The following is a 144,179-nucleotide window of genomic DNA, read 5'->3' on the forward strand; positions in this document are numbered from 1 at the left end:
ATCAAATATACATTCTTTTATTTTAATAAATTTATTTATTCTATTTATTTATTTTTGGCTGCATTGGGTCTTCATTGCTGCATGCGGGCTTTCTCTAGTTGCGGCGAGCAGGGTCTACTCTTCCTTGCGGTGTGCGGGCTTCTCATTGCAGTGGCTTCTCTTGCTGTGGAGCACAGGCTCTAGGTGCACGGGCTTCAGTAGTTGAGGATCGCGGGCACTAGAGTGCAGGCTCAGTAGTTGTGGCGCATGGGCTTAGCTGCTCCATGGCATGTGGGATCTTCCCAGACGAGGGCTCGAACCCATGTCCCCTGCATTGGCAGGCGCATTCCTAACTGCTGCACCACCAGGGAAGCCCCCACTTGAGGCTTTCTTTCCATGAAAAACATTCTGAAACAAGTGTGACATACCTGCTATTTTCAAACAAACAATTTTCAAGTAGTGTAGCTCGCCGCCCATATCCACGGCAAGAAAAATGTCAGGTAGGATGGCAATAGGTTTGTTTTTATTTTTTAACATCTTTATTGGAGTATAATGGCTTTACAGTGGTGTGTTAGTTTCTGCTGTATAACAAAGTGAATCAGCTATATGCATACGTATATCCCCATATCCCCTCCCTCTTGCGTCTCCCTCCCACCCTCCTTATCCATCCCCTAGGTGGTCGCAAAGCACCGAGCTGATCTCCCTGTGCTATGCAGCTGCTTCCCACTAGCTATCTATTTTATATTTGGTAGTGTATATATGTCAATGCTACACTCTCACTTCATCCCAGCTTACCCTTCCCCCTCCCTGTGTCCTCAAGTCCATTCTCTATGCCTGTGTCGTTATTCCTGTCCTGCCCTTAGGTTCATCAGAAGCATTTTTTTTCTTTTTTTAGATTCCATGTACATGTGTTAGCATATGGTATTTGTTTTTCTCTTTCTGACTTACTTCACTCTGTATGACAGACTCTAGGTCCATCCACCTCACTACAAATAACACAATTTCATTCCTTTTTATGGTGAGTAATATTCCATTGTATATATGTGCCACATCTTCTTTATCCATTCCTCTGTCGATGGACACTTTGGTTGCTTCCATGTCCTGGCTATTGTAAATAGTGCTTCAATGAACATTGTGGTACATGACTCTTTTTGAATTATGGTTTTTCAGGGTATATGCCCAGCAGTGGGATTGCTGGGTCTTATAGTAGTTCTATCTTTAGTTTTTTAAGGAACCTCCATACTGTTCTCCATAGTGGCTGTATCAATTTACATTCCCATGAACAGAGCAAGATGATACCCTTTTCTCCACACCTTCTGCAGCATTTATTGTTTGTAGATTCTCCACACCATTCTGACCAGTGTGAGGTCATATGTCATTGTAGTTTTGATTTGCATTTCTCTAATGATTAGTGATGTTGAGCATCTTTTCACGTGTTTGTTGGCAATCTGTATATCTTCTTTGGAGAAATGTCTATTTAGGTCTTCCGCCCATTTTTGGATTGGGTTGTTTGTTTTTGTGATATTGAGCTGCATGAGCTGCTTGTATATTTTGGAGATTAATGCTTTGTCAGTTGCTTCATTGGCAAATATTTTCTCCCATTCTGAGGGTTGTCCTTTCATCTTGTTAATGGCTTCCTTTGCTGTACAAAAGCTTTTAAGTTTCATTAGGTCCCATTTGTTTATTTTATTTTTTTCCATTTCTCTGCAAGGTGGGTCAAAAAGGATCTTGCTGTGATTTATGTGAAAGAGTGTTCTTCCTATGTTTTCCTCTAAGAGTTTTATAGTGTGTGGCCTTACATTTAGGTCTTTAATCCATTTTGAGTTTATTTTTGTGTATGGTGTTAGGGAGTGTTCTAATTTCATTCTTCTACATGTAGCTGTCCAGTTTTCCCAGCACCACTTATTAAACAGGCTGTCTTTTCTCCATTGTATTCTCTCACCTCCTTTATCAAAGATAAGGTGACCATATGTGTGTGGATTTATCTCTGGGCTTTCTATCCTGTTCCATTGATCTATATATCTGTTTTTGTGCCAGTACCATACTGTCTTGATTACTATAGCTTTGTAGTATAGTCTGAAGTCAGGGAGCCTGATTCCTCCAGCTCCGTTTTTCTTTCTCAAGATTGCTTTGGCTATTTGGGGTCTTTTGTGTTTCCATACAAATTTGTTCTAGTTCTGTTAAAAAATGCCATTGTTAGTTTGATAGGGATTGCATTGAATCTGTAGATTGCTTTGGGTAGTAGAGTCATTTTCACAATGTTGATTCTTCCAATCCAAGAACATGGTATATCTCTACATCTGTTTGTCTCATCTTTAATTTCTTTCATCAGTGTCTTATATTTTTCTGCATACCAGTCTTTTGTCTCCTTAGGTATGTTTATTCCAAAGTATTTTATTCTTTTTGTTGCCATGGTAAATGGGACTGTTTCCTTAATTTCCCTTTCAGATTTTTAATCATTATCAACAATCACTTTGAACATGAGTGGTGTAAATGCACCAATTAAGACAGAGATTCTCAAAGTGGATAAAAAAAAAAATGACCCAACTATACACTGTTTTTAAGATATCCACTTTAAATATAAACACACATAGATTATAAGTGAATAGATGGAGAGAGATATACTATGCCAATACCAATCAAAATAAAGTAGGAGTAAACTATATTAATTTCAGGAAGAGTAGATTTCAGACCCAGGAAAGTTATCAGGGATAAGTAAGGACATTACATAATGATAAAAGGGTCAATTCTTCAAAGAGACATAATCCTTAATGTGCATGCACCTAACAATAGAGCACCCAAATACAGTACATGAGGCAAAACTGATAGAATTTCAGGGAGAAATACATGAATCCACTATCATAATTGGAGACCTCAACACTCTTCTATCAGAAATGGACAGATCCAGGGGGCAGAAAATCAATAATGAAGTCAGCAACATCATCAATCAACAGGATATGAGGGACAACTATAGCCTACAATTGGAACAACTGGACATACGTATGCAGAAAATGAATCTAGACACAGACCTTAAACTTTTTGCAAAAAAACTCAAAATGAATCACAGACTTAAATGTAAATTGTAAATTATACATCTCCTAGTAGATAACATAGAAAATCTATATGTCCTTAGGTTTGCCAATGACATTTGAGGTACAACACCAAAGGCATGAACCATGAAAGAAAGAATTAATAAACTGGACTTCATTAAAATTTTAAATTTCTGCTTTTTGAAAGACAATGTCAAGAGAACAAGAAAACAATCCACAGACTGGGAGAAAACATTTGCAAAAGGTATACCTGATAAAGAGTGTTATCCAAAATATACAAAGAACTTTTAAAACTCAACCATAAGAAAAAACCTGATTAAAATATGGGTCAAATAACTTAACAGACACCTCATCCAAAAAGATATACAGATGGCAAATAAGCAAATGAACATCATATGTCATCAGGGAAATGTAAATTAAAGCAGCAATGAGATACCACTGTACACCTGTTACAGTGGCCAAAATCCAGAACACTGGCAATGCCAAATGCTGGTAAGAATGCAGAGCAACATCAACTCTCATTTATTGCTGGTGAGAATGCTAAGTGGTATAGCAACTTTGGAAGACAGTTTGGTGATTTCTTAGAAAATTAAAAATAATACTCTTACCATTTGATCCAGTAATTGTCCTCCTTGGTATTTACCCAAAGGTGTTGAAAACTTATGTTGACACACAAACCTGCACATGAATGTCTATAGCAGTTTTATTTATAATTTCTAAAACTTAGAAGCAATCAAGATATCCTTCAGTAGGTGAATAGAAAAACAACTATTGTACATCGAGACAATGGAATATTATTTACTGCTAAAAAAAATCAGCTATCAAGCCATGAAAAGACATGCAAGGAACTTAAATGCATATTACTAAGTGAAAGAAACCAATCTGAAAAGGCTGCTTTCTATATGATTCCAACTCCATGACATTTTAGGAAAGGCAATATTATGGAGACATTAAAAACATCAGGGTTGCCAGAGTCAGGAAGGAAGGAAGGAAACAGGTGGAGCACAAAGGGTTTTTAGGGCAGTGAAATTACTGTGTATCATGCTGTAACAGTGAATACATGTCATTAGAATTTGGTCCAAACTCATAGAACGTATTACACCAAGAACGAACCCTAATGTAAATTACAGACTGGGTGATAACGATGTCATTGTAGGTTCATCAGTTGTAACTGATGCACCTTTCTGCTGGGGTATATTGACAATGGAGGAGGCTATGCATTTGTAGGGGCAGGGCTTACATGGGAAGTATCTCTACCTTCTGCTCAATTTTGCTATGATCCTAAAACTGCTCTAAAAAATAAAGAATGAAGAATATAATGGTTGCTTTATATAACCATTAGGTTTGGGGGCAAATTTCAAAGGCATCACTGAAAATGATGTATCAGTGATACGTCTATCAAAATAAGATGTATCTATCATTTTGTTTCTGCTGACCTCCTCCTCGTTTCTTCATTGTATCTGCTTCCTGGATAAACACTATCTGCCCAAGAAAAGAAGAAAGAGAGAGAGAGATGGAAGGAAGGAAGTAGGGGAGAAGGAGGGAGGGAGGGAGAAAGAGAGGAAAAGAGAGAAATGTACTGCCAGTTTGTTTAAATTACCTTGTGATTATATTCTTATTCTTGTTTGTAATGTCAAACCATAACACACAAACAAGATGCACTGTATAAATGAAAAAACATCAGTGCTTAACCAATTTAAGTTTTGGCAGACTTACTAAAATAAAAGTAGATAAACAACCGAAGCCCAGGCTATTAGAAAGAAAAATAAGTTTGGAGACTAGAGAAGCTGGTTCAATAATAAAGAACAAGAAGTGTCTACAATTTAAATTGGATGTTTTTCTTATTGTTGACAGTTTAGTCCCACAAGACTTTTCATTATCTGGTCCCAGTATAGGAGGAAAGAGCAAAGTGGGCTCTAAAATGCCAGTGGGACATGGAAGAGCTACAGAGGTCAAATACCAGAGATGCCAGCCTTTATTTACCTGCAGTACTTAGGAATTTTTCCTTTTTGAGGCGAGAGCATTCTGGCCTCATTCTCTCCTTCTCAGTGCTCAATCTCATGCACTTAGATATATTACCAGGGGCTCTTTTATTCTTTGAAACAGAAACCTTTGCAGACGTTTCTCCTAATTTATTTTCAGTTTATTTTCTTTAACCTTGAACTTATTTAAGGAGTCTTAGCTTCTTAAAAGTATATTGCAAAAGGAGAAGCAAAATCTGCAGAAAACAAACCTATGAGGACCCCAAAAAAATCTCACTACTTTCCTTTATGATGCTTCTATTTAAAACACGTTTGTATGTCTAGGTCTTGGTAAATTTATAAATATAAATATAAATATAAATGTAAATGGCTTTCAATATAGAGAATGATTATATTGACCTCTATAATTAAACAGCAGACTAAATATCCTGAAAATCTCCAATTACCAAACACCAAGAAATATTGGGATACAACTATAAACACCCCTTTAATTGCACGGAGGAGCTCTTAAGAGTTAGGGAACTTGCTGGTGGCCTTAAAACTGAGAATGTAAGTGAAAATAAGATACCCCCTAATCTACCCTCAGCGAAGATGGTCTGGGAAAAAAATCTGATCTCACTGCCAGTTTGAAAAAAGAAAACAAAAAGACACCTGACTGCCTGGCCTCGAATTCAGATGGAATATATGTCTCCTCCAGAAATCATAATAAAAGTCCTCTCTTCACACAATTAAAGATGTAAATGTACAGCAGTAGAATGGCCCAAAGAGTCCCAAGAAAAGAGCTGAAGAGGGGTCAAAGTTTGGTAACAGTCTAGAGTTCCTGGCCAAAAAGAAAAAAAAAAAATTAACATAACAACTTGAGCCTCATAGCATTTCTTTAAATCTAAAAATACAACTCAATTTTTAAAAACATAATGAAATTAGCCACATGAATGAGACTGTACAGATAAAAATGTCAGAAAGAATTTCAGATGGTTGACTTGCTAAATATCAAACCTTAAATAAATATGTTTAAAATGCTTTAAGAAAAGGTAAAACCAAAAAACATAAGAATGTTTTAAACATCATGAAAATAATAATAATGATAAATAATAATAATAGAAAAGAGCCTAGAAAGACAAAGAGATGGAGACGAAATGAGGCTGAGAAACAGGGAAAGAATCATGTCTAAATTAGAAGTAGTTTCCAGAGAAAAGAACAGAGAATGGGGGAGAAAAAACATACAAAAAGAACATCTGAGAAATTCCCAGTATTCATGAAAGACATAAATTTACAAATTCAGAGAGCCTAACAAATTGGAGTCAAGATAAATAATAAATCCACACTTTGATACATAATAGTGAAACAAAAGAGCACAGAGTCAAAAAGTTATCAAAAGCAACTGGAAACCACTGAATAAAGTTTACAATTTTTATAACACTTTTATCTTTAGATGCATGATATTAAAGATTTACATTTAGTACTATATAAAGTCACTTGAAATAAATCCTTTCTCTGTTATGTTACCAAAAATAAATAAATAAATAAATAGAAGCAGCTGGAAGGAAAAGAGAGATTATCTAGAAAGGGATATCATTTAGTCAGACACCAGACTAATCAATGACAACAACAACAAAAAAAGTGGGAAAATGTGGTCAATTTCCTGAGAAGAAATATTTATCAATTTATGATTTGTAAACATCAAACTGTAATTCAACAATAAAGATGAGATAAAGGTACATCCAAAAATATTTAAAAAAAAAAAAGAGCTTACCACCAAGAGTTTCTCATGATGCAACTTGTAAAAATATCAAGAGGAAGAGAAATTATAATCTAAGGAAGGTCTACAGCTCAAGAAAATGATCAAGAATGAGTTTAAATTGATACTCATGTATAAAATAATACTAATGAAATTTACTGATTTTGGAATTAACATTTGTGAAATTAAAACCTTGATTAATAATATCTAAGACTGGACTTCCCTGGTGGTGCAGTGGTTAAGAATCCTGCCAATGAAGGGGACACGGGTTCGAGCCCTGGTCCAGGAAGATCCCACATGCCACGGAGCAAATAAGCCTGTGCGCCACAACTACTGAGCCTGTGCTCTAGAGCCCACGAGCCACAACTACTGAGCCCATGTGCCACAACTACTGAGGCCTGCGTGCCTAGAGCCTGTGCTCCACAACAAGAGAAGCCACGGCAATGAGCAGTCCATGCACCGCAACAAACAGTAGCCCCTGCTTGTCGCAACTAGAGGATGCCCGTGCACAGCAACAAAGACCCAATGCAGCCAAAAAATAAATAAATTAATAAATTAAAAAAATATATATCTAAGGTAAAAGTCTTGTCCAGAATGAATACAGTCTTACATCATTGAATTATTAGGAAGAAATGAAATATTATTTGTTTGGATCTTGTTACATTTGCCTACTAATATACAAGCAGTCAAGAAATCACAAAAAAGAAGCAGTGAAGAAGAACGGTATTTAGAAAACACAAAAATTAATGGTGGAAATAAATCCAAACATATTTTTAGAACAATAACTCTAAATGTAATATATGAGTCTGTTAAAAAGATTATCAGGTAAGATTAAAGGATTAAGCTATTAACAAGACAAACATCAAAACTACAATGCCTAAGAAAAGATAGATATTTAAAATAAATAAATAAATAAAAGAACATACTAGGAAAATACAAAGCAAAGTAAAGCTGAGGTGGCTATGTTAATAACAGATTAAACAAACTAACTAAGAAAAAACATGTTACTAATTATAACTGGGCTCATTACACTTTGATTAAAAAAAAAAGAAACTTACTAAGAAGTTAGTACTTCTAAGCTTCTGGCACCTAATATGTAGTCTCAAAACATATGAAGCAAAAAAAAATTCAACAAAATAACCATCATAATGGAAGATTTATCATATTTCTTTCAGTAACTAATAGAATGACAGATCAAAATTGATAGGATATAAAACATTTAAGCAACACCACTAATAAACCTGGGCTAAGAGCATATAAAGAGGCTATAGAAAAGAAGTTTGTTACCTTTCTTTTGGTTAGTATTTATCTAGTATACCTTTTTCTGTCTGTTTATTTTGACCTTACTGTGTCCTTATATTTTAAGTATGTCTCTTGTAACCAGCACAAAACTAATTTTTTTTGAAGAATATATTCTTACAATCTCTACCTTTTAATTGGCAAGGTTATATTTATTTTGCATAATGGCATTTTTTGCCTTTTTAAAAAAACATATTCCTTTCTTTTATTTTTCCTGTTTTCTTTTGCTTCCTTTATTTCTACATTTCTTTCCTGTCTTGGGATGGAGGGCTAAGTGTTCTTTCTCTCTTTTGAATTCTTCATTCTTTTATTTTCTCACATCTTTTATAAAGTTACCATTCCATTTTTATTCTTTTAATTCAAACCTTTGAAATTTTACCATACTTGCTAACAAATTATGGAGTCCCTCTGTATTCCAACCTCTTTCAGAACAAATCAAATTATAGCATTCTAATTTCATTACACCTCTGGCTTAGATACTCTTTTACACCACATTCTCTCTGTCTCTGTCTTTCTCTGAACACTTAAGTTGAATGCTCTCTTGGGCTTTTCTTCTCTTTATTTCCCAGTGGAAGCTTTTCTCAAATGTCTACTGAGTCTTGGCTGCTGGTACCTACTTAAGAGAGATGCATGAAGAGCTCTGTGTATATAAGCAGGCCTTGCCATTAATGAGCTTCCCTACAGTACGAAAATAAAACACTTATGACCTCATACATTTCAGTATCAGCAGGTTTTTACTCTGAGATCTTTGAGCTGTCCAAAAACAAACAAACAAACAAACAAACCTACAATTGATAGAATGAAACAGGCAAGGAAGACTCTATTCAAGACTATTACAATAAGGGGAAGAGATTGAACTCAACTCCTGTGAAACAAAAGATGAGAGAGTTTTAAGCATGGGGTAAGATACTGGCAAACTACTGGAGTATGTTGGGAAGAGGCTAATCAATGTGATTAGGCCACCTGTGTTTCCTAATGGGCTCCCATGGAAGTCAGATTCTGACCCTCCCACAGAGACTGGGAGAGAGGGCCACTATCTTTTTTGATAATTACATTTCAAAGGGAGGGATCCCAGGTCCTTGAAAATGACATTCCTGAGTTGTTGAAGATTTACATCTCAAAAGGGCAGAGAAATAATTTATAATTATAAAATTTTCTAAAGTAAATGCTCTAGTGGGGGTGGAGTCAAGATGGTATACTAGAAGGATGCAGAATTTACGTCTTCTCACAACTAGGGCACCTACCAGGCATCTGTGGGGGACCGCAGACACCTAAGGGAACAGGAGGAACCCCCAGTGACTGGGTAGGAATTGGGGCATGGGCAGGGTGAAGGGGGAGGAGAAGTGGAGGTGGGATGGGATCAGTGCCCCTGAAGGGTGTCTGGGGGAGGGGAAGGGATCCCACACCCAAAGGGGGAAATTGGAAAACCACTGGGAGGGCAGAGGATCAAAAGGGAGCGTGGCCAGGTTTCCCCTGCCCACTTGGACCCCTAGGAACCTGTTGAGATCCCGGGCCTGATCCTCTGCCCACCTAGGCCCCTTCCAGCCATGTGGGTCCTGAGGGAGTGGGAGGGATGCCAGGGGGAGCAAAAGTAAAGGCCGGATCTATGGGACCTGCACCCCTGAGGGGTGGTGGGAGGGAAGGAGTTCCTACACCCAGCAGGACCCACCCATGGTTAGGGGTCCAGCAGCAATGAGAGAACCTGGGAGAGACCCTGGGGGAGGGGCATGAAGGAACAGAAGGGAATGGGGCCAGTGCTTTCCCTGTCCACTTAGGCACCGGGAAGCCTGTTGGGCTCCCAGGCCTAATCCTCTGCTCTCGGACCCCCCTCCTGCTGCGCACAACCCAAACCCTGCCCCTACAGCCCCACCCAGGACCCTAACTCCAAACTCTGGAACCCCACACTCCAGAGGCCCTCCTTTCTACGTGCGGCCTCTCCCCTTCTGCACACAGGTCCTAAGCAGAGGCCCCGCCCCATGCTCAAACGTCACCCCCCACCCGCCTAGGTCCTGCCCCACCCTAAACCCCACCCCTGCCTAAGTTCCACCCCCCCAACTAAACTCTGCCCCCATAGCCAAGGCTTTTTTTTTTTTTTTTCCTAGCCTCTTTTTTCCTCTTTCTTTTAGATTGGGGTTCTGTTTTACCTTGTTGATTCACTATTCTTGATTGTTTTATATTTTTATTTTTCCTAATAAATCTTTCATTTTTCTAATTTTATTTTATTCTTTATACTTTGTTAGTGATCTCTCCTTTTGGCTTGTTGCCACCTCCCCCTTTTTTTTGCCTTTCTCCTGCTGTGGTTTTATTTTACCTTATTGAAGTTGTTTCAATTATAGTTTTATTTTTCCTAATATACATTTTATCTTTCTAATTTTATTTTGTTTTTTATTCTTTGATATTGTACTGCTACATTTTTTCTTTATTTATTCCTTTTTTTTTTTCTTACTGTGCCACAAAGCTTGCGGGATCTTGGTTCGCAGGCCAGAGGTCAGGCCCAAGCTCCTGTGGTGGGAGCTCCAAGTCCAAACCGCTGGTCTAACAGAGAACCTCAGACCCCAGGGAATATAAATCAGAGTGAGGCCTCCCGGAGGTCCTCATCTCAGCACCAAGACCCAGATCTATCTAACACCTGCAAACTCCAGTGCTGGACGTCTCAGGCCAAACAACCAGTAAGACAGGAACACAGCACCACCCATTAAAAACAAAAATGAAACGACAAAAAAATATGCTACAGACGAAAGAGCAAAGTAAAAACCTACAAGACCAAATGAATGAAGATTAAATAGGCAACCTACCTGAAAAAGAACTCAGAGTAATGATAGTAAAGATGATCCAAAATCTCAGAAACAGAATGGAGAAAATACAAGAAACATTTAACAAGAATCTAGAAGAACTAAAGAGCAAACAGTGATGAACACCACAATTACTGAAATTAAAAATACTTTAGAAGGAATCAATAACAGAATAACTGAGGCAGAAGAACGGATAAGTGAGCTGGAAGATAAAATGGTGGAAATAACTGCCAAGGGGAAGAATAAAGAAAAAGGAATGAAAAGAATTGAGGACAGTCTCAGAGACCTCTGGGAGGACATTAAATGCACCAACATTCGAATTACAGGGGTCCTAGAAGAAGAGAAAAAAAGAAGGGTCTGAGAAAATATTTGAAGACATTATAGTCAAAAACTTCCCTAACTTGGAAAAGGAAATAGTCTATCAAGTCCAGGAAGCACAGACAGTACCATACAGGATAAACCCAAAGAGAAACACTGCAAGACACATATTAATCAAACTATCAAAAATTAAATACAAAGAAAAAATATTAAAAGCAGAAAGGGAAAAGCAACAAATAACATACAAAGGAATCCCCATAAGGTTAACAGCTAATCTTCAGCAGAAATTCTGCAAGCCAGAAGGGAGTGGCATGACATACTTAAAGTGATGAAAGGGAAAAAGCTACAACCAATATTACTCTACCCAGCAAGGATCTCATTCAGATTTGATGGAGAAATTAAAACCTTTACAGATAAGCAAAAGTTAAGAGAATTCAGCACCACCAAACCAGCTTTACAACAAATGCTAAAGGAACTTCTCTAAATGGGAAACACAAGAGAAGAAAAGGACCTACAAAAACAAACCCAAAACAATTAAGAAAATGGTCATAGGAACATAAATATCGATAATTACCTTAAATGTAAATGGATTAAATGCTCCAACAAAAAGACTTGGACTGGCTGAATGGATACAAAAACAAGACCAGTACATATGCTGTCTACAAGAGACCCACTTCAGACCTAGGGACACATAAAGACTGAAAGTGAGGGGATGGAAAAAGATATTCCATGCAAATGGAAATCAAAAGAAAGCTGGAGTAGCAATTCTCGTATCAGACAAAATAGACTTTAAAATAAAGACTATTACAAAGACAAAGAAGGGCACTACATAATGACCAGGGATCAATCCAAGAAGAAGATATAACAATTGTAAGTATTTGTGTACCCAACACAGGAGCACTTCAATACATAAGGAAAATGCTAACAGTCATAAAAGGGGAAGTCGACAGTAACACAATCATAGTAGGGGACTTTAACACCCCACTTTCACCAATGGACAGATCATCCAAAATGAAATAAATAAGGAAACACAAGCTTTAAATGACACATTTAACAAAATGGACTTAATTGATATTTATAGGACATTCCATCCAAAAACAATAGAATACACTTTCTTCTCAAGTGCTCATGGAACATTCTCCAGATTAGATCATATCTTGGGTCACAAATCAAGCCTTGGTAAATTTAAGAAAACTGAAATCGTATCAATTATCTTTTCCGACCACAACACTATGAGACTAGATATCAATTACAGGAAAAAATCTGTAAAAAATACAAAAACATGGAGGCTAAACAATACACTACTAAATAACCAAGAGATCACTGAAGAAATCAAAGAGCAAATCAAAAAATACCTAGAAACAAATGACAATGAAAACACGATGACCCAAAACCTATGGGATGTAGCAAAAGCAGTTCTAAGAGGGAAGTTTATAGCAATACAATCCTACCTCCAGAAACAAGAAACATCTCAAATAAACACCCTAACCTTACACCTAAAGCAATTAGAGAAAGAAGAACAAAAAAACCCCAAAGTTAGTAGAAGGAAAGAAATCATAAAGATCAGATCAGAAATAAATGAAAAAGAAATGAAGGAAACAATAGCAAAGATCAATTAATCTAAAGGTTGGTTCTTTGAGGAGATAAACAAAATTGATAAACCATTAGCCAGACTCACCAAGAAAAAAAGGGAGAAGACTCAAATCAACAGAATTAGAAATGAAAAAGAAGAAGTAACAATTGACACTGCAGAAATAGAAAGGATCATGAGAGATTACTACAAACAACTGTGTGCCAATAAAATGGACAAATTCTTGGAAAAGCACAACCTCCTGAGACTGAACCAGGCAGAAAGAGAAAATATAAACAGACCAATCACAAGCACTGAAATTGAAACTGTGGTGTAAAATCTTCCAACAAAAAAAACCCAAGGACCAGATGGCTTCACAGGCAAATTCTATGAAACATTTAAAGAAGAGCTAACACCTAACCTTCTCAAACTCTTCCAAAATATAGCAGAGGGAGGAACACTCCCAAACTCATTCTACGAGGCCACCATCACCCTGATACCAAAACCAGACAAGGAAGCTGCAAAAAAAGAAAACTACAGGCAAATATCACTAATGAACATAGATGCAGAAATCCTCAGCAAAATACTAGCAAACAGAATCCAGCAGCACATTAAAAGGATCATGCACCATGATCAAGTGGGGTTTATCCCAGGAATGCAAGGATTCTTCAATATATGCAAATCAATCAATATGATACACCATATTAACAAACTGAAGGATAAAATCCATATGATCATCTCAATAGATGCAGGAAAAGCTTCTGACAAAATTCAACACCCATTTATGATAAAAACTCTTCAGAAAGTAGGCATAGAGTGAGTTTACCTCAACATAATAAAGGCCATATATGACAAACCCAAAGCCAACATCGTTCTCAGTGGTAAAATACTGAAACCATTTCCTCTAAGATCAGGAACAAGACAAGGTTGCCCACTTCCACGACTATTATTCACCTTAGTTTTGGAAGTTTTACCCACAGCAATCAGAGAAGAAAAAGAAATAAAAGGAATCCAAATCAGAAAAGAAGAAGTAAAACTTTCACTGTTTACAGATGACATGATACTATACATAGAGAATCCTAAAGATGCTACCAGAAAACTACTAGAGCTAATCAATGAAGTTGATAAAGTAGCAGGGTACAAAATTAATGCCCAGAAATCTCTTGCATTCCCATACAATAATGATGAAAAATCTGAAAGAGAAATTAAGGAAACACTCCCATTTACCACTGCAACAAAAAGAATAAAATACCTAGGAATAAACGTACCTAAGGAGACAAAAGACCTATATGCAGAAAACTATAAGACACTGATGAAAGAAATTAAAGGTGATACAAACAGATGGAGAGATATACCATGTTCTTGGATTGGAAGAATCAACATTGTGAAAATGACTATACTACCCAAAGCAATCTACAGATTCAAGGCAATCCCTATCAAACTACCACTGGCATTTTTCACAAAACTAGAACAAAAAATGTCACAATTTGTACGGAAACACAAAAGACCCCGAATAACCAAAACCATCTTGAGAAAGAAAAACAGAGCTGGAGGAATCAGGCTCCCAGACTATACTACAAAGCTACAATAATCAAGACAGTATGGTACTGGCACCAAACCAGATATATAGATCAATGGAACAGGATAGAAAGCCCAGAGATAAACCGACACACATATGGTCACCTTACTTTTGATAAAGGAGGCAAGAGAATACAATGGAGAAAAGACAGCCTCTTCAATAAGTGGTGCTGGGAAAACTGGACAGCTATATGTAAAAGAATGAAATTAGAACACTTAACACCAGACACAAAAATAAACTCAAAATGGATTAAAGACCTAAATGTAAGGCCAGACAGTATAAAACTCTTAGAGGAAAACCTGGGCAGAACACTCTATGACATAAATCACAGCAAGATCCTTTTTGATCCTTTTTGATCCTTTTTGACCCACCTCCTAGAGAAATGGAAATAAAACCAAAAATAAACAAACGGGACCTAATGAAACCTAAAAGCTTTTGCACAGCAAAGGAAACCATAAACAAGACAAAACAACAACCCTCAGAATGGGAGAAAATATATGCAAACGAAGCAATTGACAAAGCATTAATCTCCAAAATATACAAGCAGCTCATTCAGCTCAATATCCAAAAAAACAAACAACCCAATCCAAAAATAGGCAGAAGACCTAAATAGACATTTCTCCAAAGAAGATATACAACTTGCCAACAAACATGTGAAAAGATGATCAACATCACTAATCATTAGAGAAATGCAAATGAAAAGTACAATGAGGTATCACTTCACAGCGGTCAGAATGGGCATCATGAAAAAATCTACAAACAATAAATGCTGGAGAGAGTGTGGAGAAAAGGGAACCCTCTTGCACTGTTGGTGGAAATGTAAATTGATACAGCCACTATGGAGAACAGTATGGAGGTTCCTTAAAAAACTAAAGGTAGAACTACCATATGACCCAGCAATCCCACTACTGGGCATATACCCTGAGAAAACCATAGTTCAAAAAGTGTCATGTACTACAATTTTCATTGCAGGACTATTTACAAAAGCCAGGACAGGGAAGCAACCTACGTGTCCATTGACATATGAATGGATAAAAATGTGGCACATATATACAATGGAATATTACTCAGGCATTAAAAGAAACGAAATTGAGTTATTTGTAGTGAGGTGGATGGACCTACTGTCTGTCATACAGAGTGAAGTAAGTCAGAAAGAGAAAAGCAAATACCATATGCTAACACATATATATGGAATCTTAAAAAAAGAAATGGTTTTGGTGGACCTAGGGGCAGGACAGGAATAAAGACACAGATGTTGAGAATGGACTTGAGGACATGGGGAGGGGGAAGGGTAAACTGGGACGAAGTGAGAAAATAGCACTGACATATATACACTACCAAATGTAAAATAGATAGCTAGTGGGAAGCAGCTGCATGGCACAGGGAGATCAGCACAGTGCTTTGCGACCACCTAGAGGGGTGGGATAAGGAGGGTGGGAGGGAGACGCAAGAGGGAGGAGATATGGGGATATATGTATGCATATAGCTGATTCACTATGTTATACAGCAGAAACTAACACAGCATTGTAAAGCAATTATACTCCAACAAAGATGTTAAAAAAAAACAAAAACAGTAAATGCTCTAAAAAAAGGGCAGTCAGGGTCCTATACAGGTATACCATAGAGATATGGCAGGTTTGGTTTCTGACCACCGCAATAAAGTCAATATTGCAATAAAATGAGTCACACAAATTTTGTGGCTTCCCAGTACATATTAAAGTTATATTTACACTATACTGTTGTCTATTGTATACTGTAACAATAGCATTATGTCTAAAAATTCAAAGTATATACCTTAATTTAAAATACTTTATTGCTAAAATATGCTAACCATCATCTGAGCCTTCAGCTAGTTGTAATTCTTTTTGCTGGTGGAGGGTTTACCTCCACGTTGATGTCTGCTGACTGATCAGGGTGGTGGTTGCTGAAGGTTGGGGGTGGCTCTGGCAATTTCTTAAAATAAGACAAAAATGAAGTGTGCTCCATCAAACAATTTCTCTGTAGCATGCAATGCTGTTTGAAACAATTTTACCCAAAGAGCTTCTTTCAAAATTGGAGTCAGTCATCTCAAATCCTGCCACTGCTTTATCAACCAAGTTTATGTAATATTCTAAATACTTTGTTGTTATTTCAACAATCTGCACAGTATCTTCACCAGCAGTATATCCATCTCAAGAAATCACTTTCTTTGCTCATGAATAAGAAGCAATTCAAATTTTATCATGAGACTGCAACAATTCAGTCTCATCTTCAGGCTCCACTTCTAATTCTAGTTCTCTTGCTATTTCCACCACATCTGCAGTTACTTCCTCCAATGAAGTCTTGAACCCCTCAAAGTCATCCTGGTTGAGGGTTGGAATCAACTTCTTTCAAACTCCTGTGAATGTTGATATTTTGACTTTTTCCCATAAAAATCACAAGATCTAGGTGAATCATTTCCAGGTTTTCAATTGCCTTTGCCCAGGTCCATAAAAGAAATCACTATCTATGGCAGCTATAGCCTTACGAAATGTATTTCATAAATAGTAAGACATAAAAGTTGAAATTGTTCCTTGATCCAAGGCTGCAGAATGGATGTTGTATTAGCAGGCATGAAAACAACATGAATCTTGTTGTACATCTCCATCAGAGCTCTTGGTTAACCAGGTGCATTATCAATGAGTGGTAATATTTTTAAAGGAATCTTTTTTTTTCCTAAGCAGTAGGTCTCAACACGAGGCTTAAAATATTCAGTAAACATGTTGTAAATAGATGTGCTGTCATCCAGGCTTTTTTGTTCCATTTATAGAGCACAAGCAAAGTAGATTTAGCATAATTCTTAAGAGCCCTAAGACTTTAGGAATGGTCAATGAGCACTGGCTTCAATTTGAAGTCATCAGCTGCATTAACCCCTAATAAGAGAGTTAGGCTGTCCTTTGAAGTTTTCAATCCAGGCATTGACTTCTCTCTAGTTATGAATGTCCTAGATGGCATCTTCCTCCAAGAAAAGGCTTTTGTCTACATTAAAATTATGTTGTCTATTATCTTAGCCAGATTGTCATTCGTTATCTTAGCTAGATCTTCTGGACAAGTTGCCGTAGCTTCTACATCAGCATTTGTTGCTTCACCTTACACTTTGATATTATGGAGACCGTTTCTTTCCTTTTCTTTCCTGATGAACCAACCTCTGTTAGCGTCACGATTTTTTTCTGCAGCTTCCTCACTTCTCTCAGCCTTCATAGGATTGAATAGAGTTAGGGCCTTGCTCTGGACTAGGTTTGACTTAAGGGGATGGTGTGGCTGGTTTGATCTCCTATCCATACCACTCACACTTTTTCCATAACAGCAATAAGGCTGTTTCACTTTCTTCTCATTTGTGTGTTCAGTGGAGTAGCACTTTTAATTTCCTTCAATAACTTTTCCTTTGCATTCACAATTTGGCTAACTGTTTGGTGCAAGAGGCCTAGCTTTTGGTCTATCTTGGCTTTCAACATGTCTTCCTCACTAAGCTTAATCATTTCTAGCTTTTGAAAGAGACATGCAATTCTTCCTTTCACTTGAACACTTAGAGGCTATTGTAGGGTTATTAATTGGCTTAATTTCAGTATTGTTGTGTCTCAGAGAATAGGGAGGTCCAGGGAGAGGGAGAGAGATGGGAGAAGGCTAGTCAGTGAAACAGTCAAAATGTACACATTTATTGATTAATTGTGTCCCATCTCATAAGCGTATGGTTTGTGGTGCCCAAAACAATTACAGCAATGAGATTGAAGATCAGTGATCACAGATCAAAACACATATAATAATAATAATAATAATAATAGGAAAGTTTAAAATATTGCAAGAATTACTAAAATGTGACACAGACACAAGGTAAGAAAATGCTATTGGAAAAAATGGTGCCAATAGACTTCTTGGATACAGGGTTGCCACAAACCTTCAATTTGTAAAAACCACAAACTCTGCAAAGCACAATAAAACAAGGTATGCCTGTAATGAGGAAGAAATCTGTCTAAAGTTTAGTCAAGGTAAGGGAAACATTACTGTTTCCTTGGTCAGAGCTTCAAAACAAAATCTTACACACACCCAATTATCGGCCTTCTGAGAATCACCAAGTGAGGAAGTGTAGGGACCTCACAGTTTATAAGCATACTTCCCCACAATATCCCCCAGAGTCAGCCCTGCCCATTATCACATCCTCCTCTCTGACTTAGGCTGCACAGTCCAAGAAATCCTTCACTTTAATTACTCCAGTGAAAAGTCTCTGATCTGCAGTGATTGGGGAGGGGTAGTATTCTGGTTACATGCTATTGAGAGAGAGACATTTCACTATATTTTTCTATCTCAGGCCTCATTCTGGCCTTCAGTATTCCCTGAGACTCTCTGGGGGCTCTAATGGGTAGACTTTCTCATCATTATGGCTTTATAGGAGTATTTTGACTTTAGCCATTTCTGCTATTCTTATGACTACTCCACTGTCTATCTTATATCTTTCCCAAACTGGTTGGAATCTCTTTTCCACTGCTGTCTCATTTGTCATTTTCCTAGTCCTACTTACATATGACTTTTTGTGTTTATAACTTTTTCCTTGCTTTATTTTATTTTAATTATTCATGTGAGCATGATGATAAATACCTGTAATCAACTTACTCTGATAAACTGTAAGTTTAAGCTCTTAATTTCCAACTTTCATTCAGGTGAATTCACTTTCCAGCCTGTAACATGACTATAGATGGCCAGAAGTGGGAAGAGCTGCATTGCACCCGCAATTCTTACTTGCCTGTGGAAATATGGACCAAGTGGGTGAGCAGGCACGTTGAATGCTGGCAGAATGTACCAAAAGGTTGTTCTTGCTGGTAGTGGGGAATATATAACAGGTCTGAGGACACTCTCTTCACCTTGCCTTTTAGAAAAAATTCTTCCAAGTGATATTTCTTCATTTTGCTTTATAGAGTATTAAAAAAAGATAAAACCAGGCCTATAAGAAGATATTAGAAGGGGGGAATCAAGAGTTTGAATTATTAATGTTTTCAATAAAAAAAACTTGAATATGCCTCAGATGGCAAATAAAAATCCTGAAATAATTTTTTTTTAAAAGCTTGGAGAGGAAAAACAACAGAGATATGACTGAAGAATTAAGATTTCCAAAAGAGCCCACAAGTGAGACAGAAGTGGAACATTTAAAAGAAATGTTCATGAGATGACAAAGAGAACTACTGCCACAAATCAAATGCATTCCAGGCAAATTAGTATAAGGTACATGCTGGCACAACATTTGAATATCAAGTATAAATTTGTAAAATCCTAAAGGCTTCTAGGCAGAGAAAAAAAAGTGTTATTACCTAAAAATAAACACAAATTGGACTGGCTTCAAAATTCATACCTAAACTCTAGACTCAATAATGTTAAAATGAGAAAACAGGATACAGAAATTATTTTGTAATGTGATCCCAAATACGTAAGACAAAAATTTGGAAAAATAAGAGCATTTGGAGAAATTATGACAAAATACTAGTACTAGTTGCCTCTGATTGGTGACAATTTTATTAACAAACATTCTGATATTTTATAATTTTTGCTACTTTCCAAATGTTCTAGAATGCTCATGCACTACATTAATAATTAGGAAAAATGCAGTTTAAAAGCAAAGACTAAGAAAGGAAAACATTTTTCCCACTACCATTCTTCCAGGCTAAATATGTCAAATTGTGATCATAAAATTCTGAAGCCCTTTCTTGAATTCACTCATTCTTAAGCTCTGGCTATTCCTTAAAGGCTTGAGTAAGCCTGTGACATTTCAACCTAGCATCAGATGAATTTCAAAATCTTACCATAAGCTCCCACAGTCCAAAAACTTTAAAAAATCTTTGGAACACTTGGAGTCATAAAAGCAAACTTTCCATAAAAAAAAAAAAACAACACTATTTTTCTTGAGAACTAAAACTTAGACTTTCTGCAGATGCAATGATTTCTCAAAACAAAACACCCTCATAGGTGTAAATCCAAGGTGTAAATCCAAAACACCCTCATAGGTGTAAATCCAAGTCCTAGGTCCAGCCTGTGTTGTTTCTGCTTGGGTTAGAGTGGGGATAAAGAACCATTTCCCTGGCACTGCTGGGTTTGTGGGGTTTTTTTTGTGTGTGTGTGTTTTTATTGGGGTAGAGTTCATTTACAATGTTGTGTTAGTTTCAGGTGTACAACAAAGTGAATCAGTTATACATATACATATATCCACTCTTTTAGATTCTTTTCACATGTAGGCCATTACAGAGTATTGAGTAGAGTTCCCTGTGCTACATAGTAGGTCCTTATTAGTTATTTATTTTATATATAGTAGTGTGTATATGTCAATCCCAATCTTCCAATTTATCCCCCCCTTACCCCGTGGTAACCATAAGTTTATTTTCTACAACTGTAACTCTATTTCTGTTTCCAAAGAAGACATACAGATGGCCAAGAGGCATATGAAAAGATGTTCAACATCACTAATTGTTAGAAAAATGCAAATCAAAATTACAATGAGGTATCACCTCACACCAGTTGAATGGCCATCATCAAAAAATCTACAAACAATAAATGCTGGAGAGGGTGTGGAGAAAAGGGAGGCCTCCTACACTGTTGGTGGAAATGTAAACTGGTGCAGCCATTATGGAGATCAGTATGGACGTTCCTTAAAAAGCTAAAAATAGAGCTACCATATGATCCAGCAATCCCATTCCTGGGCATATATCTGGAGAAAACCATAATTCAAAAAGATACATGGCTTTGTGTTTTTGAAGGCTAGTGTAAAACCCACACAAATTATTTAACATATTACACAAATTATAGATATAAAAAGAATGGTAGTCTTTTAAGGTGGAGATTGCAAAATCACAAGTAAACAACTCAACTTTGTTTGGCTTGCGTGTTTTTTAAATAAATTAGTGGTCAAAATTTAAAAATCAAGAGACTGTCCTCCCCTTCCTCCCCCCAAATCCTGCTTTTGAAGCTTTCTTTTAAAAAACCGGTAGGTCTGGAAATACTGGTCAGCAATTTGCTGGCGGTCAGTTTTGCTGCTCCTCTGTTCTCCAGGCTTCCAAAAGCCTAACCTACCCACTTAAGTTAACTGACTGGCTCCATTAGGCATTTGAATTGGTGAACTCTGTTTCTAAATGATGATGTTAATTCTACTTGACAGCTATAATTATTCAGTGAAAAAATGGATTCACATGGAGGCTACCTGTTGTGGTGTTTCTGTGAAAAACTGTTGCTGGCTTTTGAGTCAGACATCCTGGCTCGTGTATCAGGTAAGATGACTTTGGATATAGATCAAATGGCTTCAACAAAGTTAAATGAATTTCTCCTCAAAATAAGGAGGTTGAAATGAGTTGAAATGTCTCCAAGGTTGGTGGATTCAGGAGTATAACATACCCTCGGAGATCGAGAAACTTTCTCTCTGCCCTGTCATTCTCAGAGAACTGGTCTTATTCTCATGCTGGCTCCCCTCAACAATACAAAGTCATTGCCGTAGCAGTTATCACATGCAGAGACAATACACAGCAGAAGAAACAGCAACCGCTCTTTTTAAGAATAAAAAATCTTTCTAAAATCCCCCCTAGCAGATCTTCCTTAATATCACATTAACCAGAACTACACCCTATGTCTAAACACAGGCAAAGAGAGTTGGGGTACTAATGATAGGCTTAGAAGATTCACAGTAGCCCTGAGCTAGAAATTGAACTACCTTTTCTTAGCTCGTGGTAGGTAGCACTGGGGAAAGGTGGCATCAGAGTAAATCCTAGGTCAACCGCAAGAAAGGAACAGTGGAGAGGGGCAATTGCTTTGATATGTAACTAACAGTGCCTACTACAAATTAAAAGCAGTTCTCTAGCTTTGTAATGACCTTGGGTATATTACGTAAACTTTTCTAACTTAAAGTTCCTTTTTTTTTTTTTTTTAAAGTTCTTCTTTTTATTTGGCCTCTCCACGCTGCATGAGGGATCTTAGTTCCCTGACCAGGGATTAAACTCGAGCCCCCTGCAGTGTAAGCTTGGACTCCTAACCACTGGACCACCAGGGAAGTCCCTAACTTAAAGCTCTTCATCTGTAAATTAGGAATAACAATAAACAATACCCTTTTCATAGGCTTATCACAATAATAAATATTCTAACATGTATGAAAGTGTATTTCATATGTGTTGACTTTTTTCAAAATGCCAGATATATTTCAGAAAACGGAAAATAGTAAAATATAGGTACAAGGATTTTAGAAATTTAAAATAAAATCAAGCTGACTGAAGTTTTTCAAAAGCTTTTGCAAAATCCTATTTTATCTTAATTTCTGCTTAATTGTCTCAATGGATGAGAAATGCCATTCAAAATTGGAAAGGAGATGACTGTTGGTTTATGAGGTTTAGTTTTTTTCTCTACAGTTATCTTTTATTAAAGAGAAAAGCGGACATAGTCAATACCTTATCACACAGCTGAAGTTTGGCTCAAATCAGTATATACCCCCTTTTCTCCCCTGGCATTTGGAAAAATGGGAATACTTGGTTGTTTGATGTTCTACCAGAAAGGATACTTTGTGGCAAGGTACAATATAAAGCAGGTGCTACAACATGCTCTACTGGGCAGGATGACAAGTGATGGCTTCCCCAGAGTCATAGCAAAAGACAGATTTAGTGAATCTTGCTCTGTGATGGAGAATCCACACACCAGGGCTGCAGATTAAACTCTGCCTGCTGAAGTGAGAGTATTTGCATTTGTGCTCTCAAGAGAGATTTCATCAAGTGGCAAGAGAGAATAAAACTTTGAAGTCTGCATATAATACAGTCACCACCTGATGGTCCCTATCAAGAGGATGACAAAATCAAATTAAGACCTTGGAAAACAACAGTTGTAAGAATTCAAATCCCTCTGGTCTCTAGGACATTACTGTTCCTCCCTAGAGAAAAAAAAAGTACAGAAACACTGCAAGGTGATCCAAATATTAACTGGGCATTTTGGCAGGTTCCAAATGTTCTTTGCATTTAAGTGTTTGCAGAATTATTCTCCTTGGAGATCATCTATCAAAGCGTATCACTTGCTGACTCTGTTGGTCACTTGTGGCCTTAGTGATGACAGAGTACTCATATCAGGCCTTGAAAGAAAAGATAAAATCGCCAACAATGGCTTCAGCTTCTACTTAATCAACTGTGTTTCAACAGATTAAAAAAAAAAAAAAAAAAGGAAAGGAAGATGGTGCCTTAGTGAGAAGACTGAAGTTCTAATCCTAGTTCCTTCCCCATGTAAATGCCATGTGACCATAAGCAAAGTCTTCTAATTTCTACGGCTTGGTTTCTTTAGCTGTAAAATGAGAATAATAATATCTACACTTTCTATATAACTCCTTTTCCAAATAACTTTTGTAAACTTTAAAGCTCTGCATGACAATAACTTTTAAAAAAATACTAGGGCTATATAATTTTATAAGTGACTTCCACTAAATCTACAAAGAACAAAGATCCAGAGTACAGAAAAAGATAAAAATGTGTGGACTAATATACTATTGTAATAAACAAGACAGTTTAAGACAGGAAAAGGATAGGTCAATTTTGTATACGAATGTAAGTTCAAAAGTCTTAAATGAAATATTGTCAATGTGATTTCAGACTGTAAAAACACATTCATCAAGACCAATAAGAATTCATTTCAGACATGCAAAGATGTTTTAACATTAGAAAAAATGTAGTAAGGTAATCACCACATTAACAGATGAAAGGAGAAAAATACAATACTATCATTCCAATATTTACAGAATAAAAGATGTTTGATAAATCCAAAAGGCATTCATAATAATAAAAATAAGTTCTAAGTAAACTAGGAAGAAAAGAGAGCTTCATGAGCTTAATAAAAGTTATTGACCCAAACCTATAGCAAACATGAGACTAAATAGTGAGCTATTGAAAGTGTTCCATTTAAGGTCGGGAACAAGATAAAGATATCTGTTATGCCTATTTCTAACCAACATCGAGCTGTTGAACTGAACTAGTGCAATAAGATAAAAAATATATATTTTAAAAGTACGGGAAGATTAAAAAGCAAAGGAAGAAAAAAAAATTTGACATTATTTAGAGAATGATATGCTTATGTATGCGGAATATTCTGAGAATCCACAGGTTCTAGTAGAATCAACTGGAGAGTTTAGCAAGATGAATATATGAAAACCAACTTCATTCCTAGTTTGGTTTTTAAGAAGTAAAATGTAATTTAAGAAAATTATACAATTTTATTAGAGAATATAATAGATCTAATAAAAAATAAGAGATATATCATGATCCTGGATAGAATGGTTCAATATCATAAAGATGTCAGTCTTCCCCAAATTAAACTATAAATTCAATAAAATTAAACTAAATTCCAAATAGATTTTTAATGGGAATATTCTAAAATTATTATGAAACTAATACTACCGATAATGGTCAAGACATGTACACCTGTAATAATAAAATAATAAACATTATTCTTATTCTTTTGGGGGGGCTGAAACATTTGACAGTAAGTGTAGAGATCATGACCCTTCACCCCTAAATACTTCTCTTACCAAACCACTGAGCAAGTTTTAAAAATTTAACATTAACATGTTATTATGTAATATAGTTCATGTTTAAATGTCACTGATGGTCCTCACAGTGTCTTTTGTCTCCATTAACATGAAAGAGTTCCTCCCTTTTCTTTATCTTTCATAACCTTGCTGTTTTAAAGAGTGCACACCCAATGTTTTGTAGGAGATCCCTCAATTTGGGTTTTTCTCATTATTCAATTCAGCTTATACATTTTTATCAGAAACATTACATAGGTGATATTGTATCTTTCTCAAATATATCAGAAGGAACTTGATGTCAGCTTATTCTATTCTTTTTTTTTTTTAAGTATTTATTGAGTTTGTTACAATATTGCTTCTGGTTTATGTTTTGGATTTTTGGCCACGACGTGTGTGGGATCTTAGCTCCCCGACCAAGGATCAAACCCACATCCCCTGCATTGGAAGGCGAAGTCTTAACCACTGGACTGCCAGGGAAGTCCCAGCTTATTCTATTCTTGTTTATTTTAACCTGATCATCTATTTACGGTTCTTTCTGCCAGATTTCTTTGCTTCAAAGGTATTTTATAATCCCTTTATAATTAGTGAGTAATCTGTGGGAAGATAATTTGAAATTATATAAATATCTTATTTGTCAATGAACTTTAACTCTTGGTTTTAGTATCCAGCAATGATATTTGTCTGTGTCAATTTTTACTATGATTTTTGTAAAACGATGGTTTTCTAAATCTGTCATCCTTTCTACCTTTATTATATTTTTGTTACTCATATTTTGGTATCAGTATAGTTTATTTTCCCAAAGTGTGATAATCCATTATGGCTATTATTTATTTTTAATGCTTAAATTTTTCTGGATTTCACAATGGAAATCCCATCAAACTGGTTCCTATGTTATTTTGCTTCCTCTTTTTTTTTTAGTACTTTCTGGAAGATGTTCCAGGCTCATCTCATACTTTCCCTGAATCAGTCCTAGGAGGCCTGATTCCTTTTAGTAAGGAAACCAAAATCCAGAAGCTAGGAATTCTCATTGTTTTGGGCTGTTATTGCTTCTAGGTTCAAAAATATGTTTCATACCAAAGGGGAAAAATCTAACAATAATTTTAAAAATTTTTTAAAGCAAATTAACATTAAAGTCTGGTTCCACACGGAGTTGTCAAGGAAGATGATGAAATGTTACACTGCTGGTAGAACTGTAAATTACTGTAGAAAACAATCTGTCAATATGTAGTTAGGTTTAAGATATTCATACCTGTAAACCAGCAATTCCTGTTTTTAGGCATTCTCCATATAGATGCTCTTGCATGAGTACAAAAAGAAGCATGTCCAGCATGTTAGGAATGATCACCTAACATTACTGATCATAGCCAAAAAACAGGATGTAACAAATAAACTCTGGTATATTCATAAAATGAAACCCTTTTTAGCAGTTGAAATTTATGGATTAGAAATACATATTTCAACACACGACTGAAACATAAAATGCTGAAAAGAAAAAATTAGTTACGCAAAATATATCTACAATATAATATTGTAATTTGTCTAAAACAGCAATACTATTTATGGCTTATGTGTATATTTGTATGTATTTCAACGGGAAAAAACATGAATTAGAATGACAAGAGCCAACTTCAGGTTAATGGTTGCTCTTGCAGAAAGAAAAGTGGAAGGGATTGGATGAAGCTTTATCTCTTAAGTTTTATTTCTTTAAAATTAAAAACAGAATACATAATTTACAGATTTTCAAAATATTTTATAATTGATAAAAATTTAAGTAATTATATATTTTTAATATGAGTTTTTTGTTCTGGCAATTTGGACAGTTAGAGGGACTACTGAGAAAAAAATCAGTGGGACAACAATTGGAGAAACAGAAATCCAGAAACTGAAGCGTGTTAAATCTGACTGTTTCAACCTATTTTCTTTTTGAAGAATGTGGACTTTTCCTCCCCTGTTTTGCAGTAAGATATAAAAATTTGGAAGCCAGTGTCTTCCTGTGATGAGAAATGGTATCTGTAACATGTTGTTTAATCATTTTAAGTTTCTATGAAAGTAATTTTACATTACCATGAAATGCATATATACATCCTAGACTAGGAAATATTTAGAAAATAGAACGTTCTAGAAAAGGATGGTCATTTCAACTGTTAGAAGAGTTTGAGGAGGCAAAATTAAGAACCAATTGCCCAGGAGAAATTAGCAATGTGGACAAAGAATCAAATGTGGCAGATCTAAAGTTGAGGCTGTGGTGGAGGCTATGGAATTACTTACTGATAGGAACGGTGTGTGCAAGAGAGGGTGGTACTCACTGAGCAACAGTGCAGTTACCTTCATAGGCCACAATTATGAGTTAATAAGATAATTTTCTCTTTTTGAAGAAAAAGAAAGACGAGAGAGGAAAGGGTGACTTGTCCTAAAATATTGTGTGTGTAGAAGGGCATAGTAATAAAAAGCAGCAAAATTCAAAATGATACAGGGCTTTGAGGGGCAGGTGTACAAAATAATATAAACAACATTAATTAAATCATGCTTCAGCTCTAGATCTAACCCCAGTTCTAATTATTTAGTGACCTTTGATAAAACACTTGCCCTCTCTTGAACCTCAGCTTTCTCATACGTAAATAAGGAGGATGTAACTCAATTATCTCAAGTATTTTCTACCTTAGCACTTATGATACTATTAAATTCGAATCATTTAATCAATAGATACCATATTTATCGAGTGCCTGCAATGAGGTGCTCTTCCAGTTGCTTTATGTATGTCATCTTGTACCACTTTCATGAAGTAGTTATTACCAGCTTCTTGCAGAGGGCCCAAAAGGTTATCATGATTTGATAACTTGGTTAAAGTCACTGAGCTCATTGTTGAGGGAGCTGGTATTTGAGGCTAGATCTGAGTTCTGATGTCCATGCTCTTTCTAATATTCCACCTAGGCTAGAGACACTGATTAAGTAGGATGACAGAGAATGCCTGAGCCAGGAGGTGGCTAGAAAGAATAAAAATGTAAAAGTTCTTAACTAAAATATTTTTCCACATAGAGAGTCATTTGGGAAAACAATGTATTTTTTTCAAAATGCAAAAAAACCCAAATCATTATGGGAATTGTTCCATATTTATTATATTGATACTTGAGTGTGGATCATGTTCATAAAAACAGCATTTAGCTGAGAGATTAGAAATTTCTCTGAAATGTGATTGTATAGAGAAGGAAGGAGAAAAAACATGAGAGGTTGGAGGGGTGGGAGGAATGGGGGATTGGGATTGACATATATACACTGTTGATATGATATACAAAATAGATAACTAATCAGAACCTACTGCATAGCACAGGGAACTCTGATGCTCTGTGGTGACCTAAATGGGAGGGAAATCCAAAAAAGAGGGGATAGATGTATACTTATAGCAGATTCACTTTGCTGTACAGTAGAAACTAACACAACATTGTAAAGCAACTATACTCCAATGAAAATTAATTAAGAAAAAAAAAAAAACATGAGGGTTAGGGTAGGGAGATGCATAAACTTATGTAAACTAGGAGGTTTCCAATAACCCCAAAGCAGCAGAAAGGCACTTGACAGCCTATAGGACAGGGAAGAAGAAACTTAGGGTGGGAGATGAGCTCAAAAAGAGGAATAAGGTTAATAACAAAAAATGGCACTACTTAGAATGTATTTCTAAAATTCTGGCAGAATCTAGTGCTCTTAAATGTGGAATAAGTACATCAAGATCATTTGAAAACTACATTTCCCCAATTCAGCTCATTCTCCTCTTACTTGCACTCATCCATTCTCCTGTTTATTAAGTAGATATTTCTGATATTTCCAGACTAATATTGTCTCTCCACCTACATTTCACTTTTGTAATCAATGAAGTTGGGGTAGGAGTAGGGTCCGGAAAGAAAAGAGAGAAAGAGAAAGAGAATGAAAAAGCAGACCTTAGATAAGATAAAAATGCTCAGTTACTAACTCATCTCCTCCTTTTCCTTCTACAGTATCAGTCCATTATGATGTTTGCTGAATTTATCAACATGTGAGATTTCAGAATCAACCCTCCTAATCAACCACCCAATGCCTGGAGTCTGTTCTAACTACCTTGAGGATGTTTAGTAAATACTGTCAAAGAGAGAAATGGCCTTCTTCATTTTCCTATTCTCTTGCTTATTTTACTTTCTAGTTTGTAAAAAAAAAAAAAGTATTGTGGTTACGTTATAGAAAGGATGGATATGGTCAATAATATTGTTCCCTTAATTTAGCGTCCCAAGAAAATATTACCCTTACACACACACACAGACACACACACACAATGTTAGCCTTTATTTTAAAAAAAAAGAAAGGCAAGGGAGTTTTTGTTTGTTTGTTTGTTTTTAAATTTAGGCCAAAAGTACTGTAGTCTCAACTATCTTAATATTTCAAGTCAAAGGTGATTTGGATCAGAACTAAGGGAAATATTTTTTTCAAAAAGCCTGATTTAGACATGCCCTCTAAAAGATTCTAATAGCCATGTTTAAATTATTAGAGGCCTTGGTGAGTCAGTCTTTTTCTGTTTCTGGATCATTTACATTTATCTGTTTATTTGTTTGATGGTTTTCATATTCTAGCTACTGGGTTCAAGTACCAACATCACACTTCTAAATTATATTTCAATCCATGCTTCATATAAATGACCTGGTAGAAGGATGCAATAAAAGTATGCTTTGTAATACTGAGGCCGCTCATGCCATTAGAGAAAGCACTGTGTCAGCACTTTCATTTCCATTATACACCCTAGTTGTTCAGAAATTATACACAGAGTCATAAAAATTTGCTTGGCTGCAAGGTATTAGCTCAGCCCACAAATAAACAATTAGATAAAAACCATAAAATGGCTAAGACAATTGATTAACAGTAAAGTTTGGGCCAACTGCATATGTGACCTGGGTTCAATGTCATTTAGGGAGCTCTTTCTGCCATAACCAGAAAAAAGCTACTACACGAGGATTCCCAGGCTAGAGGAAAAATATCTAGGCACAGATACTGATGCCTGAGGCTGGCTATTTATTGAGTGGGGTCTGTATATTTCTTTGCCTTAATTGAGATATGTAAAGAATTAAGGTGAAAATAAAATCTCCACTTTTTTTGATATATTTTGGTATATCAGGAGAATTTTTGACCAAAGATCAGGGAAATTGCCTTGAAAATTCTTCCATATATAAAAAGGTCCATCTTATAGATCAAGGAGTGAAAGGTTCAGAATTCCAAAGGACAGGCATCAAGCAGTAAGCTTTTCTTTTAAATCAATGTTTTTTTATTTTATATTTAGGGTAATATTAAGTAATAATCTAGGTACTACTGTTTTAGTCAGTTTGACTGCAACAAAACATCATAGAATGGGTGGCTTAAACAACAGATATTCATTTCTCACAGTTCTGGAGATGGGAAGTCTGAGATTGGGTGCTGACATGGTTAGGTTCTGGTGTGGGCCCTCTCCTTGGCTTGCAGATGACCTACTTTTCTTTGTCCTCATAGGGCAGAGAGAGGGAGGGCTCTGATCTCTTATCCTCTTCTTAGAAGGACACTAATCCCATCATGAGCATCCCACCCTCATCACCTTATCTAAACCTAATTACCTCCTAAGGGTTTCACTTCTAAATACCATCACATTGGGTGTTATGATTTCAACATATACATTTTGAGGGGACACAAACATTCAGTCCATAACAGATGGTTAGATTTTCTCTTTAAGTTGATCTTTTTAAAAGGAACAAATGAAGATTCCAGAAGTCCATAATTTTAGTGATCAATTACCTTGCACAAGACCTGGTTGCTGTTCCTTCTCAAAAGATCATCTTATACCCAGGGTGATTGACAGTGATAATGCCAGTACAGTTGAACTATTATATTTTATTTCTCATTTGGATCACTGAATGGTGACCCTCTATTATTCACCCCCCCACCAAAAAAAAAGGAAAGGCATTATAAAGTACAGATAGTAAAAAAGGAAAAAAATCTCATATTATATAAACACTATGGAACGTTACATGCCCTGTTATATTCTTGAAGCCAGACTGTCAGGATTTTAATTTCTATTCTGCAACTTACTAGTCATAGGACGTCGGTGGAAATTCAATTAACTATCAAGTTAAGAAGAAAAAAAAGAGGAAATTTTATTTGAGCCAAACTGAGGATCATAACCTGGGAAGCAGATTCTCATCCCTATCACTGGTTAACCCCAATAATTGCTCCACTTCCAACAGGCTGCAAACAGAGATGAACCTAATTAACTCATATTGACAGAGGATGAAGAGTGCCAGTAACCAAGCAAGTCCTTGGCAAAGTGAAGATGACCCAGACAGAAATACACCGTAGCACATGTCTTGGGAATAAAAAGAGAGAAGTGGAATCAAGGCCCATGACACCCTAAACACCTAAAGCCAGGGATCTGCTGTAGAAGCTGAGCTGATTAACCACCTCTCTCTATCACAGCGCTGTGAAGCTTTCATCGTTAATGCCTGCACAATGAGACCACCAGTTTCACAAAAGGCCTGGATCCCTCCCATCACCTCTACTACCTCACCTTCCCATTTAGTGTCCTGGGAAACAGGCAGAAGACTGTAGCTTGTGCACATCAATAACTGCCTATAAGCACATAAGGAAGTCATATTTTAAATGGATGTGAGAGAGGGAAAAGGACAAGGTGAGCACGAGCTACTTTGGGAGCAATTTTTGCTCTCTAAAGCTTCCATGAAGTGATCTAAATTAGGGAGACGCATGCATAATAATAGAAAAGTGGGATCCATGTCAGAAACAATGACAAATTTCAGCTAAATCTACAGAACATGAGATGAAGTTAAAGAAAAAAACAACTATCTCTTGTTTACCTAAGAATGATCTGCATAACAAATGACTAAAGCAAACAGTGGTGGAATCCTGTCCACATCTTTGACAGACAGGGTAGGTTGAGAGGTGAGGCCACCTGTGGGACAATCAGGAGACCCATCTGAAACCAACTGATCCCTGTAGAAAAGTTCTGTTTGTCGCACCGAACAGAAAGCCTCCTGCTCTGTAAAAGGGACCCTGCAGGACTGGCTTCTGACAAGAGCAGCCATTGCAGGCCCCAAACAGGGCTCCTGATGGTTTTGGGAAACATGAAACAGAAACTTTTCATTGCAGAGGCACAATTTCCAATTCCTGCTCTCATTTTCTCCTCACTCTTCTCAGGCTGCCATATCTCTTAATTTGCATAGTAAGTGTTTCCAATCCAGATGAAAGCTGGGGGCAAAATAATACATTTACTGCAATTTAAGATAGGTATCCTCACCAATTCCCCCCAAAATACCTTATTTCTATTTCAACTTATTTATCCTTATCAATGAGATGAACACCATCACAGTAAGTAGAATTTTTAAAAATCCTCAAAAAGATAATGTGTTTCAAAGAAATCAGAGCAAACACATCCTCTGAAATACAGTTCAAATAAGAAAATGGAATTTTCAAATGTTTACTTTGAATTTTTAACAAGATTTTGAGATAGTGGATCTATGAAACTAGAATAGTCCTATGCAAAAAAAGGAAAGAGGTGAGGAAAACAATTTCTTCAACAAGTATTTATTGTATACTGCCACATTGCAGGGACTGAGCTAGGCTCTGAGGACCCTGCTGTGAATGAAGAAGACACACTTCCTGTCCTTAACAAAGTTTGCATTTAAGTGGTAAACTACTCGTCTCATCCCACTTAATTAAAATTAATCACAAGTGTGCATAGCGCTATGGTGGGGAACCATACCACAAGTAACACACATAACAGGAGGCTGCTGACCTGATTTGTGGAACCGCAGAAGGCTTCCCTGAGCAAATGACATTTAAACTGAGAAGGAAAATATGAGTTGGAATTAGCCAGGCAAGACTTGGGGAAGACAGGAAGCAGGCAGAATAAAAATCATGTAAGAATCATTAGAAATGAGAAAAAATAATATGTTCAAAGAACCAAGAGGCCAAACTGAAAGATTGAGGGGGGAAAGATACAGGTTAGGCTGGAGGTCCTAGAATCAAGGGCTAGCTCATCCAGAGTCTAGGGAGCTATGTTGAGGATTTTGAATTTTATCCTAAGAATAATGGAAAGCCGAAGACTTATGAGCAAGAAAATGACATGACCAAATTTGGTTTTTGAATATCACTCTGGCAACTCTGTGGGAATTAGGCTGGCAGAGGCTAGAAGGAGATGTAGAGAGACAAGATAGGAAGGCATTCAAGCAATAAAGATGAGAGCTCGTTCTAGGAGAGAGGCATCTAGATAGATTGTGAAGTCATTGGAAATCTGAAATAATTCATGGAAATGAAAAGCACTATTGCTGATTAAAATCTGAAAAAAGTTACTTCAATTTTAAGTTGTCGCGACATTCTCTTAGAATTCAGAGGAAAAGACAAAAAGGATAAATATGATGAAATAAATACCAGGAGGACAGGCCTAAGAGGTCACACGTTAAAGAATCTAAGAGATGAGAATGGCCAAATGGAACAGAAAAAAACAAAGTGATCAATGAAATAAAATTAAATGGTATGTGAATAAAGAAATGAGCTATCAAGTTACGGAAGCACACAGAGGAACCCTAAATACATATTGCTAAGTGAAAGAAGCCAGCCTGCAAAAGGTACCTACTATATGATTCTAACAATATGACATTCTGGAAAAGTCAAAACTAAAGAGACAGTAAAATAGTGTTTTTCAGGGGTTCAGAGAGAGGGGTAGAGATGAATCGGTGGAGCAGAGGGCAATCTTAGGGCTGCAAAACTGTTCTCTAAGATACTATAATGGTGGATACATGTCATTCTACACTTGTCAAAACCCCTAGAACTGCAAAATATAAAGAATGAGCCCTAATGTAAAATATGGACGTTAGTTAATAATAATGTATCATTAAAAGTTAAATAATTGTAACAAATGTAGGGCACTAATGAAAGATGTTAATAGGTGAAACTGTATGTGGGGAAAGGAGGGGTGTGTATGGGGTATGTAATATGGGAACTCTATACTTTCTGTGCAATTTTTCTATAAACCTAAAACTACCCTTTAAAAATCTAATTAAAAAAAGAAATAAGACAACTTTCCAAAGCCAAAGAAAGGCTAGAATTTAAAGATGAAAATGTTTACCAAGTATCTGACAAAATTGCTTGGCTCTGAGTTTATGACACCAAAAGAAAGTAAAGCCAGACTGAAAAATGAGGTGTTTGGTAGTAATAAAGTCAGTGAAAGGAGAAGCAGAAGAAAGGCATAGAAGGAGAGCAGAAAAAATGGATCATATAGATTACCCTTTAAAATAGGCAAAACACCAGGGGGAAAATATCCAAAGTATCTTAGGGGAGAAAGTGGTGCCCATGCCAGCCACCAGTCAGAGCAAAGTGATACAGAAAGGCAGCATTTCCTTGGGTCTGGTCTATATGGGGCAGGCGACATAAATATAGCTGGACACTAAATAGTAAACTAAATCTGTTGGACAAAAGCAAATGGTTAGGTTAGACAAAAATAAAATGAAGAGAGATGATACTTGGAAGACAGGAATATGTTACAGAAGCGAGGATCCCCACAAATGGCTTATCACCATGGGCAGACAGATCTGTTGTATGGTACAATCAGACTGGTTAGAATTGTCAGCCACCTTTTGGGGCTCAAGAGTAAAACTAACAAACCCTTACCCCTTCCTGACTTCTTAAAAGATCATTTCCAAAAATCCCTTTTGCTGGAGCAGAAAAATATTTTTGACTGTCCATCCTCTGTTTTATTCTGGGTTAAACAGTTATCCCTCAGACAGAGGTTGAGCTATGCCACTCAGTCCTAGGAATAAGCCTTTTATCTATTACTTCATCCAAGGCCAAATATTTCTCAGGCCGTTGAGTACTTTGTACAGTATGTTCTCACGCTGTCCTAGTGTTTTTCCACAGTTCAAAGGACTGGAATATTCAGGGTCCTAGAATCGTTTTGCAATATATTGGCTGCATCAATAAAACCAGGCTTTTTTGAATATCGAACTTAACAAAATTGTACAATGTGAGACAGTATTGGTGATAGAGACTAAGTCCGACCTTCCCATCACAAGGTTCTAAAAACCATTTATGTATGAGAAAAGCTGGGATGCTAAAATACACCCAGAAAATCTGAGATGAGTGGATTCTTCTCTGGGACTCTCTATGTAAAAAAATCACCCTCAATACATAAATGCTAACAGTTATGCTAGACAATTTTTATATTACAGAGGAAGAGAGGTAGGCATAACAAGCAAATTCATTTACCAAGTTTACAACTTTACTTCAGATGTTGACTAAGAAGTTAAACTTGTGTAGACCTAGTTTTTCTTGGCTGGGTAGTCATTTCTCATTTTGAGGAAGGAAGAAAACACTTCTAAGTATCATAGTCATCTTATATTCCTAACAGGGATTCTGCATCAGTCAGTATTTCCATAAAGACAATTTTAAGGCAGAAATAGGATCTGACTAAATTGAATGAATGAATATATTTTACAACAAACCTAAAATAGGATAGAGGTCAATTAATTCCCTAACAACTTTTCCTGCTTATGTATACTAGGCCAAGTTCAGTAGACATAACATTGATTTCTACATAAATTCCAATGATTATTTCTGTGAGACACAGAAAAAAATGAGAAGGATACAAGGGCATCTGTTCTACTACACGTAACTTCTCTTTGATGAAGCAACCCCAAAAAGAAGAATCATGAAGGGTGGGGGTGGAGTGATGCTCGAGTCTATCTTAGCTGTAGAGTAAGCAAGAGAGGAAGATGGTGACAGATCAAAGAAACTTTAGCTTAGGTGTTGAACCAAACAGGCTTTGAATCTCTGACACTTTACTAAACTTGGACAGTCTGCCGAATCTTAGCTTAGAAGTACTAACGGGTATAATACTGGCCTCGAAAAGTTGTTTCAGAAGTTACACCAAGTGATTAAAATATAGGTGACAGTTGTCAATTCATTTCAGGGACACTGAAAAACCGCTAGTCCAATTTAAAAAAATAGATGGTTCAGAAAGCGACCCCTGTACGTATAACAATTTAACATATAATAAATAAGGCATACAACTCCAAGTCAACTGCCTTGACTTTGGCCCAATTAGCTATGAGCAAAGGAGTAAGTCATGTGACACAAAGCATGATGATCTATGATTCTAAAAGTGTCCAGTCTAGCCACCTCATTCACTGAGGTGTCTTGGAGAAGAGCTGCCTATACTGGCTTGTGACTGATTAATCCAATCAATTCTCTTTTGTGATTCAATTTGAGATCTTCTTCTCAGTGCTTCTACTGCTCCCATTCCTCCTTCTACTATTGGTCAATTGGGTTTCCATAATGGTATCAGAGAAAGGGGAATAGTAATGCCTCTGCCGACTGGAGGATCAGATCACCATAGCATCAATCTTTTTTTTTTTTTTTTAACATCTTTATTGGAGTATAATTGCTTTACAATGGTGTGTTAGTTTCTGCTTTATAACAAAGTAAATCAGTTATACATATACATATGTTCCCATATCTCTTCCCTCTTGCATCTCCCTCCCTCCCACCCTCCCTATCCCACCCCTCTAGGTGGTCACAAAGCACAGAGCTGATCTCCCTGCATAGCATCAATCTTATTCTGATCATCATTTGGATGCCTATAAACCATGAGTAACAAAATATTCCTCTGTGATGAAATGCAAATCAAAACTACAGTGAGGTACTACCTCACTCCAGTCAGAATGGCCATGATGAGAAAGTCTACAAATAACAAATGCTGGAGAGGGTGTGGAGAAAAGGGAACCCTCTTATACTGTTGGTGGGAATGTAAGTTGGTGCAGCCACTAAGGAGAACAGTATGGAGGTTCCTCAAAAAACTAAAAATAGAGTTGTCATATGATACAGCAATCCCACTCCTGGCATATACCCAGACAAAACTATAATTCGAAAAGATACATGCACCACAATGTTCATAGCAGCACTATTCACAATAGCCAAGACATGGAAACAACCAAAATGTCCATTGACAAATGAATGGATAAAGAAAATGTGGTACATATATACAATGGAATACTACTCAGCCATAAAAAAGAATGAAATAATGCCATTTGCACCAACATGGATGGACCTAGAGATTATCATGCTAATCGAAGTAACTCAGAAAGAGAAAGACAAATATCATATGATATCACTTATGTGTGGAATCTAAAATATGACGCAAATAAACTTATCTTCGAAACAGACTCACAAACACAGAAAACAGACTTGTGGTTGCCAGGGGTAGTGGTGTGCAGGAGGGATGGATTGGGAGTTTGGGATTAGCAGGTGCAAACTCTTATATATAGGATGGATAAACAACAAGGACTGTCTGTATAGCAAAGGGAAATATATTCAATATTCTATGATAAACCATAATGGAAAAGAATATAGAAAAAAGAATATATATGTATAACTGAATCACTTTGCTGTACAGCAGAAATTAACACAACATTGTAAATCAACTATAGATGAATAAAATAAATAAAAAATAAATAAAAAATTAAAAAAAAAATTCCTCTATGACACCTGACTATGAGGCTATTGAAAAGATTTTTTGCTTTCCTGCCTATATTTATAATAAGGTCCAATATAGATGAGAGCTTACAAGTTTATGTTACTTGAAACCACCTAATGTATTAGTGCAGAATTCCCCAAACTTGTTCACTCATAATTAAATAAAATTAAAAATTAAATACATTTAAATAAAATTAAACATTTTCACTGCAAGACTTATGGTCTTTAAGAAGATGCATTGTGAGAGATGTGACTTTGTTACAGAAACATTTAAGTAGAGTCTGGTGTGTTGGATGGTTCAACAAAAGACCATAAGGGAAACTGACAGAGAGAAGTTTATTATTCACAGGTCCTGGAGGAAGTAAATGGCATGTCTCAAGGGGCCACACAGGGAGGTCAAGGAAGAGTGCAGACAGAGAGAATGACAGAACCTGGGGTGCATGCTTTTATTAGCAAACATAGGGGAAACTTTGGGGTTTCTGGGTTAAGGCCAGATTGGTCAATTCAGACCAAAAAGACCAGGGTTTTGATAAGCTCACAGGGGACTTATCTAAGGGGCACACAAGGAGAAGGTCCTGGAAGGCAAGGGAGACTGTCGCTCACAGGGGCTCCTAGGGAAGTCATACCAAGAGCTTACATCTGCTTGTGACTCTGTAGGCTGTCATATAGAGCCTGCAATCTCAGGAGGAGATAGTGTCAGTTTGAGGCCACTTCAGGGCCCCTGGCCACACAAAATAGATGGTGAGGCAGCGATATCATGGAGTAGTTAACTAAACTCTCGACATTGGATTTCCATTAGGTGAACAGAGTGTGCAGTGTCTCACCACTTAAGTGACTACAGAATCCTTCCATGTAACATACTGCCATATTAATTTCTGGTATTTCCCATTTCAGGAAGCACTACATTTGAACACCCTCCACTGCTACATTAATTATAAGAACGTGAAACCAGACAAACCAGAGGAAAGTCTTCTCATTTATAATCAAAGAAGATAATTAAAATAGAGTCAGAAAAAAATCTTCATCTGGGATTAAACAAGAAACTTCCTTTGGGTTTTCCTGCTTTGGGTAAGTTTATCATGTTTGAAAACAGTTCCTCATTTGGAGTGGCTAAGTGGTGATAGGAATCATCACATAACTTGCCCCTTGTGGTGATTAACCAATGAATGCAGTGATATAAAACAGATGCAAAGTCTGAACTCAGTGATATCTGTGTGCTATAGAATGTCCTTAAATATATACAGTTTTATTTCAGGTGGCATGAAAGTGGCATTCACCACTGGGCAATTGACCGGCTAAAGGTTTCTTTGTTTTGTCTTGCTTTAATGAATAGTTAAGAATGGCCCTGATAAATATATCAAAACATTGGTACATGTATGTATATATTTATATGTATATTGGTATATGTATGTACATATAGGTATGTATATATGTGTGTGTGTATATATAGATATTGTTTACATTGCAATTGTGTAAATAATTGCTACAAAGAGTTTCAAAATACTTCATTTTCTTAAATAGATAAATACATCTCATAATTTTGTTCACTTGAGTCATGTGCTGAGGTATTCTCTCCCTGCTTTTTGGACAAAAAGAAAAGTCGTTTGAATTATTCTAAGTTAATAAGAATCCTATAAATCCAGGACAGGCTCAGGCTCTGAAAGTAGCAGCAATAACTGCTTTTAAAAGGGGCAACTTTACCTAATATGGACATGTACTTTCCAGTTATACCTGAATACTTTAAAATAGAATTGTCGTTCGTCTTTTAGTGTACACGTTTTTGATCCTCCAAAGAACTGATGATTTGACTCAGGATAAATGATCTATATCTGTAAATGACAATTTTCAGAATATTTCAGTAGTAAAACTAGGTAGCTCGGTGCTTTGTGACCACTGAGAGGGGTGGGATAGGGAGGGTGGGAGGGAGGGAGAAGCAAGAGGGAAGAGATATGGGAACATATGTATATGTATAACTGATTCACTTTGTTATAAACCAGAAACTAACACACCATTGTAAAGCAATTATGCTCCAATAAAGATGTTAAAAAAAATTAAAAAAATAAAAATAAAAATGAGTGAAAAAATAACTCTTCCATTAAATGAAAACAAATGCTGCTATTTCTTTAGAGGATTACAACTCTCTGGTTCTCTAATTTTACCCATGTAAGAGTCTAACAAAATATTTATTCACAGATACAGGCTTAGGTAAAGAAGATTAACTGCCCTGTGTGTTAAAAGAACTCCCCAGGTTAAAAGTTTCATCATAAAAAAGCTGAACACATTTTTAAGCAACTTAAAGAACTTTCATATTGGTTGGTTTAACATACAGTAAATAAAATTTTACCTCCAGTCAAAACATATTTCTTATAAAAGAAGTTGTGAACAAAATTGCAAAAAGCAAATCTATTCTCATTTTGTGCATTTTCTGTAAAACTAAAAGATATGTCTAATGTTCTAACTTAGCCAGTGAATTTTTGTTAAAAAAAGAAAAATAGCATGCATTCTAAGTCTTTATGAAATAATATTTCTAAAGGGTTGATTCATTAAAAAACTGTTTAATTCAAAATTCTGTGTTGACTTTGTAAAAATAAAAAAGATAGTGGCTGCAAAGATATAATGCACAAGATAATTAAGGAGATGCTTTCATGTAGTTTATTGCAATAGGGAGAATGTCTACTAATGAGGAACATATCAAAGAAAAGGGAGAACAATTGGGGTTTTAAAAAAGTCATAAGGAAGGATGGGGGTGGCTATTATTTTGGAATACCAAGGGCAAAGTGGTCCTTTGTGGTTAGCAGTTTCTCAGAACACAAAATGGTAAGGAGGATTTCAGAGAAAAAGATGGAGGGATTTCTCAACTGTTACTGTTTTCTGGGACTATATGACTCAAGTAAATTTCAACATTGTCACTGTTATTTTTTAAACCTTTAAAAACCAATGCTAGAATATTCATACACAAACACACATGAACACACACACATACATACAGATCTCCAAATTCCTTAAGATAATATTTATTATTTCCATATTACAGTCTCATAGATAGATGTAGTTGGGAGTCATTGGGATGAGCATACCAGCCTATTATGCTGAAAAATTCAACTTGGGTGTGACAGAGTGAAAGGTTATTTTCTCATCTTCCTCAATATCCACAAAACTTCTACCTAAAGTGGACTAGCCATTTCTAAAATTTTTTATCAGATTATGAATAAAAGAAAATTAGTAATTTTCATTTTAAATTAAGTGGAAAAAGTTGTCATGAGATTTTTAAGGAGTTTTGGAATGACACGTTGGCCTGACTGGGCTGCTAGACAAGGGAGAACAGATGAGGGCCAGAGGAACAGGACTCTGTCCTGTGATTGTGCACGGATCTCGTGTGGGAAGTATAGGCTACTGGAAAAAAAATGCAAAGCAGGTGGGAAGCCAGAAAAATGGTGGGCAGCAGTTCAGCTTTTCACGTGATCTTTCCCTATAAATGTGATTCAAGATTTCTGAAAAGTTTTTAACTTCATGGCAACATGGAAGATACCATGATGATGCCATTGCCACAAGGCCAGTCTGTCCCAGCCTTCATCTCTCCTAGAAGGTGGATACTAAGTAAGCTCAGGAGTTTAGAGAAATCATATGTAGGGGAGCTAGACTCACAGCCTGTGAAATTGGGGATAGAATCAGAACTGCCTTTACTATGACCTCCAATATCAGTATCATCTGGGTTCCTGGCTGTCTTTCCTAGAGAGCTCTCCATGTAATCCTCTTCTGAGACCCTGTCTGACACCACTTCCTCTCTCTCTCTCTTTCTAAGCTATTTCTGCTGTTATATTGAGAAGAAACAGACTATGTATTCTGAATGGTTATGGTGGTAACTTTAGGCAGGGGTAGCAACCTATTTACCTTCATGCAGGGGTACAACCACTTATACAATTCTTTGTTCTCTGCCTCCTTCCGTTAGAAGGTAAGCACAAAGAAGACAAATTCTTGTTTCCACTTTCTGTCAATTCTGAGGCAGAGAATAGTGGATATATAGGAGGCACTTAACTATTAGTTGAATGAAATCAATGACACAAATTGAAGAGTAATTCTACTGGATCAACATGATAATTATAATGCAAACTCTCATCTCACCTCAAACTCAGACTCTGCTATTTATTCCCTTCCAAAAAAATTGAGTGAAGAAAATGCTATTTGTGGAAGAATAAAAACTACATATTCCACCAAACAGCACACACTCTAGTAAAATTATCTTAGTTCTTTGATGATTTAAATTTCCTCAGAGAATGTCCTAAGGAAAAAAGCATTCAAAATATCCAATACTGCTTTTTTAAAGAACATTTTCCCTGTATAATTCAGAATGATCTCTACAAAGTTTCACATGGAAGTATCTCTGGGAAATTTTAAGTTCAAAAGTTTGGCTTCCTCTAAAGAACTAATGAGCTTTTCCTTGTCTGAATGTGATGATTACATATTCCATTATATAATCCTTTTTCCATGGCTTCTTGGGAGCTCAAAGGCAAATTTGAACACTCATAGTAAAAGTGTTACTATATTTGTTTTCTTAAAGTTAATATATGAGAAAGTACTATCATTTACTACATATCTTTTGTCAGGCATGGTGCTAAGTTTAGAAAAATTGCCTCTTTAAATTTTGTATCCTGAATGAAAGGTTTCATGCTGACCAAAAATTAAGATTATTCTTATTACAGATGAGAAAGGGAAGTTAGATGGCTTTCCCGCGTTCACATAGCAGTAAATAGGGAAGCTATTATTCAAACTCAGATCTGTGTAATTGCCCCTATACTGTATTCAGCCAATGTATTCTCTTTCCCTAACCTTTATTCTATCTTACTTCTTTTCTTGCTCATCTTAATTTTACTTATATTTGCATTGTCTTGTTCTATTTATATTTTTCTTTAATCACAATTTTATTTTATATATTTTTGTTTAAGCTGCCTCCAATCCTCTGTAAAATAAAGTGGGGAGTAAACAAATATATAAAAATTATTAAAACAGCAATACAAAATAGTCCTTAATTAACTAACTAATGAGCAGCTAAGAACTTTGTACACTTTGCCTTGCCCTCTGTTATGAGCTGAATTGTGTCCCCAAAAATGATATGTTGAAGTCCTAAGCCCAGTACCTCAGGATGTGACCTTATTTAGAAATAAGGTCATTGCAGATGTGATTAGTTAAGATAGGTCATACTGGAGTATGGTGGGTTCCTATCCAATATGACTATTGTCCTTATAAGAAGAGAAGAGACACAGAGACAGACATGCACAGAAAGAAGACAGGTCAAGGGACACAGCGAGATTGTGTGTGACATAAAGGACATGTGTTGATAGAGTCTTGACTCTATATAATTTGTATAGAGCTGTGGGTCAGAGATCTATTCTCATATAAGGTCTGGCTATGGTCCGTTTGTATATTCAGTCTCACTATTAATGATTTAATAGTATGATTTCTTAGAATTCAAAACAAAGTACTTAATACTATGATTAGCTGTATAAATCCAATAATAAGCACAACAGGATGTATTTTTTGCTATATTTTTCCCATTTACATTTCCATGCTTATGGCAAACTTTCTAAACTCTCCTCCTCTCTTTTCAAATTTCCAACTCCTAGTCCTTTGTCATCATAATTCAATTGCTGAGTTTCCTATTTTTCTTTGTTTCCTATCTTTCTGAGGTGCAATTAGAAAAGAACATCCACAGGTTCCCACTGCTTCCTCCCCCACCCTCCTGCATATGCAGCCAATGCATTCAACATTCCCTCCTGTTACTCTCGATCAATTGTCCATGCTCACATCTGAGGCCAGTCCTGCTACTCATGCCCTGAATTTCATTCCCTCTCACCTACTCAAGTATATCTCTCCAGCAATCCTCCCCCTTTGTCTCACCATGCATTTTCCATCTCTACTGTATCATTTCCAGCAGCATACTGACATGCCCTAATTTCTTCCATCTTAAAACTGTCTTCTTTAGACCTTGTATTACCCTTCAGTAGCCCCACTTTTAAGATCCTCATTATAGCAAAATTTCATAAAGAATATTTTTCTCTGTTTCCTATATCTCACCATCCACACTTTCATGAAACCACATCTATCTGATTTTTACTAATGAGTACTCATTTTCTGAGGTTACATGGTTAAAAGGCCACTTGTGTTTTTGACATACAGACCAATGGAATGGTATAGACATTCTTTCAGAATGTAAGCAGGAAAAAATATAAAACCAAATGCATTAAAAAATTCAGTTGATTATCAACTTTTTTCTCTCCATTTATTGATCTTTTTTTATTCTAATGTATACTTAGGGGCTAAAATTATATATCAAGTAGAAAATGTTGAACAGGGTGGATCTTTCTGATATTCTAGAAGAGACTGGAGTTCAATTTTTTAAATGTACTTTCTCTAAAATAATGAGAAACATTTCCAACAAGTTTTCTAAGTGGAAAGCAGTAGAGCATGAAAAAACACCCAAAAGCATAGAGAAGGTAACAATTTATCATACTCCCTGGGGCTTGACATCTTATTATGATTCATTTTCCACGTAAATGGACTATAAAAAGATTAAGCTCTGGATGATAATTGTTATTCATTCAAACATCATAAGAATTTAGTTCTTTAAATTCCGTAATCATACAGTCCCAAAGAGATTTACAGCTTGTTTGTCTTTAATTTGAAATAACTCGAACTTTATTTAAAACTGGATTCGGGGGATAGGTGACAAAGAGAATTCTGTACACAAAGGTTGAAGTACAGGTTCAGTAGTAAAGTACAAGTAAAGTAAAAGGTTACTTCTACTTCCTCCTGGCTCAGGACTTAGCACTTTGATATGCCATCTGATTGGAAAGGATGAGAAATTGAAGAAAATGTGTTGAGGCCTTCATCAAGAACACATTTTTTAAATTAACAGACTTTATTATTTATAGCAATTTTAGGTTTACAGAAAAAATTGATTGGAAAATACACATAGTTTTCACACACACCCCTCTTGACCCCCATAGAGTTTCCCCTATTATTTACATCATGAATTCGTGTGGTAAATTAGTTATAACTGATGAACTGTTATAGACACATTATGTTTAACTAACGTCCATAGGTTACATTAAGGTGTACTCTCTGTGTTGTGAATTTCTTTCCATGGGTTTTAACAAATATATAATGTGTCCATCTTTACTATATCATACAGAACAGTTTTGCTGTCCTAAAAATTCCTAATTCTCCACCTATTCATCGTCCATCCCTCCCTTCCACTGAAACCCTGGCAACAACCGATCTTTATACTGATTTTTCCCACAACGTCATATCATTGGAACTGTATAGTATGTTGTCTTTACAGACTGGCTTCTTTGATTTAGCAATTTGCCTTTAAAGTCCCTCCATGTCTTTTTATAATTGAAGTATAGTTGACTTACAATATTATATTAGTTTCAGGTGTACAGCATAATGATTCAGTATTTTTACAGATTATACTCTATAAAAAGTTATTATAAGACAAAGGCTATAATTCTCTGTGCTTGTTGCTTACCTCTTTTATACATAATAGTTTATATCTCTTAATCCCATACCCCTATCTTGCCCCTTCCCTTCCCCCTCTCCTTTGATAACCACTTGTTTATTTTCTATATCTTTAACTCTGTGTCTGTTTTGCATATACATTCCCTTGTATTATTTTTAAAATTCTGCATATAAGCAACATCATATAATATTTGTATTTCTCTGGCTTACTTCACTTAATATTATAATCTCTAGGTCCATCCATGTTGCTGCAAATGGTATTATTTCATTCTTTTTTTATGGCTGAGTAATATTCCGTTATATATATATGTGTGTGTGTGTGTGTGTGTATATCACATCTTCTTTATCCATTCATCTGTTCATGGACCTTTAGGTGGCTTCCATGTCTTGGCTATTGTAAACAGTGTTGCAATGAACATTGGGATACATGTATCTTTTCGAATTATGGTTTTCTCCAGACATATGTCCAGGAGTGGCATTGCAGGATTATAGGCCAACTCTATTTTTACTTTTATGAGGAATCTCCGTACTGTTGTCCATAATGGCTGCAACAATTTCTATTCCTACCAACAGTGTACAAGGGTTCCCTTCTTTCTGCATCCTCTCCAACATGTGTTATTTCTGGACTTTTTGACAATAGCCATCTGACAGGTGTGAGGTGATATCTCACTGTTGATTTGATTTGCACTTCTCTAACAATTAGCAATGTTGACCATCGTTACATGTGCTTCTTGGCCATCTCTAAGTTATCTTTGGAAAAATGTCTACTTAGGTGTTCTGCCCATTTTTGTTGTTTTCTTTTAATTGAGTTGTATGTAAAGGTCTTCCATGTCTTTTCATTGCTTAAAATCTCATTTCGTTTTATTGCTATATAATATTCCATTGTCTGGATGTATAATAGTTTGTTTATCCATTCATCTAAAGAAGGACATCTCACTTGCTTCCAAATTTTGACAATTGTAAATAAAGCTGCTATAAACATTCATGTGCAGTGTTTTGTGTGGACATATGTTTTCAACTCATTTAGGTAAACACCAAGGAGCATAATTGCTGGATTGTAAGGTAAGAGTTTGTTTCATTTGTAAGAAACTGCCACTGTTTTCCAAAGTGGCTGTACCATTTTGCATTCCCACCAGCAATAAATGAAAGATCCTATTGATCTGCACCCTTGCCAGCATTTGGTGTTATTGATATTTTGAATTTTAGCCATTCTACTAATGTATAGTAATATCTCATTGTTTTAATTTCCTAATGACATATGATATTGCATATCTTTTCTTTTTTTTTTAAATTTTATTTTATTTATTTTTTATACAGCAGGTTCTTATTAGTTATCCATTTTATACATATGAGTGTATATATGTCAATCCCAATCTCCCAATTCATCACACCACCACACCCCCCAACCGCCACTTTCCACCCTTGGTGTCCATACGTTTGTTCTCTACATCTGTGTCTCTATTTCTGCCCTGCAAACCAGTTCATCTGTGCCATTTTTCTAGGTTCCACATATATGTGTTAATATACGATAGTTGTTTTTCTCCTTCTGACTTACTTCACTCTGTAGGACAGTCTCTAGATCCATCCATGTCTCTACAAATGCCCCAATTTTGTTCATTTTTATGGCTGAGTAATATTCCCTTGTATATATGTATCACATCTTCTTTATCCATTCGTCTGTTGATGGGCATTTAGGTTGCTCCCATGACCTGGCTATTGTAAATAGTGCTGCAATGAACATTGGGGTGCATGTGTCTTTTTGAATTATGGTTTTCTCAGGGTATATGCCCAGTAGTGGGATTGCTGGGTCATATGGTAGTTCTATTTTTAGTTTTTTAAGGAACCTCCATACTGTTCTCCATAGTGGCTGTATCAATTTACGTTCCCACCAACAGTGCAGGAGGGTTCCCTTTTCTCCACACACTCTCCAGCTTTTGTTGTTTGTAGATTTTCTGATGATGCCCATTCTAACTGGTGTGAGGTGATACCTCATTGTAGTTTTAATTTGCATTTCTCTAATAGTTAGTGATGTTGAGCAGCTTTTCATGTGCTTTTGGCCATCTGCATGTCTTCTTCGGAGAAATGTATATTTAGGCCTTCTGCCCATTTTTTGACTGAGTTGTTCTTTTAATATTGAGCTGCATGAGCTGTTTAAATATTTTGGAGATTAATCCTTTGTCCGTTGATTCATTTGCAAATATTTTCTCCCATTCTGAGGGTTGTCTTTGCATCTTGTTTATGGTTTCCTTTGCTGTGCAAAAGGTTTTAAGTTTCATTAGGTCCCATTTGTTTATTTTTGGGTTTTTTTCCAATACTTTAGGAGGTGGATCAAAAAAGATCTTGCGGTGATTTATGTCATAGGGTGTCTTCCTATGTTTTCCTCTAAGAGTTTTATAGTGTCCAGTCTTAAATCCATTTTGAGTTTATTTTTGCGTATGGTGTTAGGGAGTGTTTTAATTTCATTCTTTTACATGTAGCTGTCCAGTTTTCCCACCACCACTTATTGAAGAGACTGTCTTTTCTCCGTTATATATCCTTGCCTCCTTTGTCATAGATTAGTTGACCATAGGTGTGTGGGTTTATCTCTGGGCTTTCTATCCTGTTCCATTGATCTATATTTCTGTTTTTGTGCCAGTACCATATTGTCTTGATTACTGTAGCTTTGTAGTATAGTCTGAAGTCAGGGAGTCTTATTCTTCCAGCTCTGTTTTTTTCCCTCAAGACTGCTTTGGCTATTCGGGGTCTTTTGTGTCTCCGTACAAATTTTAAGATTTTTTGTTCCTGTTCTGTAAAAAATGCCATTGGTAATTTGATAGGGATTGCATTGAATCTGTAGATTGCTTTGGGTAGTGTAGTCATTTTCACAATATTGATTCTTCCAATCCAAGAACATGGTATATCTCTCCATCTATTTGTATCATCTTTAACTTCTTTCATCAGTATCTTATAGTTTTCGGCATACAGGTCTTTTGTCTCCCTAGGTAGGTTTATTCCTAGGTATTTTATTCTTTTTGTTGCAATGGTGCATGGGAGTGTTTCCTTAATTTCTCTTTCTGATTTTTCATCATTAGTGTATAGGAATACAAGAGATTTCTGCGCATTAATTTTGTACCCTGAAACTTTACCAACTTCATTGATTAGCTCTAGTAGTTTTCTGGTGGCATCTTTAGGATTCTCTATGTATAGTATCATGTCATCTGTAAACAGTGAAAGTTTTACTTCTTCTTTTCCAATCTGTATTCCTTTTATTTTTCTCCTCTGATTGCCATGGCTAGGACTTCCAAAACTATGTTGAATAATAGTGGTGAGAGTGGATATCCTTGTCTTGTTCCTCATCTTAGAGGAAAGGCTTTCAGTTTTTCACCATTGAGAATGATGTTTGCTGTGGGTTTGTTGTATATGGCCTTTATTATGTTGAGGTAGGTTCCCTCTATGCCCACTTGCTGGAGAGTTTCTATCATAAATGGGTGTTGAATTTTGTCAAAAGCTTTTTCTGCATCTATTGAGATGATCATATGGTTTTTATTCTTCAGTTTGTTAATATGGTGTATCACATTGATTGATTTGCATATATTGAAGAATCCTTGCATCCCTGGGATAAATCCCACTTGATCATGGTGCATGATCCTTTTAATGTGTTGTTGGATTCTGTTTGCTAGTATTTTGTTGAGGATTTTTGCATCTATATTCATGAGTGATATTAGCCTGTAATTTTCTTTTTTTGTAGTACCTTTGTCTGGTTTTGGTATCAGGGTGATGGTGGCCTCATAGAATGAGTTTGAGAGTGTTCCTTCCTCTGCAAATTTTTGAAGACTTTGAGAAGTATAGGTGTTAGCTCTTCTCTAAATGTTTGATAGAATTCACCTCTGAAGCCATCTGGTCCTGGACTTTTGTTTGTTGGAAGATTTTTAATCACAGTTTCAATTTCACTACTTGTGATTGGTCTGTCTATATTTTCTATTTCTTCCTGGTTCAGTCTCGGAAGGTTATACCTTTCTAAGAATTTGTCCATTTCTTCTAGGTTGTCCATTTTATTGACATAGAGTTGCTTGTGGTAGTTTCTTAGGATTCTTTGTATTTCTGCAGTGTCTGCTGTAAGTTCTGTTTTTTCATTCTAATTTTATTGATTTGAGTCCTCTCCCTCTTTTTCTTGATGAGTCTGGCTAATGGTTGATCAGTTTTGTTTATCTTCTCAAAGAACCAGCTTTTAGTTTTATTGATCTTTGCTATTGTTTTCTTTGTTTCTATTTCATTTATTTCTGCTCTGATCTTTATGATTTCTTTCCTTCTACTAACTTTTGGTTTTGTTTGTTCTTCTTTCTCTAGTTCCTTTAGGCATAAGGTTAGATTGTTTATTTGAGATTTATCTTGTTTCTTGAGGTAGCCTTGTATTGCTATAAACTTCCCTCTTAGAACTGCTTTTGCTGCATCCCATAGGTTTTGCATCGTTGGGTTTTCGTTAATTTGTCTCTAGGTATTTTTTGATTTCCTCTTTGATTTCTTCAGTGATCTCTTGGTTATTCAGTAACGTATTTTTTAGCCTCCATGTGTTTGTGTTTTTACGTTTTTTTCCCTGTAATTGATGTCTCATCTCATAGCGTCATGGTGAGAAAAGATGCTTGATATGATTTCAATTTTCTTAAATTTACTGAGGCTTGATTTGTGACCCAAGATGTGATCTATCCTGGAGAATGTTCCATGCGCCCTTGAGAAGAACGTGTAATCTGCTGTTTTTGGATGGAATGTCCTATAAATATCAATTTAATCTATCTGGTCTATTGTGTCATTTAAAGCTTGCGTTTCCTTATTAATTTTCTGTTTGGATGATCTGTCCATTGGTGTAAGTGAGGTGTTAAAGTTCCCCACTATTATTGTGTTACTGTCAATTTCCTCTTCTATAGCTGTTAGCAGTTGCTTTATGTATTGAGGTGAGCCTATGTTGGGTGCATATATATTTATAATTGTTATATCTTCTTCTTGGATTGATCCCTTGATCATTTTGTAGTGTCCTTCCTTGTCTCTTGTAACATTCTTTATTTTAAAGTCTATTTTATCTGATATTAGTATTGCTACCCCAGCTTTCTTTTGATTTCCATTTGCATGGAATATCTTTTCCATCCCCTCACTTTCAGTCTGTATGTGTCCCTAGGTCTGAAGTGGGTCTCTTGTAGACTGCATATATATGGGTCTTGTTTTTGTATCCATTCAACGAGCCTGTGTCTTTTTGTTGGAGCATTTAATCCATTCACGTTTAAGGTTATTATCAATATGTATGTTCCTATTAACATTTTCTTAATTGTTATTGGTTTGTTTTTGTAGGTCCTTTTCTTCTCTTGTGTTTCCCACTTAGAGAAGTTCCTTTAGCATTTGTTGTAGAGCTGGTTTGGTGGTGCTGAATTCTCTTAGCTTTTGCTTGTCTGTAAAGCTTTTGATTTCTCCTTCAAATCTGATTGAGATCCTTGCCGGGTAGAGTAACCTTGGTTGCAGGTTCTTCCCTTTCATCACCTTAAATATATCATGCCATTCCCTTCTGGCTTGTAGAGTTTCTGCTGAGAAATCTGCTGTTAACCTTATGGGAATTCCCTTATATGTTGTCATTTTTCCCTTGTTGCTTTGAATAATTTTTCTTTGTCTTTAATTTTTGCCAATTTGATTACTATGTGTCTCAGTGCGTTTCTCCTTGGGTTTATCCTGTATGGGACTCTCTGTGCTTCCTGGACTTGGGTGGCTATTACCTTTCCCATGTTAGGGAAGTTTTCAAGTATAATCTCTTCAAATATTTTCTCAGGTTCTTTTTCTCTCTCTTCTCCTTCTGGGACCCCTATAATGCGAATGTTGTTGTGTTTACTGTTGGCCTAGAGGTCTCTTTTCCTGTCTTCATTTGTTTTCATTCTTTTTTCTTTATTCTGTTCCATGGCAGTGAATTCCACCATTCTGTCTTCCAGGTCACTTATCCGTTCTTCTGCTTCAGTTATTCTGCTATTGATTCCTCCTAGTGTATTTTTCATTTCAGTTATTGTATTGTTCATCTATGTTTGTTTGTTCTTTAATTCTTATAGGTGTTTATTCTTTAATTCTTCTAGGTCTTTGTTAAATATTTCTTGCACATTCTCAATCTTTGCCTCCATTTTTTTTCCGAGGTCCTGGATCATCTTCACTATCATTATTCTGAATTCTTTTTCTGGAAGGTTGCCTATCTCCACTTCATTTAGTTGTTTTTCTGGGGTTTTATCTTATTCCTTCATCTAGTACATAGCCCTCTGCCTTTTCATCTTGTCTATCTTTCTGTGAACGTGGTTTTTGTTCAACAGGCTGCAGGATTGTAGTTCTTCTTGCTTCTGCTGTCTGCCCTCTGGCGGATCAGGCTATCTCAGAGGCTTGTGCAAGTTTACTGATGGGAGGGACTGGTGGTGGGTAGAGCTGGCTGTTGCTCTGGTGGGCAGAGCTCAGTAAAACTTTAATCCACTTGTCTGCTGATGGGTGGGGCTGGGTTCCCTCCCTGTTGGTTGTTTGGCCTGAGGCAACCCAACACTGGAGCCTACCCCACTCTTTGGTGGGGCTAATGGCAGACTCTGGGAGGGCTCACACCAAGGAGTACTTTCCAGAACTTCTGCTGACAGTGTCCTTGTCCTCACAGTGAGCCACAGCCACCCCCTCCCTCTGCAGGACACCCTCCAACATTAGCAGGTAGGTATGGTACAGTCTCCTGTGGGGCCACTGCTCCTTCCCCTGGGTCCTGATGCACACTCTACTTTGTGTGTGCCCTCCAAGAGTGGAGTCTGTGTTTCCCCCAGTCCTGTCGAAGTCCTGCAATCAAATCCTACTAGCCTTCAAAATCTGATTCTCTGGGAATTCCTCCTCCTGTTGCTGGACCCCCAGGTTGGGAAGCCTGACGTGGGGCTCAGAACCTTCATTCCAGTGGGTGAACTTCTGTGGTATAAGTGTTCTCCAGTTTGTAAGTCACCCACCCAGCAGTTATGGGATTTGATTTTATTGTGATTGCGCCCCTCCTACCATCTCACTGCGGCTTCTCCTTTGTCTTTCGATGTGGGGTATCTTTTTTGGTGAGTTCCAGTGTCTTCCTGTCAATGATTGTTCGGCAGTTAGTTGTGATTTTGGTGCTCTCGCAAGAGGGAGTGAGAGCACATCCTTCTACTCCGCCATCTTGAACCCGAACTCTGCTCATCTTTTCATTTGTTTATTTGCCATCTGTATATCTTCTTTGCTGAAAAACATCTTTTTAAAGAATACTCACTGTTTACTAGACACTGCATTATATGCCAGGAACATTTGTTAATATTTCACAGAGGAAAATAGATACTGAATTTACTACATAGTTGTTGCTTAAAAAAAAAAAAAAAAATAGAGTCAATTTACCTCCTGAGAAAGATGGCAGCATACCCAATGACAAAAGCTACTTTATTCATGGAAAATTCACCATGGATCAACTGTTAAATGATAACAAAAGGATACTACATAAAATCCTGTCCTTTGCCTTTTCTTTTTTTTTAAATAAATTTATTTATTTATTTTATTTAGTTATTTTTAGCTGCGCTGGGTCTTTGTTGCTGCGCGTGGGTTTTCTCTAGTTGCGGCAAACGGGAGCTACTCTTTGTTGCGTGTGTGGGCTTCTCATTGTGGTGGCTTCTCTTGTTGCAGAGCACAGGCTCTAGGCACACAAACTTCAGTGGTTGCCGCACGTGGGCTCAGTAGTTGTGGTTCACGGGCTCTGGAGTGCAGGCTCAGTAGTTGTGGCACACAGGCTTAGTTGCTCTGAGTCATGTGGTATCTTCCTGGACCAGGGCTTGAAACCATGTCCCCTTCATTGGCAGGCGGATGCTTAACCACTGCACCACCAGCGAAGCCCCCTTTGCCTTCTAAAATGGCTTGTCACACTCAAAAAAAAGGGGCATGTGCTACATATTTGTTAGAAGTATGGTATTTTCAACATGTGTATATAATATGATACGGAAAATTCACTCTTGGAATATACCCAACAAAAATACATACATATGTTCATCAAAGGCATGTAAAATAATGTTTATAACAGCATTATTAATAGCATTAGTAATCACCAAAAACTGGGAACACCCTAAGTTTCTTACCAGAAGATTGAATAAATAATTTCTGATATATGTGTTCATATAGTGAAATACAAAAAAATGAAAGTGAGTGAACAAATTATTGCTAAAGCAACAGCGTAAATGGTTCTCACAAACATAACGTTAAAAGATAAAAGGCAGGCATAAATGAACATGAACTACATACTTTGATTTGTGCAAGAACAGAAATGGTCCCTAATGATGGAAGTCAGGATAGTGGTTATCCTTGGTATTGGCAGACCCATGAGGGACTGGGCATGTGATTGGGAGGAGGCATGGAAAGGACTTGGGAGGTGACAGTAATGTTCTGTTTCTTCACAGGGAGCTCTATACAAGGTTATGTTCACTTTGTTAAAATATTTGAGTTGTACATTTGTGATTTGTGCATTTTTCTAAATATTTATGTTTCAATAAAATGTTTACTTCAAAAAACAGAGGTGCTATAGTAAAATTTCCATCTTTCGTCCTTATACCCTGTATAATGAAAAATCCACACATTAAATAAAAATAAACCTACCTCTGTAGCTTTTAATTGTTAATAAAATGCTGAAAAAGGAGTAAAGTCTTGAATCTAGCTTTTCTGTATACCCTTCTACTTGAAAAAAAAATTGATACTAAATATGGAAAATATACAAGCATAAACATGTATACTTGCATACTACATAGTTTATATATATATGTATGTTATACCTTAACTATCTTTATTTTTATCTCTATTTAATCATCCTTTTGAATCCTAATATACCTATGCACACTCTCCCTTTTTCCTCTGTCTCTCTCTCTCTCTCTCTCTCACACACACACACACACACACACATACACACATACACACAAACACACACACACACACAGACACACAAACACAAATTTGGTTATCAGTTTGCAACCAAATCACAATGGATAGTAAGGTTATATAAATATGTAATTTGCATTCTGGGGAGCATACTATAGAGAGGGATTCCTTAGGGATATAACTGTATATTTTCTTTGTCCTAGCCACGTTCTGAAAAGTGAATGACTCATCATATTGAAACTAACTGAATGATACTGGTTTAGATAGTGTGTAAGCAAAATACATAAAATGTGGTTATATAATTCTACAGCACTGATTTCTTACACAGCATCTTCAGTTTGGGGACCACTAGACATAAGTCATTTCAGATTTTGGTACCACTGAAATCTGAGGCTATTCTCCTTTTGTAAATGTTTTAAGGAGTAATTATTTAACACATTTTAATATTCATTTTATCTTACCAACACATTGAAACCTTCATTTATAAATACCACGCTTCTCCATTCAGCTATTTTTACATCCTTCTCTAGTTCCTATATCTCTAAGCTAAAAGAGAATGTATTCATGTGCTTCTGAAGCCAGGATAGCAGTCTTGGAGGTAAACATTTCATTTCCTAGAAAGGAAAAAGCAAAAGCCTGGAAGAAACCTGGGTAAGAAGGTGAGATCTAAGACCAGTGGGTGATAGTTTAACTGAATGTCATTATGTTTTGCTAAGAATTAAGTTGAAGGAAACTGGAATGGATGGGCCAATAATAGTAGTAGGAAAAAAAGAAAGAATTTTTGTTGTGGTGGTTAATCTGAACAGTAGTTGATCACCAAATTTCCCCAAATCAAGTGATTATTCAAAAATCTTTCTTGTTATAAAGCAGAAACTAACACACCATTGTAAAGCAATTATACTCCAATAAAGATGTTAAAAAAAAAAAATCTTCTAAAAGTGAGGGCTTTATGTTACTTTTCCAAGTAAGGATACTGACCAACTGGGTCATTCTGTTTCCAGATCTGATCAGATTAGAATTTCTATGGCAAATATCATTGATGTGCCAAAAAAGACTGATAATTACTAATGGAATGAAACATGGGCTATAATAAAAATACTAGGAGCAAACATCTCATAATTCTCATTTCACAGCAAAAGTCTTTCAAATGTTTTAATATCATTGAATTTTTAAAATATTATTAATAAGATTTAAATCATGGTCATGATATTTCAAATATATTGACTATAAAAACTAAAGCTCAAAGACATATGTAATCAAATCACACATATACTTGTCCACTTCTAAGAGCCATTTGTTAAAACGAGAAAGTAGAAAATATTTTCAAAAATTCCTCCTGTGTATCACTTAGATTGCAGGACTGACTTTCTAAATTCACTAAACATGCTAATCTGATGTGCAGGTTTTCTTTGTGCACCGAATCTACTGCCTTCAAGGCTTTTAGAAATGCATGGTTACCCACTAAACCAGCTTCAATAAACCAGTCCCCAGAGCTTTGCTTATCAGTGCGATATTCCAAATCTTCCTAAAACAGGCAAGCAAGTGTGCACACAAACATGCACATACCTCTCACTCCGTATCTATGTATTTTTAAAAGACGCACCAGTTTGGATGTGCAGGACACTTAGAACAGACTGTTAATCACATCTTAAGTAGGAACATCATCATTCTTGTTAAACAACAATATTTTTGATGTTTAAATGAGGGATGATACCCCAGTCTTACTATGTGTTGAACTTGTAAGCATTTTCACATGCAGTGTGTCATTTCATCCTCTCAACAATTCTAGGACATTGCTATTATTTTACAGAAGAGGAAATTGTAGTATAGCAATGTTAAGTACCATCTAAATTTACACAGCTCATAAGTAAAGCCCTTTGGTACATGCAGGTTATTCAATAAATATTTGAAATAAATGAATAATGACACAATAAAAGAAGAGGAAGGGAGGGAGGGTGGAAGGGAGAAGGAAAGGAGGGAAAGAAATAGAGAGAGAGAGACTGGCAAGGGGGAGAGAGAGAGAGAGAGAGAAAGGGACGGAGGGAAGAAGGAAGGAAGGGGCATGTACACTTGAACCGCAAATCTGCTACACAGTGTTAAAAGAATAGCTTCCTAAGCACTTAGTATCTACCTAAAGTTTTTCAGAGCAATTCAATGTTCTGTCAAATTCCATTAAAATGGCATTCTGTTTTGTGCTGCTTTAGTTTGGTTTTCTTTTATCTCAGTGGTGCAAATACTCGGACACATTTTATATTCTACTCAGTTCCTCTAATTGCATGTTTTGCTTAAGCTAGATACTTAAAAAATATTGAAGAATATGTCAAGAAGACCAACCTGAGAAACTCATTTTGAGAAGAGCCCTGGGGTAGGGCTGAATAAAGTTGTAACATGGGGAATGAAAGAGTCAAATATCCCGATAAGCACATCAGATCAAGTGCTTAATGAATGTTTCAGATTGGAATACTCCCAACCCAAAAGTATTGAAAACAGAAAAATGCTAGGTTGAGTCTATATATAGAAGAGACTTTATATAAAAATCTGATTTATACAAGACCAAATATGTTATCTAGTTGAAAAAATTAGGCTCAAAAGACCAGAAGATACATTGCAAGAAATAATTTTGTTCAGGCAAGTGAATAGACTGGATGATACATGAGGCCTGATCTCCTTCGTCTCTAATTTCTGTTATTCTATGAGTCACTGTCACTTTTTCTCCAATAGCTCAAAGAAATGAATACAATAATCATTCTGTCACTTACTTCAGCAATGTAATTCACAGAGGAAAACTTACAGCTATCTAAGGACTTAGAGGGAAATATACTTTCAATATTATTGAGGAAAGACTATGTTATGTTTATTCTCCTTCAGTTTTCTCTTTTAGCACTTTTACATTTTTTACAAAGGAAAGGACAAAGAAATTCGTTCAGATTTGTATTTTGAATGACTGAATTAATTGGAGGCAATTTAGTTAGGCTGATCGGTGAAATTACACTAAAGGGAGATAGATTGCTTGTAACCTAACATACTATTTGTAATATTACCATAATAGTATCTCTTAAGCTAGAACAGTGTTTTTCAAACTTTAGCATATGGCAGAATCACCTGGAAGGCTTGTATAAACACAGATTCTTGGGGCCCACCCTTAAAGTTTCTGATTGAGTAGGGCTAAGGTGGGGTCCCAGAATTTGCGTTTCCAGAAGTTTTTCAAGTGATGCTAATGCTAATGGCCCCATTAAGATTTTGTTAACCACTGAGCCAGAATTTCCTTGAGAGAAGAAAATAGGTCTATATTCTTTGGGAAAAAGAAATATTTTCTACTGAAAGAGATTTCTTAATGTTGACTGACTAACTAGATCCATTTCCAAGAATCCTGAGCAGAATAAAGACATTATCTTTATTCCAACACTGAACATTATAGTATTGATAAACTTGTATCAAAATAAATATCAAAGTCAACTTTGGATGGATAAATAAATTATATATTAACATTAGTATGTAAAAAGTAAGAAGAACACTTCTACCATGTTGGCAGGGAGATGATGCTTGGTAAGAGGGAGTAGGTGGTGGTTTGGAGTTAGCAACCACATGATAAATCCATAGAATGAGATTCTATTTTTCACTGAATATTTATGAAGAAAGTATACTACCTTATTAAAGAGAAACATACAGAGTTAGGGCAAAGGGTTTAAAGATAAATTTGATAGTTAAAAGAAAAATAAGTGGGACAGTTCCAAGAAGGAAAATTGTGATAGTGAGAAAATATTAAATTAGATGAAAATGGCTTGTTGGAATGCAGAACATGCTGGATTATTTAACAGGAGTTGGTCAATAGAATAGCAAATGCCTTGCCTGGTTATCTGACCATCAGCATGCCTAAGGGTCTCACTATGAATATAATTAAATAATTAGGCAATGAACTGTTAAACCTGACCATGCCCACATGTTTTAGGATCAATTTCAGGCCCCATGTGCTTGTTTATTCAATAAGAAGAAAAGTAGACGATAACATCCTTGTAAATGTATTTAAGAAACAGTAGCAAAAGTACATCAATTATGAAACTTGTGACACAAAAGGTACAAAACGTCCTTGTATTAAAAATACAAAACTGGGACTCCCCTGGTGGCGCCATGGTTAAGAATCCGCCTGCCAATGCAGGGGACACGGGTTCAAGCCCTAGTCCAGGAAGATCCCACATGCTGCGGGGCAACTAAGTCCGTGCACCACAACTACTGAGCCTGTGTTCTAGAGCCCATGAGCCACAACTACTGAGCCCACATGCCACAACTACTGAAGCCCGTGCGCCTAGAGCCTGTTCTCTGCAACAAAGAGAAGCCACCGCAATGAGAAGCCCGTGCACCACAACTAAGAGTAGCCCCCGCTCGCCACAACTAGAGAAAGCCCGCATGCAGCAAAGAAAGACCCAATGCAGCCAAAAACAAACAAATAAATAAATTTATTTAAAAAAATATTCACAAGGACTGCTGGGCTCTAAATGATACTGGCCTTCAAAATGTCCAGGACTAAGTGTTCGAAAATAATTGAAAACAGCACAGACTTTAAAAATAAAAATAAAAAATAAAAATACAAAACAAAGGAACAAACAAAATAAAACAGAAATGGAGTAATAGATACAGAGAACAAACTGGTGGTTACCAGACGGGAGGGTGTTGGGGAAAGAAAGAAATAGTTGAAGGGGATTAAGAGGTATAAACTTCCAGCTACAAGACAAATAAGATACAAAGGTGTAATGTACACACAGGTAATATAGTCAATAATATTGTAACAACTTTGTATGGTGACAGATGGTAGTGGTCTTATTGTGGTGATCATTTCATAATGTATAAAAATACCAAATCATTATGTCATATACCTAAAATTAATATTATGTTGTATGTTCATTATAACTCAATAAAAATAACAATATCTATAAAACACATAGAAAATAAATCATTCATACATTTACTAACTAAAAAAAAATTACAAAAAGGGAAGCAGGACAACTACCTAGACTAAAGAGAAATGTCTCTTTTCAGCCAGAAAGTGTCCTATGTCTGAGAAAGGTTGGAAACTAGAAGAGCTTGAGGTCTGTGTGAGCAAAGATTTAATAGGTCTTTTTCCCAATATATTTCCAGTTCTGGGTTCAGTGTTCACTACAGAATAGACTCCCCATAAATATAGTATTTCATATGGGAATCTGATGAAGTAAAATATTATAATGCTACATCCTCTATGAAACTTCCTTCTTGAAAATATTTAACCTGAATCTAATCAATTATTTACATCTAATTTTTGATTTACACAAAATGCAGGGTAAGGAACAAACTCAATGGCACCCAGAGGAAACAATCTGAGAAATCCAGAAGGCAGAACATTCTATAAGACAACTAGCTGAGTTTTGTCAAAAGTCAAAAGTCATTAAAAGAAAGTATTGTTTTAAATGAAAAGGAACTTCAGTGAAACAAAAATTAAATATAGCATGATATTCTTAATTGGATCTGATCTGATCCTTAATTTGATCTCATCAAGAGGTTTTGCATGAAACTGAATATGGGGTAAATGTTAGATGGTATTAGGAAATTATTGGTAGGTGTGATAAAGATATTGGGTGGCATCCACCAAGGTCCCACCAAAGTGTGGGTCTATCCCTGGACTCTCTATTCTCTTCCACCAATCTGTGTATTCCTGTACCAGTGCTACTTTTTTTTAAAACACTGTTTAAAGTATTATAGTTATCAGAGTGACAAAAATCTAAAAATCCCCAAAGTGGCAAGTGCACTGGAAGCTCTCATATAGTGCTGGTAGGGATATAGATTGATACAATTGCTTTAGAGAACAATTTGACGTTAGCATGTATGAGATTGTTCCCTTTTATAGCTGAGGAGTATTCTGTAGTATAAATACAGCACAGTTTGTTAATGGATTTACTTTTGGATGTTTATCTGGTTTGTTTCCAGTTTTTATATATTATGAGTAAAGCTACTCTGAGAAAATAAATAAATAAATAAAGGTATTTTGTGGTATTTAACATAAAGTCCTTATTTATTAGTAACACCTTATTGAAGTACACAGAAATGAATGCCATGATTTTTATAATTTACTATAAAATTACTTCAGCAAAAAAATCAATGAAGCAAACATGCCAAATGTTAACAATTGTTAAATCCAGTGATGGGTGTATTGGTATTGATTATATAATTCACTTTTTTGAATGTTTGAAATTTTTATTAAAAAAATAAATTTATAGAGGAACAAAGTATTGGTGAAGTGAGAAAAGTATTTTTTCTAACCACAATCAATTTATAATTAACGTGTATATCCAACTAGAAGTCTCAAAATTCCTGATGTATGGAACGATGAACACTTTCTAAAGATACCACCTTGATACATTAATTTCATTTTTTCATGTAATATGATTCATTCTAAGATGGTATTTTTATTTATTTTGTGCAGTGATTACCCTCCCCGTCAATAAAGTCTTATAAGAAATAATAAAGGGAAGAAGGAAGTAAGTGAGAAAGAGATGGAGGGGAGGAAGGGAAGAAGGCAGGAAGAAAGGAGGGAGAAATAATACTTGATTGGATGTAGCTAAAATTTCCCATCAGTTAAAATCTCTCCATGGAGAAAGTGTTTTTGAATTGTCTGCCTGAGAGACATAAGTAGGAAGTATTTATTCGCTGGATCCTGTAGTCCCCTATTTATTAAGGATTGGCTGAAAGTTGTTAACTCTCTCATACTTGTAAGTTCATGCCTGAGATAGAATAGCTGCCTAGGTCCCTGTGGGTGTTGCACACCATGCAGCTTTGGCAACATGGTGGCCCAGAAGATGTGGGGCAGAAGTCAAGACAGATCCCAGTTCAGTGAGCAGACTCACACTGACCTGAGCCTGGAGACTGAGATCATTGATGGAACAACAGAGAAGAATCCAAAAAGAGAAGACAGGTACTGAGCCATCATTCCAGTTATGGCAAAGAACTGAAGAAAGTGGGACATACACTAAAAGAAACACATCAAGTAAACCATTAATAAGTAGGACAAATAGTCTTTGGGGAAAGGTGAATAAATAGGACCAGGTGAACTGAACCCATGCAATCCTCCTAGAAAGAAGATAAAGAAAGCCCTCTCTCATGGCATTCTGACTACTGCTTGTCCTTGTAGGGCTATCTGTGTGGTTCATCAGCCTCCTAATAAAAGACTTGCATTCTAATTCTCCTATTTCTATAGCACCGAGGCAGTGAGGTCTTCATGAAGAAAAGCAATCATATCTGACAATTCCATGACCTGGTGCTCAGAGTCTATCGCAGCAGGGATACTAGATTCACTGACACAGTATATTTCCTTTGTGCATTGTCATCAGAAAAGCATGTCATCTCAGTCCTTCTAACGGACCTCTTTTTATCATTTTGTATTCTCTTTATTGGCATCCAAGACTTTAGATCCATTATCCCTCATCTCGTTTCATACTGTCATCCGACAGGCTCCTGCTAATCCTGTCATCTTGCTCACCCTTCATGGTTTGTGCTATTACAAAGCCTTTGCTCTTTGGCGCCACATGTCCAGGGCCAGAAATAAGACTCCTTTAAATATGTTTACACTATTTTGATTCCTGATGGTGACACCCTCTAGTTGCAATTTGGATAGGTTAACAACCCGAGGAGCATCAACTATTCTGGCATTCTTGGTCTAAAGTAATCCCCAAAACAAAAAAAGTGTCAAAGTGTTTCATTCCCCCATTTACATTCCTAGAAAAAGATTTCTGACTAATAGGAGGCAAATTGACCCACCTTGGTTGCTTTTTGCCATCCCTCACCTTCAAATCTTTACTTCAAGGTTACAAAGTATTTCTATAATTTGGAAAAATTAGAATAGAATGTATAAATATAAACTCCCAATTAGTTGCTGATGAAATCATGTCCCCTCCCACCTTATATGCATTTTATTCAGCAAATAAAAAGTCTGAATTTGTAAATTGAGTTCACTGAAGCTTAAACCGGATTTGAGCTTAAAAAGCTCATAGCATTTGGTTTTGCTTATAAATAGTGCCTGACACTTCCCAAATTCAATTAGCTTCAATTATTGCAAAGTCATATTATAAGCAAAACTTGAGTCTATAAGCCTATTTTAAAGTGGCCTCAGTATATTTTAGTGTGTGAGATTTTATTTTTGCTTTATGTTTTAAATTATTATTGCATTTCAGGGAATAGATTAGTTCATTTTTTCAAATCATGAATATAGCATTATTGGAAATTTGGGTGGTTGGAGATTTTTGTTTGATCCTCTTCTGATTTTGCACTCTTTAATTTCATTTCAGTGCTGAAATCAGGGAAACTATGATTCAGTTTTTCTTGCCTTATATAAGCTAGAAATGCCTTGATAAGTAGGCCTTACTTATTATCTGACAATTATTTCTGTGGACAGATATTCTCATTTACTTTTTTCTCTTAAAGACTCACAACAGGTGTTTAGAATAAATATAGTAAGCAAATGTCATATAAACTAAAAGCCAGGATATGACCTATTCATTGTGAAATGCTACTTTTTAAATATCTTTTTCCGAAATCAATCTTGGTCTCTTGAGAGATCCTGATTACAAGAAAAATAAAAAGGAGAGCAAAAAGAGGAACTAAAATCTTCTATCTTTTTTATTATAATAAGATAGGTATACAGTAGAGCATTTAGAAAAGAGAGATAGGCAGTAAAATAAAATAAATAGATAAAAATTTTATAATCTCAACACCCAAAGATAACTTCTATTAACGATTTTATGGATACCCTTCCTGACTCTTTTCTCTCTATGCATATGAGGTTTAAAAATATGAAAATTACTTAAAATGTACCCAGCAGTGATAGTAGTTGTCATTGTTGTTATGGCTATATTTAATCAACTCCATATTGGATTAGTCATTCAAACATTCATTCAACACAGACCTTTTCAGTATCTACTATGCTTCAGTTATTATTCTTGGAGATGAGGAAAAAGCAGTAGGAAAGGCAGGAGATGCTATCCTTCTGGAGTTTACAGTCCAGTGGAAGGAGACATACCAGGGTGCGTGTGTGCGTGTGTGTGTGTGTGCACCCATGTAGATGACAGATAGACAGTCAGATAAGTGCTACATGCTATGAAATGATAAGTGCTATGAAGAATATAAAGCAGTGCAGGAGAACAGAGAGGCTATAATAGTTGGTGGGGAGGGGTTGCAATTTAAAATAAGTCGGTCAGGGAAGCCTTGCTATCAAAGGGATGTTTGAAAAGACTTAAAGAATTTAAGGGTGACAATCACACAGAAATTTTGGGGAAGAGCATTTCAGGAAGCAAGTGATGCCACACATATTTAGGAAGAAAGCCAGTGTGGCAGGAACAGCATAGGTAAGGAAGAAAAGAGTAGGAGACGGGGTAGGGTATGATAAAGTAGGGTTTTATAGGCCACTAGAGCATTTGGAATTTGACAACTGAATGAAATGGTTTGCCATGCCAGAGTTTTGAGCAGAGGGGTGGCACGCTCTGGTTTATAATGGTCCAGTGATCATCTTGGATGTTGTGTTGAGAATAGCTTGTGTATGTGGGGTATGGGGAGAAAGCTTGAGGGAGAAACAAGGAAATTAGTAAGGAAGCTGTTAAAATAATCCAGGTGAGAGAAAATGATGGCTTGAACCAGGGTGATAGCAGTACAGATAGTAGAAATGCATTCAGACATATATAAGCGAAAGTATAATCCAGAATGACTCCAAGGCTTTGGGAGGAAGACGTTACCACTGATGTTAAGTTTAAGGGGTCTATTATACAAACAAATGTAGATACTGAGTAGGAAGTTGGATGGGTGAGTTTGGAGTTCAGTGGAGCCTTCTGAGTAGAGATGTACAATTGACAAGAATTAAATGATAATCAACTGGGTGAATATAGTAGAGAAAAAAAGAAGAGAAAAAAGGATTAAGGGCTGAGCACTAGCAAACTCCACAATCTGGAGGTTGTACATATAAGGAAAAATGTGCAAAGGAGACTAAAAAAATCAGTAAGCAAGTTAAGAGCAAAACCATGGTTGTTCAGTGACCTAGATGCCAAGAGAATACAGTACTTCATACAGAAAGTACTAAAGAATTGTTTCCAGTACTACAAGAAGGTCAAGTAAAATGAGACCTGAGGTTAGACAACTGGATTTAGCAACCTTGCAGTCATTGGTAGGGCAACCATATGTCCAAGTTGTCTGAGGCAGTCCCGCTTTATGCCCAATGCCTCAGTGTAATAATCATTCCTGCTCCCATTCATTCTCAAAGATGCCCAGGCTTGGATATATGTTATATGGTCAACCAAGCTATTGATGACCTTATAAAAGTTGTTTTATGAATGATGTGGCAAAAATTTATTTAGTATGGTATCAAATGATATCAGAAGGTGGGAATTAGAGAAATGAAGCAGACTTCCTTTAGAAGGGTTTTGCTGTCAAGTAGAACAAAGAGATAGGCTGGTAGCTTGAGGGGATTGTGATATCAATAGAGGGTTATTTCACAGGATAATAGAGGATTATTATTATTTTTATAGCATTTTTTGCTAAGCTGATAGGAATGATTTGGTAAAGATGAGAAAAAATAGGACGCAGAAGAGAAAGAAATGCTGGAGTACAAAGTGAGAAGGGCTGTATCTGGTGTGCAAGTGAAGTGGCTGGCCTCAGATAGGAACACGGAAAATTAATCCATACCAACAGGAAGAAAAGCAAAATATATAGATGCAGGTAGGCAGAGTTGATGTGGTGGACACAAGTGGAAGATCTTTTCTGATTCTGCTTTTTTCAGTTTTCTCCTCATGAGCCATGGGGTGAGAGTGAGGAAGGCACTGGGAATGCCTGAGAAGACAGAATATAAGTATGAAGCCATCATCTAGGACAGCAGAGAGACACTGTCTAGGGAAATTGAGAAAGGTTTCTACACTTTAATAAAACCCATTTAAGATGAGTAACCATGAATTTAAAATGAAACAGTATCAGCATTGTTTTGTAGGTTTTGCTTTTCCAGATTGTTGCAGTTGGATTTCACAAGAATTGGATACTTGCTAGACAAATATAATTAAAGGGAAATGGGTAAGAAATTAAAGTTTTATACAAGAAAGTGATTAAAATGAAGAGTTATGGATTTTAAGCCCTGTAAGCAAAGAACTCAATGGGTAAACTGCAACTGTACTTTGTGTGGTAAAGAAATTGATGAAATGGGGGAAAAAAGTGAGCTTGAAAAATTAGAGGTATCAGGCAGAAGAGTAAGGTGACCAAAATTAAGAATATCAAAAAGTTGCATCATAGGTTATATACTGTCCAGATTATGACCATAGGAAAGGAGTAGCATTGGAGAGAGACAGGAGATAAAATCTTCAAGGTTTGAGGAGGTGTGACCTGGGGGTTGGTAGATGATTGAGGGTTCTTGGATTGTATGGTCTGGTGACATGATATTCAGAACTGAAGGTTTTTTGGAAGAAGGGAAGCAGGATAGTCTGGAAATGGTATTGAGGAACAAGGAGGATATGTGTTTTACTTCAGGTCCAAGAGCATGATAGATGTGTGAAGAAAAAAGAGCCAACACTTGAGAGGACATCAGGAGAAGAGTTAACTTAGGAAAAGGCGTTTTTTTATTAGAGCAAGAAGAGAGGAGAACATTGAGATTATAGAGGTGTTGACTAATGACTGATGTTTGCTTTTAAACAGTACAGTAGAAGAATGGAAAGAATTTGAGAAAGGAAAGAGATGAAGATCAGAAAAAAAGGATATTCAGAGCCTTAAACAGAGTAGAATCCAAAATATAATGAAGTTCCTAGAAGTCTTGAGCATCTTGCAACCACTAACATAAGCAGTATCCTATGGACATGATTAGTGAGTCCTGTTGGTCTCAAGGGAGGGAGTACACTTGTTAAGAATTAGAGGTAGTAGGTGACTGGATAATTGCTTTTGGTTAGTTCTATGTCATGAACTATTTTTAAGTCATCAAATATACTATGACATCACTGTATTGGATGAACTCTATTCTACTGTGTAGACACAAAATAATTCATTAGTTAATTCAGTGAGAATTTATTAAGTGCCTAACAGGTGCTAGTCATGATATATGTTAGGGATACAGCAAAGTAAGTTAGATACAGTCTTTGTCTTTGTTTTCATTGAACTCAAAATACAACAGAGAAAAACATGGAGTGAGAAGGGGAATGAGCATTCGTAAGTTACTATGGATGATCAGGAGAATGGGCATGGGAATGAAGGTGGTGAGAGATGAATGAAGCAAAGTTTATGAGGCAAAGAGATAAGGATGTTGGATTGAATGGAAAAAAATGAACAGCACTTCAGAGAAAACAAAAAGACAAAGTTTAAGAGGACAGTGGATAGTGAACAGTAGCATAAAACAGAAGCAATGAACATATGCAGAACACACAGCCTTGTAAATCTTGGTAAGAGGTGTTTGTCTTTTGTTTGTTTTCTTTTCACTTCACAACTATTAGACACAGGTAGTTGTTCCTCTTTCTCTATTATACATAGCATGGTGGTTGTTTATAACAATTGTCTGTCTCTTAGATAAATCTTAGTGTCAGATGTATCATTTTCTCTTGGATACTCTCCCTAGAATTGGAATTGGTAAGGCGAACAACAGGAATATTTTAATCTAATTTTTAAATCCTGCCAAATTATACTTCATCAGTAAAGCCTCCTCCCCCTCAATTTTCCCCAAAATTTGTTTTATCATTTTTTAAATTCTATATGATAGATGAAACATAAGGTCTCATTTTATTTCATGATTTGTGACACTGAAGACTTTTTTTTCACTTAAATTGGCTAATTATATTTCCTCTTCTCTTAATAATCTAGTACATGTCCTTTGACCATTTTTATTAGGATTTTTGTCTTTGATTGATTTTAAATATTTTTTATTAGCACAATTGGTTCTTTACTTTTCACTAAGATTTTCCCAGTTTATCTTTTTCTTGACTTTTGATGTGTTTTTGCTATACAAAAATATATTCATTTCATTTCTTTTTATTATAATTGAATTTTTATTAGTCTTTTCATTTATAATTACATATTTTATGTTATACTTGGAAAGGCTTTTCCCACTTTAACATTTATGATTTTTTCTAGTATAACTATTATTTCTTTGCTTTTATTTTTCTACTGTTTATTTTTTTATTTATAATTTTTATACAACTAGAATAGACAAATGGAGTCTGAGGAAGAAATAATCAAAGATGTCCCTAGGAATTAAACCTATGGATTAAGAGGCTAAATAGGCCATTTCTCAACAGAAAACATGTGGAAGGTGTCAAGCCCATGTTGGAAGGGGCTTTGTTTGAGAGTCTAGGAAGTTACTTACTTATTTGCCTGGACTCTCAATTTACACCTTCTAAAAAAGGATAAATGAATCTAACTGCCTTTTAAGATTGTTGTGACAGTGTTTGTAAAGTGCATAACAAATGTTAACTATTGTTTTCATCACTATTTCAGCAGGACTGAATACGTGTCCCTGGGATGAGTAGAAAAATTATTAAAAAGGAAATGAGCATACAGAGTTATTTTAGCATTTTAAACATTCAATTTTTGGAATTTGTTCTATTAAAAAAATCTTGACAAAAATGTATGACTTTGTTAGATAAAAGCTTGATTGACTAAGGAATCAGGGTGCTCTCAAAAAAATACATTCGGAAAGAAGCTCTGCTAAGATATCAGTTACATAAACTCACAGCACAAGTCACTTCTAGGATTATCCAAGCAGATTCCTGGTACAAGTCAGTGTAAATTATAAAGGAAATAATTTCTCCCCTGCCCTCCATTAAAAGTAGGCTGAGGGTGTGCCCCGGAAAATGGCTGTGATACCTCATAGCAGACTGTAATCTAATATATTTAAGGTAAGTGGTTCGAAAGGAGATAAAATTAAAATTCATAAAGCCTTTCACAAAAGGCATTAAGTTGGTAATTGTAGTTACTAGTTCATATCCAGATTTTTTATGTGGACTCTTGTAGCTGTATTCTATCAACATATCTGAAAGTGCAATAGCCCTCATTTCCATACTGTAGCCTTCATTTCCATATTGTTCCATGTTTACTCAGACTCAAGAAGTGAATACTTTTAGGCAACACATGGACAAGATGCATTCAAATAATAATGGAATGTCAGCATCTCATCACCATGATCAATATAAATTGGAACCTATGGAAAGAAAAAAATGTTGTGCTTGATTAAACATTGACATTAATATTTTAATATTAGAAATTTCAAAATGTCCTTTCTCTCCTTGAGTTCATTAAACCCTCAGAGAAGCTTTACAGACTCAATATCTTATTCCATGTTGGTTTTTCATCTATGAATCTCAAAGAGTAAAAATGAGATTTAATGACTTTTGAGGTCATGGTACTTTTCACACCTATAGTATTATACAAAAGATCTACTTCACTGACTTCACTTTGACATGTCGTTTGACCCTGAACTTACAAAATTTAAATGCCACAGAGTTCTTTTTTTTTATTGAAGTATGGTACAAATACAAAAATTGCACAGATCATAAAGAGATAGCTCAATGTATTATCACAAGTTGAGCACACCTGTGAAAGCCCACCCAATTCAAGAAATAGAACTTACCAGCACATCGGAACATCACTTTCTCTAAACATAAAAATAAAAGAATCCTTTTTTCCTTCCTCCCTTCCTGCCTCTCCTTCTTCCTTCTGTTATTTTTATTTTTTAACTTATTTTTTAAATAAATTTTTAAAGGTTACTTTACATTTACGGTTACTACAAAATATTGGCTAAATTCACCATGTTGTACAATACATCCTTGTAGCATATCTTACACCAAATAGTTTGTACCTCCCATGCCCCGACCCCTATATTGTCCCTCATTGCTCCCCACTGATAACCACTAGTTTGTTCTCTATACCTGTGAGTCTGCTTCTTTTTTGTTATATTAACTAGTTCGTTCTATTTTTTAGGTTCCACATGTAAGTGATATCATACAGTATTTGTCTTGCTCTGTCTGACTTATTTCACTTAGCATATTGCCCTCCAAATCCATTCATGTTGCTGCAAATGGCAAAATTTCCTTCTTTTTTATGGCTGAGTAGTACTCCATTGTATATAAATACACCACATCTCCTTTATCCATTCATCTGTTGATGGACGTTTAGGTTGTTTCCATATCTTGACAATTGTAAATAATGCTGCTATGAACACTGGGGTGCATGTATCTTTTCAAATTCATGTTTTTATTTTTTTTTCAGATATATACCTAGGACTGGAATTTCTGGATCACATGATAGTTCTATTTTTAGTTTTTTTAGAAACCTACTACTGTTTTCTATAGTGGCTGCACCAATTTACATTCTCACGAACAGTGTAGCAGGGTTCCCTTTTCCCCATATGCTTTTCAACATTTGCTATTTGTGGTCTTTTTGATGACAGCCATTCTGATGGGTGTGAGGTGATATCTCAAGTGGTTTTGATTTGCCTTTCCCTGATGATTAGTGATGTTGAGCATCTTTTCATGCACCTGCATTTCCTCTTTGGAAAAATGTCTATTAATTTCTTCTGGCCTGTTTTTAATTAGGTTGCTTGTTTTTTTTATGTTGATTTATAAGAGCTATTTATATGAATCAGTAATTTAAAAACTCCCAACAAACAAAAGAAAACTATAAGAAACTATAAGAAACTGAGAAAAGAAATTGAAGACGACACAAACAGATGGAAAGATATGCTGTGTTCTTGGATTTGAACAATCAATTTGTTAAAATGACCACACTATACAAGGCAATCAACAGATTCAAAGCAATCCCTATCAAAACACCAAGGACATTTTTCACAGAACTAGAACAAATAATTTCAAAATTTGTATGGAAACACAAAAGACCCTAAATAGCCAAAACAATCTTGAGAAAAAAGAACAGAGCTGGAAGAATCACACTCCCTGCCTTCAGACTACACTACTAAGCTATTAAGTTGCAATCATCAAAACAGTATAATACTGGCACAAAAACAGACACATAGATCAATGGAACCAGATAGAGAGCCCAGAAATAAACCCACATACTTATGGTCAATTAATCTATGACAAAGGAGGCAAGAATAGACAATGGAGAAAAGATAGTCTCTTCAATAAGTAGTGCTGGGAAAACTGGACAGCTACATGTAAAGGAATGAAATTAGAACATTCTCTAATACCATATACAAAAATAAACTCAAAATGATTTAAAGACCTAAATGTAAGACTGGATACTATAAAACTACTGGAGGAAAACATAGGCAGAACACTCTCTGACATAAACTGCAGTAATATTTTTTGGATCCATCTCCTAAAGGAAATAAAAACAAAAATAAACAAATAGGACCTAATTAAACTTAAAAGCTTTTGCACAGCAAAGGAAACCACCAACAAAACAAAAAGACAACCTACTGAATAGAGGAAAATATTTGTGAATGATATGACTGATAAGGGATAAATATTTCTTCTATTATTTTAAATCTAAAATTAGTTTAATCTAAATTAAACTATAATTTTCATATCCATTGAATCTGGACACATACTCTTAAAACTCAGGGAAAAAATCTTGAAATCCTTGAGTTGGGGGAACTAATTATGTTTTCTATAAAATCCTAAACCCTGGCTTAAAATATTGTTCAATTGAATGGATTTTTTAGGATGCATAAAATTCTCCACCATTGGGATTCATTCAAATAAACTTATCTCTACATTATTAAGCAGTGTTTCCTTGAGCTTATAATTGTCTGTAACTTCCAGTAAATAATCCTAATATAATATTTCACAACAACACAAAATTATTTAATTTGTACTTCAACAGCAGATTTTTAAACATTTTTTTCTTTCTTTTTTTTTTTTTAGTTTGAATCTCAAAATCCTAGTTCTTAGGTGAGGATCAATTCCTGAGTTCTTTGACAGATCTTGGGTGGAGTTTGTTTTCATCCCATCTGACTGCTGATCTGCCTCATTTATCTTCTCGAATATTTTACTTCATAAATACTTAATCTTAAATATAAAAATACTTCATATTACACATTAATTTTTAAGTCCCCAATTAGTGAGTTACAATTTTAGTTAAAGCTCATCTGTTTTCAATATAGGCAGTCACAGAGGTAAATGTTTGTGCATTTGATTAAAAACTGTATTTGACTTATGCAAATAACTTTTTAAATTATTTTTTTTAATTTTAAGAAATTTCTAATTGAAAAGTTTCAGATGCAGCTAAAGCTCCACTCTTTATCATTTCTCCCTTTCTACCAATTGGTACCCATACCCCTAAAGTCATTCTCTAAATTGTCCCAATGTATTTTTATATTTTTTTCAGTATTTATAGTCATCAGTAAGATACTGATTATATCATACTATATGTATCCTTTTACAACTTGATTTTTTATTTAGCATACATTTGGCAATTATTTTTATGTAATAAATTCATTTTTATATCTACAACATTTCAGCAAGTAAATAAACCACAGTTCCTCTACTCCCCTATTATTAGGAAATGAAGTTTTTTCCATTTCTTTGCTAATATAACAGTGCTCGAATGACCATCTTTATAACTATTTCCTTATACATATGAAAGTTTATGTGTGGTAGAATTCAAAAGTGCTGTCTTTAACTTTACTCAGAATTCCAAATTATTTGCCAGAGTAGTTACATTAATTTTACTTAAAATAACAATATGCAACAATTTTCCGTTCTTAAAACCTTATCAATAGTTGACATTTTTAAACATCTTGTTATCAAACAGATGACTGAGAAATGTATAGTTCCACAACACTGAACAAGAGTAGTCATACAACGTGTTGTAGGTCCAAAAAAAAAGAAAATTTCTACATGCCTTAAACTGTCAAATCCAAGATTGTGATTTGAATTTTTTTTAAAGCTGGTGTTATTAGGCCAATCACCAACACACAGAGGTTTTTCTTTTTGTATTTATAACACAGCATGCTAGCTAAGTGCTCTGGAAATACTAATGAGTATGAATAGATATTTTTCCTTTAGGAGTATGAATATTTATGAGTACAAATTCATTTGCAGCATTATAGATTAGTGGGGAAAATGGTCTATCTTTTAAGCAAGGCTACTACTCTCTTATTTTATAAAGAAAATCACAAATATCAGAAAAACATCCCACCATACTTTGGCCCCAACCTAAATATTTATTTGAGTCTTTTTCCATCTTTTATCCCCTCCTTTAGGTACTGTGACAAAGATATGCAACCTCTTATCTAATTCTTTCATCTACATGCTGCATCCCAATTATTTCCTTTTTTCTCAAGAACTTCATATCATCAATCACATGGCCTCTCCCTGTTCTTTTCCTTTCTCTTCTTTCATGGGTCTTTCCATCAGCATTTCATCTAGGATCAAAACTTTATTACTACCCCATGTTTCCCACCATTGCACTATCACTCTTTACCTTTACTGCTGTGTTCCTTAAAAGAGTAGACTGCCCCTTTAATACTCATTCACTGCTGCTCACCTACTTACTGATAGGTGATGTCTGCCAGCAGGCTCCAGTGTAAAGGGTCTCTCAAGGCCTTCGCTTTATTCAATTCCATTTGACACATTTCACCCCCTATCGCACTAAGGTTTATGTAGCATTTGACCTATTGATTTATCACTCTATTAAATAAATTATCATCTATTGATTTATTTCTGATAACAAATTAAACAGTTTTTTCAGAACGTTTCATACAGAAAGTTGTGCTTTTTTTAATCATAAGTATTTATTTATTTATATGGTCTGGCTTCTTTCACTCACCATAATTATTTTTTTAAACATCGTTATTGGAGTATAATTGCATTACATTGTTGTGTTAGTTTCTGCTGTATAACAAAGTGAATCAGCTATATGTATACATATATCCCCATATCCCCTCCCTCTTGCGTCTCCCTCCCACCGTCCCTATCCTACCCCTATAGGTGGTCATGAAGCACTGAGCTGCTCTTCCTGTGCTATGCAACTGCTTCCCACTAGCTATCTATTTTATATTTGGTAGTGTATATATGTCCATGCCACTCTCTCACTTTGTCCCAACTTACCCTTCCCCCTCCCCGTGTCCTCAAGTCCATTCTCTATGTCTGCGTCTTTATTCCTGTCCTGTCCCTAGGTTCTTCAGAAACTTTTTCTTTTTTTTAGATTCAATATATATGTGTTAGCATAAGGTATTTGTTTTTCTCATTCCGACTTACTTCACTCTGTATGACAGGCTCTAGGCCAATCCACCTCACTACAAATAATTCAATTTCATTTCTTTATATGGCTGAGTAATATTCCATTGTATACATGTGCCACATCTTCTTTATCCATTCATCTGTCAATGGACACTTAGGTGGCTTCGATGTCCTGGCTAGTATAGATAGAGTTGCAATGAACATTGTGGTACATGACTCTTTCTGATTTATGGTTTTCTCAGGGTATATGCCCAGTAGTGGGATTCCTGGGTCGTATGGTAGTTCTATTTCTAGTTTTTTAAGGAACCTCCATAATGTTCTCCATAGTGGCTGTATCAATTTACATTCCCACCAACAGTGCAAGAGGGTTCGCTTTTCTCCACACCCTCTCCAGCATTTATTGTTTTGTAGATTTTTTGATGATGGCCATTCTGACCGCTGTGAGGTGATACCTCATTGTCGTTTTGATTTGCATTTCTCTAATGAATCGTGATGTTGAGCATCTTTTCATGTGTTTGTTGGTAATTTGTATCTCTTCTTTGGAGAAATGTCTATTTAGGTCTTCTGCCCATTTTTGCATTGGGTTGTTTGTTTTTTTGATATTGAGCTGCATGAGCTGCTTGTATATTTTGGAGATTAATGCTTTGTCAGTTGCTTCATTTGCAAATATTTTCTCCCATTCTGAGGGTTGTATTTTTGTCTTGCTTATGGTTTCCTTTGCTGTGCAAAAGCTTTTAAGTTTCATTACGTCCCATTTGTTTATTTTTGGTTTTATTTCCATTTCTCTAGCAGGTGGGTCAAAAAGGATCTTGCTGTGATTTATGTCATAGAGTGTTCTGCCTATGTTTTCCTCTAAGAGTTTTATAGTGTCTGGCCTTACATTTAGGTCTTTAATCCATTTTGGGTTAATTTTTGTGTATGGTGTTAGGGAGTGTTCTAATATCATTCTTTTACATGTAGCTGTCCATTTTCCCAGCACCACTTATTGAAGAGGCTGTCTTTTCTCCATTGTATATTCTTGCCTCCTTTATCAAAGGTAAGGTGACCATACGTGCGTGGGTTTATCTCTGGGCTTTCCATCCTGTTCCATTGATATATATTTCTGTTTCTGTTCCAGTACCATACTGTCTTGATTACTGTAGCTTAGTAGTATAGTCTGAAGTCAGGGAGCCTGATTCCTCCAGCACCTATTTTCTTTCTCAAGATTGTTTTGGTTATTCGGGGTCTTTTGTGTTTCCGTACAAATTGTGAAATTTTTTGTTCTAGTTTTGTGAAAAATGTCATTGGTAGTTTGATAGGGATTGCCTTGAATCTGTAGATTGCTTTAGGTAGTACAGTCATTTTCACAATGTTGATTCTTACAATCCAAGAACATGGTATATCTCTCCATCTGTTTGTATCATCTTTAATTTCTTTCATCAGTGTCTTATAGTTTTCTGCATACAGGTCTTTTGTTTCCTTAGGTAGGCTTATTCCTAGGTATCTTATTCTCTTTGCTTCAATGGTAAATGGGAGTGTTTCCTTAATTTCTCTTTCAGATTTTTCATCATCAGTGTTTAGGAACACAAGAGATTTCTGTGCATTAATTTTGTATCTTGCTATTTTACCAAATTCACTGATTAGGTCTAGTAGTTTTCTGGCAGCATATTTAGGATTCTCTATGTATAGTATCATGTCATTTGCAAACAGTGACAGCTTTACTTCTTCTTTTCTGATTTGGATTCCTTTTATTTCTTTTTCTTCTCTGATTGCTGTGGCTAAAACTTCCAAATCTAAGTTGAACAATAGTGGTGGGAGTGGGCAACATTGTCATGTTCCTGATCTTAGAGGAAATGGTTTCAGTATTTCACCACTGAGAATGATGTTGGCTTTGTTTTGTCATATATGACCTTTATTATGTTGAAGAAAAGTCCCTCTATGCCTACTTTCTGGAGAGTTTTTATCATAAATGGGTGTTGAATTTTGTCAAAAGTTTTCCTGCATCTATGGAGATGATCATATGTTTTTTAACCTTCAGTTTGTTAATATGGTATATCACATTGATTGATTTACGTATATTGAAGAATTCTTGCATTCCTGGGAATAAACCCCACTTGATCATGGTGCATGATCCTTTTAATGTGCTGCTGGATTCTGTTTGCTAGCATTTTGCTAGGATTTCTGCATCTATGTTCATCAGTGATATTGGCCTGTAGTTTGCTTTTTTTGTGGCATCTTTGTCTGGTTTTGGTATCAGGGTGATGGTGGCGTCATAGAATGAGTTTGGGAGCGTTCCTCCCTCTGCTATATTTTGGAAGAGTTTGAGAAGGATAGGTGTTAGCTCTTCTCCAAATGTTTCATAGAATTTGCCTGTGAAGCCATCCGGTCCTTGGTTGTTTTTGTTGGAAGATTTTAAACCACAGTTTCAATTTCAGTGCTTGCGATTGGTCTGTTTATATTTTCTATTTCTGCCTGGTTCAGTCTCGGGAGGTTGTGCTTTTCTAAGAATTTGTCCATTTCTTCCAGGTTGTCAATTTTATTGGCATATACTTGTTGTTTTTTGTTTTTTTTAAATTTTATTTATTTATTTATTTATGGCTGTGCTGGGTCTTCGTTTCTGTGTGAGGGCTTTCTCTAGCTGCGGCAAGTGGGGGCCACTCTTCATCGCGGTGCGCGGGCCTCTATCGCGGCCTCTCTTGTTGTGGAGCACAGGCTCCAGATGCGCAGGCTCAGTAATTGTGGCTCACGGGCCTAGTTGCTCTGCGGCATGTGGGATCTTCCCAGACCAGGGCTCGAACCCGTGTCCCCTGCATTGGCAGGCAGATTCTCAACCACTGCGCTACCAGGGAAGCCCCGGCATATAGTTGTTTGTAGTAATCTCTCATGATCCTTTCTATTTGTGCAGTGTCAATTTTTACTTCTCCTTTTTCATTTCTAATTCTGTTGATTTGAGTCTTCTCCTTTTCTTTCTTGATGAGTCTGGCTAATGGTTTATCAATTTTGTTTATCTTCTCAAAAACCAGCTTTTAGTTTTATTTATCTTTGCTATCATTTCCTTCATTTATGTTTCATTTATTTCTGATCTGATCTTTATGATTTCTTTCCTTCTGGTAACTTTGGGGTCTTTCTGTTCTTCTTCCTCTAATTGCTTTAGGTGTAAGGTTAGGTTGTTTATTTGAGATCTTTCTTGTTTCTTGAGGTAGAATTGTATTGCTATAAATTCCCCTGTTAGAACTGCTTTTGTTGCATCCCCTAGGTTTTGGGTCATTGTGTTTCATTGTCATTTGTTTCTAGGTATGTTTTGATTTCCTCTTTGATTTCTTTAGTGATCTCTTGGTGGTTTAGTAGTGTATTGTTTAGTAGGCTCCATGTGTTTGTATTTTTTTACAGTTTTTTTCCTGTAATTGATATCTAGTCTCATAGCGTTGTGGTTGGAAAAGATACTTGATACAATTTCAATTTTCTTAAATTTACCAAGGCTTGATTTGTGACCCAATATATGATCTCTCCTGGAGAATGTTCCATGAGCAGTTGAGAAGGAAGTGTATTCTGTTGTTTTTGGATGGTATGTCCTATAAATATCAATTAAATCTATCTTGTTTAATGTATCATTTAAAGCGTTTCCTTATTTATTTTCATTTTCAATGATCTGTCCAGTGGTGAAAGTGGGGTGTTAAAGTCCCCTACTATGATTTTGTTACTGTCGATTTCCCCTTTTATGGCTGTTAGCATTTGCCTTATGTATTGAGGTGCTCCTATGTTGGGTGCATAAATATTTACAATTGTTATATCCACTTCTTGGATTGATCTCTTGATCATTATGTTGTGTCCTTCTGTCTCTTGTAATAGACTTTATTTTAAAGTCTATTTTGTCTGATATTAGAATTGCTACTCCAGATTTCTTTTGATTTCCATTTGCATGGAATATCTTTTTCCATCCCCTCACTTGCAGTCTGTATGTGTTCCTAGGTCTGAAGTGGGTCTCTTGTAGACAGCATATGTACAGGTCTTGTTTTTGTATCCATTCAGCCAGTCTCTGTCTTTTGGTTGGTGCATTTAGTCCATTTAAATTTAAGGTAATTATCGATATTTATATTCCTTTACCATTTTCTTTATTGTTTTGGGTTTGTTATTGTAGGTCTTTTCCCTCTCTTGTGTTTCCTTCCTAGAGAAGTTCCTTTAGCATTTGTTATAGAGCTGGTTTGGTGGTGCTGAATTCTCTTAGCTTTTGCTTGTCTGTAAAGGTTTTAATTTCTCCATCGAATCTGAATGAGATCCTTGCTGGGTAGTGTAATCTTGGTTGTAGGTTTTTCCCTTTCATCACTTTAAGTATGTCATGCCACTCCCTTGTGGGTTTCAGAGTTTCTGCTGAAAGTTCACCTGTTAACATTATGGGGATTCCCTTGTATGTTATTTGTTGCTTTTCCCTTACTGCTTTTAATATTTTTTCTTTGTATTTAATTTTTGATAGTTTGCTTAATAGGTGTCTTGGCATGTTTATCCTTGGATTTATCCTGTATGGGATTCTCTGTGCTTCCCGGATTTGATGGACTATTTCCTTTCCCATATTAGGGAAGTTTTCAACTATAATCCATTCAAATATTTTCTCAGTCCCTTTCTTTTTCTCTTCTTTTTCTGGGACCCCTATAATTTGAATGGTGGTGCATTTAATGTTGTCCCAGAGGTCTCTGAGATTGTCTTCAATTCTTTTCATTCTTTTTTCTTTATTCTGCTCTGTGGTAGTTATTTCCACTATTTTATCTTCCAGGTCACTTATCTGTTCTTCTGCCTCAGTTATTCTGCTCTTGCTTCCTTCCAGAGAATTTTTAATATCATTTATTGTGTTGTTCATCATTTTTTGTTTGCTCTTTAGTTCTTCTAGGTCATTATTAAACGTTTCTTGTATTTTCTCCATTCTATTTTCAAGACTTTGGATCATCTTTACCATCATTACTCTGAATTCTTTTTCAGGTAGACTGCCTATTTCCTCTTCATTTGTTTGGTCTGGTGGGTTTTTACCTTGGTCCTCCATCTGCTGTGTGTTTCTCTGTCTTCTCATTTTACTTAACTTACTGTGTTTGGGGTCTCCTTTTTGCAGGCTGCAGGTTCGTAGTTCCCATTGATTTTGGTGTCTGCCCCCAGTGGGTAAGGTTGGTTCACTGAGTTGTGTAGGCTTCCTGGTGGAGGGGACTGGTGACTGTGTTCTGTTGGATGAGGCTGGATCTTGTCATTCTGGTGGGCAGGACCACACCTGGTGGTGTGTTCTGAGGTGTTTGTGAACTTATTGTGATTTTAGGCAGCCTTTCTGCTGATGGGTTGGCTTGTGTTCCTGTCTTGCTAGTCGTTTGGCATGGGGTGTCCAGCTGTCCCACAATGGAGCTTCCTGCTCGTTGAGTGGAGATGGGTCTTATCATTGAGATGGCGGTCTCTGGGAGAGCTCTCGCTGATTGATATTACATGGGGCTGGGCGGTCTCTGGTGGTCCAGTGTCCTGAACTCAGCTCTCCCACCTCAGAGGCCCAGGCCTGACACCTGACTGGAGCACCAAGACCCATCAGCCACATGGCTCAGAAGAAAAGGGAGAAAAAAAGAAAGAAAGAAAAAATAATAATAAATAAAATAAAGTTATTAAAATAAAATTTTTTTAAATATATTATTAAAATAAATAAAAGAAAGTAATAAAAAAAAAATAAGAGAGCAACCAAACCAATAAGCACAGCCACCAATGATAACAAGCACTAAAAACTAAACTACGATAAACATATAAATCAGTAACTAGTGTGTCACATACAGCAAATGCCAAGTCTACAGTTGCTCCCAAAGTCCACCGCCTCAATTTTGGGATGATTTGTTGCCTATTCAGGTATTCAACAGATGCAGGGTACATCAAGTTGACTGTGGAGATTTAATCCACTGCTTCTGAGGCTGCTGGGAGAGATCTCCCTTTCTCTTCTTTGTTCACACAGCTCCTGGGGTTCAGCTTTGGATTTGGCCCCTCCTCTGTATGTAGGTCACCCTTGGCATCTGTTCTTTTCCCAGATAGGAGGCAGTTAAAGGAGCGGCTGATTAGGGGGCTCTGGCTCACTCAGGCTGGGGGGAGGGAGGGGTACGCAATGTGGGGGGAGCCTGCGGCGGCAGAGGCCAGCATGATGTTGCAACAGCCTGAGGTACACTGTGTATTCTTCTGGGGAAGTTGTCCCTGGATCACAGGACCCTGGCAGTGGCAGGCTGCACAGGCTGCTGGGAGGGGAGGTGTGGATAGTGACCTGTGCTTGCACACAGGATTCTTGGTGGCTGCAGCAGCAGTCTTAGCGTTTCATGCCCGTCTCTGGTGTCCGGGCTGATAGCCGTGGCTTGGGCCCGTCTCTGAAGCTCGTTTAGGCAGTGCTCTGAATTCCCTCTCCTCGTGTACCCTGAAACAGTGGTCTCTTGCCTCTTAGGCAACTCCAGACTTTTCCCCCGACTCCCTCCCAGCTAGCTGTGGCGCACTAGCCCCCTTCAGGCTGTGTTCATGTAGCCAACCCCAGTCCTCTCCCTGGGATCTGACCTCCGAAGCCCGAGCCTCAGCTCCCAGCCCCCGCCCACCCTGGCAGGTGAGCAGGCAAGCCTCTCAGGCTGGTGAGTGCTGGTCGGCACTGATCCTCTGTGCGGGAATCTTTCCGCTTTGCCCTCTGCACCTCTGTTGCTGTGCTCTCCTCCGTGGCTCAGAAGCTTCCCCCCCGCCACCCCCCGTCTCCACCACTGAAGGGTCTTCCTAGTGTGTGGAAACTTCTCCTCCTTCACAGCTCCCTCCGAGGGGCAGGTCCTGTCCCTTTTCTTTTGTCTCTGTTTTTTCTTTTTTCTTTTGCCCTACCCAGGTACGTGGGGAGTTTCTTGCCCTTGGGAAATCTGAGGTCTTCTGCCAACATTCAGTAGCTGTTCCGTAGGAGGTGTTCCACATGCAGATGTATTTTTGATGTATTTGTGGGGAGGAAGGTGATCTCCACGTCTTACTCCTCTGCCATCTCGAAGGTGCTCCAGAAAGTTGCTTTTTAATCACCTATAATATAGTCATGTGGAGGTAACTACATTTAGTGTGTGTGTGACTCTTTTTTTGTTTTCAGTTATGTTAACTGTAATTACCTATAATATATTGATGTACACTGCCTTTTCACTCAATATTTTGAAATTGACATTAAGTCAACTTTGAAATTTATTTTAAAAGGTAACATTATTTAATGTTATGTAAGCATGCAACTTAATTTAACAACTCTCATTTTTCCAACATAATTATCTTACTGACTGTAAATAACACTGTAATTAATATACATATAAATAAATCCTTGTGAACATCTCTCATTATTAATAGGAAACATATCTGGCAATAAAATCATGAGGTAAAGAATAGGTTTTTAAAACATTTAATTATTTTTAATTTCACTATATGAAATTAAGAAAATATAAAAAGTACAAAGAATTTATTTAAACATGCCTAGTTTAAAGTTATTTTTGAATGCACATATCATTTCTAAAGATATTTAAATTAATAACATATGCTAATTTCTTGACAAACATTGTAGGTAAAGAATGGAAAAATATTGATAATTTCATAGAATATTAAGTACTTCACAAAATATTTTTTTTTTTAGTGGGCAAGTACATTTCTCTCATATGTTCACAATTAGACTAGTCCTGCTCCAATCACAGACTGTTTTGACTCTTATGTTTTAAACTTTGGCACCGTATTTCCTATTAGAAACTTTTTTCAAAATAATAGTTATTCTAACAGATGAACTATTGTAAACATAAAGCAATATTGAGCAAAATTAACCTTTTTGTTTTTAATTTAACTTACCAAAATGATTTCAAATTTAATGAAGGATTTATCATATTACAATACCGAGCCTTCAACTTTGATATATACTTAATTTTCTTCTTTTTTATTCTTACTAAGTTTTCATTTTTTGTCATATTTATTTTGGTGTCATTTATTCCTCTTTTCTTTTTCAAATACATATAATTTAGTTTTGCTAAATTGTGAATGGAATTTTTCTTTTCAATAATTTCCCAGAGGGTTATTACTATTTTAACTAAGTCTGAAATATCTGTATTTATATTGCCTCTTCTACACTAGACACATAATTCTTAAGTGGTTAATTCTTAATTATATTTAAATAGTATTTGAAATAAAGTATTTTTCTCATCTTCTACAACTTGTATACCTCTGTTACTGCTTCCTGACTTATTGCTTTCTTTATAACTTCTAAGACAATATTAAATAATAATTTTGATAGCAGATATACTTGGCTTATTACTGCTATTAATGGAAATGATGAGTTTTGGATCATTGTATATGATAGTGACAGTATTTTGGACAGTAAATATAATTTATTATATTAAAGAATACCCATCATTCCTAATTTATTAAGACTTTTTAAAGAATCAGAAATAGTTCGTGTCTTTTAAACATTCATTAATAAAGTCAATGTAGTCATATAACCAATAACTGATTTATATTAAAATATTCTCAAACCAACATTGGTTTAATAGATAAAAACTTACATTCTGGATTCCCAGATACTGAAAGACAATAGTGGCCTCCAAGATACTCATCTTTCAATAATCTCTTCAAAAACAATACAAATTGGGGGCTTCCCTGGTGGCACAGTGGTTGGGAGTCTGCCTGCCAATGCAGGGGATACGGGTTCGAGCCCTAGTCCGGGAGAATCCCACATGCCACGGAGCAACTAAGCCCATGCACCACAACTACTGAGGCTGTGTTCTACAGCCCATGAGCCACAACTGCTGAAGCCCTTGTGCCTGAAGCCAGTGCTCCGCAGAGAGAAGCCGCCATGAGGAGGAGCCTGCGCACCGCAACAAAGAGTAGCCCCCGCTCGCTGCAACTAGAGAAAGCCTGTGTGCAGCAGTGAAGACCCAACGCAGCCAAAAATAAATAAATTTATAAAAATATAATAATAATAAATTTAAAAACAAAAAAATACAAATCAAGAAAAAAAATTCTATACAAAAAGCATGCCTTCAGCATAACTGAATATAGAAAATGTCTGATCAAAATAAAATAACTAAAAAGAGAAAAATCTGTACATCCTAGATGTGCATGATCTTACATCTTCCTGCTCCACCTTGTCCCTGCTTGTGGCAAAAGCTGATTCTAACATATATACACTACTATATATAAAATAGATAATCAGCAAGGACCTACTGTATACACAGGGACCTATACTCAATACTCTGTCATAACCTATATGGGAAAAGAGTCTGAAAAAGAATGGATATATGTATATGTATAACAGAATCACTTAGCTGTACACCTGAAACTAATACAACATTTTAAATCAACTATACTCTAATACAAAATAAAAATTAAATTAAAAAAATAAATTGATAAATCTCTATCCAGATTAACCATGAAAGAAGAGAAAAGATGTATATTAATAGTATCAGGATTGAGAGAGGTGACATCACTACAGGTTCTGGTCATGGTTCTAACGTGGAATAGGGGAGAAAAATATGAATTGTGGAAAAGTAAGGAGAAGCCTTTGGGGTTGGACTAAAATTGGAGCTATCAGTATGAAGTCACAGTTAAATTTCTCAGCTCTGTCCCTGGAAAGGCCCTAGAAGCAATGACACGCAAGTACCAATGAGCCCATATAGCACCCAGATCTTGGCTTCAAAGTAAGTATTTAAAGGGCTATTGCAGAGTTTTACAATGACTGACAAACAGATTGCATAGAAAAAAGAATAACATAACTGAGACAAGACTGATTAATAGAACACATTATTTGGACATGTTCATTAAGCATAGAAACCAACCCGTATAGTTTTTAGAGACCCCCTCCACCCCCGCAGTTCTTAGCACTAGATTCCCAACCATGACCACTGGGTCACTGACTTAGAGTAAAAAAATTTAAAATATTACAAAAATGTCCACAGCCACCTCTCATAATTAAATCCCCAAAATAAATTTGCAAGACTGAATAAAGGCCACAGTGTTCTGTAACTTCTGAATGAGATTCACATTTTCTTTTATTTTTTAAACAAATGTTCATCGTATCCATTTAATCTGTTCATGGTAATAAACTTATGTATATGTCAGTTTGCCTTTGCATTTATCACGTCTGTCTGTTCCCAGGAGACAAGAGCCATGTTGTTAAATTGATCCATCTACTACTCAGCACAACAGATAATTTAATGAATTTTGCATTAATGATAATGAGAGTTTAAAAACACTACTAAATTGGAAGTTTACAGATTTGCCTCCTCTTGCTTCTGATGGTCATTGCATTGATGGTGATGAATAGATGGTATGTGGAGAATTGTAAGCTATTTCGCAGAGATGATACTCTTTCTCAGTTTACCTCAGCCTCAAACATCATGTAACCTTATGGCTTTTTTCTAATGATACATCACACCAAGCATTCCATTAAATTCTACTAGCTTTTAAAAATCTTATCAACAAAATATAATAGTGATCAAAAACAAAATATTAAAAACATAATTATCATATAAATTCATGGTGAGCATGTGTCAAAGTTTTGTTTGACTCATTAATGATGGGCCAACAGAATGACAAAAATGGTTCAAGAGAGAATACAAAAAGACAGACATATAATAAGTGAAAAAAATTTGGAAAAAAGTTTAGATTTTTAAAAATGATTAATAAAATCATAACCTTGGAAATTATCTTCTCTATAAGACAAATCAATAGCATCACCACTGTACAAAAATAGCTTGCAGATTATCTATTTTCTCCAAGTTAATCTCTAACTTTAAAGAATCTGGGTCCTGATTAATAGTAAACAGTAAGTCAAATAAGTCACATTCCCTTAGAAATTCAGATGACCTAGTTTGATAGTTAGCACTCTAGTATGACATTGAAAGAACATAAAGTCCTTTATGCCTTATTTCCAGGTTTTAGTTAAGTTTCTTTAACAAAATGTTAAGTTTATTTTTAGTATTAAATACAACATATATTAATGAACTGTATAATATACAACAAAATACTTCTCTAAATTCTCATAAAATCAAATTACTTTCTTTTTTTCTTTTTGGCCATGCCGCTCCCTAACCACTGGACTGCCAGGGAATTCCCTCAAATTACCTTCTAATAGTTTAATTTTGCAAACTATATTTCTAACCTTTATACCCATAGGTGCCAGACATGGGAAGTATACAGTAAAAAGGCACAATTTTCTAGTTCCAAATACATGCATACAATACACACACGTACTCACATATATGCAAACACATACTGGTATGAATATAAGTTTCCACTTTGGGGGGATACTTTATAACCTTAATCTAGTCAAGGAAGTGAAACAGTAAAAGTGAAGCTGAGAATAATATCCGATGTTATTGATGTCCATTTGGCAGTGTAATATACAATACCTCTTTGATGAGTATGCAGGTACCACTAGATGGTTCCCAATTTCTTATATTCAGGAGACTTATTGAAAAATTAGAATTTACACTTGGTCCACAGTTTTAGAAAATACTTCTAGAAACAGTGCTTTTGCATTTTAAATGCTCTGTAGCTGAATTACTTGATATTTACAGCTATTTTTAATATAAAGAAAATTGATTTTTCCAATTGCTCTTGATGTTTCTGAAATGCTATCCCCACACTACTTTTCTAATATTATTTGTAGTTATGTTCTGTATTCCTGAACACATCTGAATGTACATGTTTTTCCTCAATGATGTAAATTCATTTGTTATGATAGTAGCTGCATGTATGGGTCACCGGCATGATTTGGTTCATTTATTTCCTTGATAGCTTAGATTTATGTTTGCATTTATTCAGAAAGAGAACACATGATTCCAAAACTGTTACAAGGAGGAATATGTTCAATGTTTAGGATACTAATCTTGAGTGAATTCCATTAAATTACTGTCATAATAAATCACTTGCTGCTTTTTGAACCTGATCAGAACTAAACAGTGCAGCTATTGAGCAATTTCAAGTTTCAGACATTTCAGGACATTGGAAATGGTGTCCTGCTTTTCTGTTTAGTCAGGTGATATGAAAATGCATTAACATCCATAAGATATATTTAATACATGAATAAAGAATATGTTCAAAGCCTTAAATTATTTTTCATTAGCTCTCAGAAAACTAAGAAGCTTTAAGTCATCTTATTGCTGATCAGACTTTTAGAAAAAAGACCTCTCTCTTAGTTATTACATGTTTTGTTAGCTAGGCACCATTTGATCCTTTTTTTTGTGACCTACCAAAACTACATTTATAATAAAACACTCTTAAATGTAAAGTGTCTGTATAGACTTTCTAACACAACAGTACTAATCTGCAAAGACTTTGAAATCACATCTACTGTTTTCAGCAATTGAGATATTACTGACTGACATTACAAGACTCTATATACAAGAGTGTATAGATAGTGAACTATATGCATCCAAAGAACATTTACAAAACTGGAATTTACTTTAGGCTGCAATTAAAGCATTCATTATTTAAAAAGTCAGAAATAATACACATCACTTCTGAATCCACCTATCTGCAAAACCTGACATTAATGCTAGATGGAGAAGTTTTTTTAATTCAATCTCTTGGAAACATAAACATATAAAATGTTAGAGGTGGGTTACTTAATATATAAGCCACTACCCTCCATGTGACTATTTAAATTTAAATCAATTAAAATTAAATAGCATTAAAAATTGAGTTCTTCAGTCACACTAGCCACATTTGAAGTATGCACTAGCCACATATGTCTAGTAGCTGTAATACTGTACAGGAAGGTGATATGAAATATGCAAATGCAGAGCATTTCATCATTGCTGAATGTTTTATTACACAGTGCTGGGCTAGAGCAGCCAGTATTCACTTCTCTATTAGACTGACTCTAATAATGTGTAGACTAATTTTTATTCCGATATTATCTATATCAGGTGAATGTTTGAACAGAGCCATAATCTATGTTTACAAGATAAATATATTCATTTTTATCAATTTAGTAGAAAAAAGCCTTACTACTTTTTTGCATGTTTTTCCTGGCAAGAACTGAAAATGATATATTAAAATTTCCTACTAATTGCCTTCCTGTTAATTTCCACTTGCATGTTTAACAGTCTTTCCTTAAATGTTATATCACCAATTTATTTACTGCATGGAGGCTGAAAGCTATAATATCTTCTGATTGACTTGTAACTTTCATTAATCGAAAAAAATCATCCTTGCCCTATCTCTCTTTAAAAAAAAATTCCAAAATGAGTATGATGCTATCCTTGGTTGAGAAAAATGATATATAGCAAAAAAAGAAAAATTGGAAAACAATGTTTTATTTTCTTTTATTTCCTGTTGTGTCTTGGTTAGAATCCAGTTTTTAATTCTACTAGTGTATAGGGGGAAAAATGTGTGCTTAATACTCCACACAACTGTGCCAGCTTAATTTCTCCCTGCTTCCACACCTGCCACCAGGGTTTAAATTAAATTGTATGATTCACTATTTCCCAAACATATACTGAGTTTCCTGTCTATCTGCTTTTTATCCTTTCCAGAATTTCCACCTCATTCCACTCTATCTTTAAAATTACTCCAGATCTTAACATTCCTAATATACATTGAGTCACTTTTATTCCTGTAATTCACTTATTTATTCTCCTACCCCATTAACTTCTTGAGAGTGGGAGTTTATAGATTACTGGTCTATATATAAGTATATATTAGATGCTTAGTATATATTAGGCAGATTTAATTAACTTACAAAATGTCAATCAACAATGAAATATGGCTGTTATCTTTCAAAACAGGAAAGTTAAGGAAGATACTAGGAACTTTTTTACTTGACAAAAACTTAGAAAAATATACAAAGAATACTAGGAATAATATAACAGTTTTTATACCTGCTAATCAACACAAAAATAAAGAATGTTATTCTTTTGCCATATTTGCTCCAGATCTTTCGTTTTTAAACAAATCATATATATTCAATTGGATTACCTTTTACACCTTCTCCAGACTCATTTTCCTTCATCCTTCCCCTTTTAAGGTTAACTATTATATCAAAAACTCTCTTTTAGAAGTGATTTGTCCATGTGTACATACAATCATTTATGTTAATACTTTTCAAGATTTTAGTTCTAAATGAATGGCTTTGCTTACCATTTAGAACACTGAAACATCAAAGAATACTTCTTAAACAAGTAGCTTATTATTTTTGCTATATTTTGTTTCTGAATTCTTTTAAAATTAAATTAAAGAAGAAAATCACATGCCTTTGTGAGAGCTTTTTTAAAAAAATAAAAATCCTTTTCACTGACTTCACAGATAAATAAACACCGGCTGCCAATTTCACTTGCAGGATAATTGATCCAAATTATCTAATCCAAAGCTCTTTGAAAAATGAAAACTTCAGTCGATCCTTAGAAATGTCATTGATTACAGGTCCAGGTCTAACTGGACCTGGACTGTGCCCTTGAAAGCTGCATGGAGTGTTCCTTTAAAAACCTCATGACTGAATCAGTATATTAGGAGCGCAATTATAGAGGATATTTTAATGGCAGAACACTGTGCTAGGTGTTGGGAATAGAATAAGACAACGGAGATACTGGTGAATAATACGTGACCTTGTGTAATTAAATCTAGAAGAGTGTTCTACAAACTATAAATCCTATTGGATTTGTGAGTAATAAAAGATCAATGAGACCTGAAGTAACAGAAAAATATCTAATGAGAGAGAGTGATTTGCAGAGTGAATAGGACTTGCATATGTTACAGCAAGAAGAGCATTCCTGGCAATGGAATGCCCTAACTGTAGTGGTGGGTGGGTATTGGAGAGTAGTGGAAATAAGTATGGATTGAAACACAAGGGAGAATATAATAGAATTCAACATAAACTCTATTTGGTCTTTAAAAGTCCTTGACTTTTATGATTCCCTTCTTTCTGGTCATGACCTTGATTAACCAATAATGATAAGCTCTTAACACATCTGTATCCTTCTCTTTCACTTTTTAAGAAAAAGGCTTACAAAATTATAAGGATATTTTAATGTCGGGTGATAGAACTAACTTGAATCCAAACTGTAGATGAAAATAATCTTTAGGGGTGGGTTTCCTTACAACCATTCCGCCAGATGTGTTAGAGGAACACTCACAAATTTATTAGGAAGAGAAATGAGGCGTAGAGAAATAAAGTGGTTCAGCCATCAGCAAACAGTGCTTCTGGGACAGAGTGGAAGAGAATCCTAAGGTTGGAAGAAACATTCAGAGGTCATCAACTGCCATTCTCATCTGACTGCTAACTGTGTTATTCAGTTCCCCCCAGAGGAGAATTTTCTATGTCCTTTTTCACTAACCTCTCAAAAGTTTATAAGTCTATGTTAGTTATCTCTTCCAGAACTGCTCCTGTCTGACTTTGGCCCACTTAGAGTGAACTTCTCTCCAACAGACATGTTTCCAAGTATTTTTAATTGCTTGTACATAAAGCACAGTGCTGCTAGTTTTATTCATTTCCAAAGCAAATTTTAAAACCATGTCCGCTACAAAGTGAGGAGGCTTTAATAATAGCTCTTTGTTAGACTTTAAGAAATGAAATAAGGTATCATAAAGTTACCACACACAGAATCTGAATTTAAGTGGCTTATCTTACATACTTTGTTTCTCTTCAGGGTAGTGTGTTCATACGTCTCCCGTGCTCCGTGCTGAAAAGCAGTTGAGTTGACAAGAAAAATACATGCCACCCCAGTAGAAGTCACAGACCATCACTCTATTGGTCTACTCCAGATTTCTGTACCATCTCACCTCCAACACTAAAGAGTGTGTTTCAGGCCCTCTTGGGGTTAGGGGGTGGTGGGGAAGTATGATACCACTATGACAAGTTTCAGAAGCTTTCAGAACCACATTTCACAAAATTGCAAAACAAGCATTTTCCAACATGATGTACTTCTGTTCACATTTTAAGTATGATGGCAGCATGACATGGTCATAGGTTGCTGAAGTCAATAATTCAATGAGAGATCTATGAAAGAGAGCTCTTCTAGATCACCTTCTAAAGAGGACTTTTTTAATTGAGTAGGGAAAAAAATCATAAGATTTCCTTTCCTGGGTTTTCCTCTAATAAGCATACATTTAATGTCACTGGAGATATTTAATGGGAAAAAGAAATAAGTCACCTTATAATTATATGCATACACTTTGATAACCACTGGTTAATACTACTTTGTACAAATATCAACTAGATGCCATTTTCTTTCACCTTCAAAGGGACATCACTCCAGCAATTTCCCCCTCTTGTATTAGTATTTTCCCTTGCTGCTGGATCACTGCACGGAAAGACACCAGCTCCCAGCTACTTCAGGGTTTGCCTCAGTTGCAGAAAGCTGCCTTACCCAATCAAGCACATGCTTCTCCCAGTGGGCACACATCCAAAGACCAATTGTGCCAGGTTATTAATACCCAGATGTTTAAGCCCAATGTAGAAAACCCCTGACACTCCTATTATGTTCATAGTGCTCTATAGGACTGCCCAAGACTTTTTTGAGCCTGCATCACAATTCAAATGCATCACAGTTCAAATCCATCCTCTACTCCACCTTGCTTTCTTCTTTTCCCTCCACAGATGTGAATCCCTAATAAATATCCAGAATGCCAAAGTCCATCTCGGTGTCTGCTTATGTAAAATGCCATGCTGTGGTGTTCTTGTCAAAGTCACAATATGGTCTTCACGCTGCTAAATCCAATGGCCAATTTTCAGTTCTCATCTACTTGGACTAGTGATTGGCCTTTGGCCTCTCTCATGCCCTAAATTCTTCAGTCTATTCTCACATAACAACCAGAGCAATCCTTTTAAAATATAAGAAAATTCATCTCCCTCCTCTACTCAGGACTCTCCAATGTTTGCCAGCTCGACCTAAGTAGGAGTCAGAGTCTTTATAATTTCCTCCAAGGTTCAGTATGATAACTCCTTCACCCCCTAACCCTTTGACTGTATCCCCTACTACTCTTCCTCTTGTTCATTTTTCTTCAGCCACGTTAGTCTTATCACTGTTCCTTGATCTATTGTTCCATGATGCCAATCACGCCCCTATATATTGGCATATCCTAAATATGACTAGCCCCTTCATTTCCTTCAATACTGCAACATTGCCTTTGCAGAGAGATCTCATCTAACTACATTAATTATACCATCCCCTCCTGCCCTCCCTGCTTTCCTACTTCTTGTACCTTTTTTTTTTTCCCATAGCATTTTTTACCATCTGACTCATAACGTGTTCATTTGGTTGTTTGTCTCCTCCCACTAAACAGTAAGTTTCATAAAGTAAGAGACCTTGTTTGTTCACTATTATAATTACAGGATCCAAAATAATTCAATAAATTCAACAAATTTAATAAATAATCATTGAATGAGCGACTTAAGTAATGAATCAACTTCTGAGAGTGCAATGCATCTTCTTGGGAATAATAACAGCGCTACTTTGGGTGTAAAACATAGAGTAGTCTAATATTTTACAATATGCTATAAATCCACAACAATGTCATATACCTCTGAGGTGAATATATCTAGAACACTCACCTACTGTTTATTTGATAGCCCTCCTGGGTGAATGCCTTTTCAAAGCTGTGGCAATTGGAAGAAGTACCAAACATCCTTTGGTTTTGGAACATTTCTAAGTTCCAGGGCTGTTCTGAATGCGGTCATTATATATGGAAATGACAGTAAAGTTTTAAAACTAGATTTGTTTTAAGAATAGGTTAGGAGGTTCAGTCACTATGATAATCATTCTGACACATATTAGTTTTCAAGGAAGATAGACTAGAAAGGGATGCTCTTCTCAAAATACAATACAGTTTTAAAGAAATTCTTGCTGAACTAAATAAGCAAAGACCTTATGCCAACATTAGTGTAAATGCCACTAAATCAAGAAGGATAAGTAGTATTTAATCAGCCAGACTCTGTGACTAATGGATTGACCTGGTCAAGGCCTCTAAGGATCCAGACGTGCTTGCCAATCTGCATTACCTTATCTAAATTTAGGGTGCAGATGTCGTAACAACAAAAAGACATGGTGACTACACTGACCTCGTGTAGCAAGGTGGTTCAGTTACAGTTGTCTCTGAGGATAAAAAATAAAGAAAAGAACAAACAAGAAACAAATTTAGGATTCCCAGTTAAATGATGATCACGCTGGCAGAAAAATGAACATCTGGCTACTTCTACCAATTCTTCATCAGAAAAGCACTTATGCTTGGGGTATGCACCTGCATTATGAACACATGATTTCTTATCTATGCAAATGTAAAGGGGAAATATAAAACTTTTTCATTAGTAATGAATAAAGCAGTAAGAACAATTTATTTGAGGAAAAATTACATAAAAGTCGTTATGGTTGGGACAACCTCTTTTCAAACCTAAAGGAGAACCAATTTTTTTTTTTTTAATTTTCAGTAAATAAGTACTTACTACTGACAAATGTAAAGTTTTACATTTTAAATTAAAAACTACATGGAGAAATATACAGTTTAAGATGCCCCGATTTTACAGTTAAGTACTAACAGTACATTTGTAATTATATATTTAATTTTGCCTTTAATATTTTAAATTTTAAAAATTAAAGCCTTCAACTTTGATCAGAACTCTAGTCTCCTAAAAGGGCTCAATGTTCTAACTATGAAAGTAAAGATTAGTGGAGTTTTTAAATGATTGCTTAGAAAAAGGATTTTTCACTGAAGTTATGGGTAATTTTATAGAATTAAGAGCTATTAATAATATTTATAATAGTAAAATATTAATAGCTAACATTTATTAAGTGCTATGTGCCAGCCAGTATTTTAAATTTTTTCCATGTATTTTCCTCTTTTATTTTCACTACCTCCTCCTCAGGAGTGAATTACTATTTTGATAACCATTTACAGATGAGGAAACTGAGTCTGAAAATTCAAATACTCTGGGCAAGGACACAGAACTAGTAGGTGATGGGGCCAGAATCCTAACCCAGGCACTCTGACCTCAAAGCCCATGTTTTCAATCCCATAGTGTTAACACAAACTACTAGCTTAGGGAATAAAAGGTTGAAGTACAGAGCTCCAGCAGTTAAGTCTGTCTTGATGGTGCCAGGAGAGGCAGTTGTAAATTGCAAAATCCAGGCAATCTTCTAGTCATTTTCTCTCCCCAATGGCAAATAAACAGCTTGACTAGTAGTTTTGACAGAGCATATCAGTTGATTTGGCATCAGCAGACAAAGTCATTGTCTAGCTACCATATACTACAGGGAGGTTCTTGGCCAGAGTCCCTGTCAGCAATGTTTCACAACACTGTGAATCACATACTCCCTGCAGAGGTTCAAGCCACAATAGAGTACATTAGACCCAGTCTTCACAGCTCAGTGGATTTAAGGAAAATTTAGAGGATAGTACCATGCCCTCTACATCATCTTATTGCCATTTCAACAGATTTACTCTTAGGCAATGACCTTAGGTGTTTGGCTACCCAAAGAAATTCTTCAATGTCCTAGGAAAGCAAGTAAGTTAGTGGTAATAAAGCTTTTCTAAATCAAGTTCACATGCATGTTTGTTACAAATTAGGTGATGTTAGCAAATGTTATAGAACGGTTAGGTGACAAAAAGACTAGATTTACAAAAACTATTATACCTCCCTAACACACACACAAACACACACACACACACACACACACACACACACACACACTACATCAAACATTTTTTAGCCTCTACATTCTCACATCTTTTCTTTCGGATTTAACTATCAGTTCTATGTGAATAACCCTCAAATAATTTCTAATCCTATAAACTTAGTTGGCCTGAGCAACTCAACCTCTTGAAAGGAGACTGCTATGTTGACACCTTTCTAAGGTCCCTTGGGATATAGTTAAATGGAGACGTTTGCTGTTGAATTTTAATAATGATGTTCATAAATGAGGTAAATAGCAGCAGTGTGTCCCAGTCTACCTGGATCTCAAAGTTGAGAGACCAGGTTTACTGTCCAGGCTGACCTAATCTAGGAATTGGACTGGTTGAATGTATAAATTTGAGTCAAAGATCATTAGATGGCAAGGAAACTAGGTCATGGGGATCCTGAAGAGGCCATGAGAGGAGAAGCTAGGGAAATAACAGTCTAAAGAGAGGAATATGTCGACAGCTGGGATCGTAAGAATGCTAATGAACAATCCTATGTGTTTTATGCCTTAAAGGAGCATTATATATTGTGTAGCAAATTACCCTGGAATTTAGCAGCTTACAGAATGTATTTAGTATCTCATAGTTTCTATGGGTCAGGAGTCAGGGCAGAGTGCAGCTGGTTTAAGGTCCTCATGATGATGTGGCAGTCAAGCTGTCAGCAGGGGCTACCCTCATCTCAAGGCTCGCCTGGGGCTGAAGGATCTGATTCCAAACCCACTCTCTTGGGCCTCTCCTGAGGTCAGCCTCACAACATGGCAGCTGGCCTCCCGATGGTGAGATGTTTATAAGGGAAAGGGAGAGAGAGCACACCCAAGGCCTGAGCTGCATATTGTCTCTTTGTAACCTAATCTTAGAAGTGAAGTCCCATCACTTTGTCACATTCTATTCAGTAGAAGCAAGGTCCAGCTGACACTGAGGAAGGAGACTACACAAGGACTACATGGGGGAGTGACTACCAGGAAGGAAGATCAGTTGGGTGCTACTTTAGATGCTGCCTACCAAAAAGGGTAACAGAAAACCTAGAACAAGTGATACCCAGCCAGAAAAAGTCTAGCTTCATCTAGATTTTATCTAAATACTTGTCTTTACATTCCAGTGTGCTTTAAAGGCACCTGGGGAGCATGTTAAACCCTTAGCCTTTTAGGTCTCACCACGAGAAATTTCAATTCAAGAGGCCTAAGGTAGGGCTGGGTGCACCCCGTATTTGTATCACTCCCTCTTAGAGATTAGAACATAAATGATGTGCAGACCACAACTCGGGGAACATTGATCTAGGTAAACATTTTTTTCATGTCCTAAGCACTGAAGTGATTATAGTCCTCACTCCCCAAACACACACTCACTGAAATGTTTTTAAAAAGAAAAATACTAGACTTTAAAATATGTATAAACGATTCTATCAAAATTCCATTTTTTTTTCTTACAAAAGCAATTTCAAAAATCTTTTGGAAATGTCACTTGAAAACATTTGCTGCCTCAGTTTGGGTGAAGTCCTCTATTTGTCGCTGCCTGCAGTTAGTCTGAGTTTGCTTACTAGTCATCCCTAGTGAATTAGATTGTCACTTAGTGGGAAAAGTAGTCTGATGTTTCCGGGGATTGAATTCTCATGTTATCCAGTACTAGATGAATGGATTGTTTCAGATTGCCCAAATTCTGTTTCTTCATTTTAAAGGTGTGAGTAATAACATCTACATCAGTATGACTCTGTTGTGAATTCAATGGGTTAGCCAATAGAAGTGGACCAATTAGTACAAAGTAGGTACCCAATTTGCAGCATCCAACAATAAATCTTGAACTCAATAAATGGTAACTGTTGTCATGATTACAGCAGATGCTTTGTGGTTATAGATGGTTATATTTCTCTTCTGGTGAATTTTATGTTCTCATTTTGGTATGGCAAGATCATCACTGTTATATTGTTATGTGTTGTTTTGTTTACTTACTGTTTTGTATATACTATTCAGCTTTAAATTTTTCAAAAGCGTCCTTTAACCTGAATTTACCTAATTATCAAAGTCATGAACTAATTGGTATCTGTTGAATCTCTTCTTTTATATAAAACTAATAACTCAGCATGTTTTCACTGCCCTTTGATGACATGTCTATTTTTTAACCTTTGTTAGTATGGGGTTTGGAGTTTGGCATATGTGTTTTTGTTGTTATTTCCTGTTTTTGAAATTACTTTGACACTACTATTTATTGTCATGGCCATACATACAATAATTATTTGGGCAATTCTATGTTTAAATAGCTTCAGAGCTCATCTCCATCCTACTAAACAAAACATTCACTATTCTTGAGCTTTACCTGACTTTAGAATGTATGTATATATATATTTTTTTCAAGAACATGTTGGTGATGTGTTTTTAATGCTTTCTTCCCCCTACAAAATGTTGCATTCAGAAAAAAATTTCAGTATAAACTTTACAAATTGTAAAATTTTCTCTTGAAACTTTGTAGTTATTTCTCCAATGTTGTGTCATATTTGTTGCTAAAGAGTAAAACTCTGAATTCATTCTGACTTATTTGTTAGGGAAACCATATTTTTAGCACAGATGCTTGCAAAAATTTTTTTTTGATCTTTGTAATTAATTGTTTTGCCAGAATGTGTCTAGACTCATTGACCTCTCTTCAGATATACTTGCATTGTTATAAGCCATTTTAATGTGCTCTTACTGATTCTTTTTCTTTGTTGTAAAGCAGGGGTCATAAACTCCAATAATTCCAGTGTCTAGACAAGTAATGTAAACAGTGAAGTGGATCCTAAGAGAAAATGCAGGCCCCACCTAAAGGGAGCAGCTGCCGCTCAAACTTAAGAAATAGTTGCCATTTGGAAATGGAGACTAAGTATGCCCAGTCTAATTTTTCAAGAGAAGATACGAAATCACACTATCTATATGTTAGATCAACTTTTTTTTTTTATGAGTGACATTGTATGGACCAAATAAAATATATCTGCCAGCCCTATTTGGTTATAGACTATCATTTGACAACACTTAGTTATCGTCAATTAATCTTTCCTTGATTCATCCATTAGGAAATATGAATCGAGTGACTAGGAATCCAGTCATGATCTAGGAACTAGGTATATAGTAGCTTCTCTTGTAGTGAACACTATTGATTTGAATTTTTTCCTCGTAGTTTTTCTGAACTTTTTAAGAAAAGTCTTTGATGGGATGCCATTATCTGCACTTCGCATTTTCATCTACTTTCTTAGTTATGTGTCTTTTATTTCTACTTTAAATAGAAATCCACATCCTGGATTCATTGTCTGCAATATCAGATCCCTTCTTTACCCACTATGATAAGGAGTTTATTTATACTACAATTTAAATTCTCCTTGCAATTTTCCTTTGTTTTGCACAATCACTTTTAAAAAAATTTTTGCTTCTGCTGAGTAGAGGTCGTATCATCATGCATTATACTGAAAATCAGTTTAGGATTATATTCCATATCTCTTGTGCTATAATATTTGTTTGCAGGTTCCATGCTGGTTAGTTTGTTTTTGTTTGTTTTTTTTTAATTTAAAATTCTTTCTGTTATTTGAATGAGAAATTCTCTCTTGATCCAATGTTTGCCCACAGGGAAGTGGACCTTAGATCTATACTTAGATTTTAGATCTATACTCTTATTCTGGTTAAAAGCTTCACTTAGAGTTGAGAAGTAGAACAGGCTTATATGCAAGGTTCCCAACCTAATGTTCAATTTTCAGTATGAATTCTCTACTGTGGTTGTGATCACTGAGAACAGGATGAGAAATGAAGAGCCATCTGGAGCTCACATTACTACTAAAGTTCATCCAGGCTCCAATCTGCCTATAGCGCCTCATTTATAGGCTCTATGATCCTATAATCTGTGTGATAAAATGTGCTACCAGCAGCCTCTGTGCCCCGCCCCTTTCCAACATGCTCAGCTTCCTGCCTTGATTAGTTATTCTGAATAGAACAGGAAAAATGAAGGACAAAGATGAGTAATGTCTCCTCAATGCTGCTACTGTGCTGGCACAAGTTAATCCTCAGTGTATGATCAGTATCCATCAGATCAAATTTTAGTTTTTGAGTTTTTTGAGCAGTTCTAAATATTTGTGAGAATTAATATTTAATAACTTTTATTCTTGTTTAAGTTTTTCCCAGTATCAGAGAGAAATTTTACTCATTTTGCAAAAACATAAGAAACATACTCAGTCTTGCCATTATCATATCAATCCATTGAGCTCTGTATATATATGCTATATTGTGGAACTTTAGTGTTTAATTTTTCTATATTGTGATATATTTTATTATTCATCATTCTAGAGATTATTTTATCATTAATCTTCACTACGCATCACTTATCACCACTGATGTTTAAAATAACTAAAATAGGAATATAGAAAACATGATGGAATAGCCCAAAGGGTAATATAATGTTCTTCTCAATTTTCTTACTTGTCAAAAGTTTTATACCCTCTTTCAAGAAGGTATAAAAGAAGACTGAAGATACCCTTTGTATTTTGTTTTTTATTTTTATTGAACACAAATGAGAATTTGGAATTTTTGAATTTCCACCCAAAATACCAAAGGAAGAAAACTGACAAAGGGAGATATTTCACAAGTCAAAGAGTAGTACTCTAGACTTTAATAATGAGAATGAAATTGTTTATATAAGTGAAATCCGAGATGAATTTTCTTAAAACTTAAGAACTTCTAAGTGGACAATGTCTTTCTAAGAACATAAAGAAAAAATATATTCCCTACTAGTTAGTCATAAAGCAAGTAGGACCTGGACCTAAGCATGCACGTAATATTTCACAGCAAGAACCCAGTTGATCCTATTTTCCTAAAAGTATATGTGACAATATTCTTTCACCTTTTATCTGTTTGTATACCACAGTTCTCTTGATACAAAAAATGTTGCTATGTTTAGATTATTAACAATTCTAGTTATTTTTATTATCTCTTTATTCTTACTTCTGTAAATTTTTCACAAAATGACAGATAATTATAAAAAAGGTTTATTGGACCCAGATGGTAAATGCAATAACCATATTCCTGGTTTCCTAAAGGCTTAGCAAATATTATATGCTGCTAAGTGTTTATAGTTATAGTGTATATTTGTTGGCTGTGTTTGGTTATGGTTGTCATGATTCTCTTCATCATCAATATAAAATCATTAAACCATGAATGGGTCACTGATAATTTCTTTCAATTAAAATATACCTTCACTATAATGGCAAGAGGCACTTTGTTCATCTTTACTTAAGGTAGTGATGTGAAATTCCTCTTTATCTCCAAGCATACATTGGTGGGAAAATAAGAGATAGGAAGGTCTACATGGAAAGCTGCTAACTGAAGGCATTTTAAATTAGAAGTCTGCGTATTTATTTGTGTTAAAATGTAGAAAAAAAATCAGAGAAAATGAAAGAATTCTAGATACTAAAAAAGACAAAGGAAAATAAAACAAAATTGGAAATAAAAAGAAAAATCAATGGAGAAAATGGAAAGGCAGTTCAGAGAAAAAGAGCTAAAGAATTGGAAAGTCCTTTCGAAAGAATGAGATTATCCAGTTCAAACATTTTATCACTCAGGTACTCATCAGCCACATATTTACTCAGCGTTGCATCTAAATGTGCCAAGAACTATGCTGGGAACACTAAGATAGAATCCGTCTTCCAAAGGTTTATAATGCAGTGGGCACGATCAACAAATAAACAGTCCCCCTGCCCAAAGTTTCACAGTAAGTCTTCTGCTTCCTGCACAACTGCATCTCAACTGACATACTCAGGTGGACTAAAAGTTCTGCTGCCAACATGAATGGAGTATCCAGATGGGATGAACAGAGAAAAAGTAAAAGTACAATAGAAAGTCAAAAGTGGAAAAGGAGAATTCTACAACTTGTCAGGGAAATAGCATGCTACCACATTTTTCACCCCTTAAAAAACCCCACTAAACATTTTATAGTTCTATTTAGGAATAAGTGTGAAATATTACAGGTGACAGAGAAGGAAGGAATTAATTATGGTTGGTAGAGATCTTAGGGGAGTTAATCAGAGTAGGCTTCACACAAGAGGTGACATAAGAATTGTCTTTTTAAAATATAAGATCCCCAGGTGTATAAGAAGGAAAAGGACATTCTAAAGACAGAAAAGAAATGCACAGGGCTTGGGAGGAAAGAAAGCTGTTGTATTCAGGAAGCATAAAATCACCAGATTTCCCTAAAGCACACAGGATGTAAAATTCTGGTGGCAGATAACACTGCCAAGAAACTGGCCACACTAGGCAGTGTCCACACAGGGATCTATACACCGCTCAGAAGGCAATGGGGAGCTATTTATGCCATAAGTGCCATTAATACTTTCTCTCAATTTTATCATTTATAAAATGGAGGTAAAGTACAATTTAAAATTGATTTTATTATGTTCTGGATTCTGTTTTTGCTGATAACCAAAGGGGTGAGGGTGCAAGCTAGGTAAACTTAACCTGGCCGATGGAAAACAACATGGTTTCTTCTGGTTAAAACAGACTGTTTCCGGCTTACTTTTTCGGTCAGTTCAAAGCTCAAATTCAAAACCAAGACTGCTTCACCTTCTCAAAGCATCTTTCCTCTCTTTCCTCTTTTTCAAAATGCTTCAGGTACAGATAGAAGAAGAGAGAGCTCATCTCCTCTTAAAGACCCAGGATGAGGGCTCTCTGGTTCATGTGCAATCCTTATTTGTGGGGATTGATGAAGGCATTGTTTCTCAAATGTCTTGATCTCAGGATCCCTTTCACATTAAAACTATTAAGAAACCCAAACAAACTAGTCAACATAACAAAAAAGGAAACAGACTTACAGATATAGAGAACAAATTAGTGGTTACCAGTGGGGAGAGGGATGGGGAAGAGGGGCAATATAGGGGTAGGCGATTAAGAGGTACAAACTATTATGCATAAGATAAGCTACAAGGGTGTACTGTACAACACAGGGAATACAGCCAATATTTTATAATAACTGTAAATGGAGTGTAACCTTTAAAAATTGTGATCACTATATTGTACACCTGTAACTTACATAATATTGTATATCAATTATACTTCAATTAAAAAAAAAAGAAACCCAAAAAGTTTTTGTTTATCTGGGATGCATTATTTATATGTTTATGTGGGTCATCTCTTTCTATTTACCACGTTAGTAATCAAAACAGAAAAATGTTAAATGCACATTAATTTTAAAATAACAATAAAAATTCATTATATATTAACACAAATAATATTCTTATAAAAAATAAAATTTTCAAAAAAACCTGTGGTAAGGATGGCATTTCTTTACATTTTACAAATCTAATGTCTGGCTATTTGACTTAATAGAAGATACTTGGATTTTCATAAATACTTCAATCAATCTGCGGAGATATGTTTAGTTGAAATATTTGAAGAAAATCCTGCCTCATACACATATTTATTAGAAAAGAAAGGAGTATTCTAATAGCCTTTTCATATAACTGTGGATATTCTTTGAAACTACAACAAAATCCAACTCAACAAGTGAAAGTATCTTAAAAGTAAGTAGTACCTAAGTAATCTGAAACCATACCAATGAATTATTTGTGCTCTTTTTGTACTCAAGTTTACCTCGCAATTTGAATAGCTCTTCCACTCATGCATGATTTTGTAACATCTCTTGGAAAACACTGGTTGAATAGTTATGCAGATCTTCCATATGGTTGACACATTTCATTCTACAAAGTCCCAAAACGTTTATTAATATCACCACTGATCGCATGAGAAATGTCTATCAAGCTTAAGGTAACAGAAGTTTTTCAAATGTATTAGTTTTCTATTGTTGCCATAATAAATTACCACTAGTTTATGACCTCACAGTTTTGTTGTTCAGAAGTCCACTTGGACTTAGCTGGTTCTTAGCTCTGGGTCTCACAAGTGTAAAATCAAGGCACTGGCAAGCCTGGTCTTTTATCTGGAGGCTCTGGGGGAGAATCTGCTGCCAGGGTCATTCAGGTCAAGATGCTGGCAGAACTTAGTTCCCTGTGCTTATAGGCTATGATCCCTGGTTCCTTATAGCCCTGTCAGCCAGGAAGGAGCTTCCTGCATTGCCAGCCATGCTGCTCTTTCCATCTTCAAACATGAAATGGCATGTTACATACTCATACTCTGAATCTCTCTGACCTCCTCTTCTGCCACATTTCTTTTGCTTCTTGGTAGAAAAATTTCCCTGCTTGAAAGGCTTGTGTAATTAGATTGACCCCACCAGGAAGATCCAGGATAATCTCCCTATCTTAAGGCCAATAACTTTAATTATACTTGCAAAGTCCCTTTTGTCATGTAAAACAAAATATTCATGGAGTTAGGTTTGGTGCCACCATCCGGATTTATGTTAATGCACCAGCAGTTTTGACCTTTATTGCTTTTGCACCATGATGCAAACATCAAAATATATCTTAGAATTATATAAAAATAGTCTGACCTTGTAGATTGCCTAAAAGGATCTCAGGGATTCCCAGTTCTGCAGACCATATTTTGATAACTGCTGAGCTCCAAAACCCACATTTTTTTTGAGAAACCATATGTTTAGCTGTGGTAAAAATTAACCGTGAAATCTAAGTGGCTTCATATATGAAAGGCTACTTCTCACTCATAACAAATCCACTCCTGGGTTGGGAGATTCACCTGGAGAGCTCTTCTCCATGTAGTGATGAAGTGTTCTTTGCCTGTCTTTCAATTATCTATTGTGTTGTTGTACTGTCTCTCATGGCTCTGTGACTAACTGGGCTCTGTTGGAGGGTTATCACTTGAGATTTCTTATACAGAAGCAATCTGAAATCAGCTGAGGTTACAGATATCTCTGAGGTATCAGTTGGGTTAGGCATCCAACCTGGCTCTCTCATATCACTGGATGTGACTGGCAGCTCAGCTGAGCCTATTGACCTGAATGCCTGCATGAAGCTTCCTCCTGTGGTTTGGGCTTCTCGAAACAATGAGTTTGGAGATTCCCAGAGGGTGTGTCCCAAGAGCAAGTGTTTCAAGAGACAGGAAGAAAAATGTGCCTGCCCCTGAAGGCCTAGGTATGAAAACTGGCACAATGTTATTTCCATCACATTATGTTGGTCAGAGCACTCACAGAACCTGACTGATTCAAGGGGATGGTGGTATAATCCCCACTGTATGATGGGAGGAGTATCAGAAAATTTTGGCCATTTGTATTCCATTACTGCTTGACTGAATCTTGAGAAGTAGTAATGTCCACCACACTGTTCTACTGATACTCACTGGGAGACAGTCCCTCTGGTCTTGTCCCTGGATACTCTACTGCTAAATTTGTCTATCTGGTCATCAAAATTGTATCTGCTTTTGAAGTTTGTAGTCCCTTACAGCTTCCACGATTACGAAGCTTTGAAACCGCCTTGTCTTAAACACCAGGCTTCTTCTTACCCACCAGTCCTTTCAGTACCGTAGCTTCTTCCTTCCAGGGCATTACGATACTTGTAAATCTCCTACAAGCCATCAGCAACTAAGTATGTCAGAAGAGATACTCAGGCCATGTCGACCACCACCTTCTACCAAAGTTGCTCTACAACATTTAAACAATTTGGGATAAGGTATCCCTTTAATGAGCTATAATTTTCTTGGCCTATACATTGGGAGAACATAACAACTCCCTGTCTTCTAGAATCTTCCCCTCCAAACCTTACTAGATATTTGTTACCCCTATCCTTGTGATCTGACTTAGGAGTTCGAAAAAATGCAAGAGCACTAATGTCCAACCACTTGCATTTCTCCCACTTTCTTTTTCTTTGGCTTCACCTCTCAGCTCCAGAAGGTCTTTCTACTTCCCTATCTTGTCTTTTAGGAATATCCCTTAAATCCATTCTTCTGTGCTATAAGTAATAGTAAAAATAATCCAGCTTCCCCAGAACTAGTTCCTGATAGATGAAATGAAATTAGAAGGGGAAAAAAATGTTTTTCTGTCTCAACTAAATCTGGGTTGCAAGGATATTTTCTCACTATGATAAGACTCAGCATTGCCCTATTTGTTGTAGTTGGCAAACTACAGTATGCAAGCCAAATCCAGTCTCTGGGCTAAACTGAGTCTGTTTTTGAATGGTCCATGAGCTAAGAATAGATTTTACATTTACAAGATGCTGCTAAAGCTATTATATATAGGATGGATAAACAAGGTCCTGCTGTATAGCACAGAGAATTATGTTCAATATCCTGTGATAAACCATAATGGAAAATAATATGAAAAATAATATATATGTATAACTTAATCACTTTGCTGTATAGCAGAAATTAACACAACAGTATAAATAAACTATACTTCAATAAAATTTAAAAAATAAATAAATAAAAGATGTTGCTAAAAAACAAATGACCAAAGAAACCAAAAGCCAAAGAAGAATATGAGACAAAGATGATATTTGGCTCAAAAAGCTTCATGGGTCTTCTACAGATAAAGTTCGCCAATCCCTGTTCTATATGGCATCTTCTATCCTCCAGATGTGATGAATGACTTGGTTTAAATGCTTGGAAAAGCACAGTGAAGCTTGGTAAATCAGTTTAACATTTTTAAAAAATCCCCATTTAAAGTATAAGATCTATTTCAATATCTGACACATATTGAGTGTTCAATAGAAGTTAATTTCCTTTCCAGCCTTCTTCTTTTCAATGAGGATTATGAGAAAGAATAAAAGTATGCAGTTTAACTCTCCAAAAAGATTAAAGCATTGATGTTTTAGATGCTTAAAAGGCATTTGTTTAAATGGAAATGAAATATTTAAAAGGAATTTGGGGGAAAAGAGAACATGGTAAATTTTTTTACAGACAAGTTGAACTTCTAATGGTGCTAGGGAGCCATTTGGAAATATGGAAGTAATTTGAAAAAAAGAAGATTGGGTGTTGAGTAGATAAATGGGCTTCTCATTTGGGAAAATATGTGACAATTGGAACTACTGGAGTATAAGAATCAAATTATTAAAAAGGAAATCGGAAATGAGGAAGTCCAAATACTGGAGACCACGAGCAGTTTAAGAGTAGTCAAGAGATAGAAAGGAGAAGTCAGAGAAAGACCAGTCAGAGAGGCAGCAATACAATCAAGAACAAGTTTTGTTGGATGTCAAGGTAATAATTAACAAGGAAACTCATACCCAAAGAATATAAGCAATTTCCCCAGGACTCTCCAGCTAGATAATCATAGATTCATTATTCCAAATGTCAAAACTAGTGCTTTCCCCACTACTAAATCCTGACACATTTTCCCCTGACAACTTACATTAATTTCCTATTGTTACCATAACATATTAAGCGTAGTGTATTCTCTTATAATTCTAGAGGTCAGAAGTCTGAAACGGGTCTCACTGGGCTAAAATCAACATATCAGTAGGGCTGGTTTACCTCTGGAGGCTTTAGAGTAGAACTTATTTCTTTGCTTTTTCCAGATTCTAGAAACTGCCCACACTCCTTGGCTCCTTTCATTTTCAAAGCCAGCAATGGCCAGTCAAGTCTGTCTTACATGGCATCACTCTGACATGGAAACTTCTGCTTCTCTCTTCCACATTTTAAGGACACTTATGAGTACATTGGGCTAACCTAGATTATCCGAAATAATCTCCCTATTTTAAGGGCAGCTGATTAGCAACCTAAATTCCATCTGCAACCTTAATTCCCCTTTGCCATATAACCTAACATAGTCACAGGATGCAGAACAAGTATATAAACATCTCTGAGGGCCATTATTCTCCCTACTACACCACTCCACTTCAGATGCATCCCATCCTTTAGTCATTCCATCTCAAAACCTGGGAGCCACTTTTGTTTCAATTCTACTTTAATCAGCTGCTAATGATAAGGCTTCTTTCATTCATTTATTCATGATTTAACAAGTACATATAGAGTGATGTCAGGTTCAAAGTATTATTTGTGATTTTATAAAAGGAATAAGTTTTAATGTTTGTCTTCAAGGATGTTGTCCTTCCTTTATGTTCATGTCTGAACTAAAATAACATCTTGTTCTTCCTGTTTGCTCCTTTATCACCTTTTCTTTTTAATTTTTCATACATCTATCAGCTATATTTATCTGAATGTTCAGCCCAGTATCGTTTTCATATACTTGCCCCTTTACTTCAATATTTACAGTGTTCTCTACCAAGGGTTTATGCCACACGTGCCCACTGTTCAAAAGCTGTCTGATCTGAGATAGACTTTACTGCTTTTCCCATCTTCCCTGATGCTCATTCTTCTCCCAAATGTGTATATGAACCCCAATATATCTTCTTTCTCTTACTTTTTCTTGTATCCAGATACCTCCCCCAGAAACTTCCTCCTGATTTCCAAGTGACCAACAGAGGTAGAAAAACTGATTCATAGTTCTGCTTCCCTGTTCAGAGTCTGTACAGAGGCTTCTCGTAACCTATCAAACTTTTCCAACACCCAATCCCAAAAGCCCAAGCCCATATTCTATTATCAGGACCTTCTTTGCCTATGAATTGTCTCCATGACGCCTATGGAGTCACCTTCTACTGCAGGTAATCCATCTCGACACCTTCCGATCATATCATGCTCATCCAACACTGAAGGCTTTTGTTCTTGCTCCTATTCCTGCCTGGAGTAGCTTCTGACTTCTCTGCCCTGTCACAACCATCTTTGTATCTCATGCCCAGGGTTCTTCTGCAAATCCTCCTTCAATATTTTCTGCCTAATAATTATGTAGTTTTCACTGTTTCAGCTTCCATTCCATAGAATTTATTGTCATTATCACCAGCATATTACAAGACACCAACCAGTTAGAAAACTAGCCATAAGTTTTAAAACAGCTGGTCAATGGTTAAGAACAGGGACGAAAAGGAAGATGTTCGGCATTAAGCATATACAACAAATACACATCACAACTCAAGTCTCAGAAAGTAAGCAAAAATTAGAATCAATGAACATGTTGGTTTGATAGTTTTAATAACTAACACTACTCTCTATTATGTAGTCCTCTAATCATTAAGCATATATAACCTTAAGCATACCAACCATATATTTGGTTTTTCCAAAGTAATTCATGCCTTTTACACATATACTAAATTTGAAATTTTATACAAGTTGGGCACATATTAATTGTCAATCATATATTTAATTTAATTGAATAGAATTGAACATTTTATTGATAGTTTTATAACTGTAGTATCTCATGGTAGAATAACAATTTTCTAAAATAATGCAAAATTCATACTTGAGCCAAATCACAGCCAAGCCATATTTGTGTCCAAAACCAATTTTTACTGATGAGTCAACTGCCAGCCAAAGCCAATTTACATCCCAAAGTACTTTTTATTGATGAGACATTTAAAAACTGCAACAAGAAATTTGCCACCTTAGGAGAACAAAACAAGGCACTAATAAATACTGAGGAAGCAAATTGAATTAACGAAGCCAATGCCTACTTTAATAAACTGACAAGCAAGACAGGAAGAAAAAAGTATCAACTCCAAGAACTAAATTAAGGTGTACAGAACAAGTGGGCCATTCTCTCTTCTTTATGGTTCTGTGGCCCAGTTCTACCCAATGACATCATGCTTAATTTCTTGAAAAAGTCAATCACCATCATATTTGCTTAATTCTCAGAATCAAATGATTGGACAACACTTCTAATCCTGACACCTTAGACCACTGATGACCTTCCTGAATCCTGCTCTTAAAGGAAAGTCATAAATACATTCACCTAAATGAGGAACATGTGGGGCAACAAGACGTTCTCTGGGGGACTGCACCTTGTGGCTGTCCTTTTACTTCTCCCAAGTATCAACAATGGTATCATTTCAAAAGCACTTGAGGGCTTGGTCTGGAATAATGCAATCTCTCTACAGAAAAACATTCTTATATCCCAACATGTGAGCAAAATAAAAAAAATGTCACAGTACCTCATGCTGTGCAGGGTTGCTGAGTCATTGTGGAGGTAATGGCACCTTGGTGTAAGCAACAACAGGTTCCTCAGCCTGAGATCTAAAACAAAACAAAACGGACAGCTCAAAGGAAGTTGTTGTACACGTAATCACTCTTCCGGTGTTTAGAGAGTGCCTATGGGGCACACAAGTGAGAGGCACCAGCAAGCACACCAGTTTTCAAAGGATGAGACTTCTCTAATTCCTCACAGCATAAAAAATTACTGTACATACACATGAATCCTGTGCCAGACAATTAAAACAGGAACTCATATGTATTGTATAAACATCATTATCTTATAGCAGTACATTGTATATCATAAATCACAGTATTTAAGATGTACTAAAATAAAATGCAAAGAATGACAAGATGTTTCCATTGTAAATGACTTTTTAAAACTTATATAACTTGGAAAATATCTTATGTTGATAAATCACAAGCTCCTTTGGAAATACTTTTATATTCTGCATATTATGGAGCATTTCATTTGGAGATGCCAAATTTTCATAACTGGTAGCCACATCGTTGTGCAGACATTTTCTCTACAGCACCTTTCCAGAACTCTCCTTTAATTCCTTCCCAAAATAAGAACCCTCAAAACTCAAAAGAACTGAGAGAGAGAAAAAAATTGAAGGAAGGAAGAGGGTCTTTGAGGATAAGTATTTTAAATTGGTTGCTTTATTTACATGCAATAATTATTTTAACACACGACAAACATAATCAACTAGCCTACCTTGAAATTTTCTATTTATGTAAAGCACTATGTTTATGTGAGTAGTTTCTAATATTTCCTATTCAAGCCTCCTACTTATCCCTAACAAAAAATCAAACATCAATAGAGAATGTGAGGCTTGACACTGATTACCAGAAAATGTAGGAAAGAGGAAATTATTATCTAGGAATCACCTCAAAAAAATCCTGTATTGTGCATTAAGTTAACTCCAAAAGTGCATTAAGTGAAATCCCTCCACTATGTGAGAACCATGATAGCTTGGAAGTGATTACCCACTTAATCTGAGATCACCCAAAATGATTCTGGCACCACATAAGAACAATGATGCTAAGATTTCCACTTTGGTGGGGTTTTTTTTGTTTGTTTTTTTTAAATTAATTTGTGTTGGAGTATATTTGCTTTACAATGTTGTGTTAGTTTCTGCTGTACAGAAAAGTGAATCAGCTATATGTATACATATATCCCCTCTTTTTTTGATTTCCTTCCCATTTAAGTCACCAGAGAGCACTGAGCAGAGTTCCCTGTGCTATACAGTAGGTTCTCATTAGTTATCTATTTTATACATAGTAGTGTATATATGTCAATCCCACTCTCCCACTTCATCCCAGCTCCCCTTCTACCCTGGTATCCATACTTCCCTTCTCTACGTCTGTGTCTCTATTCTGCTTTGCAAATAAGTTCACCTGTATCATTCTTCTAGTTTTTTGCTAAGATAAATTGTCTTTCTTCCCTGGTTCAAGCCAAGGGCACACAGAGCCATATTTGCTTGTCCCCACCTATGTGAATTATGGTAAAATCAAAGATGAGTATGAAAAGGGGGATCTAAGAGGTTAAAGAGTAGTGATACATTAATCTAAAGTACAAAATGTTAGCTAGAAGGCTTGTCTGGCTATCTCTAACTCCCCTGAAGTTAAAGGGGAGGAATGAAGATTGTTTTAGCGGTTACACTTCAAAGACGACTTGGATAGCTGACCTTAAAATGTTGGTGAACTCTGTTTCATTCTTTGCTTTCTACTTGTTATTATTAGTGAAAACCCTTAAAAAGGAAACACAATAAACTCAAAACTGTGTTCATTCCTATTTAGTTACTTTATGGGAAGGAGAAGATTCTATATTATTTGGCTTTAGACTACAAGAGAAAGATAGTTATGAAAAGAAAGAGCTGTAGTTTTTCTACAGCAATGGATTAGAGAAACAGGGTCAATTCCTATGGTAGACAACAAAAAGGTCTAAGAAGTACCCCAGGAAGCCATCCCTAAACCCAGAAGTGATTTTGGAGGAGTATTTTCAGAAAGACTCTTCTTAGGTAAATCCAGATATATCTCAATAGAGCTTGAAAATGGGGAAAGGTTGTGAAGATCACAAGATAAAAGATGAAGGAAGAAGACCTGAAGTATCACATATGGTCAGCACCTGACCACCATTCCCCTAGCAAGAGACAACAGTTCTTAAGAGGTGATCACATGAATGAAAACCGAACTCTGCATCAGAGTCAGATATTTAAAATACTGACATCAAGGCCTTGACTTGAATCATAACTTCTAGGGAAGAGATTTCATAATCTCTGTCTTTTAAAAGACTCTCAAATGATCTTGGTAATCAACTACTTTAGAAACTACTATTTTATATGTAACTCTCCCTTAGACTAGTATGACTTTTTTGGAAGAGTTTGAGAAGAACTGACTTGATTCAAAGGATTCTTCTTTGAATGTTTTGTAGAATTCAATAGTGATGCCATCTGGTCCTCGGGTTTTCTTTATTTATGGGAAGGTTTTTAGATACTGATACAATCTCCATACTAGTTATGGATCTGTTTAGGTGCTGTCTTTCTTCATGATTTAATTTTGGCCTGTTGTACACTTCTAGGAATTTATCCATTTGTTCTGGGTTATCCAATTTGTTGGCATAAAATCTCTTATAATCCTTTTTATTTCTGTGTTGTCAGTTCTAATGTCTCTTCTTTCATTTCTGATTTTAAGTCTTCTCTTTGTTTCTTAGTCTAGCTCAAGGTTTATTAAATTTGTGTATCTTTTCAAAAAAAAAACTCAGTTTCAATGATTTTTTTCTCTTATTTTTCTACTTTCTATTTCATTTATTTGCCTTTCTGCTTTTAAAAAAAAATTTGCTTTGTGTCTCATGTTCTAGGTTTAATGAGGTTGTGATTTAATCTTTTCCTGTTTAACTTTGGTATTATGTGTATTTTAAAAGAAATGTTATACATACACAAAATTTTATTTCCATCATGTTTATTATTGTATAAGGCTTTATATGGTCAGTGAAAAACAATGTGGGAGAAAAGAATAGCTGTGAACTCTGAAATACTAATTATATGATAGTGCTTATTTTTTAAAAGACATTCAATTTGTTTGAAAGATACGTTAATTTTTCTAGGATTTTTCTACTCTGAACTAAAAAGAATTTCTGCTATAAACCCATATCAAGACCCCTAGGGAGAGGGGGGGCAAGATGGCGGAAGAGTAAGACGCGGAGATCACCTTCCTTCCCACAGATACATGAGAAATACATCTACACGTGGAACTGCTCCTACAGAACACCCACTGAACGCTGGCAGAAGACGTCAGACCTCCCAAAAGGCAAGAAACTCCCCACGTACTTGGGTAGGGCAAAAGAAAAAAGAAATAACAGAGACAAAAGAATAGGGATGAGACCTGCACCAGTGGGAGGGAGCTGTGAAGGAGGAAAGGTTTCCACACACTAGGAAGCCCCTTCGTGGGTGGAGACTGCGGGATGGCGGAGGGGGGAAGCTTCGGAGCCACGGAGGAGAGCGCAGCCACAGGGGTGCGGAGAGCAAAGCGGAGAGATTCCCGCACAGAGGAGCGGTGCCGACCAGCACTCACCAGCCCGAGAGGCTTGTCTGCTCACCCGCCGGGGCGGGCGGGGGCTGGGAGCTGAGGCTCGGGCTTCGGTCGGATCGAAGGGAGAGGACTGGGGTTGGCGGCGTGAACACAGCCTGAAGGGGTTAGTGCGCCACAGCTAGCCGGGAGGGAGTCCGGGAAAAAGTCTGGAGCTGCCGAAGAGGCAAGAGAATTTTTCTTGCCTCTTTGTTTCCTGGTGCGCGAGGAGAGGGGATTCAGAGCGCCGCCTAAACGAGCTCCAGAGACGGGCGTGAGCCGCGGCTATCAGCGCGCACCCCAGAGACCGGCATGAGACGCTAAGGCTGCTGCTGCCGCCACCAAGAAGCCTGTGTGCGAGCACAGGTCACTCTCCACACCTCCCTTCCCGGGAGCCTGTGCAGCGCGCCACTGCCAGGGTCCCATGATCCAGGGACAACTTCCCCGGGAGAACGCATGGTGCGCCTCGGGCTGCTGCAACGTCACGCCAGCCTCTGCCGCCACAGGCTCGCCCCGCATCCGTACGCTTCCCTCCCCCCGGCCTGAGTGAGCCAGAGCCCCCGAATCAGCTGCTCCTTTAACCCCGTTCTGTCTGGGCGGGGAACAGACACCCTCAGGCGACCTACACGCAGAGGCGGGTCCAAATCCAAAGCTGAACCCCGGGAGCTGTACAAACAAAGAAGAGAAAGGGAAATCTCTCCCAGCAGCCTCAGAAGCAGCGGATTAAAGCTCCACAAACAACTGGATGTGCCTGCATCTGTTGAATACCTGAATAGACAACGAATCATCCCAAATTCAGGAGGTGAACTTTGGGAACAGGATACATTAATTTTTCCCCTTTTCCTTTTTTTGTGAGTGTATATGTGTATGCTTCTGGGTGAGATTTTGTCTGTATAGCTTTGCTTTCACCATTAGTCCTAGGGTTCGGTCCGTCCTTTTTTTTTACTTAAAGAATTTTTTTTCTTAATAAATATTTTCTTAATAATTTTTTCCTTATTTTCTATTTTTAAAAATTAATAAATTTTTTTTCTTAATAAGTTTTTTCATATTTTTTATTTTAAAAATTAAAAAAATTTTTTTCTTAATAAATTTTTTTCTTAATACTTTATTCTTATAAAAAATTAATCTATTTTTAAAAATTAAAAAAAATTTTTTTCTTAATACATTTATTCTTAAATTTTTTTTCCCTTATTTTTATTATAATAGCTTTATTTTATTTTATCCTCTTTCTTTCTTTCTTTCTATTTTTTCTCCCTTTTATTCTGAGCCGTGTGGATGAAAGGCTCTCGGTGCTCCAGCCAGGCATCAGGGCTGTGCCTCTGAGGTGGGAGAGCCAACTTCAGGACACTGGTCCACAAGAGACCTCCCAGCTCCACGTAATACCAAATGGTGAAAATCTCTCAGAGATCTCCATCTGAACATCAAGACCCAGCTTCACTCAATGACCAGCAAGCTACAGTGCTGGACACCCTATGCCAAACAACTAGCAAGACAGGAACACAGCCCCATCCATTAGCAGAGAGGCTGCCTAAAATCATAATAAGGCCACAGACACCCCAAAATACACCACCAGACATGGACGTGCCCACCAGAAAGACAAGATCCAGCCTCATCCACCAGAACACAGGCACTAGTTCCCTCCACCAGGAAGCCTACACAACCCAGTGAACCAACCTTAGCCACTGGGGACAGATAACAAAACAACGGGAACTACGAACCTTCAGCCTGTGAAAAGGAGACCCCAAACACAGTAAGATAAGCAAAATGAGAAGACAGAAAAACACAAAGCAGATGAAGGAGCAGGGTCAAAACACACCAGACCTAACAAATGAAGAGGAAATAGGTAGTCTACCTGAAAAAGAATTCAGAATAATGATAGTAAGGATGATCCAAAATCTTGGAAATAGAATAGACAAAATGCAAGAAACATTTAACAAGGACGTAGAAGAACAAAGAGGAACCAAGCAACGATGAAAAACACAATAAATGAAATTAAAAATACTCTAGATGGGATCAATAGCAGAATAACTGAGGCAGAAGAACGGATAAGTGACCTGGACGATAAAATGGTGGAAATAACTACTGCAGAGCAGAATAAAGAAAAAACAATGAAATGAACTGAGGACAGTCTCAGAGACCTCTGGGACAACATTAAATGCACCAACATTCGAATTATAGGGGTCCCAGAAGAAGAAGAGAAAAAGAAAAGGACTGAGAAAATATTTGAAGAGATTATAGTTGAAAACTTCCCTAATATGGGAAAGGAAATAGTTAATCAAGTCCTGGAAGCACAGAGAGTCCCATACAGGATAAATCCAAGGAGAAACATGCCAAGACACATATTAATCAAACTATCAAAAATTAAATATAAAGAAAACATATTAAAAGCAGCAAGGGAAAAACAACAAATAACACACAAGGGAATCCCCATAAGGTTAACAGCTGATCTTTCAGCAGAAACTCTGCAAGCCAGAAGGGAGTGGCAGGATATACTTAAAGTGATGAAGGAGAAAAACCTACAACCAAGATTACTCTACCCAGCAAGGATCTCATTCAGATTTGATGGAGAAATTAAAACCTTTACAGACAAGCAAAAGCTGAGAGAGTTCAGCACCACCAAACCAGCTTTACAACAAATGCTAAAGGAACTTCTCTAGGCAAGAAACACAAGAGAAGGAAAACACCTACAATAACAAACCCAAAACATTTAAGAAAATGGGAATAGGAACATACATATCGATAATTACCTTAAATGTAAATGGATTAAATGCTCCCACCAAAAGACACAGACTGGCTGAATGGATACAAAAACAAGACCCATATATATGCTGTCTACAAGAGACCCACTTCAGACCTAGAGACACATACAGACTGAAAGTGAGGGGATGGAAAAAGATATTCCATGCAAATGGAAATCAAAAGAAAGCTGGAGTAGCAATTCTCATATCAGACAAAATAGACTTCAAAATAAAGACTATTACAAGAGACAAAGAAGGACACTATATAATGATCAAGGGATCGATCCAAGAGGAAGGTATAACAATTGTAAATATTTATGCACCCAACATAGGAGCACCTCAATACATAAGGCAAATACTAACAGCCATAAAAGGGGAAATCGACAGTAACACAATCATAGTAGGGGACTTTAACACCACACTTTCACCAATGGACAGATCATCCAAAATGAAAATAAATAAGGAAACACAAGCTTTAAATGATACATTAAACAAGATGGACTTAATTGATATTTATAGGACATTCCACCCAAAAACAACAGAATCCACATTTTTCTCAAGTGCTAATGGAACATTCTCCAGGATAGATCATATCTTGGGTCACAAATTAAGCCTTGGTAAATTTAAGAAAATTGAAATCGTATCAAGTATCTTTTCTGACCACAACGCTATGAGGCTAAATATCAATTACAGGAAAAGATCTGTAAAAAATACAAACACATGGAGGCTACACAATACACTACTTAATAAAGAAGTGATCACTGAAGAAATCAAAGGGGAAATCAAAAAATACCTAGAAACAAATGACAATGGAGACACGACGACCCAAAACCTATGGGATGCAGCAAAAGCAGTTCTAAGAGGAAAGTTCATAGCAATACAAGCCTACCTCAAGAAACAGGAAACATCTCGAATAAACAACCTAACCTTGCACCTAAAGCAATTAGAGAAAGAAGAACAAAAAAAAACCCAAAGCTAGCAGAAGGAAAGAAATCATAAAGATCAGATCAGAAATAAATGAAAAAGAAATGAAGGAGACAATAGCAAGGATCAATAAAACTAAAAGCTGGTTCTTTGAGAAGATAAACAAAATTGATAAACCATTAGCCAGACTCATCAAGAGAAAAAAGGAGAAGACTCAAATCAATAGAATTAGAAATGAAAAAGGAGAAGTAACCACTGACACTGCAGAAATACAAACGATCATGAGAGATTACTACAAGCAACTCTATGCCAATAAAATGGACAACCTGGAGGAAATGGACAGATTGTTAGAAATGTACAACCTGCCGAGACTGAACCAGGAAGAAATAGAAAATATGAACAGACCAATCACAAGCACTGAAATTGAAACTGTGATTAAAAATCTTCCAACACACAAAAGCCCAGGACCAGATGGCTTCACAGGCGAATTCTATCAAACATTTAGAGAAGAGCTAACACCTATCCTTCTCAAACTCTACCAAAATATCGCAGAGAGAGGAACACTCCCAAACTCATTCTACGAGGCCACCATCACCCTGATACCAAAACCAGACAAAGATGTCACAAAGAAGGAAAACTACAGGCCAATATCACTGATGAACATAGATGCAAAAATCCTCAACAAAATACCAGCAAACAGAATCCAACGCACATTAAAAGGATCATACACCATGATCAAGTGAGGTTTATTCCAGGAATGCAAGGATTCTTCAGTATATGCAAATCAATCAACGTGATACATCATATTAACAAATTGAAGGAGAGATACCATATGATCATCTCAATAGATGCAGAAAAAGCTTTCAACAAAATTCAACACCCATTTATGATAAAAGTCCTGCAGAAAGTAGGCATAGAGGGAACTTTCCTCAACATAATAAAGGCCGTATATGACAAACCCACAGCCAACATTGTCCTCAATGGTGAAAAACTGAAACCATTTCCACTAAGATCAGGAACAAGACAACGTTGCCCACTCTCACCACTATTATTCAACTTAGTTTTGGAAGTGTTAGCCAGAGCAATCAGAGAAGAAAAAGAAATAAAAGGAATCCAAATCAGAAAAGAAGAAGAAAAGCTGTCACTGTGTGCAGATGACATGATACTATACATAGAGAATCCTAAAGATGCTACCAGAAAACTACTAGAGCTAATCAATGAATTTGGTAAAGTAGCAGGATACAAAATTAATGCACAGAAATCTCTTGCATTTCTATACACTAATGACGAAAAATCTGAAAGTGAAATTAAGAAAACACTCCCGTTTACCATTGCAACAAAAAGAATAAAATATCTAGGAATAAACCTACCTAAGGAGACAAAAGACCTGTATGCAGAAAATTATAGGACACTGATGAAAGAAATTAAAGATGATACAAATAGATGGAGAGATATACCATGTTCTTGGATTGGAAGAATCAACACTGTGAAAATGACTCTACTACCCAAAGCAATCTACAGATTCAATGCAATCCCTATCAAACTACCACTGGCATTTTTCACAGAACTAGAACAAAAAATTTCACAATTTGTATGGAAACACAAAAGACCCCGAATAGCCAAAGCAATCTTGAGAACGAAAAATGGAGCTGGAGGAATCAGGCTCCCTGACTTCAGACTATATTACAAAGCTACAGTAATCAAGACAGTTTGGTACTGGCACAAAAACAGAAATATAGATCAATGGAACAGGATAGAAAGCCCAGAGATAAACCCACACACATATGGTCACCTTATCTTTGATAAAGAAGGCAAGCATATACAGTGGAGAAAAGACAGCCTCTTCAATAAGTGGTGTTGGGAAAATTGGACAGGTACATGTAAAAGTATGAAATTAGAACACTCCCTGACACCATACACAAAAGTAAACTCAAAATGGATTAAAGACCTAAGTGTAAGGCCAGACACTATCAAACTCTTAGAGGAAAACATAGGTAGAACACTCTATGACATAAATCAAAGCAAGATCCTTTTTGACCCAGCTCCTAGAGAAATGGAAATAAAAACACAAATAAACAAATGGGACCTAATGAAACTTAAAAGCTTTTGCACAGCAAAGGAAACCATAAACAAGACAAGAAGACAGCCCTCAGAATGGGAGAAAATATTTGCAAATGAAACAACGGACAAAGGATTAATCTCCAAGATTTACAAGCAGCTCATGCAGCTCAATAACAAAAAAACAAACAACCCAATCCAAAAATGGGCAGAAGATCTAAATAGACATTTCTCCAAAGAAGATATACAGATTGCCAACAGACACATGAAAGAATGCTCAACATCATTAATCATTAGAGAAATGCAAATCAAAACTACAATGAGATATCATCTCACACCGGTCAGAATGGCCATCATCAAAAAATCTAGAAACAATAAATGCTGGAGAGGGTGTGGAGAAAAGGGAACACTCTTGCACTGTTGGTGGGAATGTAAATTGATACAGCCACTATGGAGAACAGTATGGAGGTTCCTTAAAAAACTAAAAATAGAACTACCATACGACCCAGTGATCCCACTACTGGGCATATACCCTGAGAAAACCATAATTCAAAAAGAGTCATGTACCAAAATGTTCATTGCAGCTCTATTTACAATAGCCAGGACATGGAAGCAACCCAAGTGTCCATCATCGGATGAGTGGATAAAGAAGATGTGGCACATATATACAATGGAATATTACTCAGCCATAAAAAGAAATGAAATGGAGGTATTTGTAGCGAGGTGGATAGAGTTAGAGTCTGTCATACAGAGTGAAGTAAGTCAGAAAGAGAAAAACAAATACAGTATGCTAACACATATATATGGAATCTAAGGGGAAAAAAAAAGGTCATGAAGAACCTAGTGGCAAGACAGGAATAAAGACATAGACCTACTAGACAATGGACTTGAGGATATGGGGAGGGGGAGGGGTGAGATGTGACAGGGTGAGAGAGTGTCATGGACATATATACACTACCAAATGTAAAATAGATAGCTAGTGGGAAGCAGCCACATAGCACAGGGAGATCAGCTTGGTGCTTTGTGACCACCTAGAGGGGTGGGATAGGGAGGGTGGGAGGGAGGGAGATGCAAGAGGGAAGAGATATGGGAACATATGTATATGTATAATGATTCACTTTTTTATAAAGCAGAAAGAAACCATTGTAAAGCAATTATACTCCAATAAAGATGTTGAAAAAAAAAAAAAACCCCTAGGGAGAATAAAAATACTCTTAAAATTTGCAATAAAATTAATGACACCGTAAACATCACCACATAATAGTAAGGTTATTACAAATGGATACAGTCTCTATGACTCTGTTTTTTTTCTAGTTATATATATATATTTTTTTCAGATTATTTTCCATTATAGGTTATTATAACATATTAAATATAATTTCTTACGCTATACAGTAAATCCTTGTTGCTTATCTATTTTATATATAGTAGTTTGTATCTGTTAATCCCATACTCCTAATTTGTTCCTCCACCTCTCTCTCTCCTCTTTGGTAATCATAAGTTTGTTTTTTAAGTCTGTGAGTCTGTTTCTGTTATGTACACAGATTCACTTGTATTATTTTTTAGATTCTACATATAAGTGATATAGTATTTGTCTTTGTCTTACTTCACTAAGTATAATATTCTCTAAGTCCATCCATGTTGCTGCAAATGGCAATATTTCGATCTCTTTTATGGTTGAAATATATATATATCATATATATATATATCTATCTCACATATTCTTAAGCCAATTGTCTGTTGTTGGGCCCTTTGGCTGTTTCAATGTCTTTGCAATTATAAATAGTGCTGCTATGAACATTGGGGTGCATGTATTATTTTTCAAATTAGACGTTTTGTATTTTCTGGATATATACCCAAGAGTTTGATTGCCGGATCATGTAGTAACTCTATTTTTTTTTTTAAGGAACTTCCATATTGTTTTCCATAGTGGCTACACCAATTTATATTCTCACTAACAGTGTATAAGGGTGAGTCTTTATCACCAGAAGAGAAAAAAGCAGTGATGCAAATTGGAGGGCATTTTAGAAAAATTGCTGAAAGTTACATGTGTAACTCCCATTGGATTCATGGTGTCTATGCGTTTATTAGATATGTTGGAAAAAGCAAAAAATAAAACGAAGTTAAATATCTTTACATGTGGAAATGTCTTCTGGCTTCATATAATTTTAACCTTAGTGATTTAGTAATTCATAAATACTGGTGAAACTAATCAGAGAGTCTATGAAGACACCAACCGTTTATTTAAATATTGTATTAAACATAAAGATTCAGACATGTATGTTCAAATGTTCACCCTAGCACTTATTAGCTGTGTGACCTTCAAGGAGTGATTTAACCTCTTTAAGTTTCAATATCTGTATCTACAAATATATCTAGGAATACAGTAGTTATGAAAAATGAAGCTGATAAAAGTGATGTAAAGTTTATATATTAAAAACCTAGCACAATATCTATTATGAGACAGACAAACAATAAATGAAGTGCTTTTCTTTATTATTGCATGAAAAACATTATATATGATCAAAGTCTATCCTAATTGAACTGTAATGGCATATCATATACACACTGTCACTGAGAAGTACTCTTTGAACAGTGACAAATACAGTACAATTCAGAACTTTCAAATAGACACTAATCAAATAAATCCTATTAAATAACATTGGAGGGCATTTTAAAATGTCTTGAAATTTGCAAAAATACTACCCTTATTGACATCTTATTTGCCATGTAAAACTTTCACAGCCCCATGCATTCTTACATGCACTTAGATGTTGACCATAAAATAAATGTTGACTTGGCTCATCTAAGACATAACAAGCATGAAAGAGCTATAACTAATGAAAGGATAAATCATGTAAATAAAAGATATAGATCATAAATTGCCATTGTGTTTCAGAATTACTTATAAGTGGCACCAAATAAAGAAGTTTTAAATAGAACAAATAAATGTCAAATGTTAGATACATATTTATGCTACTGTGTAAGAAAGCATAATATATCCAGATACTACATAATGCATCATATATGGTAACAGAAATAAAAATTTTTCTTGTTGAAGATAGAGAAGTACATATGCTCGGTATACTTCTTGGAGTATCACAAACCAGTAGAGAATTTATTGATTACTGAGGGAAAATAAAGTGAGATTCTCATTTAACATAACACATGATTTCCAAATGGATGAGTTATAAATAAACAAAAGAAGCAAAGAAACAAAATAAAACAATAAAAACCCCATAAAATACAGGGATAATATATAAATAAATAACCCTATGAACTTAAACTTTTAATGAACTTGATGGTACAATGATTGAACTTACAAAATAAAATGCATTGGTAAAACCAACAAAAGACAATTCGTATAACATGGAACAATTTGCCATACATTTCCTTACCCTGGCTAATATTTTTAATATGTAAAGAGTTTCCACGTACTCAGCCATAAAAAGGAATGAAATTGGGTCATTTGCAGAGATGTGGATGAACCTAGAAACTGTCATACAGAGTGAAGTAAGTCAGAAAGAGAAAAACAAATATCGTATATTAATACATATATGTGGAATCTAGAAAAATGGTATTGATGGTCTTATTTGCAAAGCAGAAATAGACACACAGATGTAGAGAACAAACATATGGATACCAAGGGGGATGGTGGGATGAATTAGGAGATTGGGATTGCAATATATACACTATTGATACTATGTATAAAATAGATAACTAATGAGAACCCACTGTATAGCACAGGGAACTCTACTCAATGTTCTATGATGACCTAAATGGGAAGGAAATCCAAAAAAGAGGGGATATATGTATACATATAGCTGATTCACTTTGCTGTACAGTAGAAACTAACACAACATTGTAAAGCAACTATACTTCAATAAAAATTAATAAAAAAAAGAGTTTCCACAAATATATAACAAAATTATCATATTATATCTTCTTACACAACATCAGAAATCATCCCAGCTATTTCCTTCATCTGTAAAATGGGGATTATAGGAGTATCCCATTATTCACAAGGTTGTTGTGAGGATCAAGTAAATCAATACATATAAAACACTCAGAATAGTGCCTGGTGTTCAATAAGTGTTAGAAAAAAAATCTTGTCAATAGGTTCACACAGAAAACCCACAGAAGTCAAAGTGCTGGTAAATGCAAACTGTTTAGCCAGAGTACTAAAAAATATTTTAATTCAAATAATATAAAATGACTGTGCCATGAAATTCACATTTTAGAATAATAATGTTTAATATAATAAAGGTACTACGCAACAGATATTCTCAGCCATTTTTGCTGGGAGTATGAATTAAATACAATCATTCTGAAAAGCAATTTGATAATATTTATCAACAACTTTTAAAAGATATACAAACATATTAGATAACAAAATCATTATTTTAAAATGCAGATAAGATATATGCCCAAGTTATTTCATAATTACATTTATCTATAATAAGGAATTATTTAGATGCCTAATAATAGAAAAAATGTTGCCTATAGGGAAATGATTGCTTATATAATGGACAGTGTGCTTTTGTCAGTATCATATTAAGGGACAAATTTAAGACATGAAAAAGTATCATTATTTACATTTATATACTTTTCTCCATTCACTCAACTACTATTTATCATACTTATTGAATATATATTATGTAGCAGAATTGTGTATAACTGAAGGACAGCACTAAAGAAAGTTAACAGACCTTATTCTTAATACATAAAGAATATGTAAAATTTAATTTTTGTTCACTTTTTTTTGTATTTCCTACTTTTTTTAGTGAGGAGGAATGACTTCTAAAACTTTATTTTTTAACATTTATAACTAACACAGTATCACTATACGAGGCTATTAAAAGCAAAACTTTAAGCTTAGAGATATCTGACTCAAACTATGGCTCTATGCATTGTTTATGAGATCAGCTACTCAATTTGTAAATCAATAAGTGAAAGCTGAGTTGTTTTGAGCGTTTCCTTGGGCTTTGCTATTGCACTGGTGTGTAACTAGAAGTGTTTAAAAACTCTGATTTAAAACCCTGAGTTTTCAGAGTAAACAAAAAATCAGTCTTAAAAGATATATGTTAGCTTGCCACCACACAGTCTGAACTGGAATTACACAAATCTGAAGAAAAGTAAACATACAGATTTGTCTTTTAAAGATCAGATTACACCCCAAAAAACAATCATCATTTGTTGATTCTCACTGCAAGTAAAAATGAGTGCATACATTCCTACTTGGAGAAGGATAACATGAATGGATTTAGATCATCATAGGGTCCTAGTATGTCCTGTCAATGGACAGGCAACCTCCAGAAACAGACTGGCTTTAGTTTGAAAAGGGAAACAAGGCAAAGAAAAATTTAATGTGACACATGCTACTATCCTTCAGCAAAATGTTGTCAAGAGCTGTCTCATAGAGAATAACAGAAGGTTGTGGGTTCAAAAGGGATACTTAATCAAAATAAATGGCACTCTAAAGTTAGCAGGTAGGATTCTTAAGAGATGTTTTGTCAAAGTTCAAATGCTTTTGGTCTCATTTTAAATGTGGTACAACTTGAGGTTAGCCCAGCTTGTCACAGAAAAGCAGTCTATGAAGAAAGGTGATCTAGCCCTCTGCCATTTATCACAGTGACTTGAACTGCAAGCTGGTGTTTTCCAATGAGGTTTAGAAAAGGAATTTGAATGGCAACTGTGCAAAGTCCACAGCCAATGAAAGGCAAGCAGCGGGGAAAGAACTCTGGGAAGCAGAAAATGTGAAAGATCCTACATCCAAACAGGGTATAGGTATCATGGAAGATTTTTACATAGGAGAATGGCATGTTTAGTTTAGCATTTTAGAAAGATTATTTCGAATGGATGTAAAAGAATGGACTGAAGTGATCAGTAGAGGAGTCAGAGGGAAGGGGTAAGAGATATCAGGTGATGACTGCCCAGGCTAGGGTTGGAACAGTGCAATTGGAAAGAAGTAGACAGAGTTGGGTGAGTTTAAGGGCATAGGAAAAGTAGCCTTTAGTGACTGATTGAACTTGGGAGATGTAACAGAGAGAGAGAAGAATCAAACTTGATTCCTGGATTTTCTTGGACAAATGAGAATGTTGTCACTCACTGAGACTGGTAACATAAAGGATAGGACAGTTTGGTCACAAGTGGACAAGAGGAAAATGAGAGTTAAATATGTGAAAGGTGGAGGTATCCAATAGGAAAGTAGGTATAAAGGTTTGGAACTCAACAGAGAGTTCTGACACAAAGAGCAATTTTTGCCACGGGTATGAAGAGGACCATCTAGAAAGAGAAAAGAAAAGAATCTGATGGGAATATCAAGGGATCTAAGAAGGAGAAATCACAGAAATAGGAGAAAACATGATGATGGCAGTGCCACAGAGGTCAAAGAAATAGTATTTTAAGAAGAAGAAATGGTTATCAATGTTAACTATTATGCAGAAGATTACACTGGAACTAAAGAATTCTTTAGGTTCAGAATATAAAAGTCATTGGTGACTCACTGAGAGTTATATCAGTGAAACAGTGAGTGAAATAAGGGAGATAAATCAAGGGTAGAAATTACTCTTCTAAAAATTTGGATAATAAAAAATATGAAAAGGTATGTAGGCTGAAGGATGACTCAGTTTATTTAAAGTAAGGTAAAGACTTGAACATGTCACTAGACAGAGAAGTTGGACATGTAGGAGGAAAAGTCATAATTCACAAAGAATCTAGAGACAAGAGACAAGATTCAGAGCACATGTGTACAGATGAGTCCTATTAATTTACTAATAGTGTTATCATTGTAGTAATTTATACATTAACCGTGATTTCTGAAAGTGAGATGTCTCACATCTTATAGAAATACATGAAGTAATTCATGAAGATGGCAGAGTAAGAGGATAAATTTCCCCCCAAAATCACATCAAAAATATATCTACATGTGGAACAATTCTCACTGAAAACTAACTGGAAACTGGCAGAAGGACTTTTCTGTACAACCAAGGCTATAAGAAAGATACACATATAATCAACTGTGTAGGAAGGCAAGAAAAGCAATCGAGTTGGGACCCGTGCCCCAGGAAGGGACCCAGAGGAAAAGGGAGAATACATGGGCAGACAGTCACCCTGGGGAGTGAGTGGTAAAAGCCATAGCTTGGGCACCCCAGTCCTGGGGTCCTACGCAGGAGAGACGAGCTCACTTTGCTGGTTGGAGGACCTCAGGGGTTAACAGAAAGACTGAAGGAAGCCTGGGCTCCACTGCTGAGGAGGAGCATAGAGATGCTGGTTTGCCCCCAGGCAGGGTAGAGAGAGGTCTGCTCTATTGGCTGCCAGGTTTCCCACAACCCAAGCCAAGCAAACAATCTAGCCTCACTCCCTCCACATCACAGAGCAGAACTGGATATAGGGCAGCCATGACCAGGAGAATACTTGACCGTGGGCACAGAGGTGACCTGGTCTGAAAAAGAGCCTGGGAGGGTGGCGACAACCACCGTTGGCATAAATCAAGCAGTGCATTATAAACAGCCCAGATCTCTTACAGCAGCCACTCCACCACAGCTCACACCCACTGATACATGCCGAGAGTCCTTGCTGGTACCCACGGCCCTGAAATGTAGCTCCACAACAGGGCAGGGGTGGCAGAGGCTGGAGGCAGTGATCAGCTGTAGGAGACAAAGGGAACTTGCACCTGAGGCTGAGTCTGAGTGGAATAAGGAAAACCAATTGCAGGCACCTACACAGGTACGTCATTGAAGACAGCTTGGACCTCTGTCTGGAGCCAACACAGGCCAACAGCCCACACGGGCCCCACTTGCTTCTGCATAACCCCCCTCCCCTGCAATGCTTTGCTGAGGCAAGGGTCACAGTGTAGGGAAAGGAGAAAACACACACTTAAGAAAATCAGAGGCAGCTCAGGCCCAACCCTCAGGGCTACTGCTCTAGCAACTTGGAATAAGAACCCACTCCTGATAGGGTGGTGATGGCCACTGAGCAGAGGGGAAGCCCTGCCTCACACCCAGCTGAAGTCTAGCCTATCCATCTCCAGCCCCACTGACTACCAAGGTGAGAGTTGCCAGCACACCATGAGGAAAGACATAACTTGTGTCCATGTCAAATTCAGCTCTCCCACCAATGGCATTGGGGACAAGCAGTCTGTATAGGACACTCGCACACACACAGACACACAAAAACCCTTTCAAGACTGTAATAGAGGCAAAAAGAATTAAGTGAAATGAAAAGGCAGAGGAACTGGTCTCAATTTAAAGAGCAAGAGAAAACCCCTAATACATAAATAATAAAACAGAAATAAAAATCTACCAGATTAAGAATTCAAAGCATTGGTAATAAATATGTGAACTGAATTAGGGAAAAGAAGAGATGTACACAGTGAATATTTAACAATGAACTAGAAAATATAAAAAACACCCAATCCAATATGAAAAATCTAATACCTGAATAAAAAACACACTAGAAGGAATGAACAGCAGGCTAAGTGATACAGAAGAATGCATAAGTGATGTGAAAGACAGAATAATAGAAATCATCTAATCAGAAGATTTAAAAAATTTTAAAAAATGAAAACAGAATAAGAGATCTCTCAGACAACATTAAGAATACCAACATTTGTATTATAGAGGTCCCAGAAGGATAAGAGAGAGAGAAGAGAATCTAAAATATATTTGAGAAAAGTATGCCTGAAAACTTCCCAAGCCTGAAGAAGGAAACAGATATCTATATACAGGAGGCACAGAGGATCTTAAAAAAGATGAACCTAAACAGACCCATGCCAAGACATATCATAATTAAAATGGCAAATTTAAAGATAGAAAGAGAATTCTAAAGGCAGCAAGATAAAAACAAAGAGTCATATACAAAGGAATTCCCAAAAAGCTATCAGCTTATTTCTCTGCAGAAAAACTGCAGGCCAGAAGGGGGTGGTATGATATATTCAAGGTGCTGAAAGGGAATATCTGAAATCGAGGATACTCTATCTAATATGATTATCTTTTAGAATAAAGGAGAAATAAATGACTTCTCAGACAAACAAAAACTAAAAAAAGTTCCTCAATACAAAACCAACCCTAAAAGAAATGTTAAAGGTTCCTGTCTAAGTGGAAAAGAAGTAAGAGTCAATAGGAAAGGTAAAATCCCACCAGGAAAGGCAAATATATAGTAAGAGCTGAGAATCAACCACTTTAAAAGCCAGTACAAAGATTAAAAAAAACAAAAATTGTACAAGCAACTATAACTACAATAAACAGTAAAAGGATAACCATGGAGACGTATAATATGACATCAGGAACACAAGATGTTGGGGAGGGGAGAAAAATGTAGATCTTCTAGAATGTGTTTGAACTAAATGACTATCAGTTTCAAACAAGAGGATACAGCTATAGGCCAACATATATGACCCCAATGGTAACCACAAATAAAAACCTACAACAGATACACAAGACAGGAACACAAGCATACTACTAAATAAAATCATCAAATGAAAGGGAAGAAACAAAAAGAAAAAGAGAGGAAGAGAGGAGAACTACAAAAACAACCAGAAAATAAGTAATAAACGGCAATAAGTACATACTTATCAATAATTACTCTAATTATCAATGAACTAAATGCTTCAATCAAAAGACATAATGTGGCTGACTGGGAAAAAAAGACACATGTATATCCTGCCTACAAGAGACTCACTTCAGAGCTAAGCACACACATAGACTAAAAGTGAGAAGATAGAAAAAGATATTTCATGCAAATGGAAACTATAAGAAAGCTTGGGTATCAGATAAAAGAGAATTTGAAACAAAGGTAATAACAAAGATAAAGATGGGCATTATATAATGATAAAGGGATCAGTACAAGAAGAGGTTATTACACTCATTGACGTATATTCACCCAATATAGGAGCACCTAAATATAAAAGCAAACACTGGCACATAAAGGAAGTAACTGACAATAGTACAGTAATATTAGGGAATTTTAACATCCCACCTGCATTAATAGATCATTCAGAGAGAACATCAGTAAGGCAACAGTGATCTTAAATGACACAATATAAATGTTGGACTTAATAGATATCTACAGGACATTCCATACAAAAACAGCAGAATACATTTTTTTCAAGTGCAAATGAAACTTTTTCCAGGATAGATCACATGCTAGGCCACAAAACAAATCTCAACAAATGTAAGAGGACAGACATTATGTTAAGCATTTTTGTCTGCCCACAAAGGTATGAAACTAGAAATCAACTACAGAAAGAAAAATGGGGAAAGATCAAACACATGGAGACTAAACAACACACTACTAAAAAAAGAACAAAAAGAAAGCAAGGGGTCAGTGAAGAAATCAAAGAGGAAATCAGAAAATACCTTGAGACAAATGAAAATAGAAATGCAACACTTCCAAAATCTTTGAGATGCAACAAAAGCAGTTCTAACAGGAAAGGTTATAGTGGTAAACTCCTCACTCAAAAAACAACAACATCAAACAACCTGACCTACCACCTAAAGGAGTTAAAAAAACAAGAAGAAGAAACAAAGCCCAAAGTCAGCAGAAGGAAGGAAATAATAAAGGTCAGAGAGGAAATTAAAAAAATAGAATTAAAAAAACAACAGAAAAGATGAATGAAACCAAGAGCTCTTTTTTTGGAAAGATAAACAAAATTGATGTACCTTTAGCCAGGTTCATGAAAAGGATAAGAGAGAGGACCCAAATAAACAAAATAAGGAATGAAAGAGGAGAAATAACTACCAATATCACAGAGATACAATAAATCATAAGAGGATACTATGAACAGTTACATGTCAACAAACTGGACAACCTAGAAGAAATGGACAAATTTTAAGATACATACAAACTGCCAAGACTGAATCAAGAAGAAACAGATAATTTGAACAAACCAATCAGTAGTGGTGAAACTGAATTTATAATTTAAAAAAAATCTCAGCAGTCAACCAATACTGGACAGATTCATGGGGAAGTCTACCAAACAAATAAACAAGTGCTAATACCTATCTTTCTCAAAACAGTCCAAAACATTGAGAAGGAAGGAAAACTCCAAATTCATTCTATGAGGCCACCATTACTCTGATACCAAAACCAGACAAAGACATTACAAAAAAAGAAAATTACAGGCCAATATCTTTGATGAATACAGATGAAAAAATTCTCACCAAAATATCAGCAAACCAAATTCAACAATACATTAAAAGTATTGTACACCATGATCAAGTTCAACTTATTCCAGGGACCCTTAGATGGCTCAATATTCATAAACCAATCAGTGTTATATACCACATTAACAAAAGGAAGGATAAAAATCATATGATCATATAAATAGACAAAGAAAAAGCATTTGAAAAATTCAACATCCATTCATGATAAAAACTCCCATTAAAATGTGTATGGAGGGAACAAATCTCAACATAATAAATGCCATTTATGACATACCCACATCTAACCTCATCCTCAACAGTGAAAAGCTGAAAGCCTTTCCTCTAAATTGAGGAAAAAGACAAGATTCCCACTCTTGCCACTTCTATTTAACAGAGTATTGGAGTCCTAGCCACAGAAATCAGACAAGAAAAAGAAAAAAAAGACATTCAAATTGGAAGTGGAGAAGTAAAACTGTCACTGTTTGCAGATGACATGATACTGTACATGGAAAACCCTAAAGTCTCTACTAAAAACTAAGAACTAATAAATGAATTCAACAAAGTTGCAGGATACAAGATGAATATACAGAAATTTGTTGCTTTTCTATACACTAATAATGAACTATCAGAAAGAGAATGCAAGAAAATAATCCCATTTAAGATGGCATGAAAAGGAATAAAATGCCTAGGAATGAACTTAAACACAAAGGTGAAAGATCTATACTCTACAAACTATAAAACACTGATGAAAGAAACTGAAGATGATACAAAGAAATGGAAAGATATCCCATGCACTTGGATTGGAAGAATTAATATTATGAAAATGGCCAAACTTCCCAAAGCAATCAAAAGATTTAATACAATCACTATCAAAATGCCTATGACATTTTTCACAGAACTGGAAAAAATAATACTAAAAATTCATATGGAATCACAAAATATCCTAAATTGCCAAAGCGATGTTGGGATTAAAAAAAACAAAAACAAACAAACAAAAAACCCTAGAGGAATAACCCTCCCTGACTTCAGACTACACTACAAAGCTACAATAATCCAAACAGCACGGTACTGGCACAAAAACAGACACATAGATCAAAGGAACAGAATAGAGAGCCCAGAAGTAAACCCATGCACCTATGGTCAATTAATCTATGACAAAGGAGGCAGGAATATATGATGGAAAAAAAGACCTTCTCTTCAACAAATAGTACTGGGAAAAATGGACAGCTACATGTAAAACAATGAGATTAGAACATTCTCTCACACCATATACAAAGGTAAACTCAAAATGGTTTAAAGACCTAAATGTAAGACCTGAAATCATAAAACTCCTAGTTGAGGACATAGGCAGAACACTCTTCAATATAAATTGTAGCAGTATTTTTTGGATCTGTCAAAAAAAAAAACATTAAAGCAAAAATAAACAAATGGGAACCAACCAAACTTCAAGGGGTTAATACCCAAAATATACAAACAGCTCATGTAACTCAATATTAAAAAAATCAAAAAAAACAAGCAACCCAATCAAAAAAAATGGACAGAAGAAGATCTGAACAGTCATTTTTCCAAAGAAGACATACAGATGGCCAACAGGTTCATGAAAAGATGTTCAAATCACTAATCATCAGAGAAATGCAAATCAAAACAACGAGATATCATTTCACACCTGTCAGAATGCCTATCATCAAAAAGACTACAAGTGAAAAATGTTGGAGAGGATGCACAGAAAAGGGAACCCTCCTACACTGTTGGTGGGAAAGTAAATTGGTACAGCCACTATGGAAAAAAGTATAGAGGTCCCTCAAAAAACTAAAAATAGAACTACCATATGATTTAGCAATTCTACTCCTGGGTATATATCCAGAAAAAATAATAACACTCATTTGAAAACATACATGCACCCCAATGTTCATAGCAGCATTATTTCTAAAAGCCAAGATATGGAAGCAACCCAAGTGTCCATAAACAAAAGAATGGATACAGAAGAAGTGAGATACACACACACACACACACAATTGAATATTACTCAGCCATAAAAAGAATGAGATTCGGCAATTTGTAGCAACATCAATTGACCCAGAGAATATTATGCTTAGTGAAGTGTCAGACACAGAAAGACAAATGCTGTATGGTACCACTTATATGTTGAATCTAAAAAATTAAACAAATGTATATAGCAAAACAAAACAGACTCATAGATATAGAAAACAAACTAGTGGTTACCAGTGGGGAGAGAGAAGGGTAGAGGGGCAAGACAGGGGTATGGGATTTTAAGAGATACTAACTACTAGGTATAATATAGATAAGCAGCAAAGATATATTGTATAGTACTGGAAATTATAGCCATTATCTTATAATAACTTTTAATGGAGTATAATCTGTAAAAACACTAAATCCTTATGCTGTACACCTGAAACTAATATATTATTATAAATCAATTATACTTCAATAAAAAGAAACACACAAAGCAAAAATACTTCAATTGCTAACAATATGGTAAAGCCCTCTAATTCTTGTAAGAAGCTTTTCCTTTCTACATTCTTTGTGATCATGAGAGAAGGTGCTGTCAGCAGTCTTCTTTATCCTGATGAGAATTTCAGAAAGCCAAAAAAAGCAATGTATATCTAGAGAGTGAACAGCAACAGATGGTTTAGAGATCTAACAAGTTTGGAATCAAGTTTTAAAAATAGAGTCTGAGCTATTGATTAGGAACACTGACCTAGAGAAAATAGCAGCTGAGTACTTTATTGGGGTAAATGTGTTTCAAATCAAGAAAGACAATAGAAATTGTGAAGTAAAAGAAAATATCAGCTTATTGATATATTTGCTTAGCTATTACTGATGAGCATTCCAATAACCTATCATTTGCCTTACAAAATGCCCCAAAACATAGTGGCTTAAAATTACAACACTCAATTATTTGGGTCAAAAATCTGCAAGGTGGGCAAGGCTCCAATAGAGACAGTTCATCTCCACTCCACGTGGAATGAGCTAGGGTAGCTGGACTAGGGTAGAGGGACACCGTCAAAGATAGCACTTTGGCTTGGCTGCTAATGTAAACTCATTTAGAACTGGGATCTGGGGCCACAGTTCCTCTCCATAGGAGCCTCCCCAATGAGACTGTTTTGGTTTCCTCACCCCTGTGTTCCAAAAGTGACTGTTCTGAGAGATACGAAATGGACACTTTCCACGTCTATGGCCTGAGTCTGGAAACTGACACAAAATCACTTAGCAATATTTTATTGGCCAATACAATCACAGAGTCTGCTCATACTTAAGGGGAAGAAACACAGACCTCCATTTCTTGATGAGAGAAGTATCAAACAGTTTACAACTATCTTTAATCTACCCCTGTATACATATTTTTTAAGTTCTCTAATAGTAGGAGATAGGGAGGTTTTCATTCCTCTGCACTACTACCATTTAGTAAGCTATCATTTGTCTGAGCAATACATTTAGTGAATATATTAATTTATTTAAGATCATCATATGTATGTTTGCCTTTGAAATGGGTGTGGGGGTGGGTACTATTTTAAAACAAATCTACCAAAGGATCATTTAGGAGGTACAGATTTCTGAAGAACTCTACCAGATGTTCAGTCTAATGAATATTTCCCCCAGGAAATCCTGACGTGTCTATAGCCCCTCTGTGTGCACATCAGGCTTCATTTGCAGCTTCTTGGTCCCATCTCCAGCATAACTGTTAATTTTAGTGATGCTGCCCGTTAGAGCTGATGTCTATTAAGGCCAGCCAATTACATTACTTTGTTTTTGTTTTGTTTTGTTTATACTAATATGTTCTATTTTATTTATTAGTATATAGTATATAATACATATGTATGTGTTTATATACATAAAATATAATACACATGTTCACATAATATATAACACATAACATGTATAAGATTATATATTTTATAACAAGATTATGTAACAATAATGATGAAATATTATTTTTAATAGATCTTTATTAGAGTATAATTACTTCACAATACTGTTTGTTTCTGTTGTACAACAAAGTGAATCAGCCATATGCATACATATATCCCCATATCCCCTCCCTCTTGAGCCTCCCTCCCACCCTCCCTATCCCACCCCTCTAGGTCGTCGCAAAGCACCGAGCTGATCTCCCTGTGCTACGCTGCTGCTTCCCACTAGCTAACTATTTTACATTTGGTAGTGTATATATGTCGATGCTACTCTCACTTTGCCCCAGCTTCCCTCTACCCACCCCCTGTGTCCTCAAGTCCATTCTCTATGTCTGCAATTTTATTCCTGCCCTGCCACTAGGTTCATCAGTACCATTCTTTTTTTTAGATTCCATATATTTGTGTTAGCATACGATGTTTGTTTTTTCTCTTTCTGACTTACTTCACTCCGTATGACAGACTCTAGGTTCATCCACCTCACTACAAATAACTCAATTTTGTTTCTTTTTATGGCTGAGTAATATTGCATTGTATACATTGCTATATCTTCTTTATCCATTCATCTGTTGATGGACATTTAGGTTGCTTCCATGACCTGGCTATTGTAAATAGTGCTGCAATGAACATTGTGGTACATGTCTCTTTCTGAATTATGGTTTTCTCAGGGTATATGCCCAGTAGTGGGATTGCTGGGTCATATGGTAGTTCTATATTTAGTTTTCTAAGGAACCTCCATACTGTTCTCCATAGTGGCTGTATCAATTTACATTCCCACCAACAGTGCAGGAGGATTCCCTTTTCACCACACCCTTTCCAGCATTTATTGTTTCTAGATTTTTTGATAGTGGACATTCTGACCAGTGTGAGGTGATACCGCATTGTAGTTTTGATTTGCATTTCTCTAATAATTAGTGATGTTGAGCATCTTTTCATGTGCCTCTTGGCCATCTGTATGTCTTCCTTGGTGAAATGTCTATTTAGGTCTTCAGCCCATTTTTTAATTGGCTTGTTTGTTTTTTTGATATTGAGGAGCATGAGCTGTTTGTATATTTTGGAGATTAATCCTTTGTCCGTTGTTTCATTTGCAAATATTTTCTTCCATTCTGAGAGTTGTCTTTTTGTCTTGTTTATAGTTTCCTTTGCTGTGCAAAAGCTTTTAAGTTTAATTAGGTCCCATTTGTTTATTTTTGTTTTTATTTTCATTACTCTAGGAGGTGGGTCAAAAAAGATCTTGCTGTGGTTTATGTCAAAGGGTGTTTTTCCTTTGTTTTCCTCTAAGAGTTTTATAGTGTCTGGTCTTACATTTAGGTCTTTAATCCATTTGGAGTTTATTTTTGTGTATGGTGTCAGGGAGTGTTCTAATTTCATTCTTCTACATGTAGCTGTCCAGTTTTCCCAGCACCACTTACTGAAGAGGCTGTCTTTTCTCCATTGTATATTCTTGCCTCCTTTATCAAAGATAAGGTGACCATATGTGTGTGGGTTTATCTCTGGGCTTTCTATCCTGTACCATTGATCTATATTTCTGTTTTGGTGCCAGGACCATACTGTCTTGATTACTGTAGCTTTGTAGTATAGTTTGAAGTTGGGGAGCCTGATTCCTCCAGCTCTGTTTTTCTTTCTCAAGATTGCTTTGGCTATTCTGGGTCTCTGTGTTTCCATACGAATTGTAAAATTTTTTGTTCTAATTCTGTGAAGAATGACATTGGTAGTTTGATAGGGATTGCATTGAATCTGTAGATTGCTTTGGGCAGAACAGTCATTTTCACAATATTGATTCTTCCAATCCAAGAACATGGTATATTTCTCCACCTGTTTATGTCATCTTTGATTTCTTTCATCAGTGTTTTATAGTTTTTTGAGTACAAGTCTTTCACCTCCTTAGGTAGGTTTATTCCTAGATATTTTATTCTTTTTGTTGCAATGGTAAATGGGATTGTTTCCTTAATTTCTCTTTCAGATTTTTCATCATTAGTGTATAGAATGCCAGCCATTTCTGTGCATTAATTTTGTATCCTGCAACCTTACCAGCTTCATTGATTAGCTCTAGTAGTTTTCTGGTGGCATCTTTAGGATTTTCTATGTATAGTATCATGTCATCTGCAAACAGTGACAGCTTTACTTCTTCTTTTCCAATCTGTATTCCTTTTATTTATTTTTCTTCTCTGATTGCCATGGCTAGGATTTCCAAAACGATATTGAATAAGTGTGGCGAGAGTGGACATCATTGTCTTGTTCCTGATCTTAGTGGAAATGCTTTCAGTTTTTCACCATTGAGTATGATGTTGGCTGTGGTTTTGTCATGTATGGCCTTTATTATGTTGAGGTGTGTTCCCTCTATGCCCACTTGCTGGAGAGCTTTTATCATAAATGGGTGTTGAATTTTGTCAAAAGCTTTTTCTGCATCTATGGAGATGATCATATAGTTTTTATTCTTTGTTAATATGGTGTATCACATTGATTGATTTGCGTATATTGAAGAATCCTTGCATCCCTGGGATAAATCGCACTTGATCATGGTGTATGATCCTTTTAATGTGCTGTTGGATTCTGTTTGCTAGTATTTTGTTGAGGATTTTTGCATCTATGTTCCTCAGTGATACTAGTCTATAATTTTCTTTTTTTGTTATATCTTTTTCTGGTTTTGGTATCAGGGTGATGGTCGCTTCGTAGAATGAATTTGGGAGTGTTCCTCCCTCTGCAATTTTTTGGAAGAGTTTGAGAAGGATCGGTGTTAGCTCTTCTCTAAATGTTTTATAGAATTCGCCTGTGAAGCCATCTGGTCCTGGACTTTTGTTCGTTGGAAGATTTTTAATCACAGTTTCAGTTTCATTACTTGTGATAGGTCTGTTTATATTTTCTAATTCTTCCTGGTTCAGTCTTGGAAAATTGTACCTTTCCAAGAATTTGTCCATTTCTTTGTGGTTGTCCATTTTACTGGCATATAGTTTTTTGTTGTAGTCTCTTATAATCTTTTGTATTTCTGCAGTGTCAGTTGTGATTTCTCCTTTTTCATTTCTAATTTTATTGATTTGCGTCCTCTCCCTTTTTTTCTTGATGAGTCTTGCTAAGGGGTTGTCAATTTTGTTTATCTTCTCAAAGAACCAGCTTTTAGTTTTATTCACCTTTGCTATTGTTTTCTTCGTTTCTATTTCATTTATTTCTGCTAGGATCTTTATGATTTCTTTCCTTCTACTGACTTTGGATAATTGTATTAGAATATTTAACCACACAGAGCATCTTGGTGTTTTGACAGGTAGATTGTACTCCATAAATAAAAGTTTTTATTCAAAGTGGTAATTGTGTTTCCAGATTTTCCTAGGAGATGGAAGTTAGCATATGACCCTTTACTATTATTTTTTAGGATTCACATTCTGCATTTTCTAAATGCTTTTGAAGTCTCAAAGCAGGAAACAATAAATTCTTTACCAAGTATTTCTTTAGCAGAATCAGCAAATCCACCTCCTCCCAGTGGCGGAAGGATGCAGATCCTGGTCCTGTTTTTATTATCCTGCTCTAATGAACCGAGTCCAAATTTCTAAAATGTGAGTTGTCTGTTTTAAACTTTGGTCCCTGAGATTTGTTAATTCTAAATTGGTGCCAGGGTCTGTTTTCCTATCAGCAAAACAGGGGAAACCATATGTGCAAATTCTTCAAGATCTCCCAAGCCAATCTGTTAGAAAAATGAAAACTATTATTGTGACAGGACTTAGCCCATAAATTATTTGTTGTGCCATGGTAATCTCCTTATTTATTCTGATTGAAGGCAATCACAAGCCTGCTCAACACTCAGAGGGAGTGGAAGTAAGCCAAATCTAGTCTGAACACTGAGAACAGAAAGCACAGGCACCCGGGTGATTTCAGAGTAAATGCCTGAGTGTGCAAGGTGACATAGGATGCTGACCTTGAGTGTGCAGACAAATTTGATTCTAGTACTAGAGTCCAATAACTGAGACTTCATCCTACCCCAAAGAAAGGAGTTTAACTTCATCTACTGTAATGAGCCGAGGTCAGTTAACACTATTAAAAATGGCGTGGGTTATAAAAATGAATAAGGTAAAGGAACATTTTCTATACTCTTTCTATCTCTTTCACCCTTCCCCCACTTCATCACTCCAAACAAGAGACCTCACTGAGCTGTGAATGAAGGTCTTCAATTGCTAGAAAGCTGATATACAAATGAATGCTTCTTGTTAATTGTTTCCGATGGTATGCTACCGAAATCAGTCAAAAATGCATATTCATGTATTTTCTTTGATCTTTTCTTTGTTTAATTCAAAGTTTATCAAATTCAACAGCTCAAATTTTGTGACCTATTTCATGTTATTTTAGGATAACCTCTTAAGGACATACGTACAAATTTGGAGACCAAAATAACTTTAATGGATGGAGGCTATTGAAAAAGTGACCTGTTAAAACATTTAAGCTAATTATGACTTGGCATGAAGCAACTGTTTTCCTTCTTAGCTGAGTTTGGGGCAACTAAGGAGCAGTCACACCACTATTCTAACTGCATACTCACAGATTGTATTGTAATCTCTCTTTTTATAATTTCTACAAATACTCAATTTTTCTTTAAAAATCTCATTTTATAATATGAAATGTTATGCTTGTGGAAGTAAGACAACTCTTGGGAATTAGTACAGTGTTATTATCATAATGCAGGCAAAGCAGTGAAAAGATATAGCCAGGGAGAATCCTGCAGGCATTTAAGTTGTTAGAAATTGGACCTATTGGGCTGTACCCCACAGGCCTACAAGGCCTGTACTTGCCTAGCTTTAAGACCTAAGAAAGAGCTTGGAGTCAGCAACAGAGAAATCAGGGGTTTAGGATGGGGGAGCTTACATGTTTGAAGCAAGGTCCTGGAGGTATACCCCACCATGTGTGGCAGACGGCAGGCAGGCAGGACATGGCTGCAGTCTTCGCTAAGGAAGGGGGGCGGGGGGCAATTGCCAGATTGCCAGTTATAGGGGGAGTTGATGTCAGGTTGACTTATCGTTACCAGGGAAACTAGTAAAGGGGCACGCTCCCCACCACCCCTGTGATGAGAACAATCACTAGCTGGGCCTGGGGCAAGTATGTAGGAAGGTCAGTCATGTGAATAGGGTATAGGTGAAGCAGGCACTGGTCGAACAGGGGATGTACAGAGAGAAAGAGAACAGCCACCTTGAGTGGCCTGACCATATAGGACCCATCTTGGTTGAGAAAATATTTTGAAGAGTATCTTTGTGCTGTTTTATCTTTTTATGAGCCTTTCTGCTTGGGAGTCAACTGTGATCCTCTCCATAAATGCTAGAAAGGCATCTGATGACATAAACTGTCCACCCTGCATTTGACATAGATTATAAAATAGATCCATATTTCATTCTTTTCTTCACTTTCTCCATCTATTTACCTAAAATGTATTTTTAAATTAGAAATTACTATAATTGAAATTACTAAAGTAGAAGATGCCAGCTGTCCTCCTAGTTCTTTCATATTGTTCTCTATATCCTTGTTAATGCAATTACAGAATTCAGTCACAAAGCTTCACCCAACTGCCACGGAGGGTAGGAAATATAGTGTCTTATGTAGCTTAGAGTACAGGAGGGAAGCGCAAGAGATTTGAACAGTCTTCATCACAAAAGCCTATAAAATAAACTTTAATGTAGTATGATAACAAAAGGATGTATTTCAAGATCACTGAGACGTAACTCCTCTGAAACCTAAATTTTCCTCCCTTTCAGACTAGAAGTTTTTATAAAAGTAGCTCTGCACCTAATGCCTTTATTTACTCTCAGTTTCCACCTGCAACATACCTCATGCCAAGGAAAATCACTCTTGTCCATCAACCAGCTGCAGCTATTTTAATGATTGAGCCATTTAACCTCAGACCATCATTTGCCTCGTCCCAGGGCTTAGAAGAACCTTGTAATATCTCCGCATCCTAGATCAAGCTCACTCTCCAGGCTCAGTAGCTGGGGCTCAACTCCTTACCTTTGTAACTGAGTACAGCTAACAGCCAATCCCAGTGGCTTCTCTCCTGCACCCCTCATATCCTTTGGGTGACCACTGATTGAAATTTTGCACCGATGCAATTACTTTTGACTTAATAAGTTAAGAGTTCTCTGAGCACAGTCCTCGACCCCTGACTCCCTCCCATCCAAATGTCTGAACTTCGGGAGAACCTTTCCACTAACTATTGCCACTACACTCCTTGGGAAATGTTCTCACTATCTACTCGCTCCTCCATGTCACCCATAATCTGGAGGGAGCAAACATCCTAAGAAACAGAACCCAAAGGATTCTGGTGAGTTTACAGTGTTGATGGCTAGTTAAGGAAAGCACTAATTAAGGGACTCTGAGGCTGAGTTAAATGGAACCAGATCCAAAATGAGAAACTAAAACAGATTCCCTAGGGCTATAGAGAATTAAGAAATGGTTCTCAAATTCAAGATAAAAGAAACATAAAGTCATTTGACAGGATAGTGAAAATAACAAATACCTCAGACACTGTTAAACCAGCACCAAGATTCTCTGTTGTCAGCACTTATTTTTTACAGCTGCATTAAGGAGAAAAGAGAAAAAAAATTTTAAAAGGACTTATTTTCAGTCTTACCCCCTATCACCTTACTTGATTATATAACCAGTTTATTCTTGAATTTCAACTTGTTGAAATAAAACCTAAAGCAGTTTTATTTTTTTCAAACATCTGCCCTAGCTATATCACATCCAATCCCTTTTCCTATAGGATAGTGACTTTGTTAATAAGTATTAAATATTTCATGCTCTCCTTTTTCCTGGCCACTCATAATCTCAATCCATTTTTACTGAGATTCAGTTCTTTGAGTCAGTTCTTTTTAAGTCGTGATCTTACTTTCAATTAAATAAAAACAACAGACCTTTTCTGTGTCTCTTTCCTCATTCTCCACCACCACAGAGACTACAGAGAATGAACAGGCAGTTCCCCAGCGACAAAGAGAGAAAGGCAAGGTTTCCTTTCACACACACCCTCTGTCTGGTGTTGGGGCAAATCAGGATAGGGGAGACAGAGCTTCGCTGTGTAAAGACCCAGGTTGCTTTGTAATACCCTCTCTGTTCTTAGTTCTTCTGAGGGTTGTCTTTCTGTGACAGTATACAAATGCCAGCTTCTGCTTGAGGTGTGTTGTGTTTGTGGGTTCTTGGAAGTGCATCCCACATACACCCCAGGTGTGAAATGTGGCTTGGGTTTGACCTTCTCCCACATTCAGTCTTGGCCCCTGGTAGTACAACCCATGGGGATCTCACAGCAGCCTTAGGAACCTGGGGTACACAGAGGAGAAACAGAACACTGTGAGGATCCTTTAGAGGGTCCACTTAACCTAATTTCAAAACCATATATTTTCTCTGTAAATGTTCAGGGGTAATGATTCATCAAAATTAGATGCTTAGAAACCTAAACCAAACAAAACCATCACCAGACCCTCTATTTATGCTTAGAACAGCACAGATCCAGTTCCAGAATGAAAAATTTGAGAAGATGAATGGCTGAACTGCTCTCCCCAAGAAGGCTGGGAATTGTCACGATTTGGGAAAGAGGATGATTTCTGATGAAAGCATGAAATTGATGCGATTCCAGGAAATCTGAAGTTTGCCACTCTGGCTAGATGCTTAGGAGAATGCAGGGAAAAGACATGGGGGAGATGTAAGCTTTCTCTGGAGAGCCTCAAAAATCCTGAATAAGGGAACATGATAACCCCTAAAATTTTTGTAGCCATACTCATGATAAATGCTTTATGATAGCCGTTCAATGAAAGAAAAAATAAAGGCTAATGGGTTAGGAACAAACAACAACAAAAGTTCAAGATACACACTTTCCCTTGATCAGCACACTGCAATAAAGAACAAAAACTAAACAAACAAACAAAAATCAGCACAAAAAATTTTGCTATTGTCATTTCATTGACGTGGAAATAGAGCCAGAGTTATTTTCTTTTTAAAATAACACAGAGTTGCTAACGGAACCAAGAATAAACTACCATGTGGTATCCATTAGAGTAACTTCTTTAATCTTATTTAAAAAGTGATAATTAAACCTAAACAGCATATAGTGAACCCTTGTGCTCTAAAAAGGTTTCAAAGTCCACCATGTAAGTCTCCAAGTACATTTTCCATCATCTGGTCAGTTACTGTTTCAAAATAGTGTTTTACTATATACCTTTACATTCAGATAATAGACGGGCAAAAACACTATCATATTGGAAAACAGTAGAATATACAATCTAAATTGGTTTGAATACGTCGCAAGTTTGTACACTCAAATGAGATAATATCAGAAAATTTTGGGTGAGCTATCTGAAACTCTTTTCAAATATATTGTCTCACTCCCTTGTACACTACCCATTTTTCTTTTGCTTGTGATAGTCTTTAGTGAAGTAAAGAAAACTCTCATGGTAATTCTATAGCTGAAGAAGCTAGTATCATATGGAAACTTGATTTTCTATTGTTGTCAGAGTGGTAAGCACAAATATTTGAAAATGTTCAACTTGTTTTGAAACAAGCCTCCCTCCTACCCTCTGCCATTAGCTTAAAGAAAAACAGACTTTGAATTAATTGCTTAAGACATGCTATCTATTTCTGAAATAAGCAGAAAGATCCAGTCTCAGAATTCATTTAAATCATCTGATTTACTGCCACAGAAAATAAGAGAACTCAGTATTATGGCTTTTCTTAAACATCGAAAGTCTGTGGTTAAGACTGTCAGGCTTTGCTGTGCTCAGTCCCGCTATTAAATCCTTATAACTCTATATGCAAATGCCATGCTTATAAGGGATCGTCATTTGTGATCTAATATTTTCATTTTAAAGTGAGCTAGCTAAAGGTTCTCTGAGTCCATTTTTCCTATCTCTTATTCTCATTCACATTATTATGTTAACATTATTCTATTTATTAGAACACCTTTCAGTTAAGGATATTAAAGAGCTTTGACAAGCATGAACAAATTCTCCCCTAAAAAGTAAGTTGGCACAAAACTAAGATAGAATGACAGGTGGGTAAGATGAAAAACAGTGTAGAGGTTAAGTTCCCCTACTCAAAGACAATACACGAGATAGTCAGTGTCTGTTCTTTATCCAAAACTTTAACCCTTTGCAAATGAAGGACCCAAGTGTCCAAGTGACACTTACTATTCAGACAAATTGCTTGCAAGGGTAAACTTTGAAGTACGAGAAGTTTCTAAAAAGGCAATTTGACAAGCACCTAAGCTTGACTACCTCTTAAGTGCAGTTAATGAATGGTCCTCATAAGTGTGCATTTTTAGGATAGTTATTGGCATATATACAGGGCTGAGAATCCTTAGAATGATCAATCCAGTCTTGGTAGGCAAGAAATTAGGAAAAAGCCCACACAGTGTAAGTTTGCCCAATCCATGGGCATGTCATTTTTCTTCTTCTAGTGTGTCTGGTATGTGTCAGACATCAAAGAAAGATGCATATGAGAGAACCATCTAGTATGCCTCTATAATATCCTTCAACTGAATCTAACAAACATATATGCCTCAATTATGAAATAAGTATGTCACATCAATGACATAATTATTTTATGTGTGTCTTTAAGTTTCAGTGGCAGAATGTTAATCAATAGATGAGTGGTTAAATAAGTTTATGGTTCATTGACATTTGGAAAGCTCAGAAATACGTTAGGCAGATCTAAGTTCACAGACATGAGGCTTTCCTATATATGTACATAATATTCATATTTTAAATTATAGAACATTATGTTACGATCTTACTGATCGCAGAAAACACCTATGCTCTATATGAGTGCATGCTTGTATGATAAATAAAAAATAAGGATACAGGCTCAAGTGTTAACATCACTTGCTTCTACAGAGGGAAGTGGGACAGGTAAGCAAAGGAGTTTCAGCCTTTATTGTCTGTATATGTATTATTTTAATGTTTAGAAAGTGTGCATGTATTTACGTTTTATTTGGACAATTTACATATGACTGGAAAGGCACCATAGCACAGTGGTTAAGAATACAGGGTCTGGAGCCATATTGCTTGTGTTCAAACCCAGATTACCACTATCTCTATAAGCTTGTGTAATACATTCTCTGTGCCTGTTTATCCATATATAAAAGATGAACAACAATGACTCATACCTTACAGAGGGTTATAGTGAGAATTAAACAAATTAGTATAAGCTATTTGTTTAGAGCCATCCTCAACAAAAAGAAAGGATTTTAAAATATTGGCTATTATTATTATCTTCATATTAGATGATTTTGAGGGTGATGATGATGATAAAAAATAGGGTGTCAGAGAAGAATCTTGCATGATTAAGGCAGAAATACAATTAAACCAAAAGGAGATGATGTTGGTGGCCTCAAACTTAAACTATTGCAACATCTAATCTCAAAAGACAGTAGAGCAATGAATTTGGAACTCTGAGAAACAAAGTGAATTCCAAGAACTATATAACCTGACAGGCTGTCATTCAAATATTAGGAAAACACATAGTAATTCTGAAATAATCAAGAAAATGTAGCACTGTAAACATTACTTATTATTTGTTAATAAAGTCTGTCTAGGATGCAGAACAGTACAGAGATTAAGATAGAAAATACCACATGTTTAACGCTCAGTTCCATTCTATGTCAAATCTTCATGTTTTGTCATTTGTCCCCACTTCTGCCCCCTCTCTTAAAAATACAGTTGAAGCTATTTCCTTTTCTATTCTCCCTTTCCACTCACCCCTGCTCATGTCTGGGTTTGTACACTTGCCTGAATTTGGTGTTTAAAGTTCCCATGCATGCTCCAGTAACTTAATTAGAAATGTCTTCTTAAACAATATAATGTTTCTGCATGTTTTAAACTATATGTAAAAAGAAACTTAAAATGGAATTTTTCTTGCTTCAGTTTCTATGAAGGCCTTAATATGATAGATACCCAATATAACAGTGAGGATATATATCAAAAGGCACATTTTCAATGTAGGTTTTCAAAAACTAATTCTATCATTCTTAGGCCCTTCTTAGGTACTCTTACTTAGACTAAGAAAATAAAAATTCAACAGATTAGCGAACAAAAAATAAATTTTTGAAAAGATTCTTTGGAGAGAGTTGCTTCCATAGCATAATCCCCCCTTCAAGGGGATGGGGTGCTGCGTCCTTCAGCATGATCTTAGAAAGAAGAGGCTTTGAAAAGACCATGTGAAAAGAGATGTTTCCCTTGAGTCTGAAGTCTCATTTAACTGTGGGCTGACACATACCTGATCTGAAGACAGGAAGCAGCAGGGCAGAGAGAAGAGGGCAGTGTCTAACCCACTGGCAGGTGAGGAAGTTGGGGTGGACATTTTCCACAGACTAGGATGGCAAACCTGTGAAGAAGGGTCTGAGACTTTAGCCTATTTTCGAGCTAGCAAGTTATGCTGCCCTTATTTCCTGGATACTGACAGGAGACATGAGACTACTGAGTCAGAGACAAAAAGATGATTTACTAGTCACAGAAAAGAGTAGTAGCCAGAGAATCAGTATTTGCACTAGTTCCCCAAGCTCTAATTCCCACAGGGCTATACAAGAGAACTAGGACACACTTTCACAAGCACTGGGCTGTATCAAAAGAGAGGAGCCCTGAACTTAAAGAACACTGGGCTTTTATAATGAGCAGTAGTCTGTATGATATCTTCCCCAGAGCGAGATATTATTTTTATTATACTGAACAACAAACAAACTTCCCTTTGCCCTGGAGTTAGAAATTCTCTGTCTTCCAAGACAGCTCCCTATACAAACATTCCTGAAAAGGTAGTCTGGAACAAAGGCAGACAGTGCCTTGGCTCAGAAGACATACAGGAGCACAAAAGACCCATGGAGAATTTTCTCCCAAAACAGATATGAACTACTGAGAGACAGAGCCACCCTAGAGCAAGTTTATGTCCAGCTGAAGGAAGACAACCTGAAAGGGGTTGTCTAATCAACCCTGGAAAACGAGAAGCCGAGGACGGAAGCCATTAGCAAAAAAGAAGGCATAATCTCATTCACAGGAGTTGCAGCCTGAGAGACCCAGCAAAGAAGGGATTACAACTTATTTAAGACACCAGGGAAAAGATGGCATTTAAATTGAGAATGATTTGATCAATCAGAGTTCAGACTGAAGGTATTCAGTTGGAAGGGAATATAAAGAGTCAAAAATGGGAATCAAGGTATGATTCAAGGAACAGAAAGGAGTCCAATGTTACTGAAAGAAAACTTCAAGAATTTATTTTGGTTAACATTTTAAATGTTCATTTCTCAAAATACTACATTCTTGCTCCTCTCTCTGGTTATACTGTAACTTGCAAATGGGCAGCAATGCTGCCTTCAATTGATAATATATGAGGGAGGAGGAATAGGGTCTGTAAAGAGCTAAGCTGAATACAATCCACACTACAAAGATATTTAAATTTCCATTGGCTAAAAGAAAACGTCTTTAACATAAACCTACTTGGAGTTTCAATAAACGAAAACACAAGACCAACAAAGATAAAGAATTTGAAAGCAAAGTCTTCGTAATGGCTAAGCAAAATATAGATTCTCTTTATTATTGCTCTATGTTCTAGAAGAATTTAATTGGGATTTTTTTTTTAGCTTTCTGTCCCATTTTCATAACTATACAAATGCAACTTATTTTCATGAATGATAATAGATTCCAATCTAACATAACATGTCTTGCTCTGACATTTACACACACACAGCTGTGGAAACAGATAAATCTGGCACAATGTTTATTTTCTAAGTGTGTGAAAGGAAATGGGACACTCCTGCTTAATAAAACTCATATAGCACTATAAATCTAAAAATATTATAAAACTGTCCCTGAGATGGAAAAAAGTGATAGCATAATTTGAAATGTCTATTATACTATTTAACATTATGTTGTATTAGTGTCTTATGCAACATGATATATAGCTGCTTAGAATCAGGTAACATTGAATTGCATTTTCTTCGATTCACATATGTGGAAAATGAGAAAAGGGCTCCTAATATATGCATAACATTAAAAATTGCTATTAAAAATTCACACGAAGAATGAAATGACTGAGCTCTTATCATGCAGTCCAAGAAAGTCTTGATTATCATACATGCTTTAAAATATAACTATTAGATATTTCCAGTGATAACCTGCCCCCGAGATACTTTCCAAATCTGAGGATTACATTAAACAGCCAACTACTTCCTCCGTTATGTTTTTCATCCTTTCTACACCTAATTTCTATCTTTTCCAATTACACTCTTCCTGTTGCACACACAGCTAGCTACCTTGACCTAGAGAACGATAAGTATTAAGTGAGGAACACATTCATTAGATGAACAGAGGATAG

This window comes from Eubalaena glacialis, chromosome 4, assembly GCF_028564815.1.
Source record: "Eubalaena glacialis isolate mEubGla1 chromosome 4, mEubGla1.1.hap2.+ XY, whole genome shotgun sequence".
Taxonomy (NCBI): Eukaryota; Metazoa; Chordata; class Mammalia; order Artiodactyla; family Balaenidae; genus Eubalaena; species Eubalaena glacialis.